At 39.6% G+C, this 143,611-nt stretch overlaps 9 protein-coding genes, 3 long non-coding RNA genes and 1 pseudogene across 17 annotated transcripts in view; 9 read left to right on the plus strand and 4 right to left on the minus strand.

Moving 5' to 3' along the window:
• Window positions 1-866: 866 nt before the first annotated feature.
• lmbrd2a (LMBR1 domain containing 2a) lies at window positions 867-53,734 on the plus strand. 3 transcript variants are annotated; one of them, XM_060883440.1, is made up of 18 exons: window positions 867-958; window positions 1,519-1,709; window positions 1,928-2,028; window positions 2,162-2,260; window positions 2,382-2,549; window positions 2,657-2,867; window positions 3,011-3,085; window positions 3,158-3,271; window positions 4,135-4,318; window positions 4,891-5,072; window positions 7,267-7,400; window positions 7,567-7,672; window positions 7,750-7,847; window positions 8,101-8,204; window positions 8,278-8,324; window positions 9,209-9,287; window positions 9,734-9,818; window positions 52,925-53,734. In XM_060883440.1, exons 2-18 carry the CDS (start codon window positions 1,536-1,538, stop codon window positions 52,977-52,979), a joined length of 2,016 nt encoding a protein of 671 aa, XP_060739423.1. In that variant the 5' UTR covers window positions 867-958; window positions 1,519-1,535; the 3' UTR covers window positions 52,980-53,734. The 3 variants fall into 3 exon arrangements, with proteins under 3 accessions (XP_060739423.1, XP_060739422.1, XP_060739421.1); XM_060883439.1 differs by lacking the exon at window positions 52,925-53,734 and adding an exon at window positions 26,282-27,079; XM_060883438.1 differs by lacking the exon at window positions 52,925-53,734 and adding an exon at window positions 11,387-12,138.
• On the plus strand, window positions 14,342-15,890 carry LOC132854821 (serine protease FAM111A-like). The gene is made up of 3 exons (XM_060883446.1): window positions 14,342-14,367; window positions 15,093-15,161; window positions 15,282-15,890. Exons 2-3 carry the CDS (start codon window positions 15,099-15,101, stop codon window positions 15,888-15,890), a joined length of 672 nt encoding a protein of 223 aa, XP_060739429.1. The 5' UTR covers window positions 14,342-14,367; window positions 15,093-15,098.
• LOC132854820 (serine protease FAM111A-like) lies at window positions 16,015-17,498 on the plus strand. Its single transcript, XM_060883444.1, has one exon. It carries the CDS (start codon window positions 16,162-16,164, stop codon window positions 17,020-17,022), a length of 861 nt encoding a protein of 286 aa, XP_060739427.1. The 5' UTR covers window positions 16,015-16,161; the 3' UTR covers window positions 17,023-17,498.
• LOC132855351 (serine protease FAM111A-like) lies at window positions 28,261-31,761 on the plus strand. Its single transcript, XM_060884235.1, has 3 exons — window positions 28,261-28,360; window positions 29,209-29,277; window positions 29,394-31,761. Exons 2-3 carry the CDS (start codon window positions 29,215-29,217, stop codon window positions 31,098-31,100), a joined length of 1,770 nt encoding a protein of 589 aa, XP_060740218.1. The 5' UTR covers window positions 28,261-28,360; window positions 29,209-29,214; the 3' UTR covers window positions 31,101-31,761.
• LOC132855359 (serine protease FAM111A-like) lies at window positions 42,485-45,705 on the plus strand. The gene is made up of 3 exons (XM_060884247.1): window positions 42,485-42,584; window positions 43,425-43,493; window positions 43,610-45,705. The coding sequence occupies exons 2-3, from the start codon at window positions 43,431-43,433 to the stop codon at window positions 45,308-45,310; spliced, it is 1,764 nt and encodes a 587-aa protein (XP_060740230.1). The 5' UTR covers window positions 42,485-42,584; window positions 43,425-43,430; the 3' UTR covers window positions 45,311-45,705.
• LOC132855276 (uncharacterized) lies at window positions 48,681-50,968 on the minus strand. The gene is made up of 2 exons (XR_009649304.1): window positions 50,847-50,968; window positions 48,681-49,331 (listed from the first exon to the last, which is right to left on the minus strand). It is a non-coding gene; the product is annotated as an uncharacterized LOC132855276 (long non-coding RNA).
• A 1,173-nt stretch (window positions 53,735-54,907) lies between the features above and the next one.
• LOC132854817 (serine protease FAM111A-like) lies at window positions 54,908-70,101 on the plus strand. 3 transcript variants are annotated; one of them, XM_060883441.1, is made up of 3 exons: window positions 54,908-54,996; window positions 66,288-66,356; window positions 67,861-70,101. In XM_060883441.1, the coding sequence occupies exons 2-3, from the start codon at window positions 66,294-66,296 to the stop codon at window positions 69,628-69,630; spliced, it is 1,833 nt and encodes a 610-aa protein (XP_060739424.1). In that variant the 5' UTR covers window positions 54,908-54,996; window positions 66,288-66,293; the 3' UTR covers window positions 69,631-70,101. The 3 variants fall into 3 exon arrangements, with proteins under 3 accessions (XP_060739424.1, XP_060739425.1, XP_060739426.1); XM_060883442.1 differs by lacking the exons at window positions 54,908-54,996; window positions 66,288-66,356 and adding exons at window positions 66,909-66,991; window positions 67,674-67,742; XM_060883443.1 differs by lacking the exons at window positions 54,908-54,996; window positions 66,288-66,356 and adding exons at window positions 66,955-66,983; window positions 67,674-67,742.
• Window positions 54,913-58,098, plus strand: LOC132854819 (serine protease FAM111A-like; annotated as a pseudogene).
• Window positions 70,102-72,921: 2,820 nt separating the features above from the next.
• spef2 (sperm flagellar 2) lies at window positions 72,922-94,511 on the minus strand. Its single transcript, XM_060883447.1, has 37 exons — window positions 94,454-94,511; window positions 94,242-94,344; window positions 93,066-93,318; window positions 92,795-92,965; window positions 92,432-92,569; window positions 92,169-92,245; window positions 91,714-91,870; window positions 91,033-91,221; window positions 90,758-90,945; window positions 90,321-90,465; window positions 89,952-90,171; window positions 89,437-89,519; window positions 88,312-88,393; window positions 87,075-87,106; window positions 86,672-86,775; window positions 86,155-86,402; window positions 85,790-85,856; window positions 83,843-83,997; window positions 83,556-83,636; window positions 83,190-83,293; window positions 82,980-83,107; window positions 82,757-82,895; window positions 81,780-81,917; window positions 81,279-81,436; window positions 79,811-79,897; window positions 79,594-79,693; window positions 79,365-79,512; window positions 78,331-78,459; window positions 77,758-77,896; window positions 76,507-76,742; window positions 76,322-76,416; window positions 76,051-76,203; window positions 75,882-75,974; window positions 75,385-75,561; window positions 75,136-75,288; window positions 74,661-74,780; window positions 72,922-73,590 (listed from the first exon to the last, which is right to left on the minus strand). The coding sequence occupies exons 1-37, from the start codon at window positions 94,509-94,511 to the stop codon at window positions 73,498-73,500; spliced, it is 4,941 nt and encodes a 1,646-aa protein (XP_060739430.1). The 3' UTR covers window positions 72,922-73,497.
• Window positions 94,512-96,390: 1,879 nt separating this feature from the next.
• lifra (LIF receptor subunit alpha a) lies at window positions 96,391-110,221 on the minus strand. Its single transcript, XM_060882902.1, has 18 exons — window positions 110,032-110,221; window positions 108,436-108,519; window positions 106,707-106,840; window positions 106,401-106,554; window positions 105,007-105,279; window positions 104,479-104,608; window positions 104,232-104,362; window positions 104,005-104,147; window positions 103,527-103,680; window positions 103,297-103,361; window positions 102,912-103,131; window positions 102,536-102,724; window positions 102,303-102,404; window positions 101,859-102,008; window positions 101,577-101,714; window positions 101,387-101,480; window positions 100,609-100,675; window positions 96,391-99,911 (listed from the first exon to the last, which is right to left on the minus strand). The coding sequence occupies exons 1-18, from the start codon at window positions 110,045-110,047 to the stop codon at window positions 99,402-99,404; spliced, it is 2,754 nt and encodes a 917-aa protein (XP_060738885.1). The 5' UTR covers window positions 110,048-110,221; the 3' UTR covers window positions 96,391-99,401.
• A 14,806-nt stretch (window positions 110,222-125,027) lies between these two features.
• Window positions 125,028-143,611, plus strand: part of LOC132854331 (uncharacterized) — a 139,708-nt gene continuing 121,124 nt past the window's right edge. For both annotated transcript variants that reach the window (XM_060882620.1, XM_060882621.1), the window contains exons 1-4: window positions 125,028-125,089; window positions 126,134-126,218; window positions 126,420-126,722; window positions 127,336-127,620. In XM_060882620.1, coding sequence (XP_060738603.1) covers window positions 126,164-126,218; window positions 126,420-126,722; window positions 127,336-127,620 — 643 coding nt within the window. In that variant the 5' untranslated portion in view covers window positions 125,028-125,089; window positions 126,134-126,163. The remainder of the gene's footprint in view (window positions 125,090-126,133; window positions 126,219-126,419; window positions 126,723-127,335; window positions 127,621-143,611) is intronic.
• Window positions 133,169-139,716, minus strand: LOC132854333 (uncharacterized). Its single transcript, XR_009649243.1, has 3 exons — window positions 139,566-139,716; window positions 139,231-139,341; window positions 133,169-133,328 (listed from the first exon to the last, which is right to left on the minus strand). It is a non-coding gene; the product is annotated as an uncharacterized LOC132854333 (long non-coding RNA).
• Window positions 139,824-140,858, plus strand: LOC132854332 (uncharacterized). Its single transcript, XR_009649242.1, has 3 exons — window positions 139,824-140,108; window positions 140,268-140,599; window positions 140,728-140,858. It is a non-coding gene; the product is annotated as an uncharacterized LOC132854332 (long non-coding RNA).

Genomic DNA, 143,611 nt, shown 5'->3' on the forward strand with positions numbered 1-143,611 from the left:
AATTTATCCATACACTCCCTGACAAAAGTCTTGTCGCCTATCCAAGTTGTAGGAACAACAGATAATAACTTGACTTCTAGTTGATCATTTGGAATCAGAAGTGGCTTATATGAAAGGCAAAGGCCTCTAGATTAAGCTTATTTTACCAAAATAAAATCTTATCATGCCTTGATTTTTAATTATTTAATTAAAACAGGAAGGTGGAGGCTGAAGTATGAGAAGGAGCACCACCCTGCTGAAGAATTTGCCCTCTCTTGTGGTATGTAATGGGCAGTAAGAATGTCTTGATACCTCAGGCTGTTGATGTTGCCATCCACTCTGCAGATCTTTCGCACGCCCCCATACTGAATGTAACCCCAAACCATGATTTTTCCTCCACCGAACTTGACTGTTTTCTGTGTGAATCTTGGGTCCATGCGGGTTCCAATAGGTATTCTGCAGTATTTGCGATTATTGGGATGCAGTTCAATAGATGATTCATCAAAAAAAAATCAACCTTATGCCACTTTTCCACAGTCCATGTTACAATAGAATGCACTGTGAGTTTCTTTGGATAAAAGTGTCTGCTAAAGGCATTAATGTTAATGTCATGTAAATGCAAACATTGACTTCTGTGTGTTGTTTTTGCTTTTCTTGTTTTGGCAGCGTGGCAAGGAACAGGAGGTTTAAGAGGTGAGCGGGGGTAGTAGTATACTTTTTTTAGGACTACACCACTGGTTTTATATATATATATATATATATATATATATATATACACACACACGTGTATATATATATATATATACACATGCTCGAGTCTATAGCCGCTTTTGCACCATGTGGGGTTTTACTGCATGTCCCATGCTGCCTGCGGAAACCGGAAGTGTCTCTGTGACGTCACGGCTGTGGACGTTTCTGAGCACAGAGACGCAGTGTATCAGCCGGAAGTCAGCTCCGGGACCGTAAACTCACATTAAAGGTAGATTATACTTTATTAACTCTGTGTTTCTATCGTAACTAAGCCGTTATAAACGCTTATTAATACAGGCTATAAGCCGTGATGTTACCGTTGGGGATGAAGAACACGGTCTGTCACCTGATATCCAAACACTTAAACATTATTTTACTTAATCATTACTTCTTTTTGTTTTGTTTTTTTCATTATAACCGGAAGTGACGCGTCACTCTGTATTTTCTTAATTAATAACCAATACTAATTCTACTAATACTAACAACAACAACAATAATAATAATGTAGTGTGGATATTTTTAAGGTTTGTTAATAATAAAAATATTTTTTTTGCTTTTATTTTTGTAATCTAGTTTATTTAGTAGTTTAGTTTCTCTTTACAGCTCAGAAATATTTCCTTGTGTTTATATTTCAGTTACATGTAAGGTTTTTTTTTTCTCGACGCAATGTAGTTTTTCAGATTTCACTACATTTACATTAATTATAATGAATATATTGACTTGACAATATTCTCTCTCTCCCCTGTGTGGGCGTGGTTTATGTTTTAATTAACGGGTTTGCTGGAGCAGGGTGGAGGCTTGGCAGGATGAGCAGTGTGGCCCTGGGTGTGGACGTGTTAGTGGCATTGGTGTTGGCGCTGGTTCTGCTGCATCGATATGGTGATGTGCGGAAACAGCAGCGTGTGGTTCTGCTGGCTACGCTCCTCGCCTGGTTCCTCTGTTTCCTCATAGCCTTCACCATCCCACTCGACATCAGCACGGTGAATATATCCAGTTGGTTATCATTAACATTCCAGTCACCATCATAATCATCATCATAATCATCATCATCGTCGTCATCATCACCACCACCATCACTACCATCACCATCATAATACCAATAATGTGTCAAAACAAACAGATGACACCACAAACATTTTGGCAGATGGATTTCACTTTGCTGTGTGTGTGTGTGTGTGTGTGTGTGTGTGTTTTGTAGACCATCTATAATCAGTGTGTGACTGATAACAACCAAGGGTTAGCTACAACAGCAAGTCACTCCAACCAGACATCCAACACTTCAGTGTTTCCCACTCAGAGGTAACAAGATACACTTGTGTTAATTTTTTTTGTGTGTATGTTACTATATAATATACAAATATGTCTAATAACATCACTCAAGTATACTCAACTAAAAATGTGACTGTGTGTGTGTGTGTGTGTGTGTGTGTAGGTTACCTAAGGTGTGTCACAAGCCATGGAGTTATATTCCAGATGGGATCTTGCCAGTGTTTTGGAGAGTGGTGTACTGGACATCTCAGTTCCTCACATGGTGAGACAGACAGACACACACAAACACACACACATGCCATGTAGTCTTTAAACATGGCAGTCTTCTGTATGAAGCCACACATGTTCAAGTGACCACAAATATTGTGTGTGTGTGTTGTCAGGCTCCTTATCCCATTCATGCAGTCGTATGCTCGTTCTGGAGGATTTTCCATCTCTGGGAAGATAAAAACAGCGCTGATTGAGAATGCCATTTACTATGGCACTTATCTCTTCATCTTCTGCTCTCTGCTCATTTACGTCGCCATCAGTCCACAGTGGCACCTTTCATGGTCAGTATCAACGAATCAGATCCCAACAATCAGATATAAACAATGACCAATTAGATCCCACCACTCACAATCCCACAAAGTCACTGTGTTTGGTTGGTTCCACTCAGGTATGATCTTAGGACCATTGGCATCACCGCAGCGAACACCTGGGGCCTATTCTTACTGGTGTTGTTGCTTGGATATGGCCTGGTGGAAATCCCACGCTCCTATTGGCTGGCATCATGTCACGGACATCTGCTGTCCAAAACTTACTTTAAAGCAGCAAAGCTGATGACGGAGAAAACAGATGCAGAGGAGAACCTGGAGGATGCGATGGAGGTGCGGAAGGGGAGTGGGACTGAGGGAGGTAACTGATGTAGAGGTGTGTAGAGGGTGATATGGTCTGTGGAGCGATGGATGAAGAGATGGATGGTGAGATTGAGGGAATGGTGAGTAGATGTTAAAGTTTTTTGGTCTTACAGGATGTCAGAGCTGTTAATGAGTCCATCAGATACAACCATCCTCTGAGGAAGTGCATCGACACCATTCTGAAGAAGGTACATTCTCTCTCAATCACACACACAAATTCACACAGTGACACACACACACACACACACTATCCCTCTCAGTGTCCTGTAGAGTATCAGGAGAGAATGGGGAGGAACATGGATGACTATGAAGACTTTGATGATAAGAGGAGTCCATATCCAAGCAAGAAGAGTCTGGTCAAACTCCATAAACAGGTAACTCTCTCTCTCTCTCTCTCTCTCTCTCTCTCTCACTCTCACTCTCTCTCTCTCTCTCTCTCTCTCTCTCTCTCTCTCTCTCTCTCTCTCTCTCACACACACACACACACACACACACACACACACATACACACACACACACATATACACATATAGTGAAATACTCTATTTGTTTGTTAATTCATTCAGTTCCAGACAATAGCAATAGAGGAATCATGTTCATTACACAACTTTGGGATCAGGACATCAAACACATCTTAAACCGCTTCAATCCAAAACAATAACAATAACTAGAACCACAAACAGAACCATAACTGGCTAATGATCAGAACTTGGATGGTACCTAAAATCATCTAAAACAGATGCAGAGACAAAAAAAAACAGAACCAGAGCATAAAGCACATTCAAATTCATGACCAGAAGTTCCAGAATCAGAGCTGAAACCAATAACCAGAAGTCGACCAAAAGGAAACCACAACACAATCCAAAAATACAAATAAAACCAAAAGCAGAAAATTAAAAAAAAACAAAACTAAACCTCAAACAGAACAAAGAGTAACACATGAACCAAAAGAAAACACTAAAACACTAAAACCACAAGAAAAAACAGATCAAAAACTGAATCAGGACCAGAAAAATAATTTAAATTGATTTAGAACTACTTAATGAGAACAAACCAAAAATCAGTCACAACTGACAAGGAACCAGAAGTGAACACAAACGAGGATGAAACTCAGAGCCAGAAATAAAGACTAGAACCAGAAGTGACTCAGTGTAGGTCTAAACCAATCAACATTCAACCAGTACCACGCACATCAATGTTATCAGCATGTAAATGTGTGTGTGTGTGTGTTTGTCAGGTGATTTATGCTGTGCAGAGACACAACCGCACTCAGGTACAGTGGCAGATCTTATTAGACGAAGCATTACACCTGGAAGACATGGCTAAAAACGAGATTAGCTCTGCCCAACAGTTCGTCCACAGCCAGCCTTCCAACCAATTAGATGGCTGCTTCAGGAAGTACATCTACACACCTGCTGCAGGTACAAAACACACCACTGTGTATATGGGCCAGGCAGATAGATGTAAGGCTGAGGAAACTGGAGCTGACAAAAAAAAACAAAAACGTTTATTTTGAAAAACATTTATCTCGTCAGCATTGGTCCATTCCAGCTGTGACTTTGCCCACTGATCATCATTCTGTTTTCACACATTTTGTAACTTCCTTGTTCTCTAATTTACAGGTATATTTTCACATCCCCTAGCTTGTGTTCTCTATAATCCCTGTAGGTTTTTGTTTCATATTTAAAGAAAATATTGGATTTGTGGATGATTACTGATGAAATTAAATATTTGTGGAAGTGCATTGAGATGTGTAGAGTTGATATTAGTGCAATGTAATCTACTGTTTGTGTTTTATCACATACTGAATAATATATATAAAATATATAATAATATACACACTTTTCTAAGCTCTCTCTCTCTCTCTCTCTCTCTCTCTCTCTCTCTCTCTCTCTCTCTCTCTCTCTCTCTCTCTCTCTCTCTCTCTCTCTCTCTCTCTCTCTCTCTCTCTCTCTCTCTCTCTCTCTCTCTCTCTCTCTCTCTCTCTGTGCAGAGTGGTATTGGGAGTGTGTCTTGCGGAGGTGGTGTTACCGTGTGCTGGCCGTAGTTTTGTCAGTGTTGTCTGTGTTGGTTGTTTGGTCTGAGTGTACGTTCTTCAGCACTCAGCCTGTTCTGTCAGTGTTTGCCATCTTCATTCAGATCGCTGAGAGGAAATACAATTACATCTACATAGAGGTACACACTCACATACACATACACACACAGTGTTAATGAGTCAATAAAATTTTGAAAAAACACAGGAGATCAGGAAGGAAAAAGGAAAGCGGGAACGAATGTGACGGACTAAACTATTAACTATAACCATAACCCTTAGTACTGCTGAAACAGGGAGCAGTACAGTTTAATGACTGGACATGTGATAAAGACATGATGAGATGAGAAGAAACTGAAAGGGTAAAGAAACAATGGTGTCAGGTGGATCACTGTCTGAAACCTGAAGGACAGAGTCACCTGTAGGTCAGGGGAAATAGGTAGTGGAGTTTGGGGACTTGGTCAGCTCTGAAATTAGAGGCCAAGGGCTAAACCAACTTTTACCCTAAACATCTACAGCATTATGTTTGACAGTACAGGGGCTAGAGCTCAGGTACTCTCTGTTCTTTACATTATAGTGATCTCCTGCTCCGGGTACACCTGTATATAATAAATATATACTTTATTATTATTGCTTGCTCTGGGAAAGCAAGTTGCAGTTGCTCACAGTAAAAAAATAAAGTTTTAAGAATTAAAAAATAACTGTACACATTAAGGTGAAAGTGTTGCTGCTGTACAATGGATAAATTTCTAAAATATTATTGAAATACACTGTTCAAATATGTAACAGAAGTAAATCAACAGAAAAATGTTGTTAGACACTAACTATACAAGTTATACAAGTTATTGCACATGTAAAGATAGATTACACCCCAAACAATAATTGCACAATAATTGTTCAAATATTAACATTATATAATAAATGTGGCATGAAAATTTGTAATGAGATTATGAAGCAAGTGTCTAATGCTCAGAGTTATATAGTTGAATGGCCACAGACAGAAATGATCTCCTCAGACTCACCAGAATGGTTACGGAGTGGGTGGGAGGAGTCGTCCAAAATGGAACGTACTTTGGACAGCATCCTTGTTTCAGACACCATTGTAAGAGTCCAGCTACTCCCCAACATCATCACTGCCTTGCACATCAATCTGTTGAGTCTACAGCATACAGGAGAGCACTGGCCACTACAGACTCATAAAACATCCTCAGCATTGTCTGCCATAAAAAATAGAATTGTCTCTGGTCCTTCCTATAGAGTACTTCAGTGTTTTTAGTCCAGTTTGATTTATTGTCTGTATACACCCCCAAATATTTTTCATCCTCCACCATTTTAACACCAGTGCCTCAAACAGAGACAGGAACCACAGAAAACAGTGAAGATATCGCTGATCACTTTTCCTGAAACACAGTGTTGCAGTCACATATACTGAGGTCAGGCAGGTAATCAACTATCCAGGAGAGAAGGGCGGGCATCAACCTGCATCGCGCTCAGGCTCTCACCCAGAATTGCCGGCCTGATGGTGCCAAAAGAACTGATAAAATGAAAGAACATGACCCTTACAATGCTTGCTGGTTTAGGAGGTAGATGGTGTTGGTGACCCAGATTCGGCTGGTTGGTGAACAGTAGTGGATCTAGATATGGGCTGACCATGGTCCGTAGCTGTTGAAGGACGAGTCTCTCCAGGGTCTTCATGATGTGGAAGGTCAGAGCTTATAGTCCTTAGAGGCACTGGGAAGAGTTGTCTTTGGCACATGAACAAGACAAGACGTCTTCCACAACACTGGAACCCTTTGAAGATCATGACTCAAGATGGGCCCAGATATATGGTTGATATACTGTAGGGTTGAAATAACATTAAAAACCCTCTTGACTTGACCTGCATTAAAGACTGGATTCTGGAGCAAAGCTGAACAGGAATGGACAGAGGAGGACGAAGAGACTTGAGAAGGCATTCACCATCCATGCTCCTTCTACTCTTCCTGATTTTATGTGTCCCCATGACTCTACATGCTACAGACACATTTTTTTTGGTTCTCATGCACACTTGGGGGACCAGAGCAAGTCTTACATTGGTTACCATGTAGATGAGGGTTAACATGTTTTCAGTATAAATGTGGTAGGTCAGTTCAGATAGAACCTTCCAGTGTTCTCTTGTAATTCTGTACCAGGCTCTGAGCTAATGAAGGGTTGAACCTAGTACTGTACTAGTGGGTAGAGTCAGAACAGGAGTGAGCCAATAATCCACAAGCAAAGCCTATATTCCTTGTTATAAAGGTTTTATGATGGATGTTCTTTGTGTGTGTGTGTGTGTGTGTGTGTGTGTGTGTCTAACAGGTGGCGTGTTTCATCACCATCTTGTACCTGTGTTACTGCGTTTACTCCACTGTGTTCCGCATTAGAGTGTTTAATTATTATTATCTAGCACCTCATCACCAGACCGATGCCTACAGCCTGCAGTTCAGTGGCATGTACGACTAACATGCACACACACACACACAGAATATATATATACAATATCCAAAAGATAACATAAACCTTATAGAATTACAAATACAAAGGAGAGGATTTCTTTTTCTGTTCTTTTGTGTGTGTGTGTGTGTGTGTGTGTGTGTGTGTGTGTGTGTGTGTGTGTAGGTTGTTTTGTCGACTGACACCACCTCTGTGTTTGAATTTTCTGGGTGTGATTCATATGGACTCCACCATCTCACACCAGGACAGACAACAGACCTCATACACATCAGTGAGTGATACACACACACACACACACACACAAAGTAAAGACATTATATGATACTATTCTAACTATGTCTTTTTTAGATCATGGGTTCCATGCAGGTTTTGTCATTCATTGCAAATGGATTTTATATTTATTATCCCATGCTCATCGTGCTGCTCTGCATCGCCACCTACTTCAGGTGACACACACACAGAGCTAACTGTGAAATGTCTGTTCCTTAATACCTTTAGCTCACACATTATTCCAAGTTCCTCTGATTATTTCTCTGTATCCCAGTTCTGGATTCATTTATGCTTCACTGCTATTCAGAATCAAATGAATGAAAGAGTTAATTCCACTGTCATTTTCATAGTCACAGGTGACATGTTGTCTTCATTTGTATGTCAACATTTGTATTTTAACAGTCATCTCTCTTCTCTTTTTTCACTCAGTTTGGGGACGAGGTGTTTGAATCTGTTGGGTTTTCAGCAGTTCATAGGTGACAGTGATTTGACCTCTGACCTTGTAGATGAAGGGAAAGAACTCATTCGCAGAGGTATTGATGAACAACATTCATCCCTCCATCACACTCCTCTGCTCCATCCTTGACTTTCTTTCTCATCTTTCAGAGAGGAGAAAGAGGCAGAAAACAGAGGATGCTGAGAACAGAAGGAGGGTATGAAGCACGTGCACACACACACACACACAGTTCCATAGACAGAGTTGGAGCGGGTCTTGTGTGGTGTTCCTAGTGTTAAGAGATTTAGTACCTACCAAAAGTCATGGACTCACTGATGTGTGTGGGAAGTGAAGGCTAGCCATCTGGTTCGATCCAAAAGATGAGTTGCTGTATATGATAAAGTGAATGGTGGATCTAATAGAAAGGATTCAGAACACACAGAGCATCACAGCTTGTTGCAAATGGAGCGACCACCTAAAGCTCCTACACTGGGCACAGGAGCATCAGAACTGGACCATTGCACATTGGAAGAAGGTCTGATGAATCACACTTTCTTTTACATCATGTGGAATCTGTGTACAGGTGAGTTACTTAACTTTGGAAGAGATAGGATTCACTATCCAAAGAAAGCGAGATGATGGAGACAATGATCTGGACAATGTTCTGCTGGAAATACTTGTTCATGTGGATGTTACTGTGGCATGTACCACCTATGTAAACACTGTTACAGACCAACTCCACCCATTTATGTTCACTAAAGGCAGTGTCCTCGTTCAGATGGATGATTCTCCCTGACACCCTGCAGACATTGTTCAACAATGGTTTGAGGAATATAAGAAGACTTCATTGTGTTGACTTGGCCTCCAGATTCCTCAGATCTCAATCCAATCGAGCATGTGTGGGATGTGCTGAACATACAAGTCTGATCCTTTGAGGCGCCACCTTAAAGGACCTGCTGTTAATGCCACAAACCACAGCAAACATTCAGGTCTTGTGGAGTACATGCCTCAGTGTCAGATTCCAATGTTAGGAGTGTAATATAATGATTTGAATGTTCTGGATGATTTCTGTGTGTGTGTGTGTGTGTGTGTGTGTGTTAGGAGTGGAGGGAGAAGTACGTGCCCAGGAGTCGGACCTCCTACTCGGAAATCAGAGAGAATGACAGTCCAAGCAGACAAGGTTAGCTCTTTTCTCCCCCACACACACCCACACCAAAATGTCTCTAGTGCCCTCTAGTAGCTGCAGCTACAGTTATTAACCCACCACATCCCAGTGTGTTTCCCACCCATCCTTTACACTGCTTTCTTTCCTCCACCCTGATCCTACTAGGTCACAGGCAACCTGGATGCCAGTCTATCACAGGGCACAATCATGCATGAACACATAAGCACACACACACACAAACGCACACACACACACACACACACAATTTAGATTTGCCAGTCAGCCTATAACACGTGTTTGGGCTGGGAGAGGAACTGGGGTACCATGGAGGAGAACCACAAGGAATAGGGAAAACATGTAAATTCCAGACACAGGAAGTGTGAGGCTTAAATGCTAAGCCACCATGTTTTTTGTTTTTTTTTACCAAAAACAGGAACTTACCTGTGTATATGTGTGTGTAGGTCAGTGTGATCGGACTGAACTCCTGCAGGATGTTGACCCGCTTGATTTTTATGGAGATGATACACAAGAGGTGGAGAACAGGAGGTGTGATTCAGCCATACCCTCACACACTAATAATATTATGGTTTAACCACACAGTTGTGAAAAAAAGTGTTTCCTATGGGTTCATTGGATTTGTTTAGATAATTAACAGTTTCTCAACTCAACTCAATCTTTACATTCTTCCACATACACAGTACACAAAAGAATGAAATGCCGTTACTACGGACCAAGGTGCATAGGTAGTGAAGTAGAATTTAAACAGTAAAGAATAAATAGTAAACATAAACATCCTAGAGTTATGGTATGTTAATTATGAGGTAGATGTGAGGTATGAGGTCAATGTAGTAAGAATGTAGATTAAAGGGCAAATGCATTTGACTGTGTACAAATGTGTGCAAAAGTACAGCAAAATTCCTGAGTGCAAATGTCAGCAGATGTTTTCCATGACCAGTGCGCATTTTAGTGCACAATACAGTGAAGTGAAAAAAAAGTGAAGTGAAGTGACATACGGCTAAGTATGGTGACCCATACTCTGAATTTGTTCTCTGCATTTAACCCATCCAAAGTGCGCACACACAGCAGTGAACACACACACCGTGAACACACTCTGATTCTCTCCTCTATGGAGCGGCCGATGAGCAGGGGAGGGTGGATAGCCGGCCCTTTCCGGAAGTCGACAACGATCTCCTTTGTCTTGTTTAAATTTAGAGACATATTGTTGTCATGACACCAGCTCACCAGTTGTTCCACCCCCTCTCTGTATGGTGTCATTTTTTATGGTGTCCCAATACTCTTGTGTCATCACCATACTTGATGTTGAGGTTGGATTCTGACTTTGCCACGCAGTCGTGGGTGAGCAGCATGAACAGCAGAGGGCTTTGCATTGTGGGGCACCTGCACCTGTCCTCACTGTGATGGTGTCTGATGTTTTGTTGCCAATGCACACTGCCTGTGGTCTTTCTGTCAAGAGGTCTACAATCCAGTTACAGTGTGGAGTGTTAAGGCTTGAGGTTTGTGTGTTGAGGTTTCCTCACCAGTTGTTGGGGGATGATTGTGTTGCATGCCTAGCTGAAGTCAATGTGAGGACACCTGTCAGCTGAACAGCACAGTCCCTGAGCACTCTCCCTGGTATGTTATCTGGAACAGCAGCTTTCCATTGGTTGACTCTGGATAGTGTCCTCCTCACGTCGGATGTGGCCAGGCAGAGCACCTGCTCCTTAGGGGTAGGCATGGACTTGCATGCTCGATTGTCAAAGGAAATAACCAGAAGCAATTGGCAACTTTACTTCAAGGGTTCTTTAGCGCTCCAGAAAATATTGATTCAGGCGTGTCATAGTCATGCTGGTGTAAACCACATACACAACACCGACTCAGCAGCAGTTTCAAACATGCATACATGTGGCGTTTAAAAAAATTAAGACAAGATGAGTGTGAATGTAGGACCAAATACTGTAAGAGAAAAGAAAGACATGTTAGAAATGGCTATTACTTTTTCATATCTTGTATCACGTCAGGATGTGTATTGTTTCATGTAATTTTTAAATAATTTTTATCACAAAGCTCAATTCTTAATTCAAGAAACAGTGTGAAATCTCTCTCTCTCTCTCTAGGTATAGTTCTCTCTCCAACTCGGTATCTCGCACTCGCATCTTCGACGATGTGTGAAAAACAGCAAGGGATCATTGTTGAGAAAAAGGGAGACACCAATCTTGCACTACTTCACTTTCTGAAGAGAAATTGTGTGTGTGTGTGTGTGTGTGTGTTGGGAGGTTCTCACAGTTTTAGTAACCATAGTGACTGTAGTTAATACAGAATTCTAAAGGATTGAGAATATTAAATATTTAGCTAGCATGAGTGATCTTCTGTCTGTTTATGTCAGACCCAAAGCTGTGAATAAAGGTGTGTGCTAATCTAACAGAGTGCTAACAGATCGGTAATAGTGCTCAGTTAGCTGCTGGGGAAAAAACATTACACATGTAATGAATGTGACATTTTTGGGGGTTTGGTTACGCACTATGACTTTATTTTGTTTTTGTGAACTTTTCACCCAGGTGTACCCTGACTTCACTGCTGCTGCCCGTGTGCTTATTTCATTAGTGATGAACGTAGGCTCCTTGTGCAGCAGAAATTTCAATGATATTCAGACTGGAACTGACCCCAAACACTCGCATCTCTGTGCACAGCAACATGGCATCACTTTATCCCTCCTGTTTGGTTCTTTTTGTCTAACAGGGGAAGATGGTTTTATCTCCTTCTCGTGCATCTTTTAAACATTTTGTTCTCACTGGGTTCTTTGTCTAACTGAAATATTTAATTTGAAATGTTTTGCTGTTATTTTTGTTTTTGAAGGACCTCACAAATAAACAGATGTTTCAGGTGATGTGTATTTTAATCCTCTGACTCTTCACTTAATCTCATTCACACACATAAGCAAAAGAATCAAAGAGACATCAGTTTTACTGATGTGCCCTTACAGGCACAGTTCAGGATTTCAGGTTCAGTATTAAAGCCATGTTAGAAACTGAACTTTAGCAGTACAAGTTTAAGATTTGTAAACACCAATAAAAATACTGTAAGAAAAAAAAAAAAAAAAAAAAAAGTGTGAAAATAAAACGATGAGGGTGACGTCCTTAATGAAGAGTCAGTAAGAACCCAGGACAAATCATACTCAAGCATTTTATACTGTTTTCCCTTTTTTGTAGTTTAAATGGGGTTTCCCTTTGAATGTGTATTGAGCGTAAGAACTGAGTGTCTCCCAAATGTCTGGGATTCACCTTGTTGTCTAGCCTGATAGTCTTTAACTGTTAATCATGGTCACGTACACCTTGGCTTGGTATTGTTACAATTATCAACCAAATGGTCACTTTAAATGGTAATCACAGTCACAGACCATTTGTTTAGTGGCGATCTTTGATGTCCTGCTGTCGCTCCCATACTAACGATTTAAGTTTTTTTTTTACTACGATTTAATACATAGAGTTCTAAATGTATTACCTTATGATACTTAAACTTTTTTTGGAATGAGCTCTTTTCTATGTGCATCTTGGAGAGGGATCTGGGTGCATTTATCTGTAATTTCTTACAATACTTACAGCTAGACACACTTGAGGGCTGTCCTTTACAAACAAGGATGAATCATCAGCCAGCTGACTGAAAGATATTTATTTGCTGGTGACTAACAACCTGGAGATTAGTAGATTTAACATAAGAGTTGGGCAGTGAGTTAAAGATAAAGTGAAACATTGTTGATGACCCATATTTAATATCTGATAGAACAACTCATAAGAGGTAACATTTTATAATAATTATTTAACAGACTGACTGGGCCCCCAAGTTGTCCATGGAAATCAGGTCTTTATGGAGTTTTATAATTGTAATTAAACTTTGAGTCACACTTCAAGATAAGAAACGTGCTGAAAGTCTCCCATTCAGAGGATAAACCATCATTGTGACCCAATATATTATGTTATACGGTATTTCTGCGAAGACGTCACATTCTTGGCGGTTTCGGGGATATCGAAACTATCAAAGAGCCAATTCCTTGGAAATGGTCTGGTCGCGAAATTCACTTCTCCACACAAATCTGAGTGTAGCAGAGCAGTCGGGGGGAGGAATGTGTGTGTACACTAATAATTTATACAACACTGCAAAAAGGCCCGTAAGGGCACCAAATTCGACTACGCCACCCCTTATAAGGGGAACAGTCCCACAAGGACACAGGTTCGTTACCTAATGAGACTGAGCAAGAGACGAGGGCAAGAGAATAACACAATAAACCTTTATTATTACAGTTGTGCCGGATTAAGAATTTCAAAATGAATATAAAATCTTCCGTCACTTATAACAAAAAAAAAAAAACATACTTGAAATGACTAGGCCTCTCAGGGAGAAAGAAGAGAATACCCAACCCAGCTACAGCACAGTGTCAAGCCACACCACTCACACGTGTGAAAGGTACACATCAAACACAGCACCCAATGTAAAAGTCACCCTGGATAGGTACATCAATTACTTCCTTCCCATCAAAGACAACCCGCCCGGCACAAGTATATCAAAAGTAAATTTAAAACAACAAAAGAATTAAATACAAAGACAAAGTCAACATTACAAAACCAAAACAATAACAGAAATTCCTCTCAATTTGAATTAAATATACAATATAAATCAACAAAATAACAATAATCAATAATGAAACCCAAATAGCCCAGGTTCAGAGAGAGCAAAAGACATACTGATTAACAGTATGAGATGGTGTCAATTAACGATAGTTAGTACATACAGATTTACTGTCACTAATACAAATTTTGTACATGTAGATTTAATGATGCTTACTTCCATTCAGCCAGGACCAAGGGCAAACTAATAATAATATTGAATCACATCCATCAAATAAACAAACAAAATACACAGAGAGGAATATTAAGACAAATAACTACATTAGGGCGGTGCCAGCGATGACGCATAGGCAGGTAACCCGAACCCTGCCTTTATATAATTTATTTACTCGTCACGTGACTGGACAAGCAATTTATCTCATTCACTCTGCTACATGAGGTAAATCCCGAAGCCGTGTTTAATCTGAAGTGAGAAAGTAAGTCAATTATTACATTAATACGTCATCGTACTGCTGAATAACCGTGATTATTGTTTATAAAAAACGAATGTAACATTAATCAGGTCGAGTTTGTTTAAAAAGAAAAGGTTTTTTATTATTGTTTAGCTTTATTAGCTTAGCACAGGCTATTAAAATACATGTAGACATTAGAGAGCTTAATGTGATTTATTTAAAGTAAATAGCTCCATAATGACCTGACTGTAATGAAATGTATGGATTTAATGAAAAACACAACCTGGTGATTGTAATTGATGGAATCTGAATCTTAGCAGAATTTCACCTTAGAGAAGTTTATAGTGTAAAAACATATGAAGAAATCTGAATAAATTCATTATTATGAATGAATAAAGAGCTATGCAGTAGATATGGATGGTATGCGTATTTTGTTTTTTGCATTTTAAATCTTCAGATACCTCCAAAATGTGAACTTTTCCAGGTTCAGACTTTAAATTGCTCTTTTGTAAAACAGAAAATACAATTTCAGATACTACTGCAGTATAAATTCCATACACTGCTCTGGTTCAGACTTAATTGTATTTAAGCAGAGGTTTCAAGTCTGATTTCATGATTTCTAACTGCACAGACATGTCTCTGATCTGAGACACTTTTCTACATGTTCACATGTTGAATCGCGAGCAGCTGATGAGATGAGAAATTTCCCTGTGTTAGAAAATTAATCTAAACTTTGGCGTGTTTTCCAGTTAAGAATGGCTGAGGGTTATAAAGAAGAGGGAGAGAGGAGTGGACTGGACACGGACACCACTCAGATGGTGAGTTACACAAATGATTCCTCATTATCAAATGAAAATTATTTATTGATTAATATGTTGTTGCATCTGTAATATACAAGTTTCACTCATCTCAGTTTGTGGGTTTTTACATGTTGACAGAAAACCGAAAATCACAAACACAGCTTGAGATTTCGTTACAAATACAGGAAATACACAATGACCTGTGATACACCTAGGACCATCCTAGAGACACTTCAGACAAACTTCTATTTTAAAGCCATCTGTAAGAAAAAACAGAATGGGAGAAATAAGGAAATAGTCATCAGGAGAGAGCAGATGCAAAGAGCTGCTGTGACACCACATTTCCCCTGCTGTTTGCTCAATGACAACGAGCTTCTGGACCTCAAGTTCATCAGATCAGGTGAAAACAGCAATACAGCGAAGCCACCAAAATTCACTGTTCACCCACGTGAAAATCTGGTTTGTTTCTACATTCAGACCAGAGGTGATGAAAATATCCGCAGGCTGATGAAGAGTAATGAGCTGACAAGAACTGTGAATTACGTGTGTGTGTATGCAGTGAAGGGGGAGAAAGTGAAAGTGGCACTAAAGCGTGATGGGAGATTTAACGGTGTGATTTTCAGAAAAGGAGCTCTCTATGAGCAGCAAACTGAGAGCATCATGAATCTCTCTAATCTTGTTGATCATCTGGATGGAAAGCAGTTTCAGGTCAAAGTCTCTCCTCACCCGACAGGCAGCCAGGAGTAGAGCCAGGAGCTGAGTCAGGAGTCAGAAGAAATAGTGAAGGATGAAAAAAGTGAAGCTCCTGAAACTCATCAAGAAGAAAAACCAAACCAAAACTCCACCACCGCTCAAGAGAAAAAAACAGATGCACCACCGAAAGAAAAGAAGTGGATCCCAAAAAGGATCCCAAACACAGAGGAGATCCTGAAGCTCCTCCGAGAGCAGCATGGAGACTTGTTGAAGACGCTGAAAGAACGAGAGAATGTTGACGTGAAAAGGTTCTTCAGAGAAGAATATGATAAAAGCACTCAGAGGTTTTTTAGAGGTGAAGAACGTGAAGCGGTTGATGGATAGATCAGACTCTGTCTGCCAACTCCGCATTAATGATTCTGCTGTTGGATCCGGATTTCTGCTCTTTGACAGGTTTATCCTCACCAATGCACATGTTGCTGGAGACTTAGTCCCTCGTTCATCAAAACTGAAACAAAAACTAACAGCTGCGTTCCATTTTGAAGATTTGACCTCTGTAGGAATTGTGATACCAGTGGAGGAGAACACTGTTGCTTATTTGAAGGAAAAAGATGACATGGGGAACCATCTGGATTTTGCTTTGCTGGAACTGAGCAGGGATGTAAAACTTCCTGAATTGCTGAGTTTCTATAGCCCTCCACTGACCAGGGGTTCTGTCTGCATTATTGGACATCCAGGGGGCGGAGTAAAGCAAATGGACCCTTGTTTTATTATTGCAAAAGAGGACATTCCTCAAGCAGCAGAGACATACTTTAAAAAGAACCCAAACATTCATGTCTTTCATGTTATAACACAGCAGTGCTTGACTGAGGACAAGGAAATGCGTGAATCCAAAATCTTTTACAATTCCTGTTTCTTTCATGGATCATCTGGCTCTCCATTGTTTGACCAGCACTGCAACCTGATTGGTGTTCACACCGGTGGATATGTTTATGAAGGAGAAAGAAAGAAAACTAGGAGTGTGATGGAATATTCATTTCCACTGATTCACATTCTGGTGAATATCTTCATACAGTGCAGCAATAAGAAAAGATCTGATGTAGTTCAATACTTTGAGTCCCAAAGCAACATGAAATATGTTGTCCAAGTGGCAAAAGAACAGTTAGAGAGAAATTCACCACATTAATGACATACTGCGAGTTAGTACATCAAGTATTGAAATATCAAATGTGAGATTTGAGCATCAATAGGATGGGAAAAAAATCAATGATTTTCAACAAGTGATTCAGTTCTTCAACATCCAGAAATCACTGATTCCAGCCATCTTCTCCCTCACTGGGACTGCCTTCATCTTCAGCATTGTTCATTTTATATTTAATTGCTTTTGTCTCATGCTGCTGGTTCCTTTTTCTTGCTTGTCACTGGAGATAACCAGCACATATATATTGTAATGTTTTCTCTTTAATAACTGTAACATATTCATTCGTAATTTTTTAGCTGGTAGAGGTGAGAGGTTCAGAATTACAAATGTAATGAATTTTAAGAAAATCATGATTTTTTTTATTTGTTTCTCTATATTCATTATCCTGCATGATGCTTCTGTGTTTGATTCATTTATTACATCACTGTAATACAGAATAAGAAAATAAAATTTAAAATGAATCAGAGGATTTGCTACAGACAGGGTTCCCGCGGGGTCTTAAAAAGTCTTAAAAGCATTGAATTTATTAATTTGGAAATAATACCTTAAGTCTTTAAAAAGTCTTGAATTTTGATGTTTGGGTCTTAAAAATTGTGCTGTATGTAGCTTTTCCATATTGTAATTTTCCTCAAAAGTTTCATTTGTCAACCACGATTATTTTGATTAAATGACGTAGTATAAAAGAGTGGCGGAACCAATAATTGAGAACGCAACGCAGCCCCGGGTCACCGTACAAAATACTGCGAACACGCGATGTCTTCAGTAAAGGAAGATCACGCGCTACGACACCACAGCCATAGACTATAACACAACACAACAAGCAAAGGAGAACCGCGAGAAATCAATGAAAATCTCAGCATTCCACAGGAAAGGTTGACTGACGTAGTGTTAATTTCGTCAGACGAGACGAGACGAAATACAGTATGTTCGTCAACAACCTAAAATCTCTTCATTTTCGTCTATAATTGTCTCTGCTTTTTCATCAGCTGTTACGCCTTTAAAATATTCAGCACGAGTTCGCGGCTTCGCTGTTGCTCAAGTTACAGGTCCGTGAAGCGGATCCCGCTTATTACATTGCTACCTACCAAATAAATTGATAATTTGACACAAAATGATGATTTAAAAAGAAGTTTATTGATTTAAAAACAATTGTATTGTTTCCGCTAAAGAAAATAGTGCGCTCCGTCTCTACGGTTAGAATCCTGTTTTTCATGGCAACGGTGAGTTATAGTTCGCAGCGGTCTGTTATCAAGAAATAAAATAGTGTGCGCGTAGAAAGAATTCGTCCACACGCCGCTCAAAATAAATAAATAAATAAATAAATAAATAAAAACTCCTGAGCACAAGTCCACCCCTGGTCTAGTCAGACTTTTTGTGTTAAATTATATTTCCTGTCGCTGCGCAGGCTCTTTTATTGTATATGACAGCTTATGTGCCGATGACCGGTCTTTGCATTACGATTAAAAGCAGTATCAATAAAGTAAAAAATGTGATGTGCAGTCAAGTTCGAGTGTATGCACTGTTTAAACGAGTGTTCTCAACTTCTCACTGGTACTTTTGTGATTCGCGGCGTTTTGATAAGTTTTATAGCCTTGATATTGTTTCTTATTCAAAAGTGGTGACAGAAAAAACTCAGCACCCCCAACCTGAAACCTCTTCCCACCCCCCTGTCACAATCACTTTTTTTTCACATACAATTTTTTGACTAAAAATAGACTAAAATTAAAAGACTTTTAGTCGACTAAAACTTGACTAACAAAAAAAGATATGTGAATGACTAAATATGACTAAAACTAACAAGGACATTTGGCACAAGACTTAAGACTAAATTAAAAATAGGTGACGAAATTAACACTAGACTGACGCACGCAGTTATATTTTTAAAGTTTGTTTTTACGTTAGCTAGCTACCAATTTCATTCTGAGGTTATGGGGAAATGTAAATTTAATGAAGCGTGGCTGGATAAAAACTCTTTTCGTCATTGGTTAAAACCAGTGGACAACAATGTTTTTGAGGCCTTTTGCACCATATGCAAAAAAAGGATTCAGCTAGGTACAATGGGAATGAAGGCATTAGAGTCTCATGCCAAGTCGTCCAAGCACATTAACGCTCTCAATGGACAAAAACATTGACAAAAACAAAAAAAAACTCCTTCCATAGCCTGCATGTTTCAACCAACTAATGTTAGCCAGCTATCTGCTAATGTGCCTGAAGTGGCAACAGGAGCTAATGTTAGCCAGCTTGCTGCTAGCGCTGCAGACCCTCCAGCTATGGCCGCAACTAGAGTGGATCTGCGCACAGCTTTTGGGTCCACACCAACACTGACCTGATCTCCAGGTCCAACCTCTTGCGGAGAGGCCATAAGGAGAAGTTGACGGAGCTGGCTGTCCTTGATAAAGACATTGCTGCCCTGAGTGAAGAGCTAAGGAGTTGACTGTGTTTCTTAATTTAATTAAATTTATTGTTGAGTTCTGATTTTCGATGTTTATTGTTCAGGGGTCTCTCAGTTCCCCATATTCCCAGCACGGAATAAGTAGCTAGCTCATGTTAAAAAACAACCTAACGTTGTTCAGCAAACTTTCTTGTGGCCTACTGAAATGTTTTTATTTTTCACACTGCTTGGCTTATCTTTTACCCATTCCACATTTGAAAAATAAATGAACACAAGTTCAAGGATTTTGTTTTTCTTTGCTGGTAGGGACGTGAAATAGGTATTAATTTTTTATATAAATGGTTTTAAAAAGGTCTTAAAAAGACTTGAATTTAGGGAATTTAGAGGAAACCTGTAGGACCCCTGTACAGAGGGTCTGATACATGTTTTGGGTTTTCATAATAACTGTAATAAGTCTGTCTGTGTTTTACCCTGTTTCTGTCTGCCCTGCTGTTAATTGTTTGCTCCGCCCACTCATTGGTTACCATGGACACTAATTGAACTCCATCTCTCCCTCAGGTGTGTTGTCTTAGTCTCTGATTGTCTCTGCGCTGTGATTGGTTCCTGTTTGTTATATCTACTCTGTTTGTTCACTTCCCTGGTGTTGGTCGTTGTTGCGTGTTGTATGTTTGTGTCTATGTTCCTGTTTCCTGTCTGCCCTGTTTTGTGTTAGGATTAATTAAAAACTGTAAACTGCATTTGGATCCACACTTGCCTTTGTCTCACCGTGACAATAACAAACAACATCTTTAAGGACAAATGAACCACCTTTATGGGGCTAAAAAGAAAAATCAAGACAAAGTAATCAAGACAAAGTCTATTTTTAATGCTATTTTTTGTTTTTCCACAAGGTCACAAAATGAGCAAGTCTCATCAATGTCAGAATATTTTGAAATGAAGGAGATAACTTCGATTTCGATTAGATTTTATGAATAATTTTAAAATGGACTTCCCTAACCTTGTTCGATATACAAACCCTGGTCAGTAAGAGCCAGGTTCTTCTCTAGACTATATCTGATATAAAGGAATCCCTGTAGAATTTACCTCAGAGTAATCTTCCTTTTAATTTGAAAAAGTTTACGAATATGTCTGTTGTTGTATTTCCTGTCTAAAATAAAAATAGCACCCAAAAGCAAATCAGGACACATAAACATTGCCCTTATTAAATATTAGGTCATTTTTGGCTAATTGAATTAAACCTACTGGGATATCTCCTACCAAGGTTTTCTATTGTCAGTGGAACTGTGAAGTCATGGAGGTTCATAAACTGCACATAAGTTAAGATATTACCAGAATCATCAAACACAGACAGAATACTATTAAAATAGTTGTTAAACCATTTAGGGGGAAAGGGGACTTATTTCCAACTTGGGACTCAACAAAAATATTTCCAGTTATATCAGCATTGTTGTCTACAGTGCTAAGTGCTGTTTTGCAATAAAGCCAAAAGGTGCTTTACTGCCACCTACTGGACTTGGGTATAAATGAGTGTGAAGCTTTTATAACCGGTGTTGCTGCGTCTGAGTGTTGCCTGGTAACCGTTCTGTTTAGATGGCCTCAGCTTTAACCACTGCTACTTAGAGCCAGTGGCAGAACTAGAGTTTTATACAATGGGTGGCCAGAGGGTGGCCAAGGCAACCTTAGGGGGTCCACAGACTATGACACAAATTACCCTAACAAGGAGCATGGATGAATCCCATAATTGCTCATTAGAGGTATAATATATCTCTCATAATCTCATTTCACTTCTTTTGATAGGTGAACTGAGATGTCAATCAGCATCAAACTTTCAAAATGCATTGTAATTAATAAAAATCAATGTTTACAAGCTGTCCAATGAATAACTAGAATGTTCCACAGAGAAGCATGTCTCATGTGTGTGTTGTGTCTCTTAGAATTTGTGTTAACATAAAACTAAGGCAGTGTCACTTTGTTTTAGAAAACTGTTCTGCATTTCAGCTTTTTTTCGGCCAGTAGGATTAATGGTGTTGTTAGCAGAACAGCACAAAATCATAAACCGATTAGAAATACAGGACGGGAAACTCATGTTCATGTTCAGAATCCGCCATTGCAGTGTACATTCAGAATGGAAATTTTCTAAACCGTTTAATCATCCCTCCAGCTTTAGAGGATAACGTGGCTTCATAAACATGTAAAATACTGTTCACTCTGAGCCACGGACATCCAGTGGGTTTGACCTCTGTGTCTTGAACAAAAAGAAGGTCGGCAACAATAACTTGATGACAACAAATAACACCTTTTCCTGTTGATCTGCTGCCCTGTTCCTCTCATTCCAGCTTAGAGACGTTACAGTTACACCAGGATCGTTCTTAGTAATTAATAAAAATCAGATTTCCTCCAAATTCGTAGGTTAATGTAGGTTAATGAGACACACAAACACACAGAAATCCACACAGTCTATAAACTATTTATTAATGCAAAGCAGTATGATTCTAGCAAGTGTGTAATTACATTTACTGCATCAGCAGAAGCACTTCATGGTTTTCAAAAACTTAACCTAATGCTAATTCACTCAGAGTCTAATCACAAAAGTGCTCTAGAACCCTGTTAGAGATGAGTTAGTGAAGCAGGAAATGACCGGTTGAGCACTAGGTGATGAACACAGTTCAGAGTAGAAGCCGTCAATGTGCATGTTGGGAACTTCTTTTAGGGATGTGGGCTGTGGTTTTGCTTTGTAGCTAAAGTCAGTGCTTTAAATCTACACAGAGCCAGAAATAATGTGGTGCTGGAGAACTCGATGTAGAAGGAAGCTCGGCTGCTGTTACATCACATAAAAACTTTTAAAAAAATAGTACAGTATAAGAGGAAATGAAAATTCTCTGCACTGTGTAAATTTAATGCATATTAGCAAGATAACTGCTAATAACTAATATCTATCATGCTAATAATGAATAACTCTCAAAACTACTGAATTTAAAAGAGTGGAATCATTTTCTGTACTTTGCTCCACAGTTACTCAGCTCCTGGTGATGTGTTAGATGTTATTTCATTTGCTGGATGTTCCACTGAAGAACTCTGCTGGATCTCCAAAATTCTGGAAAAGTCCTGCAGAAAAAAGGAAAAAAAAGCCTGTGATGCTTCAGAAGTGTTGATTGCACTGTTCCTCACATAGTTCAGTGTTAGATGATTTGGTGTCAGTGTCACCTTCAGGAGGAACCTACTGACTCAAGACTGTACAAAACAGCACATACAGTAAAGCGTGTGTATATTATTGTTCTTTCTGCATGGTGTGTGTGTGTGTGTGTGTGTGCGTGTGTGTGAGTAAATGTTGACACAATGGTCCCCATAATTGTCTCAATTCAATTACACTTCATTTTGCACTTTTTCTTTTTACTAGAAACATTCAGAAACTAAAGAAATGTTTTGTTTCAGTGACATTCCTAATGAATATAGTTTGACTGATGTGAGTGACAGGAGATGCCAGCTCCATGTGGTCTTTGCATCAATACAACATTTGTCAGACTGTGTATTTATAATCACACCCTCTAGTGTCACCCATATGAGGATAAGGTTCCCCTTTGAGTCTGGTTCCTCTCAAGGCTTCTTCCTTTACCATCTAAGGGAGTTTTTCCTCCCCACTGCTGCCTGAGTCACCTCAGACTTGTTCATTGGGGATAAATACATACACATTTAAATATATCTAATATTAATCTAAAATATAATAATATTAATCTTATATTTATTTATATCTAATCTTTATATGGAGGGGGGCACGGTGGCTTAGTGATTAGCACGTTCGCCTCACACCTCCAGGGTTGGGGTTTGATTCCCGCCTCCACCTTGTGTGTGTTGAGTTTGCATGTTCTCCCCGCGCCTCGGGGGTTTCCTCCGGGTACTCCGGTTTCCTCCCCGGTCCAAAGACATGCATGGTAGGTTGATTGGCATCTCTGGAAAATTGTCCATGGTGAGTGAATGAGAGTGTGTGTGCCCTGCGATGGGTTGGCACTCCATCCATGCCTCAATGCCTGATGACGCCTGAGATAGGCACAGGCTCCCCGTGACCCGAAAAGTTTGGATAGAAAATGAATGAATGAATGAATGAATGAATGAATAATCTTTATATGTCAATTGTAAAAATATACTGTACAAATCAATTTGAATGGAATTGAATTGATGTTCATAATATAGTGATTTAAGGATCGTAAAGTTTTACAACACCCACAACTTCTGTCAATCATTTTACACTGACGTCACCTGCCTTGTCTCACATGATGATGATTGTCGACTGATCTTTTGCTGTATTTTTTGTCCTGTTGTTAAAAGTCTTCTGTCCACAATGTGTAAACGACAGTAAAAGTCCTTTAAACATTTACTTGTGCATTCTCCGTCTCGGTCTCATTTTTATTAGCAGACCAATTCTGTTAGTCTTGTCCGTTTGTATGCAGTTTAGCATAAATCCCTGTATTGTTACAATTCTTATGACCTTGTTTACCATTTTACATGTGATTTGAACATATGGGTGTGTGTTTGTGTGTGTGTTTGTGTGTGTGTGTGTGTGTGTGTGTGTGTGTGTGTGTGTGTGTGTGTGTGTGTGTGTGTGTGTGTGTGTGCGTGTGTGTAAACACTCACTGCCAACAGGTACTGCGATGAGTCCATCAACTCTTGAAGAACAGACTGCTGCGCTAGCAAAGGAAAGGGGATCTTGTCTTCTGGCTTAAAGCCGAGGCTTTGAAATATATCCTCCAGATCCTACACACACACACAAAGGAACATAATAGTTACAGAATGGGAGATTATTACATGTAAATATGGAAAGATTCATGTTCTTTTAGATTAAGCAAAAGCACGGCACCTCTGTGTTTTGAGCATTGGTGTGCTGTTGTGATGAGATCTGAGCTTCTCTTTGTTTAGCAACTGTGAGTACATCATCCACTGACACATCACCTTCATCGCCCTCAAACACCCCTGCCTCTTCATCATCACACACATAGGACTGTAACACACACACACACACACACACACACACACACACACACTAACAATATTATGGTTTAACCACACAGTTGTGAAAAAAGTGTTTCATATGGGTTCATTGGATTTGTTTAGATAATTAACAGTCTCTCAACTCAACCCAACCTTTACATTCTTCCGCATTCACAGTACACAAAAGAATGAAATGCCGTTACTACGGACCAAGGTGCATAGGTAGTGAAGTAGAATTTAAACAGTAAAGAATAAATAGTAAACATAAATTAGCCGTAAACATTTACCATCCTAGAGTTATGGTATGTGAAGTATGAGGTAGATGTGAGGTATGAGGTCAATGTAGTAAGAATGTAGATTAAAGGGCAAATGCACAGTCAGAGGTGACTGTGTGCAGATGTGTGCAAATGTCCCTGAATGCAAATGTCAGCAGATGTGTTACTTGACCAGTGTGCATTTTAGTACACAATAAACACACTCTGACAGCTTAGGGAAAGAAGCGAACAGATTGTGGTGGGATGCATCCTTCATAATGGCAGAGGATCTACATATGCATCGTGCCTGGAAGGTGTCCTGGATAGAGGGGAGAGAGACACCTATAATCCTCTCAGCTGTCCTCACTATGTGCTATAGGGTCTTGTGTTCTATGGTTTTGCAGTTTTCATACCACACAGTGTTGCATCTTTCCAGGACACTTACCACCTGTAGAAGGCGGTAAGGATGGGTAGTGGGAGGCTGGCTTTCTTTAGTCTTCACAGGAGATGAAGACGTGGTTGTGCCCTCTTCACTGTGAAGATGTATTAGTACTCCAGCTGAGGTCCTCAGAAATGTGGTACTACTGATTCTCTCCTCTATGGAGCGGCCAATGCGCAGGGGAGGGTGGACAGCCGCCCCTTTCCGGAAGTCAACAACAATCTCCTTTGTCTTGTTTAAATTTAGAGACATATTGTTGTCATGACACCAGCTCACCAGTTGTTCCACCTCCTCTCTGTATGGTGTCATTTTTGTTGAGTCCCAATACTCTTGTGTCATCACCAAACTTGATGTTGAGGTTGGATTCTGACTTTGCCACGCAGTCGTGGGTGAGCAGCGTGAACAGCAGAGGGCTGAGCACACAGCATTGTGGGGCACCTGCACCTGTCCTCACTGTGATGGTGCCTGATGTTCTGTTGCCAATGCACACTGCCTGTGGTATTTCTGTCAAGACGTATACAATCCAGTTACAGTGTGGAGTGTTAAGGCTTGAGGTTTGTGTGTTGAGGTTTCCTCACCAGTTGTTGGGGGATGATTGTGTTGCATGCCTAGCTGAAGTCAATGTGAGGACACCTGCCAGCTGAACAGCACAGTCCCTGAGCACTCTCCCTGGTATGTTACCTGGAACAGCAGCTTTCCATTGTTTGACTCTGGATAGTGTCCTCCTCACGTCCGATGTGGCCAGGCAGGGCACCTGCTCCTTAGGGGTAGGCATGGACTTGCATGCTCGATTGTCAAAGGAAATAACCAGAAGCAATTGGCAACTTTACTTCAAGGGTTCTTTAGCGCTCCAGAAAATATTGATTCAGGCGTGTGATACTCATGCTGTTGTAAACCACATACACAACACCAACTCAGCAGCAGTTTCAAAGATGCATACATGTGGCGTTTAAAAAAATTAAGACAGGATGAGTGTGAATGTAGCACCAAATACTGTATAAGAGAAAAGAAAGACATGTTAGAAATGGCTATTACTTTTTCATATCTTGTATCACGTCAGGATGTGTATTGTTTCATGTAATTTTTAAATAATTTTTATCACAAAGCTCAATTCTGAATTCAATAAACAGTATGAAATCTCTCTCTCTCTCTCTCTCTCTCTCTCTCTCTCTCTAGGTATAGTTATCTCTCCAACTCGGTATCTCGCACTCGCATCTTTGACGATGTGTGAAAAACAGCAAGGGATCATTGTTGAGAAAGAGGGAGACACCAATCTTGCACTACTTCACTTTATGAAGAGAAATTGTGTGTGTGTGTGTGTGTTTGTGTTGGGAGGTTCTCACAGTTTTAGTAACCATAGTGACTGTAGTTAATACAGAATTCTAAAGGATTGAGAATATTAAATATTTAGCTAGCGAGAGTGATCTTCTGTCTGTTTATGTCAGACCCAAAGCTGTGAATAAACGTGTGTGCTAATGATCTAACAGAGTGCTAAAAGAGTGGTAACAGAGTGCTAACAGATCGGTAACAGCGCTCAGTTAGCTGCTGGGGAAAAACCATTACACACGTAATGAATAATGTGACATTTTTGGGGGTTTGGTTACACACTGTGACTTTCTTTTGTTTTTGTGAACTTTTCACCCAGGTGTACCCTGACTTCACTGCTGCTGCCCATGTGCTTATTTCATTAGTGATGAACGTAGGCTCCTTGTGCAGCAGAAATTTCAATGATATTCAGACTGGAACTGACCCCAAACACTCGCATCTCTGTGCACAGCAACATGGCATCACTTTATCCCTCCTGTTTGGTTCTTTGTGTCTAACAGGGGAAGATGGTTTTATCTCCTTCTCGTGCATCTTTTAAACATTTTGTTCTCACTGGGTTCTTTGTCTAACTGAAATATTTAATTTGAAATGTTTTGCTGTTATTTTTGCTTTTGAAGGACCTCACAAATAAACAGATGTTTCAGGTGATGTGTATTTTAATCCTCTGACTCTTCACTTAATCTCATTCACACACATAAGCAAAAGAATCAAAGAGACATCAGTTTTACTGATGTGCCCTTACAGGCACAGTTCAGGATTTCAGGTTCAGTATTAAAGCCATGTTAGAAACTGAACTTTAGCAGTTCAAGATTTCAAGATTTGTAAACACCAATAAAATACTGTAAGAAATAAAAAAAAAAATGTGTGAAAATAAAACGATGAGGGTGACGTCCTTAATGAAGAGTCAGTAAGAACCCAGGACAAATCATGCTCAAGCATTTTATACTGTTTTCCCTTTTTTGTAGTTTAAATGGGGTTTCCCTTTGGATGTGTATTGAGCGTAAGAACTGAGTGTCTCCCAAATGTCTGGGATTCACCTTGTTGTCTAGCCTGATAGTCTTTAACTGTTAATCATGGTCACGTACACCTTGGTTTGGTATTGTTACAATTGTTATCAACCAAATGGAGACTTTAAATGGTAATCACAGTCACAGACCATTTGTTTAGTGGCGATCCTTGATGCCCCATACTAATGAATAAACGAATGAATAAATGAATGAACTTAATCAAGTTTATTCATTTAGAGTTCTAAATGTATTACCTTATGATACTTAAACCTTTTTTGGAATGAGCTCTTTTTGATGAGTATCTTGAAGAGGAATCTGGGTGCATTTATCTGTAATTTCTTACAATACTTACAGCTAGAGACACTTGAGGGCTGTCCTTTACAAACAAGGATGAATCATCAGCCAGCTGACTGAAAGATATTTATTTATTTGCTGGTGACTTTAACAACCTGGAGATTAGTAGATTTAATATAAGAGTTGGGCAGTGAGTTAAAGATAAAGTGAAACATTATTGTTGATGACCCATATTTAATATTTAATACCTGATAGAACAACTCATAAGAGGTAACATTTTATAATTATTATTTAACAGACTGACTGGGCCCCAATTTGTCCATGGAAATCAAGTCTTTATGAAGTTTTAGAATTGTAATTAAACTTTGAGTCACACTTCAAGGTAAGAAGCTCGCTGAAAGTCTCCCATTCAGAGGATAAACCATCATTGTGACCCAATATATCATGTTATACGGTACTTCTGCGATGACGTCACATTCTTGGCGGTTTTGGGGATATCGAAACTATCAAAGAGCCAATCAGATTAAAGTATTTTTGGCGAATTCCTCGAAAACGTCTGGGCGCGAAATTCACTTCTCACACAAATCTGAGGTAAATCCCGAAGCCGTGTTTAATCTGAAGTGAGAAAGTAAGTCAATTATTACATTAATACTTCACCGTACTGCTGAATAACCGTGATTATTGTTTATAAAAAACGAATGTAACATTAATCAGGTCGAGTTTGTTTAAAAATAAAAGGGTTTTTATTAGCTTCATTAGCTTAGCACAGGCTACTAAAATACATGTAGATTAGACAATAGACAGCTTAGTGTGTTTTATTTAAAGTAAATAGCTCCATAATGACCTGACTGTAATGAAATGTATGGATTTAATGAAAAACACAACCTGGTGATTTTAATTGATGGAATTTCACCTTAGAGAAGTTTATAGTGTAAAAACATCTGAATTAATTTATTATTATGAATGATTAAAGAGATATGCAGTAGATATGGATGGTTTGTGTGTGTATGTGTGTGTGTGTATGTGTGTATGTGTGTGTGTGTGTGTTTGTTTTTTGTTTTTTGAATTTTAAATCTTTAGTTACCTCCAAAATGTGAACTTTTCCAGGTTCAGACTTTAAATTGCTCTTTTGTAAAACAGAAAATACAATTTCAGATACTACTGCAGTATAAATTCCATACACTGCTCTGGTTCAGATTTAATTGTATTTAAGCAGAGGTTTCTAGTCTGATTTCATGATTTCTAACTGCATAGACATGTCTCTGATCTGAGACACTTTTCTACATGTTCACATGTTGAATCATGAGCAGCTGATGAGATCACAAAATGTGGTGTCAGATTTCAGCTCATTTATTACAGAAGATTTTACTACCAAGAGAAAGCCAAAAGACATTAAAAATGTCACATCTGCAGAAAATGAAGGTCAGTAATTTCTCTGTGTTAGAAAATGAATCTAAACTTTGGCGTGTTTTCCAGTTAAGAATGGCTAAGTGTTATAAAGAAGAGGGAGAGAGGAGTGGACTGGACACGGACACCACTCAGATGGTGAGTTACACAAATGATTCATCATTATTAAATAAAACGTATTTATTGATTAATATATTGAAACAGTAATATACAAGTTTCACTCTTCTCATTTTGTGTGTTTTACATGTTGACAGAAAACAGAAAATCACAAACACAGCTTTAGATACTGTTACGAATCCAAGAACTACACAGTGACCTGTAATACCCCTAAGAGCATCCTAGAGACACTTCAGACCGACTCCTCATTTAAAGGCATCTATAAGGAAATACAGAAGAAAATTAAGCAGGAAATAGTCATCAGGAGAGAGGAGATGCCCAGAGCTGCTGTGACACCACATTTCCCCTGCTGTTTGCTCAACCACAACGAGCTTCTGGACCTCGAGTTCATCACATCTGGTGGAAACAGCGATTCAGTGAATCCACCAAAAATCGCTGTTAACTCGCAGGAAAATCTGGCTTGTTTCTACATTCAGACCAGGGGTGGTAAAAATATCCGCAAGGTGATGGAGAATAATGAGCTGAAAAGCACTGTGGATTATGTGTGTGTGTATGCAGTGAAAGGGGAAAAAGTGAAAATGGCACTAAAGCGTGATGGGAGATTTACCGATGCGGTTGTCAAAAAAGGAGCTCTATATGAGCAGGAAAACAAGAACATCACAAATCTCTCTAATCTTGTTGATCATCTGGATGGAAAGCAGTTTCAGGTCATTGTCTCTCGTCACCCGACAGGCAGCCAGGAGTCGAGCCAGGACCTGAGTCAGGAGTCAGAAGAAACAGTGAAGGTTGAAAAAAGTGAAGCTCCTGAAACCCCTCAAGAAGAAAAACCAAACCAAAACTCCACCTCCGCTCAAGAGAAGAAAACAGACACACCACCGAAAGAAAAGAAGTGGAGAAAATTCCCAGACACAAAAGAGATCTCAAACACAGAGGAGATCCTGAAGCTCCTGCGAGAGCAGCATGGAGACTTGTTGAAGACGCTGAATTTGCGAAAGAATGTTGATGTGAAAAGGTACTTCAGAGAGGAGTATAATAAAAGCATTCAGAGCTTTTCGGAGGTGAAGAAGGTGAAGCAGTTGATGGAAAGATCAAACTCTGTCTGCCAAATTCGCATTAATAATTCTGCTGTTGGATCCGGATTTCTGCTCTTTAACAATTTTATCCTCACCAACGCACATGTTGTTGGAGACTCTTGTTCTGAACCGAAACAGAAACTAACAGCTGTGTTCCATTTTGAAGATTTATCCTCTGTAGTAAACGTGATACCAGTGAACGAGAACCCTGTTGTTTATATGAAGGAATACGATGACATGGGGAACTATCTGGATTTTGCTTTGTTGGAACTGAGCAGTGATGTAAATCTCCCTGGACTGCTGAGGTTCTATAGCCCTCCATCTATTAGGGGTCCTGTCTGCATTATTGGACACCCAGAGGGCAATGTCAAGCAAATGGACCCTTCTTTTATTTTTGCAAAAGAGGACACTCATGTCCTTCATGTTATAACACAGCTGTGCTTGGCTGAGGACAAGGATATCCGTAAATCAAAAATCTTTTACAATACCTGTTTCTCTCATGGATCATCTGGCTCTCCACTGTTTGACGAGCACTGCAACCTCATTGGTGTTCACACCGGTGGATATGCTTATGAAGAGGAAAGAAAGAAAAAAAAGGTGATAGAATTTTCAATTTCACTGCTTCAAATTCTGGTGAATATCTTCATAAAGTGCAATGAGAAAAGATCTGATGTAGTTCAGTACTTTGAGTCCCAAAACAACATGAAATATGTCATTGACAAAGCAAAGGAAAAGCTAGAGAGAATTCCTCAGCCCATGGAGACTTCATAATGATCATGGCATCATTAACCACAATAATGTGGGATTTGCACATCAAAAGGATGGGAAAAAATCAATGATTTTCAACAAGTGATTCAGTTCTTCAACATCCAGAAATCACTGATTCCAGCCATCTTCTCCCTCACTGGGACTGCCTTCATCTTCAGCATGGTTCATTTTATATTTAGTTGCTTTTGTCTCATGCTGATGTTTCCTCTCTTTTCTTGCTTGTCACTGGAGATAACCAGCACATATATATTGTAATGTTTTCTCTTTAATAACTGTAACATATTCATTCGTATTTTTTTTTAACTGGTAGAGGTGAGAGGTTCAGAATTACAAATGTAATGAATTTGAATAAAATCATGATTTTTTTTATTTTTCTATATATTCATTATCCTGCATGATTCTTTTGTGTTTGATTAATTTATTCCATCACTGTAATACAGAATAAGAAAATAATATTTAAAATGAATCAGAGGGTCTGCTGATGCTGTTCTTTGATTATTTGATGAGACTAAATGTAGATGTTTGTGTCTCCTCCATGTTGTTAGCATGGGACTGTGTTATTTAAGTTTCTGCTCACCACAATGTTCATGGCATCATATAAAACACTTTTAGCGACACTTTCAAAGCCCCATTAAATGACTCACAAACACACCTCTGGCCTCATCAGCATCATTGCACCATTGATGACAGTTTGTAATAAATTCTACAGTGTTTTTTTTATGGAGAAAAACAAACATGAATTTGCGCATATACAGACATAAAAAATCACAATATCAAGTTTAACATAATTCATAAAGCGTCAACCTTTTTTCCTTTTTTTGTTATTTATAAGTTTAAGAAACGAAATTAGAAAGTTCAAGAAAAAAAAGAAAAACACAAAGAGGATGCCACTTTTTGCTTGTTGATAATGAACTTTGCATAGAAAATTAAGAAATTGACAACATATTCATGAGATACATGTTTTGGGTTTTCATAATAATAAACAACACCTTTAAGGACAAATGAACCACATTTATGGGGCTAAAAATATAAGAACTTAAATCAACACAAAACCTATTATTAATGCTACAATAAAAAAAAACATGTAGCTGTTTTTCCACAAGGCCACAAGATGAGCAAGTCTCATCAATGTCAGAATATTTTGAAATGAAGGAGTTAATGTGGTTTTATGAAGAATTTTAAAATGGACTTCCCTAACCTTGTTCGATATACAAACCCTGGTCAGTAAGAGCCAGGTTCTTCTCCAGACTGTATCTGATATAAAGAGATCCCAGTAGAATTAACCTCTCGAGTAATCTTTATTTTTATTTGAAAAAGTTTACAAATATGTCTGTTGTTGCATTTCCTGTCTAAAATAAAAAATACCACCCAAAAGCAAATCAGGACACATAAACATTGCCCTTATTAAATATTAGGTAATTTTTAGCTAATTGGATTAAACCTACTGGGATATCTTCTACCAAGGTTTTCTATTCTGTCAGTGAAACTGGGAAGCCATGGAGGTTCATAAACTGCACATAAGTTAAGATATTACCAGAATCATCAAACACAGACAGAATACTATTAAAATAGTTGTTAAACCATCTAGGTGAAAAGGGGGCTTATTTCTGACAGTTATATCAGCATTGTTGTCTACAGTGCTAAGTGCTGTTTTGCAATAAAGCCAAAAGGTGCTTTACTGCCACTTACTGGACTTGGGTATAAATGAGTGTGAAGCTTTTATAACCAGTGTTGCTGTGTCTGAGTGTTGCCTGGCAACCGTTCTGTTTAGATGGCCTCAGCTTTAACCACTGCTACTTAGAGCCAGTGGCGGAACTAGAGTTTTATACATGGGGTGGCCAGAGGGTGGCAAAGGCAACTTTAAGGGGTCCACAGACTATGACACAAATTACCCTAGCAAGGAGCATGGATGAATCCCATAATTGCTCATTAGAGGTAGAATATATCTCTCATAATCTCATTTCACTTCTTTTGATAGGTGAACTGAGATGTCAATCAGCATCAAACTTCCAATGCTCTCAAATAAAAATTTGGGGTGGCACCTGGGATGGCCAATCAGATGTCAGGGGTGTTCAGTGCCACCCCGGACACCCTTCTGGCTCCGCCACTGCTTAGAGCTTCTAGCTTTGGAATATTTTAGTTGTAGAAGTTTATTTATTTCTCAAGTTTAACATTACCATATAGTAGCTGTTTTATCCTCAGTTTGTCTTTTTTTAGTTATTTTTGTACATTTTCTATAATAAACTCCCCGTGAAACACTTGTTTAAAACACCACACCACTGCTGTAGCTGATAATCCAATCACATTTAAATAATGATAAGAAACTGAGGACACAGCCCTGTTACTTTCCTTAAAAATGCATTGTAATTAATAAAAATCAATGTTTACAAGCTGTCCAATGAATAACTAGAATGTTCCACAGAGAAGCATGTCTCATGTGTTTGTTGTGTCTCTTAGAATTTGTGTTAACATAAAACTAAGGCAGTGTCACTTTGTTTTAGAAAACTGTTCTGCGTTTCAACTTTTTTTCAGCCAGTAGGATTAATGGTGTTGTTAGCAGAACAGCAAAAAATCATAAACCAATTAGAAATACAGGACCGGAAACTCATGTTCATGTTCAGAGTCTGCCATTGCAGTGTACATTCAAAATGGAATAAATTTTCTAAACAGTTTAATCATCCCTCAAGCTTTAGAGGACAACGGCTTCATAAACATATGAAATACTGTTCACTCTGAGCCACAGACATCCAGTGGGTTTGCCCTCTGTGTCTTGAACAAAAAGAAGGTACAATAACTTGATGACAACAAATAACACCTTTTCCTGTTGATCTGGTGCCCTGTTCCTCTCATTCCAGCTTAGAGAAGTAACAGTTACACCAGGATCGTTCTTAGTAATTAATAAAAATTTGTGTTTCACCACCAAATTTGTTATTTCACTTGCTGGATGTTCCACTGAAGAACTCTGCTGGATCGCCAAAACTCTGGAAAAGTCCTGCAGAAAAAAGCCTGTGATGCTTCAGAAGTGTTGATTGCACTGTTCCTCACATAGTTCAATGTTAAATGATTTGGTGTCAGTGTCACCTTCAGGAGGAACCTACTGACTCAAAACTGTACAAAACAGCACATACAGTAAAGCGTGTGTATATTATTGTTTTTTCTGCACACCCTCCAGTGTCACCCATATGAGGATAAGGTTCCCCTTTGAGTCTGGTTCCTCTCAAGGTTTCTTCCTTTACCATCCAAGGGAGTTTTTCCTCCCCACTGCTGCCTGAGTCACCTCAGACTTGTTCATTGGGGATAAATACATACACATTTAAATATATCTAATATTAATCTAAAATATAATAATATTAATCTTATATTTATTAATCTAGCCATGGGGGTCACAGTCCAGTGACTTCTGTGCCGGTCCCAAGCCCGGATAAATAGAGAGGGTTGCGTCAGGAAGGGCATCCGGCATAAAACATTGCCAAATCTAACCATGCGAGTTGTCAGTAAGAATTTCATACCGGATCGGTCGAGGCCCGGGTTAACAACGACCGCCATCGGCGCCGTTGACCTACAGGGCGCCGGTGGAAATTGGGCTACTGTTGGTCGAAGGAGTAGAGGAGGGAGGAGAGTGCACAGACAGAGAGAGAAGAGGAAAGGTAAGAGTGTAGGACTGAGAATAGGGACTCTGAATGTTGGTACTATGACAGGGAAAGGTAGAGAGCTGGCTGATATGATGGAGAGAAGGAAGGTGGATATACTGTGTGTACAGGAGACCAAGTGGAAGGGTAGCAAGGCTCGTAGTATAGGAGCAGGATTCAAGCTGTTTTATTATGGTGTGGATAGTAAGAGAAATGGGGTAGGTGTGGTCCTGAAGGAGGAGTTTGTGAGGAATGTTCTGGAGGTGAAGAGAGTGTCAGACAGGGTGATGAGTCTGAAGTTAGAGATTGAAGGGGTGATGTTGAATGTTGTTAGTGGTTATGCCCCACAGGTAGGTTGTGAGTTAGAGGAGAAAGAGAGATTCTGGTGTGAATTCGATGAGGTGATTGAGAGTATTCCCACGGGTGAGAGAGTGGTGATAGGAGCGGATTTTAATGGACATGTTGGTGAGGGGAACACAGGTGATGAGGAGGTGATGGGCAAGTTTAGAGTTAAGGAAAGGAACCTTGAAGGACAGATGGTAGTAGACTTTGCTAAGAGGATGGACATGGCTGTGGTTAACACGTATTTTCAGAAGAGGGAGGAACATAGAGTGACTTACAAGAGTGGAGGTAGGAGAACACAGGTAGACTACATCCTTTGTAGAAGAGGCAATCTGAAAGAGATTAGTGACTGTAAAGTGGTAGTGGGAGAGAGTGTAGCCAGACAGCATAGGATGGTGGTGTGTAGGATGACTCTGATGGTCTGTAAGAGGAAGAGGTCAAAGATAGAGAAGAAAACTAAGTGGTGGAAGCTGAAAAAGGAGGAATGTTGTGAGGAATTTAGACAGAAGTTGAGGCAGGCTCTGGGTGGTCAGGTAGTGCTGCCGGATGACTGGGAAACTACAGCAGAAGTGATCAGGGAGACAGGGAGAAAGGTGCTGGGTGTGTCATCTGGAAGGAGGAAAGAAGATAAGGAGACTTGGTGGTGGAATGAGGAAGTTCAGGATAGTATACAGAGGAAGAGATTAGCCAAGAAGAAGTGGGATATGGACAGGACTGAAGAGAATAGACAGGAATACAAGGAGTTACAGCGCAGAGTGAAGAGGGAGGTGTCTAAGGCCAAGCAGAAGGCATATGATGAGTTGTACACTAGGTTAGACACTAGAGAAGGAGAGAAGGACTTGTACAGGTTAGCTAGACAGAGGGATCGAGATGGGAAGGATGTGCAGCAAGTTAGAATTATTAAGGATAGAGATGGAAGGGTGCTCACAAGTGAGGAGAGTGTACAGAGGAGATGGAAGGAATACTTTGAGGAGCTGATGAATGAGGAAAATCAGAGGGAAAAAAGAGTAGAAGGGGTGAACTCTGTGGAACAGGAAGTAGATAAGATTAGAAAGGATGAAGTCAGGAAGGCCTTGAAGAGGATGAAAAGTGGAAAGGCAGTTGGTCCTGACGACATCCCGGTAGAGGTCTGGAAGTGTCTAGGAGAGGCAGCAGTGGAATTTTTAACTAGTTTGTTCAACAGGGTATTAGAAAGTGAGAGGATGCCTGAGGAATGGAGAAGGAGTGTGTTAGTGCCGATCTTTAAGAATAAGGGTGACGTGCAGAGTTGCAGCAACTATAGGGGGATAAAGTTGATGAGCCATACAACGAAGTTGTGGGAAAGAGTAGTGGAAGCTAGGTTAAGGAAGGTGGTGGAAATCTGTGAGCAGCAGTATGGCTTCATGCCCAGAAAGAGCACAACAGATGCAATTTTTGCTCTGAGAATGTTGATGGAGAAGTATAGGGATGGTCAGAGGGAGTTGCACTGTGTGTTTGTAGACTTAGAGAAAGCGTATGACAGGGTGCCAAGAGAAGAGCTGTGGTACTGTATGAGGAAGTCAGGAGTAGCAGAGAAGTATGTCAGAGTGGTGCAGGACATGTATGAGAGGAGCAGGACAGTGGTGAGGTGTGCTGTAGGTCAGACAGAGGAGTTTACAGTGGAGGTGGGACTGCATCAGGGATCGGCTCTGAGCCCCTTCCTGTTTGCTATAGTGATGGACCAGTTGTCAGAGGAGGTCAGACAGGAGTCTCCTTGAACAATGATGTTTGCAGATGACATTGTGATCTGTAGTGAGAGCAGGGAGCAGGTGGAGGAAAACCTGGAGAGGTGGAGGTTTGCGCTGGAGAGAAGAGGAATGAAAGTCAGTCGTAGTAAGACTGAGTACATGTGTGTGAATGAAAGGGAGGGAAGTGGAATAGTAAGGTTACAGGGTGAAGAGGTGAAGAAGGTACAGGAGTTTAAGTACTTGGGGTCAACAGTCCAGAGAAATGGAGAGAGTGGGAAAGAAGTAAAGAAGCGAGTGCAGGCAGGTTGGAGTGGGTGGAGAAAGGTGTCAGGAGTTCTGTGTGATAGGAAAATATCAGCAAGAATCAAGGGGAAGGTGTACAGGACAGTGGTGAGACCGGCCGTGCTGTATGGTTTAGAGACAGTGACACTGAAGAAGAGACAGGAGTCAGAGCTTGAGGTAGCTGAACTGAACTCTTTGGGTGTGACAAGATTGGACAGGATTAGGAACGAGTACATCAGAGGGACAGCCCATGTTGGACGTTTGGGGGACAAAGTTAGGGAGGCGAGATTAAGATGGTTTGGACATGTTCAGAGGAGGGAGAGTGAGTATATTGGTATGAGAATGTTGGACATGGAGCTGCCAGGCAGGAGGCAAAGAGGAAGGCCAAAGAGGAGGTATATGGATGTAATTAATGAGGATTTGAAGCTAGTGGGTGCAAGTGTTGAGGATGCAGAAGATAGGGTTAGGTGGAGAGAGATGATTCACTGTGGCGACCCCTGAAGGGAAAAGCCGAAAGAAGAAGAAGAATCTTATATTTATTTATATCTAATCTTTATATGGAGGGGGGCATGGTGGCTTAGTGGTTAGCACGTTTGCCTCACACCTCCAGGGTTGGGGATTCGATTCCCGCCTCCACCTTGTGTGTGTGGAGTTTGCATGTTCTCCCCGTGTCTCAGGGGTTTCCTCCGGGTTCTCCGGTTTCCTCCCCCGGTCCAAACACATGCATGGTAGGTTGATTGGCATCTCTGGAAAATTGTCTGTAGTATGAAAGTGTGTGTGTGCCCTGCAGTGAGTTGGCACTCCGTCCAGGGTGTATCCTGCCTTGATGCCCGATGACGCCTGAGATAGGCACAGGCTCCCCGTGACCTGAGAAGTTCGGATAAGTGGTAGAAAATGAATGAATGAATGATCTTTATATGTCAATTGTAAAAGGCGCTATACAAATCAATTTGAATTGAATTGAATTGATGTTCATGATATGTTCATCACATGATGATGATTGTCGACTGATCTTTTGCTGTATTTTTTGTCCCGTTGTTAAAAGTCTTCTGTCCAAAACGTGTAAACGACAGTAAAAGTCCTTTAAACATTTACTTGTGCATTCTCAGTCTCAGTCTCATTTTTATTAGCAGACCAATTCTGTTAGTCTTGTCCGTTTGTATGCAGTTTAGCACAAATCCCTGTATTGTTACAATTCTGATGACCTTGTTTACCATTTTACATGTGATTTGAACATATGTGTGTGTGTTTATGTGTGTGTCTGCGATGAGTCCATCAACTCTTGAAGAACAGACTGCTGCGCTAGCAAACGAAATGGGATCTTGTCTTCTGGCTTAAAGCCGAGGCTTTGAAATATATCCTCCAGATCCTACACACAAACACACAAAGGAACATAATAGTTACAGATTGGGAGATTATTACATGTAAATATGGAAAGATTCATGTTCTTTTAGATTAAGCAAAAGCACGGCACTTCTGTGTTTTGAGCATTGGTGTGCTGTTTTGATGAGATCTGAGCTTCTCTTTGTTTAACAACTGTGAGTACATCATCCACTGACACATCAACTTCATCGCCCTCAAACACCCCTGCCTCTTCATCATAACACACATAGGACTGTAACACACAGACACACACACACACACACACACACACACACACACACTAACAATATTATGGTTTAACCACACAGTTGTGAAAAAAGTGTTTCTTATGGGTTCATTGGATGTTTAGATAATTAACAGTCTCTCAACTCAACTCAATCTTTACATTCTTCCACATTCACAGTACACAAAAGAATGAAATGCCGTTACTACGGACCAAGGTGCATAGGTAGTGAAGTAGAATTTAAACAGTAAAGAATAAATAGTAAACATAAATTAGCCGTAAACATTTACCATCCTAGAGTTATGGTATGTGAAGTATGAGGTAGATGTGAGGTATGAGGTCAATGTAGTAAGAATGTAGATTAAAGGGCAAATGCACAGTCAGAGGTGACTGTGTGCAAATGTGTGCAAAAGTCCCTGAGTGCAAATGTCAGCAGATGTGTTACTTGACCAGTGTGCATTTTAGTAGACAATAAAGTGGCTCAGAGCAGATGTGTGTTTGTGTCTAGTGTATGTCCATTTAATATACACAGTGCACAATTAAGCAGGTTGGAGCAAGGTGAAGAGTGTTCAGTGCTCTGACAGCTTAGGGAAAGAAGCGAACAGATTGGGGTGGGATTGATGGATCCTTCATAATGGCAGAGGATCTACATATGCATCATGCCTGGAAGGTGTCCTGGATAGAGGGGAGAGAGACACCTATAATCTTCTCAGCTGTCCTCACTATGTGCTGTAGGGTCTTGCGTTCTATGGTTTTGCAGTTTTTATACCACACAGTGTTGCATCTTTCCAGGACCCTTACCACAGTTCCTCTGTAGAAGGCGGTAAGGATGGGTGGTGGGAGGCTGGCTTCCTTTAGTCTTCACAGGAGATGAAGACGTGGTTGTGCCATCTTCACTGTGAAGATGGTATTAGTACTCCAGCTGAGGTCCTCAGAAATGTGGTACTACTGATTCTCTCCTCTATGGAGCGGCCGATGAGCAGGGAGGGTGGATAGCCGGCCCTTTCCCGAAGTCGACAACAATCTCCTTTGTCTTGTTTAAATTTAGAGACATATTGTTGTCATGACACCAGCTCACCAGTTGTTCCATCTCCTCTCTGTATGGTGTCATTTTTGTTGAGTCCCAATACTCTTGTGTCATCACCAAACTTGATGTTGAGGTTGGATACTGACTTTGCCACGCAGTCGTGGGTGAGCAGCGTGAACAGCAGAGGGCTGAGTACACAGCATTGTGGGTCACCTGTGCTCACTGTGATGGTGTCTGATGTTTTGTTGCCAATGCACACTGCCTGCGGTCTTTCTGTCAAGAAGTCCTTAATCCAGTTACAGTGTGGAGTGTTGAGGCTCGAGGTTTGAGTGTTGAGGTTTCCTCACCAGTTGTTGGGGGATGATTGTGTTGCATGCCTAGCTGAAGTCAATGTGAGGACACCTGCCAGCTGAACAGCACAGTCCCTGAGCACTCTCCCTGGTATGTTATCTGGAACAGCAGCTTTCCATTGGTTGACTCTGGATAGTGTCCTCCTCACTTCGGATGTGGCCAGGCAGAGCACCTGCTCCTTAGGGGTAGAAATGGACTTGCATGCTCGATTGTCAAAGGAAATAACCAGAAGCAACTGGCAACTTTACTTCAAGGGTTCTTTAGCACTCCAGAAAATATTGATTCAGGCGTGTCATAGTCATGCTGTTGTAAACCACATACACAACACCAACTCAGCAGCAGTTTCAAACATGCATATACATGTGGCGTTTAAAAAAATTAAGACAAGATGAGTGTGAATGTAGCACCAAATACTGTATAAGAGAAAAGAAAGACATGTTAGAAATGGCTATTACTTTTTTCATATCTTGTATCACATCAGGATGTGTATTGTTTCATGTAGTTTTTAAATAATTTTTATCACAAAGCTCAATTCTGAATTCAATAAACAGTATGAAATCTCTCTCTCTCTCTCTCTCTCTCTCTCTCTCTCTCTCTCTCTCTCTCTCTCTAGGTATAGTTATCTCTCCAACTCAGTATCTCGCACTCGCATCTTCGACGATGTGTGAAAAACAGCAAGGGATCATTGTTGAGAAAGAGGGAGACACCAATCTTGCACTACTTCACTTTATGAAGAGAAATTGTGTGTGTGTGTGTGTGTGTGTGTGTGTGTGTGTGTGTGTGTGTGTGTGTGTGTGTGTGTGTTTGTGTTGGGAGGTTCTCACAGTTTTAGTAACCATAGTGTCTGTAGTTAATACAGAATTCTAAAGGATTGAGAATATTAAATATTTAGCTAGCGTGAGTGATCTTCTGTCTGTTTATGTTTATGTCAGACCCAAAGCTGTGAATAAAGGTGTGTGCTAATGATCATTTTTGGGGGTTTGGTTACACACTGGGACTTTATTTTGTTTTTGTGAACTTTTCACCCAGGTGTACCCTGACTTCACTGCTGCTGCCCATGTGCTTATTTCATTAGTGATGAACGTAGGCTCCTTGTGCAGCAGAAATTTCAATGATATTCAGACTGGAACTGACCCCAAACACTCGCATCTCTGTGCACAGCTACATGGCATCACTTTATCCCTCCTGTTTCGTTCTTTAAAAGGGGAAGATGGTTTTATCTCCTTCTCATGCATCTTTTAAACATTTTGTTCTCACTGGGTTCTTTGTCTAACTGAAATATTTAATTTGAAATGTTTTGCTGTTATTTTTGCTTTTGAAGGACCTCAAATAAACAGATGTTTCAGGTGATGTGTATTTTAATCCTCTGACTCTTCACTTAATCTCATTCACACACATATAAGCAAAAGAATCAAAGAGACATCAGTTTTACTGATGTGCCCTTACAGGCACAATTTAGGATTTCAGGTTCAGTATTAAAGCCATGTTAGAAACTGAACTTTAGCAGTTCAAGATTTCAAGATTTGTAAACACCAATAAAATACTGTAAGAAATAAAAAAAATGTGTGAAAATAAAACGATGAGGGTGACGTCCTTAATGAAGAGTCAGTAAGAACCCAGGACAAATCATACTCAAGCATTTTATACTGTTTTCCCTTTTTTGTAGTTTAAATGGGGTTTCTCTTTGGATGTGTATTGAGCATAAGAACTGAGTGTCTCCCAAATGTCTGGGATTCACCTTGTTGTCTAGCCTGATAGTCTTTAACTGTTAATCATGGTCATGTATACCTTGGTTTGGTATTGTTACAATTGTTATGAACCAAATGGTCACTTTAAATGGTAATCACAGTTTATTCATTTAGAGTTCTAAATGTATTACCTTATGATACTTAAACCTTTTTTGGAATGAGCTCTTTTTGATGAGTATCTTGAAGTGGAATCTGGGTGCATTTATCTGTAATATCTTACAATACTTACAGCTAGAGACACTTGAGGGCTGTCCTTTACAAACAAGGATGAATCATCAGCCAGCTGACTGAAAGATATTTATTTATTTGCTGGTGACTTTAACAACCTGGAGATTAGTAGATTTAATATAAGAGTTGGACAGTGAGTTAAAGATAAAGTGAAACATTATTGTTGATGACCCATATTTAATATTTAATACCTGATAGAACAACTCATAAGAGGTAAAAATTTATAATTATTTAACAGACTGACTGGGCCCCAAGTTGTCCATGGAAATCAAGTCTTTATGGAGTTTTAGAATTGTAATTAAACTTTGAGTCACACTTCAAGGTAAGAAACTCGCTGAAAGTCTCCTATTCAGAGGATAAACCATCAATGTGACCCAATATATCATGTTATACGGTACTTCTGCGATGACGTCACATTCTTGGCGGTTTTGGGGATATCGAAACTATCAAAGAGCCAATCAGATTAAAGTATTTTTGGCGAATTCCTCGAAAACGTCTGGGCGCGAAATTCACTTCTCACACAAATCTGAGGTAAATCCCGAAGCCGTGTTTAATCTGAAGTGAGAAAGTAAGTCAATTATTACATTAATACTTCACCGTACTGCTGAATAACCGTGATTATTGTTTATAAAAAACGAATGTAACATTAATCAGGTCGAGTTTGTTTAAAAATAAAAGGGTTTTTATTAGCTTCATTAGCTTAGCACAGGCTACTAAAATACATGTAGATTAGACAATAGACAGCTTAGTGTGTTTTATTTAAAGTAAATAGCTCCATAATGACCTGACTGTAATGAAATGTATGGATTTAATGAAAAACACAACCTGGTGATTTTAATTGATGGAATTTCACCTTAGAGAAGTTTATAGTGTAAAAACATCTGAATTAATTTATTATTATGAATGATTAAAGAGATATGCAGTAGATATGGATGGTTTGTGTGTGTGTGTGTGTGTGTGTGTGTGTGTGTGTGTTTGTTTTTTGTTTTTTGCATTTTAAATCTTTAGTTACCTCCAAAATGTGAACTTTTCCAGGATCAGACTTTAAATTGCTCTTTTGTAAAACAGAAAATACAATTTCAGATACTACTGTAGTATAAAATCCATACACTGCTCTGGTTCAGATTTAATTGTATGTAAGCAGAGGTTTCTAGTCTGATTTCATGATTTCTAACTGCATAGACATGTCTCTGATCTGAGACACTTTTCTACATGTTCACATGTTGAATCATGAGCAGCTGATGAGATCACAAAATGTGGTGTCAGATTTCAGCTCATTTATTACAGAAGATTTTACTACTAAGAGAAAGCCAAAAGACATTAAAAGTGTCAGACACATCTGCAGAAAATGAAGGTCAGTAATTTCTCTGTGTTACGAAATGAATCTAAACTTTGGCGTGTTTTCCAGTTAAGAATGGCTAAGTGTTATAAAGAAGAGGGAGAGAGGAGTGGACTGGACACGGACACCACTCAGATGGTGAGTTACACAAATGATTCATCATTATTAAATAAAACGTATTTATTGATTAATATATTGAAACAGTAATATACAAGTTTCACTCTTCTCATTTTGTGTGTTTTACATGTTGACAGAAAACAGAAAATCACAAACACAGCTTTAGATACTGTTACGAATCCAAGAACTACACAGTGACCTGTAATACCCCTAAGAGCATCCTAGAGACACTTCAGACCGACTCCTCATTTAAAGGCATCTATAAGGAAATACAGAAGAAAATTAAGCAGGAAATAGTCATCAGGAGAGAGGAGATGCCCAGAGCTGCTGTGACACCACATTTCCCCTGCTGTTTGCTCAACCACAACGAGCTTCTGGACCTCGAGTTCATCACATCTGGTGGAAACAGCGATTCAGTGAATCCACCAAAAATCGCTGTTAACTCGCATGAAAATCTGGGTTGTTTCTACATTCAGACCAGGGGTGGTAAAAATATCCGCAAGGTGATGGAGAATAATGAGCTGAAAAGCACTGTGGATTATGTGTGTGTGTATGCAGTGAAAGGGGAAAAAGTGAAAATGGCACTAAAGCGTGATGGGAGATTTACCGATGCGGTTGTCAAAAAAGGAGCTCTATATGAGCAGGAAAACAAGAACATCACAAATCTCTCTAATCTTGTTGATCATCTGGATGGAAAGCAGTTTCAGGTCATTGTCTCTCGTCACCCGACAGGCAGCCAGGAGTCGAGCCAGGACCTGAGTCAGGAGTCAGAAGAAACAGTGAAGGATGAAAAAAGTGAAGCTCCTGAAACCTCTCAAGAAGAAAAACCAAACCAAAACTCCACCTCCGCTCAAGAGAAGAAAACAGACACACCACCGAAAGAAAAGAAGTGGAGAAAATTCCCAGACACAAAAGAGATCTCAAACACAGAGGAGATCCTGAAGCTTCTGCGAGAGCAGCATGGAGACTTGTTGAAGACGCTGAATTTGCGAAAGAATGCTGATGTGAAAAGGTACTTCAGAGAGGAGTATAATAAAAGCATTCAGAGCTTTTCGGAGGTGAAGAAGGTGAAGCAGTTGATGGAAAGATCAAACTCTGTCTGCCAAATTCGCACTAATAATTCTGCTGTTGGATCCGGATTTCTGCTCTTTAACAATTTTATCCTCACCAACGCACATGTTGTTGGAGACTCTTGTTCTGAACCGAAACAGAAACTAACAGCTGTGTTCCATTTTGAAGATTTATCCTCTGTAGTAAACGTGATACCAGTGAACGAGAACCCTGTTGTTTATATGAAGGAATACGATGACATGGGGAACTATCTGGATTTTGCTTTGCTGGAACTGAGCAGTGATGTAAATCTCCCTGGACTGCTGAGTTTCTATAGCCATATATCTACCAAGGGTCCTGTCTGCATTATTGGACACCCAGAGGACCAGGTCAAGCAAATGGAACCTTCTTTTATTTTTGCAAAAGAGGACATAGACCCTCATGTCCTTCATGTTATAACACAGCAGTGCTTGGCTGAGGACAAGGATATCTATAAATCAAAAATCTTTTACGATTCCTGTTTCTTTCATGGATCATCTGGCTCTCCGCTGTTTGACCAGCACTGCAACCTCATTGGTGTTCACACCGGTGGATATTCTTATGGAGAAAGAAAGAAAAGTAGTGTGATGGGATTTTCAATTTCACTGCTTCAAATTCTGGTGAATATCATCATAGAGTGCAATGAGAAAAGATCTGATGTAGTTCACCACTTTAAGTCCCAAAACAACATGAAATATGTTCTTGACAAAGCAAAGGAGAGAATTCCTCAGCCCATGGACATTTCATAATGATCATGACATCATTAACCACAATAATGGTACAGAGTACACAATTTTCAGTACAGAGAGTCTTGAAATATCAAATGTGGGATTTGAGCATCAAAAGGATGGGGAAAAAATCAATGATTTTCAACAAGTGATTCAGTTCAACATCCAGAAATCACTGATTCCAGCCATCTTCTCCCTCATTCAATTTTCAGCATGGTTCATTTTATATTTAGTTGCTTTTGTCTCATGCTGCTGTTTCCTCTCTTTTCTTGCTTGTCACTGGAGATAACCAGCACATATATATTGTAATGTTTTCTCTTTTCTCAGAATTACAGAATTTTAATAAAATCATGATATTTTTTTTGTTTCTCTATATTCATTATCCTGCATGATGCTTCTGTGTTTGATTCATTTATTCCATCACTGTAATACAGAATAAGAAAATAAAATTTAAAATGAATCAGAGTCTTCTGATGCTGTTCTTTGATTATTTGATGAGGCTAAATGTTTCAGGAGTGTTATTTAAGTTTCTGCTCAGCACAATGTTCATGGCATCGTATAAAACACTTTTAGTGACACTTTCAAAGCCCCATTAAATGACTCACAAACACACCGCTGACTTCATCACATCAGCATCAGTGCACCAAATAATAACTTTCAAAATGTCAGATTTTGTTGTGAATTTTTATTTACTGTGTGAGCTTAATGTCGATGAAGACATGGGAAGGATAAAGGAGGACGATAAAAAAAAACAGATTTTAAATTCATTTGAAATTAATGAGTGTGAAGAGAAACCTATATATTATCTGTCAATAATACCAGTTCCTGTAAAATAAATAAATCTAGATGAAGAAAAAATGACATCAAGGTTAACATAATTCTTTAACAAGTCCTCATAAAGTGTCAACATTTTTTTTCTTTTTTTTGTTATTTCTAAGTTTAAGAAACAAAATTAGAAAGTTCAATTCATCAAAAAAAAAAGAAAAAAGAAAAGAAAAACACAAAGAGGACACCATTTTTGCTTGTTGATAATGAATTTTCATAGAAAATTAAGAAATTGACAACATATTCATGAGATACATGTTTTGGGTTTTCATGATAACAAACAACACCTTTAAGGACAAATGAACCACATTTATGGGGATAAAAATATAAGAACTTAAATCAACACAAAACCTATTATTAATGCTACAATAAAAAAAGATGTGTAGCCATTTTTCCACAAGGCCACAAAATGAGCAAGTCTCATCAATGTCAGAATATTTTGAAATGAAGGAGTTAACAAGGTAGATTTTATGAAGTCTTCCCTAACCTTGTTCGATATACAAACCCTGGTCTGTAAGAGCCAGGTTCTTCTCCAGACTATATCCGATATAAAGAAATCCCAGTAGAATTTACCTCTCGAGTAATCTTCCTTTTTATTTGAAAAGGTTTACAAATATGTCTGGTGTTGCATTTCCTGTCTAAAATAAAAATACCACCCAAAAGCAAATCAGGACACATAAACATTTCCCTTGTTAAATATTAGGTCATTTTTAGCTAATTAAACCTACTGGGATATCTCCTACCAAGGTTTTCTATTCTGTCAGTGGATCTGTGAAGTCATGGTAGTTCATAAACTGCACATAAGTTAAGATATTACCAGAATCATCAAACACAGACAGAACACATAAAATAGTTGTTAAACCATCTATGTGAAAAGGGGGCTTATTTCTGACAGCTATATCAGCATTGTTGTTTACAGTGGTGTGGTGGCTCAACTGGTTAAGGTTCTTGGTTGTTGGTCAGAGGATCTGGGACCTCCAAGCTGCCACTGCTGGGCTCTTGAGCAAGGCCCTTAACCCCTCCCTCCTCCAGGGATGCTGTATCATAGCTGCCCCTGAACTCTGACCCCAACCTCCTCAGTTGGGGTATGTGAAGAAAAGAATTCCACTGTCCTGTAATGTATATGTGGCGATAATAAAGGCTTCTATGCCCTATTCTATTCTATTCTATTCTATTCTACAGTGCTAAGAGTGCTGTTTTGCAAAGCCGAAAGGTGCTTTACTGCCACCTACTGGACTTGGGTATAAATGAGTGTGAAGCTTTTATAACCAGTGTTGCTGTCTGAGTGTTGCCTGGCAACCGTTCTGTTTAGATGGCCTCAGCTTCAACCACTGCTACTTAGAGCTAGTGGCAGAACTAGAGTTTTATACAGGGGTAGCCATAGGGTGGCCAATTCAACTTTAGGGGGTCCACAGACTATGACACAAATTAGCCTAACAAGAAGCATGGATGAATCCCATAATTGCTCATTAGAGGTAGAATATATCTCTCATATTCTCATTTCACTTCTTTTGATAGGTGAACTGAGATGTCAATCAGCATCAAACTTCCAATGCTCTCAAATAAAAATTTGGGGTGGCACCTGGGGTGGCCAATCAGATGTCAGGGGTGTTCAGTGCCACCCCGGACACCCTTCTGGCTCTGCCACTGCTTAGAGCGTCTAGCTTTGGAATATTTTAGTTGTAGAAGTTAGTTTATTTATTTCTCAAGTTTAACATTACCATATAGTTGCCGTTTTATCCTCAGTTTGTCATTTTTTAGTTATTTTTGTACATTTTCTATAATAAACTCCCCGTAAAACACTTGTTTAAAACACCACACCACTGCTGTAGCTGATAAACCAATGACATTTAAATAATGATAAGAAACTGAGGACACAGCACTGTTACTTTCCTTAAAAATGCATTGTAATTAATAAAAATCAATGTTTACAAGCTGTCCAATGAATAACTAGAATGTTCCACAGAGAAGCATGTCTTGTGTGTGTTGTGTCTCTTATAATTTGTGTTAACATAAAACTAAGGCAGTGTCACTTTGTTTTAGAAAACTGTTCTGCATTTCAGCTTTTTTTCAGCCAGTAGGATTAATGGTGTTGTTAGCTGAACAGCAAAAAATCATAAACCGATTAGAAATACAGGACCGGAAACTCATGTTCATGTTCAGAGTCCGCCATTGCCATGTACATTCAAAATGGAATAAATTTTCTAAACAGTTTAATCATCCCTCAAGCTTTAGAGGACAACGTGGCTTCATAAACATATGAAATACTGTTCACTCTGAGGCACAGACATCCAGTGGGTTTGACCTCTGTGTCTTGAACAAAAAGAATGTCTGCAACAATAACTTGATGACAACAAATAACACCTTTTCCTGTTGATCTGGTGCCCTGTTCCTCTCATTCCAGCTTAGAGACGTTACAGTTACACCAGGATCGTTCTTAGTAATTAATAAAAATCAGATTTCCTCCAAATTCAAACTGTAGGTTAATCTCACACACACACACACACAGAGAGAGAGAGAGAGAGAGAGAGAGAGAGAGAGAGAGAGAGAGAGAGAGAAATCCAGACAGTCTATAAACTATTTATTAATGCAAAGCAGTATGATTCTAGCAAGTGTGTAATTACATTTACTGCATCAGCAGAAGCACTTCATGGTTTTCAAAAACTTAACCTAATGCTAATTCACTCAGAGTCTAATCACAAAAGTGCTCTAGAACCCTGTTAGAGATGAGTTAGTGAAGCAGGAAATGACCGGTTGAGCAGTAGGTGATGAACACAGTTCAGAGTAGAAGCCGTCAATGTGCATGTTGGGAACTTCTTTTAGGGATGTGGGCTGTGGTTTTGCTTTGTAGCTAAAGTCAGTGCTTTAAATCTACACAGAGCCAGAAATAATGTGGTGCTGGAGAACTCGATGTAGAAGGAGGCTCGGCTGCTGTTACATCACATAAAAACTTTAAAAAAATAGTACAGTATAAGAGGAAATGAAGATTCTCTGCACTGTGAAAATTTAATGCATATTAGCAAGATAACTGCTAATAACTAATATCTTTCATGCTAATAATGAATAACTCTCAAAACTACTGAATTTAAAAGAGTGGAATCATTTTCTGTACTTTGCTCCACAGTTACTCAGCTCCTGGTGATGTGTTAGATGTTATTTCATTTGCTGGATGTTCCACTGAAGAACTCTGCTGGATCTCCAAAATTCTGGAAAAGTCCTGCAGAAAAAAGGAAAAAAAAGCCTGTGATGCTTCAGAAGTGTTGATTGCACTGTTCCTCACATAGTTCAGTGTTAGATGATTTGGTGTCAGTGCCACCTTCAGGAGGAACCTACTGACTCAAGACTGTACAAAACAGCACATACAGTAAAGCGTGTGTATAATATTGTTCTTTCTGCATGGTGTGTGTGAGTAAATGTTGACACAATGGTCCCCATAATTGTCTCGATTCAATTACACTTCATTTTGCACTTTTTCTTTTTACTGAAAACATTCAGAAACTAAAAAAAATGTTTTGTTGCAGTGACATTCCTAATAAATATAGTTTGACTGATGTGGCTGACAGGAGATGCCAACTCCATGTGGTCTTTTGCATCAATACAACATTTGTCAGACTGTGTATTTATAATCACACCCTCTAGTGTCACCCATATGAGGATAAGGTTCCCCGTTGAGTCTGGTTCCTCTCAAGGTTTCTTCCTTTACCATCTAAGGGAGTTTTTCCTCCCCACTGCTGCACCAACACTCCACCTCAGACTTGTTCATTGGGGATAAATACATACACATTTAAATATATCTAATATTAATCTAAAATATAATAATATTAATCTTATATTTATTTATATCTAATCTTTATATGGAGGGGGGCACGGTGGCTTAGTGATTAGCACGTTCGCCTCACACCTCCAGGGTTGGGGTTTGATTCCCGCCTCCACCTTGTGTGTGTTGAGTTTGAATGTTCTCCCCGCGCCTCTGGGGTTTCCTCCGGGTACTCCGGTTTCCTCCCCGGTCCAAAGACATGCATGGTAGGTTGATTGACATCTCTGGAAAATTGTCCGTGGTGAGTGAGTGTGTGAGTGAATGAGAGTGTGTGTGCCCTGCGATGGGTTGGCACTCCATCTATGCCTCAATGCCTGATGACGCCTGAGATAGGCACAGGCTCCCCGTGACCCGAGAAGTTTGGATAAGCGGTAGAAAATGAATGAATGAATGAATGAATAATCTTTATATGTCAATTGTAAAAATATACTATACAAATCAATTTGAATGGAATTGAATTGATGTTCATAATATAGTGATTTAAGGATAGTAAAGTTTTACAACAACCACAACTTCTGTCAATCATTTTACACTGACGTCACCTGCCTTGTCTCATATGATGATGATTGTCGACTGATCTTTTGCTGTATTTTTTGTCCTGTTGTTAAAAGTCTTCTGTCCACAATGTGTAAAAGACAGTAAAAGTCCTTTAAACATTTACTTGTGCATTCTCCGTCTCAGTCTCATTTTTATTAGCAGACCAATTCTGTTAGTCTTGTCCGTTTGTATGCAGTTTAGCATAAATCCCTGTATTGTTACAATTCTTATGACCTTGTTTACCATTTTACATGTGATTTGAACATATGGGTGTGTGTTTGTGTGTGTGTTTGTGTGTGTGTGTGTGTGTGTGTGTGTGTGTGTGTGTGTGTGTGTGTGTGTGTGTGTGTGTGTGTGTGCGTGTGTGTAAACACTCACTGCCAACAGGTACTGCGATGAGTCCATCAACTCTTGAAGAACAGACTGCTGCGCTAGCAAAGGAAAGGGGATCTTGTCTTCTGGCTTAAAGCCGAGGCTTTGAAATATATCCTCCAGATCCTACACAAAAAGGGACATAATAGTGACAGAATGGGAGATTATTACATGTAAATATGGAAAGATTCATGTTCTTTTAGATTAAGCAAAAGCACGGCACCTCTGTGTTTTGAGCATTGGTGTGCTGTTGTGATGAGATCTGAGCTTCTCTTTGTTTAGCAAATGTGAGTACATCATCCACTGACACATCACCTTCATCGCCCTCAAACACCCCTGCCTCTTCATCATCACACACATAGGACTGTAACATACACACACACACACACACACACACACACACACACACACACACACTCACTAACAATATTATGGTTTAACCACACAGTTGTGAAAAAAGTGTTTCTTATGGGTTCATTGGATTTGTTTAGATAATTAACAGTCTCTCAACTCAACCCAACCTTTACATTCTTCCGCATTCACAGTACACAAAAGAATGAAATGCCATTACTACGGACCAAGGTGCATAGGTAGTGAAGTAGAATTTAAACAGTAAAGAATAAATAGTAAACATAAATTAGCCGTAAACATTTACCATCCTAGAGTTATGGTATGTGAAGTATGAGGTAGATGTGAGGTATGAGGTCAATGTAGTAAGAATGTAGATTAAAGGGCAAATGCACAGTCAGAGGTGACTGTGTGCAGATGTGTGCAAATGTCCCTGAATGCAAATGTCAGCAGATGTGTTACTTGACCAGTGTGCATTTTAGTACACAATAAACACACTCTGACAGCTTAGGGAAAGAAGCGAACAGATTGTGGTGGGATGCATCCTTCATAATGGCAGAGGATCTACATATGCATCGTGCCTGGAAGGTGTCCTGGATAGAGGGGAGAGAGACACCTATAATCCTCTCAGCTGTCCTCACTATGTGCTATAGGGTCTTGCGTTCTATGGTTTTGCAGTTTTCATACCACACAGTGTTGCATCTTTCCAGGACACTTACCACCTGTAGAAGGCGGTAAGGATGGGTGGTGGGAGGCTGGCTTTCTTTAGTCTTCACAGGAAATGAAGACGTGGTTGTGCCCTCTTCACTGTGAAGATGTATTAGTACTCCAGCTGAGGTCCTCAGAAATGTGGTACTACTGATTCTCTGCACCATAGAGGAGAGAATCAGTAGTACCACATTTCTGAGGACCTCAGCTGGAGTACTAATACATCTTCACAGTGATTGTGAGTGCCGGCCCTTTCCGGAAGTCAACAACAATCTCCTTTGTCTTGTTTAAATTTAGAGACATATTGTTGTCATGACACCAGCTCACCAGTTGTTCCACCTCCTCTCTGTATGGTGTCATTTTTGTTGAGTCCCAATACTCTTGTGTCATCACCAAACTTGATGTTGAGGTTGGATTCTGACTTTGCCACGCAGTCGTGGGTGAGCAGCGTGAACAGCATTGGGGGCTGAGCACACAGCATTGTGGGGCACCTGCACCTGTTCTCACTGTGATGGTGCCTGATGTTCTGTTGCCAATGCACACTGCCTGTAGTATTTCTGTCAAGACGTCTACAATCCAGTTACAGTGTGGAGTGTTAAGGCTTGAGGTTTGTGTGTTGAGGTTTCCTTGCCAGTTGTTCGGGGATGATTGTGTTGCAAGCAATTGGCAACTTTACTTCAAGGGTTCTTTAGCGCTCCAGAAAATATTGATTCAGGCGTGTGATACTCATGCTGTTGTAAACCACATACACAACACCAACTCAGCAGCAGTTTCAAAGATGCATACATGTGGCGTTTAAAAAAATTAAGACAGGATGAGTGTGAATGTAGCACCAAATACTGTATAAGAGAAAAGAAAGACATGTTAGAAATGGCTATTACTTTTTCATATCTTGTATCACGTCAGGATGTGTATTGTTTCATGTAATTTTTAAATAATTTTTATCACAAAGCTCAATTCTGAATTCAATAAACAGTATGAAATATCTCTCTCTCTCTCTCTCTCTCTCTCTCTCTCTCTCTCTCTAGGTATAGTTATCTCTCCAACTCGGTATCTCGCACTCGCATCTTCGACGATGTGTGAAAAACAGCAAGGGATCATTGTTGAGAAAGAGGGAGACACCAATCTTGCACTACTTCACTTTATGAAGAGAAATTGTGTGTGTGTGTGTGTGTGTGTGTGTGTGTTTGTGTTGGGAGGTTCTCACAGTTTTAGTAACCATAGTGACTGTAGTTAATACAGAATTCTAAAGGATTGAGAATATTAAATATTTAGCTAGCGTGAGTGATCTTCTGTCTGTTTATGTCAGACCCAAAGCTGTGAATAAACGTGTGTGCTAATGATCTAACAGAGTGCTAAAAGAGTGGTAACAGAGTGCTAACAGATCGGTAACAGCGCTCAGTTAGCTGCTGGGGAAAAACCATTACACACGTAATGAATAATGTGACATTTTTGGGGGTTTGGTTACACACTGTGACTTTCTTTTGTTTTTGTGAACTTTTCACCCAGGTGTACCCTGACTTCACTGCTGCTGCCCATGTGCTTATTTCATTAGTGATGAACGTAGGCTCCTTGTGCAGCAGAAATTTCAATGATATTCAGACTGGAACTGACCCCAAACACTCGCATCTCTGTGCACAGCAACATGGCATCACTTTATCCCTCCTGTTTGGTTCTTTGTGTCTAACAGGGGAAGATGGTTTTATCTCCTTCTCGTGCATCTTTTAAACATTTTGTTCTCACTGGGTTCTTTGTCTAACTGAAATATTTAATTTGAAATGTTTTGCTGTTATTTTTGCTTTTGAAGGACCTCACAAATAAACAGATGTTTCAGGTGATGTGTATTTTAATCCTCTGACTCTTCACTTAATCTCATTCACACACATAAGCAAAAGAATCAAAGAGACATCAGTTTTACTGATGTGCCCTTACAGGCACAGTTCAGGATTTCAGGTTCAGTATTAAAGCCATGTTAGAAACTGAACTTTAGCAGTTCAAGATTTCAAGATTTGTAAACACCAATAAAATACTGTAAGAAATAAAAAAAAAAATGTGTGAAAATAAAACGATGAGGGTGACGTCCTTAATGAAGAGTCAGTAAGAACCCAGGACAAATCATGCTCAAGCAATTTATACTGTTTTCCTTTTTTTGTAGTTTAAATGGGGTTTCCCTTTGGATGTGTATTGAGCGTAAGAACTGAGTGTCTCCCAAATGTCTGGGATTCAACTTGTTGTCTAGCCTGATAGTCTTTGAATGTTAATCATGGTCACGTACACCTTGGCTTGGTATTGTTACAGTTGTTATCAACCAAATGGTCACTTTAAATGGTAATCACAGTCACAGACCATTTGTTTAGTGGCGATCCTTGATGTCCTGGTGTCGCTCCCATACTAACGATTTAAGTTTTTTTTTAACTACGATTTAATACATAGCGTTCTAAATGTATTACCTTATGATACTTAAAACTTTTTTGGAATGAGCTCTTTTCAATGTGTATTGGAGTGGAATCTGGGTCTGTAAATTCTTACAATACTTACAGCTAGAGACACTTGAGGGCTGTCCTTTACAAACAAGGATGAATCATCAGACAGCTGACTGAAAGATATTTATTTATTTGCTGGTGACTTTAACAACCTGGAGATTAGTAGATTTAATATAAGTTGGGCAGTGAGTTAAAGATAAAGTGAAACATTATTGTTGATGACCCATATTTATTATTTAATACCTGATAGAACAACTCATAAGAGGTAAAAATTTATAATAATTATTTAACAGACTCCCCAAGTTGTCCATGGAAATCAGGTCTTTATGAAGTTTTAGAATTGTAATTAAACTTTGAGTCACACTTCATGGTAAGAAACTCGCTGAAAGTCTCCCATTCAGAGGATAAACCATCAATGTGACCCAATATATCATGTTATACGGTACTTCTGCGATGACGTCACATTTTTGGCGGTTTTGGGGATATCGAAACTATCAAAGAGCCAATCAGATTAAAGTATTTTTGGCGAATTCCTCGAAAACGTCTGGGCGCGAAATCCACTTCTCCACACAAATCTGAGGTAAATCCCGAAGCCGTGTTTAATCTGAAGTGAGAAAGTAAGTCAATTATTACATTAATACTTCACCGTACTGCTGAATAACCGTGATTATTGTTTATAAAAAACGAATGTAACATTAATCAGGTCGAGTTTGTTTAAAAATAAAAGGGTTTTTATTATTGTTTAGCTTTATTAGCTTAGCACAGGCTATTAAAATACATGTAGATTAGACATTAGAGAGCTTAATGTGATTTATGTAAAGTAAATAGTAAATAAGTAAATAGAAATGTATGGATTTAATGAAAAACACAACCTGGTGATTTTAACTGATGGAATCGGAATTTTAGGAGAATTTCACCTTAGAGAAGTTTATAGTGTAAAAACATATGAAGAAATCTGAATAAATTCATTATTATGAATGATTAAAGAGATATGCAGTAGATATGGATGGTTTGTGTGCATTTTAAGTCTTCAGTTACCTCCAAAATGTGAACTTTTCCAGGATCAGACTTTAAATTGCTCTTTTGTAAAACAGAAAATACAATTTCAGATACTACTGCAGTATAAATTCCATACACTGCTCTGGTTCAGATTTAATTGTATTTAAGCAGAGGTTTCTAGTCTGATTTCATGATTTTTAACTGCATAGACATGTCTCTGATCTGAGACAGCTCATTTATTACAGAAGATTTTACTACCAAGAGAAAGCCAAAAGACATTAAAAGTGTCATGTTTTCCAGTTAAGAATGGCTAAGTGTTATAAAGAAGAGGGAGAGAGGTGTGGACTGGACACGGACACCACTCAGATAGTGAGTTACACAAATGATTCCTCATTATTAAATAAAAAGTATTTATTGACTAATATGTTGCATCTGTAATATACAAGTTTCACTTGTCTCAGTTTTGTGGGTTTTTACACGTTGACAGAAAACCGAAAATCACGGACACAGCTTGAGATTTCGTGTCCATCAAGAAATCAAGAAATTCGCAGTGACCTGTGATAAGCCTAGGACCATCCTAGAGACATTTTAGACAAACTTCTATTTTAAAGCCATCTGTAAGAAAAAACAGAATGGGAGAAATAAGGAAATAGTCATCAGGAGAGAGCAGATGCCCAGAGCTGCTGTGACACCGCATTTCCCCTGCTGTTTGCTCAATGACAACGAGCTTCTGGACCTAGAGTTCATCAGATCAGGTGAAAACAGCAATACAGCGAAGCCACCAAAATTCACTGTTCACAAACGTGAAAATTTGGTTTGTTTCTACATTCAGACTAGGGGTGATGAAAATATCCGCAGGCTGATGAAGAATAATGAGCTGACAAGAACTGTGGATTACATGTGTGTGTATGCAGTGAAGGGGGAGAAAGTGAAAGTGGCACTAAAGCGTGATGGGAGATTTAGGGGTGTGATTTTCAGAAAAGGAGCTCTCTATGAGCAGGAAACCGAGAGCATCATAAATCTCTCTAATCTTGTTGATCATCTGGATGGAAAGCAGTTTCAGGTCAAAGTCTCTCCTCACCCGACAGGCAGCCAGGAGTCGAGCCAGGAGCTGAGTCAGGAGTCAGAAGAAATAGTGAAGGATGAAAAAAGTGAAGCTTCTGAAACTCATCAAGAAGAAAAACCAAACCAAAACTCCACCACCGCTCAAGAGAAAAAAACAGATGCACCACCGAATGAAAAGAAGTGGAGAAAATTCCCGGACACAAAAAAGATCACAAACACAGAGGAGATCCTGAAGCTCCTCCGAGAGCAGCATGGAGACTTGTTGAAGACGCTGAAAGAGCGAGAGAATGTTGACGTGAAAAAGTTCTTCAGAGAAGAGTATGATAAAAGCACTCAGAGGTTTTTGGAGGTGAAGAACGTGAAGCAGTTGATGGATAGATCAGACTCTGTCTGCCAACTCCGCGTTAATGATTCTGCTGTTGGATCCGGATTTCTGCTCTTTGGCAGGTTTATCCTCACCAATGCACATGTTGTTGGAGATTTAGTCCCTCGTTCATCAAAATTGAAACAAAAACTAACAGCTGCGTTCCATTTTGAAGATTTGACCTCTGTAGGAAACGTGATACCAGTGGAGGAGAACGCTGTTGCTTATTTGAAGGAAAAAGATGACATGGGGAACTATCTGGATTTTGCATTGCTGGAACTGAGCAGGGATGTAAAACTTCCTGAATTGCTGACTTTCTATAGCCCTCCACCTACCAGGGGTGCTGTCTGCATTATCGGACATCCAGGGGGTGGAGTAAAGCAAATGGACCCTTCTTTTATTATTGCAAAAGAGGACATTCCTCAAGCAGCAGAGACATACTTTAAAAAGAACCCAAATATTCATCTTTCATGTTATAACACAGCAGTGCTTGACTGAGGACAAGGAAATGCATGAATCCAAAATCTTTTACCATTCCTGTTTCTTTCATGGATCATCTGGCTCTCCATTGTTTGACCAGCACTGCAACCTGATTGGTGTTCACACCGGTGGATATGTTTATGAAGGAGAAAGAAAGAAAACTAGGAGTGTGATGGAATATTCATTTCCACTGATTCACATTCTGGTGAATATCTTCATACAGTGCAGCAATGAGAAAAGATCTGATGTAGTTCAATACTTTGAGTCCCAAAGCAACATGAAATATGTTGTCCAAGTGGCAAAAGAACAGTTTGAGAGAAATTCTCAGCCCATGGACACTTCATAATGATCATAACATCATTAACCACATTAATGATATCATTTCTCATCATCCTTAATCACACTAATAATACTGCAAGTTAGTACATCAAGTATTTTCTGTACAGAAAGTCTTGAAATATCAAATGTGAGATTTGAGCATCAAAAGGATGGGAAAAAATCAATGATTTTCAACAAGTGATTCAGTTCTTCAACATCCAGAAATCACTGATTCCAGCCATCTTCTCCTTCACTGGGACTGCCTTCATCTTCAGCATTGTTCATTTTATATTTAATTGCTTTTGTCTCATGCTGCTGTTTCCTTTCTTTTCTTGCTTGTCACTGGAGATAACCAGCACATATATATTGTAATGTTTTCTCTTTAATAACTGTAACATATTCATTCATACTTTTTAGTTGATGGAGGTGAGAGGTTCAAAATTACAAATGTAATGAATTTTAATAAAATCATGATTTTTTTTATTTTTCTATATATTCATTATCCTGCATGATTCTTTTGTGTTTGATTAATTTATTCCATCACTGTAATACAGAATAAGAAAATAAAATTTAAAATGAATCAGAGGGTCTGCTGATGCTGTTCTTTGATTATTTGATGAGACTAAATGTAGATGTTTGTGTCTCACCCATGTTGTTATCATGGTACTGTGTTATTTAAGTTTCTGCTCACCACAATGTTCATGGCATCATATAAAACACTTTCAGCGACAATTTCAACACTTTTCGACTCACAAACACACCTCTGGCCTCATCAGCATCATTGTACCATTGATGACAGTTTGTAATAAATTCTACAGTGTTTTTTTTTTTTTTTTTATGGAGAAAAACAAACATGAATTTGCACATATACAGACATAAAAAAATCACAATATCAAGGTTAACATAATTCTTTACATAATAAGTCCTCGTAAAGCGTCAACATTTTTTTTCTTTTTTTTTTGTTATTTATAAGTTTAAGAAACGAAATTAGAAAGTTCAATTCAGCAAAAAAAAAAAACACATTAATGACCACATTAAAACCACATTAATGAAAAACCATTTTTGCTTGTTGATAATGAGAGCGGCCCTGCCTCCATTCAAGCCCAGGTTTAAAATCCTGGCAAGCCAAGGTAGAGCTCAGTTCTCTCACTGAGATATAAAAGGGAAAGTTAAACACTTTAAACATACACAATTTTCACATTTTATTTATTTTCTCTTATTTTGAAATGTAGCCCTACTTTTATTAATTATACATATCTACAATCATACATATGTTCATGTATGATTGTGGGAAACCACAATGTTTGAACCATTGACATGAACCATGTTTTGGGTTTTCATAATAACAAACAACACCTTTAAGGACAAATGAACCACATTTATGGGGCTAAAAATATAAGAACTTAAATCAACACAAAACCTATTATTAATGCTACAATAAAAAAAATGTATAGCCGTTTTTCCACAAGGCCACAAAATGAGCAAGTCTCATCAATGTCAGAATATTTTGAAATGAAGGAGTTAACGTGGTAGATTTTATGAAGTCTTCCCTAACCTTATTCGATATACAAACCCTGGTCCGTAAGAGCCAGGTTCTTCTCCAGACTATATCTGATATAAAGGAATCCCAGTAGAATTTACCTCTCGAGTAATCTTCCTTTTTATTTGAAAAGGTTTACAAATATGTCTGGTGTTGCATTTCCTGTCTAAAATAAAAATACCACCCAAAAGCAAATCAGGACACATAAACATTTCCCTTATTAAATATTAGGTCATTTTTAGCTAATTGGATTAAACCTACTGGGATATCTCCTACCAAGGTTTTCTATTCTGTCAGTGGATCTGTGAAGTCATGGAGGTTCATAAACTGCAAATAAGTTAAGATATTACCAGAATCATCAAACACAGACAGAATACTATTAAAAAAAGTTGTTAAACCATCTAGGTGAAAAGGGGGCTTATTTCTGACAGTTATATCAGCATTGTTGTCTACAGTGCTAAGAGTGCTGTTTTGCAATAAAGCCAAAAGGTGCTTTACTGCCACCTACTGGACTTGGGTATAAATGAGTGTGAAGCTTTTATAACCAGTGTTGCTGTGTCTGAGTGTTGCCTGGCAACCGTTCTGTTTAGATGGCCTCAGCTTCAACCACTGCTACTTAGAGCCAGTGGCGGAACTAGAGTTTTATACATGGGGTGGCCAGAGGGTGGCCAAGGCAACTTTATGGGGTCCACAGACTATGACACAAATTACCCTAGCAAGGAGCATGGTTGAATCCCATAATTGCTCATTAGAGGTAGAATATATCTCTCATAATCTCATTTCACTTCTTTTGATAGGTGAAATGAGATGTCAATCAGCATCAAACTTCCAATGCTATCAAATAAAAATTTGGGGTGGCACCTGGGGTGGCCAATCAGATGTCAGGGGTGTTCAGTGCCACCCCGGACACCCTTCTGGCTCCGCCACTGCTTAGAGCTTCGGAATGTTTTAGTTGTAGAAGTTTATTTATTTCTCAAGTTTAACATTACCATATAGTTGCCGTTTTATCCTCAGTTTGTCTTTTTTTAGTTATTTGTGTACATTTTCTATAATAAACTCCCCGTAAAACATTTATTTAAAACACCACACCACTGCTGTAGCTGATAAACCAATCACATTTAAATAATGATAAGAAACTGAGGACACAGCACTGTTACTTTCCTTAAAAATGCATTGTATTTAATAAAAATCAATGTTTATAAGCTGTCCAATGAATAACTAGAATGTTCCACAGAGAAGCATGTCTCATGTGTGTGTTGTGTCTCGTATAATTTGTGTTAACATAAAACTAAGGCAGTGTCACTTTGTTTTAGAAAACTGTTCTGCGTTTCAGCTTTTTTTCAGCCAGTAGGATTAATGGTGTTGTTAGCAGAACAGCAAAAAATCATAAACCGATTAGAAATACAGGACGGGAAACTCATGTTCATGTTCAGAGTCCGCCATTGCAGTGTACATTCAAAATGGAATAAATTTGCTAAACAGTTTAATCATCCCTCAAGCTTTAGAGGATAACTTGGCTTCATAAACATATGAAATACTGTTCACTCTGAGCCACAGACATCCAGGGGGTTTGACCTCTGTGTCTTGAACAAAAAGAATGTCTGCAACAATAACTTGATGACAACAAATAACACCTTTTCCTGTTGATCTGGTGCCCTGTTCCTCTCACTCCAGCTTAGAGAAGTAACAGTTACACCAGGATCGTTCTTAGTAATTAATAAAAATCAGATTTCCTCCAAATTTAAAATGTAGGTTAATGAGACACACACACACACACACACACACACACAGAGAGAGAGAGAGAGAGAGAGAGAGAGAGAGAGAGAGAGAGAGAGAGAGAGAGAAATTCAGAAAGTCGATAAACTATTTATTAATGCAAAGCAGTATGATTCTAGCAAGTGTGTAATTACATTTACTGCATCAGCAGAAGCACTTCATGATTTTCAAAAACTTAATGCTAATTCACTCAGAGTCTAATCACAAAAGTGCTCTAGAACCCTGTTAGAGATGAGTTAGTGAAGCAGGAGATGACTGGTTGAGCACTAGGTGATGAACACAGTTCAGAGTAGAAGCCGTCAATGTGCATGTTGGGAACTTCTTTTAGGGATGTGGGCTCTGGTTTTGCTTTGTAGCTAAAGTCAGTGCTTTAAATCTACACAGAGCCAGAAATAATGTGGTGCTGGAGAACTCGATGTAGAAGGAGGCTCGGCTGCTGTTACATCACATAAAATCTTAAAAAAAAAAAAGAGTACAGTATAAGAGGAAATGAAGATTCTCTGCACTGTGAAAATTTAATGCATATTAGCAAGATAACTGCTAATAACTAATATCTCTCTTGCTAATAATAAATAACTCTCAAAACTACTGAATTTAAAAGAGTGGAATCATTTTCTGTACTTTGCTCCACAGTTACTCAGCTCCTGGTGATGTGTTAGATGTTATTTCACTTGCTGGATGTTCCACTGAAGAACTCTGCTGGATCTCCAAAATTCTGGAAAAGTCACACACACACACACACACACACACACACACAGCAGTGTTTGGTTGTGTGTGTGTGTGTGTGTGTGTGTGTGTGTGTGTGAGTGTGTGTGTGTACACACTCACTAACAATATTATGGTTTAACCATGCAGTTGTGAAAAAAAGTGTTTCTTATGGGTTTGTTTGGATGGATAACAGTTTCTCAAATCAACCCAACCTTTACATTCTTCCACATATACAGCACACAAAAGAATAAAATGCCGTTACTACGGACCAAGGTGCATAGGTAGTGAAGTAGAATTTAAACAGTAAAGAATAAATAGTAAACATAAATTAGCTGTAAACATTTACCATTCTAGAGTTATGGTATGTGAAGTATGAGGTAGATGTGAGGTATGAGGTCAATGTAGTAAGAATGTAGATTAAAGGGCAAATGCACAGTCAGAGGTTACTGTGTGCAAATCCTGTATAGAGGGGAGAGAGACACCTATAATCCTCTCAGCTGTCCTCACTATGTGCTGTAGGGTCTTGCGTTCTATGGTTTTGCAGTTTTCATACCACACAGTGTTGCATCTTTCCAGGACGCTTACCACAGTTCCTCTGTAGAAGGCGGTAAGGATGGGTGGTGGGAGGCTGGCTTTCTTTAGTCTTCACAAGAAATTAAGACGTTATTTTGCCCTCTTCACTGTGAAGTTGGTATTAGTACTCCAGCTGAGGTCCTCAGAAATGTGATACTACTGATTCTCTCCTCTATGGAGCGGCCAATGCGCAGGGGAGGGTGGACAGCCGGCCCTTTCCGGAACTCGACAACGTTCTCCTTTGTCTTGTTTAAATTTAGAGACAAATTGTTGTCGTGACACCAGCTCACCAGTTGTTCCACCTCCTCTCTGTATGGTGTTTCAGTGTCATTTTTGTTGAGTCTCAATATTCTTTGGGAGGTTTATGTTGAGGTTGGATACTGACTTTGCCATGCATTCGTGTGTGAGCAGCATGAAGAGCAGAGGGCTGAGTACACAGCCCACAGCGTGCAATTCAATTAATGGTCACGGGTGTGGGGCGGGGCGGGTTGTAAAAATAGATACAGTGGTGCGGGGCGGGCTAAGGCAGGCCAATAATTTCATAAAAGCGGAACCCGCGAGTTGGAAAAAAACCCGACCCGCGCATCACTAGTAGACATGGACTTGCATGCTCTATTGGCAAAGGAAAAAACCAGAAGCAATTAGCAACTTTACTTCAAGGGTTCTTTAGCGCTCCAGAAAATATTGATTCAGGCGAGTCATAGTCATGCTGGTGTAAGCCACATACACAACACCAACTCAGCAGCAGTTTAAAACATGCATACATGTGGCGTTTAAAAAAATTAAGACAAGAGTGAGTGTGAATGTAGCACCAAATACCGTATACTGTAAGAGAAAAGAAAGACATGTTAGAAATGGCTATTACTTTTTTCATATCTTGTTTCACATCAGGATGTGTATTGTTTAGTGTAATTTTTAAATAATTTTTATCACAAAGCTCAATTCTAATTCAATATGAAGATAATTTCAATTAATTCAATAAGAGAAATGAAATCTCTCTTTCTCTCTCTCTCTCTCTCTCTCTCTCTCTCTCTCTCTCTCTCTCTCTCTCTCTCTCTCTCTAGGTAGAGTTATTTCTCTACCTCGGTATCTCACACGCGCATCTTTGACGATGTGTTGGGATCATTGTTGAGATAGAGGGAGACACCGATTTTGCACTACTTCACTTTCTGAAGAGAAATTGTCTGTGTGTGTGTGTGTGTGTGTTCTCACAGGTTATCACAGTGTTAGTAACCATAGTGACTGTAGTAGACTGTAGAATTCTAAAGCAGAGGTATTCGACAAAAATTTAAAGAGGTCCAGTAAGAGAAAATTTCTTGAAGCAAAGGTCCGGAAGATCATAATATCAAACTAGTTAGTCTGATATATATTTAAGTAGCCTAGTAGTTGTATCAACATCTGCAAGCAATCATTACCTGACTGTCAAATCAAATAAATTTAGTACAAGTCAAAAACTAAATATTTATTGTCAAGTAACATAGAACTGAACATATGTATGATTGTAGATATGTATAATTAATAAAAGTAGGGCTACATTTCAAAATAAGAGAAAATAAATAAAATGTGAAAATTGTGTATGTTTAAAGTGTTTAACTTTCCCTTTTATATCTCAGTGAGAGAACTGAGCTCTACCTTGGCTTGCCAGGATTTTAAACCTGGGCTTGAATGGAGGCAGGGCCGCTCTCATACACATGTGGAGGTGCTCATTAGTGACCCTGGAACGATATTTAGATTTGATTATGTACATTGTAGTGAAAGCTGCCTCGCAGTTGTATGTAGAGCCAAACATGGTCAGGATGTATAGGGCTACTTCCCTCAGACCTGGGAAAGCTGTCTCAGGGACGCTGTCTTCAGATTTGAGTGGATATGTTTGTTCAAAACCTTTATGTTTTGTCTCATAATGGCGTTTCACATTGTCACTTTTAATAAGTGTCACGGTTTCTGAACATATGAGACACACTGGTTTACATATGAGACACACTGGTTTAGTGCTCCCAATGGGAAGTATGAACAGAAATCAGTCTGTCCATTCTGGATTAAATGTTTTCGCTGTCCACTTTTCTTTTTTTTTTGAGAGCGGCATTTGTTCTTTATTCTTCCTTTCTCCGTCTCACTCGTCTGTTTCTCTCCCTTGTTTTCTACATGTATCGCTATCTTTCTTTCATGTGTAACTTGACTCTAATTCTTTTTTTTTTTTTTTTTTTTTTTTTTAATTAATGCCATAAACCAACAATACAATGAGATATATTATTTAAAGTACAAATACACAGCAACTAAAATAAAAGAAACAACAATGCCAGAGGACAAGAGCAAAATTATAACAAACAAAAGGAAGAGGAAAAGGGTGCTACACTATACATCATATCTGCTTACAATATTATAAGCTCGAATTGCCTTTTTGCTTCGACAATTACCCAAAACAGAACAATACAGTTTGAAATCATTTATAAAGCAAACTTGACTCTAATTCTCTCTCATCTGTCTTGCGCTGTTGGGTCGCAGTGTTTACTTCAGGAATGCACAGACTTGATTGGCTGAGTGGTGTCACGTGGGATGGCTTAACTCGCATGCAATTGGTCTGTGCGTTTCCACTACCTTTACCGTAAATATTGCAAAAGCTGCACCGGTAATAATGGAAGCGCCCCGTCAAGTTTTAAATCATATCCTTTTGTTTTGGCCGTAGGTCCGGGTCTGTATTGGACAGCTTCTGGGTCCGGACCCGGACCGCGGTCCGCCTGTTAGTGACCCATGTTCTAAAGGATTGAGAATGTTAAATATTTAGCTAGTGTGAGTGATCTTCTGTCTGTTTATGTCAGACCCAAAGCTGTAAATAAAGGTGCGTGCAAATGATCTAACAGAGTGCTAAAAGAGCGGTAACAGAGTGCTGACAGATCGGTAATAAAGTGCTAACAGAGTGCTGAGAGCTCAGTTAGCTGCTGGGGAAAAACATTACACACATAATGAATATTTACAGCAAATGTGACATTTTTGTGGGTTTGGTTACACACTGTGACTTTAAACCCAGGATAAATTAAATGGTGAATCCTTCCTTTGTTTTCCTTACCTTTTCACCCAGGTACAGATGGGGTCATAAGCCTGACTTCACTGCTGCTGCCCATGTGCTTATTTCATTAGTGATGAACGTAGGCTCCTTGTGCAGCAAAAATTTCAATGATGTTCAGACTGGAACTGACCCCAAACACTTGCATCTCTGTGCACAGCAACATGGCATCACTTTATCCCTCCTGTTTGGTTCTTTGTGTCTAAAAGGGACGATGGTTTTATCTCCTTCTCGTGCATCTTTTAAACATTTTGTTCTCACTGGGTTCTTTGTCTAACTGAAATATTTAATTTGAAATGTTTTGCTGTTGAAGGACCTCAAATAAACAGATGTTTCAGATGATGTGTATTTTAATACTCTGACTCTTCACTTAATCTCATTCACACACATATAAGCAAAAGAATCAGACATCAGTTTTACTGATGTGCCCTTACAGGCACAGTACAGGGATTTCAGGTTCAGTATTAAAGCCATGTTAGAAACTGAACTTTAGCAGTTCATATATTTGATTTTCCTCTTGCCAGGGGATCAGTAAAAAAAAGTTAAAATATAGAAGTTGTTCAAGAAAATAAACCAATAAATAATAGATTTCTGTAGTTAATGGTTAGTTGGGAAAACCTGTTGACCATTTCTAATTATATCTGTGACTGTGGTAATAAGACCAACTCCATCCCAGCAGATTTCAAGAGAAAGACCATGCAGTAACATTCATCTATGGAAAGATGTGCTTGAGGGGAATTTTATCAATATTATAACTATATAACAACAAGAAGAGACCATCAGCAGGTGAACAGATGTGATGGGGATACGAATCAAGAATGAATAACTGAAGAATCTTATAAAAACTTTTTTTTTATAGTGAGTGAAGTTTTTCCGTCAAAATCAAACAATGTTTTGTCCTAAAAATTAAAAATTTTCAAGATGTTTAAACACCAATAAAAAGTGTCAGACACATCTGAAGAAAATGAAGGTCAGTAATTTCTCTGTGTTAGAAAATGAATCTAAACTTTGGCATGTTTTCCAGTTAAGAATGGCTGAGTGTTATAAAGAAGAGGGAGAGAGGAGTGGACTGGACACGGACACCACTCAGATGGTGAGTTACACAAATGATTCATCATTATTAAATGAAAATTATATATTGATTAATATGTTGTTGCATCTGTAATATACAAGTTTCACTCGTCTCATTTTGTGGGTTTTACATGTTGACAGAAAACAGAAAATCACAAACACAGCTTGAGATTCTGTTACGAATCCGGGAACTACGCAATGACCTGTAATACCCCTAAGACCATCCTAGAGACACTTCAGACCGACTCCTCATTTAAAGGCATCTATAAGGAAATACAGAAGAAAAGTAAGCAGGAAATAGTCATCAGGAGAGAGCAGATACCCAGAGCTGCTTTAACAACACATTTCCCCTGCTGTTTCCCCTGCTGTAACCACAACGAGCTTCTGGACCTCGAGTTCATCACATCAAGTTAAGAAACTCGCTGAAAGTCTCCCATTCAGAAGATAAACCATCACCGTGACCCAATATATCATGTTATACGGTACTTCTGCGAAGGCGTCATATTCTTGGCGGTTTCGGGGATATCGAAACTATCAAAGAGCCAATCAGATTAAAGTATTTTTGGCGCCCACCTCGAAAACGTCTGGGCGCGAAATTCACTTCTCCACACAAATCTGAGGTAAATCCCGAAGCCGTGTTTAATCTGAAGTGAGAAAGTAAGTCAATTATTACATTAATACTTCACCGTACTGCTGAATAACCGTGATTATTGTTTATAAAAAACGAATGTAACATTAATCAGGTCGAGTTTGTTTAAAAATAAAAGGGTTTTTATTATTGTTTAGCTTTATTAGCTTAGCACAGGCTATTAAAATACATGTAGATTAGACATTAGAGAGCTTAATGTGATTTATGTAAAGTAAATAGTAAATAAGTAAATAGAAATGTATGGATTTAATGAAAAACACAACCTGGTGATTTTAACTGATGGAATCGGAATTTTAGGAGAATTTCACCTTAGAGAAGTTTATAGTGTAAAAACATATGAAGAAATCTGAATAAATTCATTATTATGAATGATTAAAGAGATATGCAGTAGATATGGATGGTTTGTGTGCATTTTAAGTCTTCAGTTACCTCCAAAATGTGAACTTTTCCAGGATCAGACTTTAAATTGCTCTTTTGTAAAACAGAAAATACAATTTCAGATACTACTGCAGTATAAATTCCATACACTGCTCTGGTTCAGACTTAATTGTATTTAAGCAGAGGTTTCTAGTCTGATTTCATGATTTTTAACTGCATAGACATGTCTCTGATCTGAGACAGCTCATTTATTACAGAAGATTTTACTACCAAGAGAAAGCCAAAAGACATTAAAAGTGTCATGTTTTCCAGTTAAGAATGGCTAAGTGTTATAAAGAAGAGGGAGAGAGGTGTGGACTGGACTCGGACACCACTCAGATAGTGAGTTACACAAATGATTCCTCATTATTAAATAAAAAGTATTTATTGACTAATATGTTGCATCTGTAATATACAAGTTTCACTTGTCTCAGTTTTGTGGGTTTTTACACGTTGACAGAAAACCGAAAATCACGGACACAGCTTGAGATTTCGTGTCCATCAAGAAATCAAGAAATTCGCAGTGACCTGTGATAAGCCTAGGACCATCCTAGAGACATTTCAGACAAACTTCTATTTTAAAGCCATCTGTAAGAAAAAACAGAATGGGAGAAATAAGGAAATAGTCATCAGGAGAGAGCAGATGCCCAGAGCTGCTGTGACACCACATTTCCCCTGCTGTTTGCTCAATGACAACGAGCTTCTGGACCTAGAGTTCATCAGATCAGGTGAAAACAGCAATACAGCGAAGCCACCAAAATTCACTGTTCACAAACGTGAAAATCTGGTTTGTTTCTACATTCAGACTAGGGGTGATGAAAATATCCGCAGGCTGATGAAGAATAATGAGCTGACAAGAACTGTGGATTACATGTGTGTGTATGCAGTGAAGGGGGAGAAAGTGAAAGTGGCACTAAAGCGTGATGGGAGATTTAGGGGTGTGATTTTCAGAAAAGGAGCTCTCTATGAGCAGGAAACCGAGAGCATCATAAATCTCTCTAATCTTGTTGATCATCTGGATGGAAAGCAGTTTCAGGTCAAAGTCTCTCCTCACCCGACAGGCAGCCAGGAGTCGAGCCAGGAGCTGAGTCAGGAGTCAGAAGAAATAGTGAAGGATGAAAAAAGTGAAGCTTCTGAAACTCATCAAGAAGAAAAACCAAACCAAAACTCCACCACCGCTCAAGAGAAAAAAACAGATGCACCACCGAATGAAAAGAAGTGGAGAAAATTCCCGGACACAAAAAAGATCACAAACACAGAGGAGATCCTGAAGCTCCTCCGAGAGCAGCATGGAGACTTGTTGAAGACGCTGAAAGAGCGAGAGAATGTTGACGTGAAAAAGTTCTTCAGAGAAGAGTATGATAAAAGCACTCAGAGGTTTTTGGAGGTGAAGAACGTGAAGCAGTTGATGGATAGATCAGACTCTGTCTGCCAACTCCGCGTTAATGATTCTGCTGTTGGATCCGGATTTCTGCTCTTTGGCAGGTTTATCCTCACCAATGCACATGTTGTTGGAGATTTAGTCCCTCGTTCATCAAAATTGAAACAAAAACTAACAGCTGCGTTCCATTTTGAAGATTTGACCTCTGTAGGAAACGTGATACCAGTGGAGGAGAACGCTGTTGCTTATTTGAAGGAAAAAGATGACATGGGGAACTATCTGGATTTTGCATTGCTGGAACTGAGCAGGGATGTAAAACTTCCTGAATTGCTGACTTTCTATAGCCCTCCACCTACCAGGGGTGCTGTCTGCATTATCGGACATCCAGGGGGCGGAGTAAAGCAAATGGACCCTTCTTTTATTATTGCAAAAGAGGACATTCCTCAAGCAGCAGAGACATACTTTAAAAAGAACCCAAACATTCATGTCTTTCATGTTATAACACAGCAGTGCTTGACTGAGGACAAGGAAATGCATGAATCCAAAATCTTTTACCATTCCTGTTTCTTTCATGGATCATCTGGCTCTCCATTGTTTGACCAGCACTGCAACCTGATTGGTGTTCACACTGGTGGATATGTTTATGAAGGAGAAAGAAAGAAAACTAGGAGTGTGATGGAATATTCATTTCCACTGATTCACATTCTGGTGAATATCTTCATACAGTGCAGCAATGAGAAAAGATCTGATGTAGTTCAATACTTTGAGTCCCAAAGCAACATGAAATATGTTGTCCAAGTGGCAAAAGAACAGTTAGATAGAAATTCTCAGCCCATGGACACTTCATAATGATCATAACATCATTAACCACATTAATGATATCATTTCTCATCATCCTTAATCACACCAATAATACTGCAAGTTAGTACATCAAGTATTTTCTGTACAGAAAGTCTTGAAATATCAAATGTGATATTTGAGCATCAAAAGGATGGGAAAAAATCAATGATTTTCAACAAGTGATTCAGTTCTTCAACATCCAGAAATCACTGATTCCAGCCATCTTCTCCCTCACTGGGACTGCCTTCATCTTCAGCATTGTTCATTTTATATTTAATTGCTTTTGTCTCATGCTGCTGTTTCCTTTCTTTTCTTGCTTGTCACTGGAGATAACCAGCACATATATATTGTAATGTTTTCTCTTTAATAACTGTAACATATTCATTCATACTTTTTAGTTGATGGAGGTGAGAGGTTCAAAATTACAAATGTAATGAATTTTAATAAAATCATGATTTTTTTTTATTTTTCTATATATTCATTATCCTGCATGATTCTTTTGTGTTTGATTAATTTATTCCATCACTGTAATACAGAATAAGAAAATAAAATTTAAAATGAATCAGAGGGTCTGCTGATGCTGTTCTTTGATTATTTGATGAGACTAAATGTAGATGTTTGTGTCTCACCCATGTTGTTATCATGGTACTGTGTTATTTAAGTTTCTGCTCACCACAATGTTCATGGCATCATATAAAACACTTTCAGCGACAATTTCAACACTTTTCGACTCACAAACACACCTCTGGCCTCATCAGCATCATTGTACCATTGATGACAGTTTGTAATAAATTCTACAGTGTTTTTTTTTTTTTTATGGAGAAAAACAAACATAAATTTGCGCATATACAGACATAAAAAAATCACAATATCAAGGTTAACATAATTCTTTAAATAAGTCCTCGTAAAGCGTCAACATTTTTTTTCTTTTTTTTTGTCATTTATAAGTTTAAGAAACGAAATTAGAAAGTTCAATTCAGCAAAAAAAAAAAAACACATTAATGACCACATTAAAACCACATTAATGAAAAACCATTTTTGCTTGTTGATAATGAGAGCGGCCCTGCCTCCATTCAAGCCCAGGTTTAAAATCCTGGCAAGCCAAGGTAGAGCTCAGTTCTCTCACTGAGATATAAAAGGGAAAGTTAAACACTTTAAACATACACAATTTTCACATTTTATTTATTTTCTCTTATTTTGAAATGTAGCCCTACTTTTATTAATTATACATATCTACAATCATACATATGTTCATGTATGATTGTGGGAAACCACAATGTTTGAACCATTGACATGAACCATGTTTTGGGTTTTCATAATAACAAACAACACCTTTAAGGACAAATGAACCACATTTATGGGGCTAAAAATATAAGAACTTAAATCAACACAAAACCTATTATTAATGATACAATAAAAAAAACGTATAGCCGTTTTTCCACAAGGCCACAAAATGAGCAAGTCTCATCAATGTCAGAATATTTTGAAATGAAGGAGTTAACGTGGTAGATTTTATGAAGTCTTCCCTAACCTTATTCGATATACAAACCCTGGTCCGTAAGAGCCAGGTTCTTCTCCAGACTATATCTGATATAAAGGAATCCCAGTAGAATTTACCTCTCGAGTAATCTTCCTTTTTATTTGAAAAGGTTTACAAATATGTCTGGTGTTGCATTTCCTGTCTAAAATAAAAATACCACCCAAAAGCAAATCAGGACACATAAACATTTCCCTTATTAAATATTAGGTCATTTTTAGCTAATTGAATTAAACCTACTGGGATATCTCTACCAAGGTTTTCTAGTCTGTCAGTGGATCTGTGAAGTCATGGAGGTTCATAAACTGCACATAAGTTAAGATATTACCAGAATCATCAAACACAGACAGAATACTATTAAAAAAAGTTGTTAAACCATCTAGGTGAAAAGGGGGCTTATTTCTGACAGTTATATCAGCATTGTTGTCTACAGTGCTAAGAGTGCTGTTTTGCAATAAAGCCAAAAGGTGCTTTACTACCACCTACTGGACTTGGGTATAAATGAGTGTGAAGCTTTTATAACCAGTGTTGCTGTGTCTGAGTGTTGCCTGGCAACCGTTCTGTTTAGATGGCCTCAGCTTCAACCACTGCTACTTAGAGCCAGTGGCGGAACTAGAGTTTTATACATGGGGTGGCCAAGGCAACTTTATGGGGTCCACAGACTATGACACAAATTACCCTAGCAAGGAGCATGGTTGAATCCCATAATTGCTCATTAGAGGTAGAATATATCTCTCATAATCTCATTTCACTTCTTTTGATAGGTGAACTGAGATGTCAATCAGCATCAAACTTCCAATGCTATCAAATAAAAATTTGGGGTGGCACCTGGGGTGGCCAATCAGATGTCAGGGGTGTTCAGTGCCACCCCGGACACCCTTCTGGCTCCGCCACTGCTTAGAGCTTCGGAATATTTTAGTCGTAGAAGTTTATTTATTTCTCAAGTTTAACATTACCATATAGTTGCCGTTTTATCCTCAGTTTGTCTTTTTTTAGTTATTTTTGTACATTTTCTATAATAAACTCCCCGTAAAACACTTGTTTAAAACACCACACCACTGCTGTAGCTGATAAACCAATCACATTTAAATGATAAGAAACTGAGGACACAGCGCTGTTACTTTCCTTAAAAATGCATTGTATTTAATAAAAATCAATGTTTATAAGCTGTCCAATGAATAACTAGAATGTTCCACAGAGAAGCATGTCTCATGTGTGTGTTGTGTCTCTTATAATTTGTGTTAACATAAAACTAAGGCAGTGTCACTTTGTTTTAGAAAACTGTTCTGCGTTTCAGCTGGTTTTTTCAGCCAGTAGGATTAATGGTGTTGTTAGCAGAACAGCAAAAAATCATAAACCGATAAGAAATACAGGACGGGAAACTCGTGTTCATGTTCAGAGTCCGCCATTGCAGTGTACATTCAAAATGGAATAAATTTTCTAAACAGTTTAATCATCCCTCAAGCTTTAGAGGATAACGTGGCTTCATAAACATATGAAATACTGTTCACTCTGAGCCACAGACATCCAGTGGGTTTGACCTCTGTGTCTTGAACAAAAAGGTCTGCAACAATAACTTGATGACAACAAATAACACCTTTTCCTGTTGATCTGGTGCCCTGTTCCTCTCATTCCAGCTTAGAGAAGTAACATTTACACCAGGATCGTTCTTAGTAATTAATAAAAATCAGATTTCCTCCAAATTCAAAATGTAGGTTAATGAGACACACACACACACACACACACACAGAGAGAGAGAGAAATCCAGAAAGTCGATAAACTATTTATTAATGCAAAGCAGTATGATTCTAGCAAGTGTGTAAATTACATTTACTGCATCAGCAGAAGCACTTCATGGTTTTCAAAAACTTAACCTAATGCTAATTCACTCAGAGTCTAATCACAAAAGTGCTCTAGAACCCTGTTAGAGATGAGTTAGTGAAGCAGGAAATGACCGGTTGAGCACTAGGTGATGAACACAGTTCAGAGTAGAAGCCGTCAATGTGCATGTTGGGAACTTCTTTTAGGGATGTGGGCTGTGGTTTTGCTTTGTAGCTAAAGTCAGTGCTTTAAATCTACACAGAGCCAGAAATAATGTGGTGCTGGAGAACTCGATGTAGAAGGAGGCTCGGCTGCTGTTACATCACATAAAAACTTTAAAAAAAAGAGTACAGTATAAGAGGAAATGAAGATTCTCTGCACTGTGTCAATTTAATGCATATTAGCAAGATAACTAATATAAGATACTAATAACTAATATCTTTCATGCTAATAATGAATAACTCTCAAAACTACTGAATTTAAAAGAGTGGAATCATTTTCTGTACTTTGCTCCACAGTTACTCAGCTCCTGGTGATGTGTTAGATGTTATTTCATTTGCTGGATGTTCCACTGAAGAACTCTGCTGGATCTCCAAAATTCTGGAAAAGTCCTGCAGAAAAAAAGAAAAAAAAAGCCTGTGATGCTTCAGAAGTGTTGATTGCACTGTTCCTCACATAGTTCAGTGTTAGATGATTTGGTGTCAGTGTCACCTTCAGGAGGAACCTACTGACTCAAGACTGTACAAAACAGCACATACAGTAAAGCGTGTGTATATTATTGTTCTTTCTGCATGGTGTGTGTGAGTAAATGTTGACACAATGGTCCCCACAATTGTCTCAATTCAATTACACTTCATTTTGCACTTTTTCTTTTTACTAAAAACATTCAGAAACTAAAAAAATGTTTTGTTTCAGTGACATTCCTAATGAATATAGTTTGACTGATGTGGCTGACAGGAAACTGCAACTCCATGTGGTCTTTTGCATCAATACAACATTTGTCAGACTGTGTATTTATAATCACACCCTCCAGTGTCACCCATATGAGGATAAGGTTCCCCTTTGAGTCTGGTTCCTCTCAAGGTTTCTTCCTTTACCATCTAAGGGAGTTTTTCCTCCCCACTGCTGCCTGAGTCACCTCAGACTTGTTCATTGGGGATAAATACATACACATTTAAATATATCTAATATTAATCTAAAATATAATAATATTAATCTTATATGTACCTATATCTAATCTTTATATGTGAATTGTAAAAGGCGCTATACAAATAAATTTGAATTGAATTGAATTGATGTTCATGATATAGTGATTTAAATGTAGTAAATTTGGACAACACCCACAACTTCTGTCAATCATTTTACACTGACGTCACCTGCTTTGTCTCACATGATGATGATTGTCGACTGATCTTTTGCTGTATTTTTTGTCCCGTTGTTAAACGTCTTCTGTACAAAACGTGTAAAGGACGGTAAAAGTCCTTTAAACATTTACTTGTGCATTTTTATTAGCAGTCTAATTCTGTTAGTCTTGTCCATCTGTATGCAGTTTAGCACAAATCCCTGTATTGTTGTATTCTGATGACCTTGTTTACCATTTTTACATGTGATTTGAACATGCATACAGGTGTAGGTTTGTGTGTGTGTGTGTGTGTGTGTGTGTGTGTGTGTGAACACTCACTGCCAACAGGTACTGCGATGAGTCCATCAACTCTTGAAGAACAGACTGCTGCGCTAGCAAACGAAATGGGATCTTGTCTTCTGGCTTGAAGCCGAGACTTTGAAATATATCCTCCAAATCCTACACACACACACACACACACACACACACACACACACACACACACACACACAAAGGAACATAATAGTTACAGTTACAATAGTTACAATTTAAGATTATTACATGTAAATATGGAAAGATTCATGTTATTTTAGATTAAGCAAAAGCACGGCACTAAGAAGGGCAGGGCATTAAGCTGGATGGGACATTAATCAGGGCAGGGCACTAACTGGAATAGGGCATTAAGTAGGGTAGGGCACTTTACATGGGAATTCCCACAATCGCTGACGGTTGGGGATTGAAAACAAATGTAAACACAGTGTCAGGACTGTTAGGTTTAACAGACGCTGTGTTCTGTGTGTGTGTGTGTGTGTACCTGCTGCAGCTCCTCTGTGTTCTGAGCATTGGTGTGCTGTTGTGATGAGATCCGAGCATCTCCGTGTTTCACAACTCTGAGTACATCCTCCACTGACACATCACCTTCATCGCCCTCAAACACCTCCTCCTCTTCATCATCACACACATAGGACTGTAACGCACACACACACCACATCTACTGTACATATCACACACTGCAGTGTTTGATTGTGTGTGTGTGTGTGTGTGTGTGTGTGTGTGTGTGTACCCGCAGCAGGCCAGTGGTGTTTATGGGTGTGTAGGGCAGTCTGTGCTGTGTCACTAGACTCAGGGCTCTGGTAAAGCCACGTGTTGGATCAGGATGAGAGCAGAAATAAAGCAGCATTTTCATGTAGTCACACACAGGTGGAGAGAGGGTGGAGTCTGAGAATAGTGTGAAGAAGAACTGCACACACACACACACACACACACACACACACACACATACACACACACACACACACACAAACACCACAAGTTCTATTTATTATTACAGCAATGCAGTCCCAGTGAAGGAGGTGCGGTGTTGGTATCTGTCAATCACAGTCAAGGAGGTGTGGCCTATTGCTGTTACTCACAGTGAAGGATGCATGGCTTGTACATGTCAGCGCAAGTAGATGAGGTGTGGTCACAGTTACATGCAAATTGTGATGCACCCAAACTGCTAGAATGTTTATACAATTTTAACACCTCTGCACCAAAACACACCCACACTCAGTACAATACCTTTCTGAGGTTGGTTAACCTGTCGTAGGGTTGAGGATCAGTCCGATCATCAGGAACAGGAGGTTCTGTCTGAGTGGGAAACCACAGCTCCACCTGTACACACACACACAGTAGGTATTGCTGCAGTGTGACGAGTCCACCCCCACAATGTGTGTGAGTGTGTACACACCTGTAGGTACTGCTGTAGTGTAATGACTCCACCCCCTGCTGTGTCAATCTCTTTGAAGCGTGTGAGAGTATTTATTAGTTGTGTCTGTGAAGGCAGTGGCCATGGACGAGCAGCACTCAACAGGAACTGACGCCAGTCCACCATCCCACAGTCCTGCACCAACACACACACATGCACACACTAATTACCACTCGTAATTTTAGTTAGCTTTTTCCTGTTTAATCCTTCAGCACTTTCTGCTTGGACGTGTCCCATCCCACAGTTTGCGTACCTGTGAGTCTATGAGTTGCATCCAGGCTTTAGACAGAACATCTGAGCCGACACAGAGAGTCAGAACCTCATGTAAAATGTCACAGGACACCAGACCTATATACACACACAAACATACACACACACATAATTACACACATACACAAAATTTATGACTATATAATTAAATGCTCTTCTTCTCCTGACCTGTAGGGGCGATGTTGAGCAGATTAGAATGCAGGCCATACAGCTGCTGCACAGTAAGACAGAGAGAGTCCTGATTGGTCACATCAGTAGGGAGTGGGTGTGGCGAAGGTGGTGGAGTCACCACCACACGCGTGTCTCCATCAATAAATAAGTTATTACATGCTAATGTGAGCTCGTGTGTGATCCGTGACCCGCTCTCAATGTGGTGACGAATGATGACTGCCAGCTGATCAATGCTACACACACACACACACACAAAAAAAACAGAACTCAGTACACACTATAAATTGTATTTAGTGATGTATTCCTGCGGTGTTTCTCAACATGTATTTGTGTGCTCTCATATCAAGTACAATTAAAACTCAGGAAGTGTTTCACAAATCAAATATTAAGGCTGCATCAGATGTTGACTTGCCAAAGGGAACAAACTTTTTCAAAAGTTTATGTGACAAACAATGCATATTATATAAAACTGTATTGAAGTTTCAGAAAGAGGAGGCTTCTGTTATACTTTGTTATATACCCTTTAAACAATTATTGAAGTTTTACTGAGTCAAATGTTGTGTTTTCTTGAGCTGATGCAAATATGTGCAAAATATCCATAAATATTAAATGTACATCAGTGAAATTCCTTCAACAACCACTGGGTAAAGAACAAGGGAGAAAACAGCAGTCAGTCCTCTAGAGGCTTCAGGTAGAAGGGTTCTGTGCATGAAAAAGTAACACAAATCTCACTCTGATTACTGCTTTTCATTTACCTCTATCTCATTAACACAGGGTCTGAACAAGTGCTTAAACTGCTTGAATTTAGAATTTTTTTGTCTGTGAATGATGAGAAGATATATAGAATTCCATTAAATTTTTTATGCTGCTTCTTGCGTAGAAAAAAATTTCAGGTAATATCAAGTAAACATCTCAAATCCTAACTGAAGTGTTCTCTGTTCTTGTGTCCTTGCAAGTTCATTCCTTTAAGACGTCCTACCACATTCTTACTTACAGTATGTACACAAGACCATGCTTTGTGTACTTAGTACTGAGAAACAAACTGAATCATTTAGACAGTGATTCCCTGAGTCATTTAGACAGTGATTCCTAGAGTCAATTGGACAGTGATTTCTTGAGACATTTCGACAGTGAGTCAGCAGTCTTACTGGAAACTAAAAAAAAAATTATTTGCTTTTAAATACCTAAATATTTATATGAAAGTGTGTGTGAGAGGGACATTTGTACTCATCCTGGGTGTGTATTGACCTGTTAACCTCAGACAGGAAGTGAGCCCCACACCACTCCTCCATCTCTCTGTGAGCCTCTTCTGTTCGGGTCTGGAGAATTTGCAACGTCTCAACACACTGTAGCTTTACCCGCTCCAAGCGCTCACAAACAGAGCTCTCTAAACACACACACACACACACACACACACACACACACACACACACACACACACACACACACACAGATAAATAAGACAAGCTAAAAAACAGCTCAATATTTTAGCAAGAAACTTCGTACACTACTCTGTTGGAAGATGTGGGAAAACTCAAAGTTATTGCTTTACCACTGACTATTACATAGCGCTGACACTGGAGAATCCTTCTGTTAATGTTACATAAAGTTGTGCTTAAAGAAAACTTTGGCATAGGCACAATTTTTTAAAATCCATCTATTGCTAGTAGAGCAATCGCCATAAAAGTCACAGTGAATGAGCGGATACTAGAGACACAAAGATATATTCGGTAAAGTACATTAAGCGCAAAGCTGTTGTGTGCAGCTGCACTACTGTCAGAGATGCTGGTTGTTTGTGTGTGTGTGAAGTGTAGTGTATACCCTCATGTTTTAATGCAGCTCTGTACTCCAGTTTCATTCTGTTTCTCACTGGCCTGTTTTGCACTTCCCCAGCATCCTCCTCCACTGGGGGGGGCAGGACGGGCGGTTCGTGGGTGGGGGAGGGGGGACCTGGAACACACACACACACACATACACACAGATGAGATGTCCAGTAAGTAACAGGCAGCATGTGCTGATGGTAAACCTGGATTTGGAACACAGCCCTGTAGTGTCCAGTAAAGGCTGCCTGTGATGCTAGAACTCGATTTGAGACCAGAGTGTATTTGTAATTAAATCAGTGTGTATTATGTTTTACAGCTCCATTCTGCTCCAGTAAACCCGACAATGCACTGTTCTTGCACCTCACTACCACACTGAATCTTTCTCCAGCTCCTTCATGAAAAACTACAGAAAATGATTTCTAGCTTATAGAATATTCAACATAAGCGGGATTTAAACTTTCTCCCAGACGTGTCTTCTTCATGCCAGATCCGAGTTTTAAACAAGAGATAACATGCTTTGGGGAAAAGAAGCTATAAAATTAATCTAAAAAAACAACCTGAACTTACACTAAAGTAATACTGATTAGAAAACAGGAGAGAGATTCACACACAGATACGGGGTGGATATGAAATTCTGTGTGTTGTGTGTGTCTGTAACTGTTCCACTGCTGGAGGCTCGCTAAACCCTATTTGCATGAGAATATTCAACAAATCCAAGGTAAAAAAAATCCAAACCGTCCAGGCATAAATCGAGAAACCAAAAGACAGTCCGACAAGTAAAGAAAACTAAAACAGAGAGACAAAACCGTAATCCGAAAGACAGGATAATGAACAGAGAAAGACTCTGTACAGGAGAAATGACAATACTTCACAAAATGGTTAATGTGAGCATGGCATAAATGTCTTACAGGCATTAACAGTGTGTATGTTTGTACGGTGTGTATCACACTGCATTACATACACACAGTGTAAGGGTGGACTCATCACACTGCAGCAATAGCTACGTGTGTGTGTGTGTGTGTGTGTATATACCTTTCTTCTTGGCTCCTTTCTTCTTGTCTTTAACAGACTGTGTTGTGGGGACTACAGTCTGTGGCTCTGTGTGTGCTGGCTCTGTCTTCATCTGCTGCTGCAACACTTCATTCTCCTCCTGCTCCAACTGCTGCATCTCTGCTTTTACCTAACACACACACATGCACACAGTCTAGTGCACATGTACCAGTTAGAGGTTATGTCATGTGTCAAGTGTCATGTGTGTTACCGTTTGTGTGACAGCAGTGACAGCAGATTGATGGAAATCCTGCAGCAGATTCTCACCAGGGTGAACATACTCTTTTTGTTTGGAGTCAGTTGAGGAAGGCCTGTTTCACACATACACACACACACACAATTCATTTAAGTTGTATAGCACTTTTAACAACGGACTGGTTTATAGAAGTACATAAACTGACAGTGACATGATATATATATATACTTACACTCTAGGTTTCTTCTTATCCTCAGTCTCAGTGTCTTTTTTTCCAGCACTCTTTGTTAATTTCTCAGATGGTGCTGAACCTTCAGAACTGCAATTTACACAGACCATAACTAAACATAACTAAACAGAGTCTCGTCTCGTAACAGATTCAAGCAGTTCAAGTTACTGACTTGTGTTTGTGCAAAAAAAAAATCCAAGAAAATAATATATGTATGAGAAAATATTCTACAAGTGTGTCTCACTGTATGAATTCACACACTAATTTGTGGACATGCAGATTTGTTGTCCATGACTTGAGTGTGTTTAGCCCCAAATTCACTGCAGCAACTGTAGTAAACAGTATGTGAGCATGTGAATGTATTCTGTTGAGATTTGTAGAACTGTAGGATTTGTGCACCACCAGTTTTGTGTTTCACCAGTTATCAGCACCTAAAGCAGTTTTCTCTCTGACTAAACTGATTCTTGTGTGACTGTTTTCTACTATACATGTAACTATACATCCCACTGTCAGAGCTGCTCAGGTGGTTTGCTCCATTTACATTTACAGTACTGTGCAAACGTTTTAGGCAGGTGTGAAAAAATGCTGTACACAAAGAATGCTTTCAGAAATATAAATAATGAGTGTTTATTTCTGTCAATTTACAAAATGCAAAGAGAGCAAACAAAAGAAAAATCTAAACCAAATCAATATTTGGTGTTACTACCTTTTTCCTTTAAACCAGCATGAAGTGATGGCACGGCCCCCACAGAGCCCTGATCTCAACATCATCCAGTGTGTCTGGGATTACATCAAGAGACAGAAGGATGTGAGAAAGCCTACATCCACAGAAGATCTGTGGTTAGTTCTCCTAGAAGAATTGCTGCTGTTTTGAAGGCAAAAGGTGGTCACACCAAATATTGATTTGATTTAGACCTCTCTTTTGTCCATTCACTGCATTTTGTTCATTTATGAAAATAAATGTTTAACACTTCCATTTTTGAAAGCATTCTTTGTTTATGTATTCTATTATGTATATTTATGTATTATGCATTCTTGTTTGTATTTCACACCTGCCTAAAACTTTTGCACAGTACTGTACATTTACAGCATTTAGCAGACACTCTTTATACAGAGTAACTTACTTTTTTTTATCTCAGTTTATACACCTGAGCAATTGAGGGTTAAGGGCTTTGCTTATGGGCCTGCAGTGGCAACTTGGTGGACCTGGAATTCGAACCAATGACCTTCCGATCAGTAGTCGAACACCTTAACCACTGAGCTACCACATCCCCAGGTCCCTCCAATAAAACCATCACACACTGAGATATGCCTTTTTGAGTTTGAGTAGGGAATGTGCAGTAGATGCAGCAGGATAGGAAGTGGGACTGCCTTTCACCATGCTCACGTCAGTAATTGTAATGTAGAATAATAGGATTGTGTCTTATAGTATTATAGGAAGTACTGTGTAATATTATGGGATGTGACTTGCCTTTTTGTGTTCTCAAGCTGGCTGCTGATCTCGTTGGTGATATCAAGTAGCGTGACAGAGGTGAATTCAGGTGCTGCTTCATGTACAGGGACCTTGTACAAACCGGAGTAATAATCCCTCAACAAATGCAGAGTGTACTGAAACCTGTCCACTTCCACCTACAAACAAACACACACACACCCACACACACACACACAAATTCCTATGATGAAAACCTGAAGCGTATTTGTGTGTGTGTGTTTGTGTGCGTGTGTCTGTGTTACCTGTATGAGAGTACAGCAGTGGTTAATAAGAACAGACATGCGTGTGTGTGTGTGTATTACCTGTATGAGAGTACAGTAGTGGTTAATAAGAACAGACATGCGTGTGTGTGTGTGTGTGTGTGTGTGTATTACCTGTATGAGAGTACAGTAGTGGTTAATAAGAACAGACATGCGTGTGTGTGTGTGTGTGTGTGTGTGTGTGTGTGTGTGTGTGTGTGTGTGTGTGTGTGTGTATTACCTGTATGAGAGTACAGTAGTGGTTAATAAGAACAGAAGTATGATTCTCAAGCCATCCGTCTTCTGTAAGTGCTGCTTTCTCCTGCATCGCCTCCTCTCTCCTTTTATCACAGATATCCCACAGACGCTCACGCAGATCCTACACACATGGAAAAACACTTTCTATATAGAGTAACTATAAATAGACAGTAATTATTATAATTATATATATGTGTGTGTGTGGTTCCCACTAAAATGGAACATAAATTGCGTTTCAATCTGCTCAAAATCTCAATATATTTTGTGTCTAAAAATACTCATTTATTTTATTCATTTATTCACCTACAGTATACTGGTATTCTGGTGAGAGCTGTTTTGTGTACACTACTGTAGTGCATTGTACTGTCTGTTTTGCACACTGTGTTTTATGTACACCAGGGTCTGTTTCATTTCACTTTGTCTTTATCAGCTATATATGTTTGAAGTGACAATAAATATTTCTTGACCTCTTCCATATTTCTTCTTCCATATTCTTCCACATTAGGATGGTGAACGAACCCAGAAACATATATATATATATATTATACAAATACTTTTTTCTGCCACTGCCTCCATACTGTAATTACTGCTGCCTCACAACCTAAAACCTATCTAATACTATTTACCTTATTGTAGGAACACATTCTTCAGCAAAAGCCATTTGAGTTTTCCTTCTGTTAAATGGCAAAAAACTGGAGCTATGCATATACAGCAAGTCTCATGTTGATGTCAAGTTGACAAATTGTAAAGCAGACAAAACCACTTTGTTTTCATGGTCATAAATCAAGTATGCCACAGAATGAACCAAAAACAAGCCATATATTCAGACTGACTCAGAAGGAGCCATGGACCCTAATTTTGTTTGTTTTAAACTAAGGCTATGCTGTAAATGTTTTTAAGTGTTTCTGTTTATGTATAGCTGACTGTGTGTGTTTGTGTGTGCATGTGTGTTTGTGGGACCTCCAGTCTCTGGTGCAGTTCTGATTTGGTCTCTACTTCGTGTCTTATGTCCTCTGACACACTGTTATATTCATGCTGCCACGCACACACAAACTCCTGCTTCAGATCTGGTCTCATCAGGTACTGTTTATATTCCTCTCTATGACAAACATAATGAAAGCACTTACAGTAACCAGTAAACACAAACACACACACACACACACACACACACACCCAGACCTACCTGATGTTGTAGATGTGATGTATAATGAGGTCCCGCTCCTTGCGAAGATTCTGCAGCACAGCTTTAATGTTGGAGACGTATGAACAGCATATGTTCTCCCACTGTGAAAGCAGGTACTCTGCCATTTCCTGCATACACACACATATGATTACAGACACTGTGAGGTACCAAGCTTTATGACTCATGTTGTGATCAGGTTAGCATTAGCACCTTGGATAACTGATTATCCACATAAACCCAGGAGCTGGAGCCAGGCTCAGAAGGTGGGGCTTCAGCAATTGGCAAGGAAGAAGGTGACAGCCTCCTGGAATCATCTGCAGGTGATATAACAATAATAAATACATTAATGGAAGGAGTCTCCACTGGCAGTGTTTTAAGAGTTCGATGTATAGCTGCAGCTTTAGGTTTTTACACATTATCAAGACAGAGTGGTTTTTGTCTTATTATTTTTGAGAGGGAGAATAAAGAGAGAAAGGTGAAAGAATCACTGTTTATATCTAGTCTAAAAGTAAAAGTATAATATGTGAGTTTACAGTGATATGGTGATAAAGTTCTATCTGAGTTGTGTATACTTACCGCAGTGGTCTGATTCCGCTTTCTGGATGTCTGTATTCTCTGATGGGTCGTCTGTTTCTGTGTGTAACTGAGTCTGTGACTCTGTGGAGATGAGCACACAGTAATTAGTGCAGTGTGTGTTTAACTCCTGTCTGTTTCTAACAGACCACATACAGGAAGTTGCTCATGTTCAGTGTACATAAAAAATGTTATAGGTGTGCTGGTGTGTGAGAGAAATGCCAGGGATAACAGGACAGACGTCTACAGGTAGGTCAGTTCTGATATCACTGCCTTTTAGAAATCGCTACCTTTTTCTGCAGTGTCCATCACGTGTAACAGCACAGTTTCCACAGTTCTGTACAGAGTCTCTTCATCCACATCCCCATTCACCTTTACCAAGATCTTTTGTTCTACTCCATACCATTCCTCCAGCCCAGGCCAAGCGTCCTGAAAACCCAGAATCCTGCATATACACAACAGAAATAGTGGACAAAGAATTACACAGATTTTACAATCTTTTGGGGATATTTTTGTTTCCTCTATCAGTGCATCAGTGTCTCAGTGTAGTGTATCAGTGTAGTGTATCAGTGCAGTGTAAAAGTGTAGTGTAACAGTGTAGTGTATCAGTGCAGTGTATCAGTGTAGTGTATCAGTGTAGTGTAACAGTGTAGTGTATCAGTGCAGTGTATCAGTGCAGTGTAACAGTGTAGTGTATCAGTGCAGTGTAACAGTGTAGTGTAACAGTGTAGTGTATCAGTGTATTAGTGTAGTGTAACAGTGTAGTGTATCAGTGCAGTGTAACAGTGTAGTGTATCAGTGCAGTGTATCAGTGCAGTGTAACAGTGTAGTGTATCAGTGCAGTGTAACAGTGTAGTGTAACAGTGTAGTGTATCAGTGCAGTGTAACAGTGCAGTGTATCAGTGCAGTGTAACAGTGTAGTGTAACAGTGCAGTGTATCAGTGCAGTGTATCAGTGCAGTGTAACAGTGTAGTGTAACAGTGCAGTGTAACAGTGTAGTGTAACAGTGTAGTGTATCAGTGCAGTGTATCAGTGTAGTGTAACAGTGTAGTGTATCAGTGCAGTGTATCAGTGCAGTGTATCAGTGCAGTGTAACAGTGTAGTGTATCAGTGCAGTATAACAGTGTAGTGTATCAGTGCAGTGTAACAGTGCAGTGTAACAGTGTATTGTATCAGTGCAGTGTATCAGTGCAGTGTAACAGTGTAGTGTATCAGTGCAGTGTATCAGTGCAGTGTAACAGTGTATTGTATCAGTACAGTGTAACAGTGCAGTGTATCAGTGTAGTGTAACAATGCAGTGTAACAGTGTATTGTATCAGTGCAATGTAACAGTGCAGTGTAGCAGTGTAGTGTAACAATGCAGTGTAACAGTGTAATGTATCAGTGCAGTGTAACAGTGTAGTGTAACAGTGTAGTGTATCAGTGCAGTGTAACAGTGTAGTGTATCAGTGTATTAGTGCAGTGTAGTGTATCAGTGTATTAGTGCAGTGTAACAGTGTAGTGTATCAGTGAATTAGTGCAGTGTAACAGTGTAGTGTATCAATGTATTAGTGCAGTGTAGCAGTGAATTAGTGCAGTGTAACAGTGTAGTGTATCAGTGTATTAGTGCAGTGTAACAGTGTAGGGTATCAGTGTATTAGTGCAGTGTAACAGTGTAGTGTATCAGTGTATTAGTGCAGTGTAGCAGTGTATCTGTGCATTGCAGCAGTGTAGTGTATCAGTGTATTAATGCAGTGTAACAGTGTAGTGTATCAGTGTATCAGTGCAGTGTAACAGTGTAGTGTATCAGAGTATTAGTGCAGTGTAGTGTATCAGTGTATTGGTGCAGTGTAACAGTGTAGTGTATCAGTGTATTAGCGCAGTGTAACAGTGTAGTGTATCAGTGTATTAGTGCAGTGTAGCAGTGTAGTGTATTAGTGCAGTGTAACAGTGTAGTGTATCAGTGTATTAGTGCAGTGTAGCAATACAATGTATCAGTTCAGTGTATCAGTGCAGTATATCAGTGTAGTGTAGCAGTGCAGTGTTGCAGTTTATCAGTGCAGTGTAGTGTTCTAGTGGACTGCACAGAATGATACCATCATGAGAGCATTAATGGACCTCTGTGATGATAAAACCATAAAAGTGTTTGTAGAATTAAAATCCGAGTGAATGACTAGTGTGTATGTATGTGTGTGTGCTTGTGTGTGCACCCTTTGAGTAAGAGCTCAGTTTAGGGAGCATGTGAAACACACACTAACCTGTGCTGGACCTGTGTCTGCTCCTGCCTCTTCCATATATGCTCAGGGTTTATCTCCAGCTCCTTTACTGCTGGGAACAACAGTTCACTGGTGAATTAGTGCTACACCTGCACAAAACACTGTTTATTGTGTTTTAAAAAATCATGTGAGGAACTCCTCCAAATAATCAGATACAAGATCTTAAAATTATCCTTCAATACATTCAAAGAGAATTTAAGGCCTATTAAAGAATTTTGGAAGAAAAGAGTTATATAATAATAATAATAATAATAATAATAATAATAATAATAATAATAATAATAATAATAAATACTGGAGAGCCAGTAAGCAATAGTTGTGTTAATGGTTGATTCAAGGTCACTCACTGTGTTGGTATCGTTCCAGCACCTGCTCATCTGACACCTCCAGCAACAGAGCCAAATTCAGCACAGGTGAGGTTGGGGGTGGAGCCTGAGGGGCGTTCCTGTCTACAGCTAGCTCATGACTCTTATCTTGTGCCTCTGTGTGGACCTGATCCATGTCAGCTCCACCCAGAGCCTTCTCCAACAGGTGAGCCTGAGAGAGTGCCACAGGAAACCCGTCCAGAACCCAACCCTGACCTGAGGGAACCTTCCTAAAGAACACATGCAATAAAAGATGAGTGTGTTACACAGACAAAAGTGTCAGACGTGTAACAAACAGACATTCAACAGACAGACAGATGTAACAGTCACACAGGTGTAATATTTTTAAACATATTCAGAATTGGATATTCTGTATATAAGCTGTCTTGTAACAATGTCCCTTGTTAAAAGTTTTATACAAACAAAACTGAATTAATTGAATTGAATTAACAGACAAACAGGTGTGACAGATAAACAAGTGTGACAAACAGATGTGCACCTGATTGCATCCGTGATGATGTCGATGAGCAGGCAATCAGGAACACCTTTGCCTGCTTTAAGAGCTTCTTCCACAGCTGCACCGTGCTGAGTGAGCAAAGACTCCTGGGACATGAATAACACAGAACATTATTTACTCTGCAGTGTGTGTTTGTGAGTGTGTGTGTGTGTGTGTGTGAGAGAGAGAGAGAGAGACAGAAAGAGAGAGAGAGAGATACACTACTTACTTTGCAGTGTGTAATGCTCTTTCTCTGTGTGTGTGTTCAGTACTTGCTCTTTCTCTGTGTGTTTGTGTGTGTGTGTGTGAGAAGGAGAGAGAGAGAGAGAGACACTACTTACTGTACAGTGTGCAATGCTCTTTCTCTCTCTCTGTGTGTGTGTGTGTGTGTGTGTTCAGTACTTACTGTGCAGTGTTCCAGGCTGTGAGTTCCCGGCTCTGCTAAGGAAGACAGATTGAGTTAGACAGTGCTTCACACTCCTGAGTGCTCTTCCTAGAATTGTTTTGATCTTAGCAGTGTTATTAAACATTAAATGTTTCTGCTTTAATGTAATTTCTGCACTAACACTGCTCCGTTCTGTCTTGCTGTCAGTCTCACTAATGCAATTGTTATTGACTGAACGCAGCAAAGACTAGCACAATGCTTATGTTCTTCACACATCTTCTTCCCTCTGTGTCTGTGATGAGGGTGTGTGTGTGTGTGTGTGTGTGAGAGAGAGAGAGAGAGAGAGAGAGAGAGAGAGAGAGAGATGTTGGGTGGGTCAGTCATTGCTCAGGCTGAGCAAATTTCATTTGTGTTGGTGTTTGTGCGTTCTGCTGTTTAGGAAGTTTACAGAAACGGTGAGATTCCAGCTAAAATCTGAAAGGGAGTAAAGCCTGTGTTTATGCAAATGAAGCTTAATCTGGCCAAAGAACCTTTTGTTTCATAACTAACTAATTAACTAATAAATGTTCATTTAAAATCAGTATCCGTTCAGCATATCATGTTACGCGCAGATCGCTCTAACTGCACCGAATCCGCTGTTAAAAAGAACCATCTTTTGACCATTTCATCAAGATGAAAACTAAGAATTAAAATTATTGTAATGTGACGATCGCGTGCGGATATCTTAATCTGAGAAAATGATGGTGCAGGTGGGTGGAGGGCGGATGATTTATTTGAAGCATCGTGTGACGTTTGAGATGATCCGCACATCTCTGGTGTAAATATGATTAATAGGGACAGAGAGTACAACTGACCAAATGCATCTAATTGATGATGTGGTGAAGTTTTCTGGAAGAAGATATTTATGTAACATTAACGGAGAGAGACTCCAGAGTCAGGGCTGTGGAACAGTCAGAGGTAATGCACTAAATACATTTTTCCACACCTTCAGGACAGAGGGGTTTACACTTCTTTACAGTTTGGAACAGGAACTCACTTGTTTTACTGACATTAAATGTAACATTAAATGGATAAAAAGCATGATGTCTGCTTTACTAAATAAAATGTATTTTGGTTGTAAACTGCAGAGCTTTAAGATGAGTAACACTCTTCGGGGCCTACTGTTATTGGAAAACAATCAACTTCAGGGTAATAACTCACTCTGCTTCATTAAGCCACCCCTGAATATTTTTTTTTTTTAAAGTGGATAAGGACACACCTGTGTGTGGAGAAGGTGGTGGTTCCGACTCCTCACTATGCACTGCTTCCTGTTGAGGAGAGTCACTGCTTCCTGTATTCACCTAAATACAGTAATCAAACAAAACCACTCACCACACAGGACTTTCTCTGCCTTAATTCTGCATGAGTCACACTGTAATTAGCTGAATGGATTAAAACAAATCTCTCTCTCACTGCTCTCTCTCTCTCTCTCTCTCTCACTGCTCTCTCTCTCTCTCTCTCTCGCTTGCTCTCTCAATCACACACACACACTCAGTCTTTATGGTTTTATGGTTTCAGAAATCACAGGTTCCAGAAAAACACACCCTTGTTTTATTTTATTTCGGGTAAGTTCTTTCTCCTTTTTTCCCCTTTTACATAGAAGCAAAAGAAAAACATGTCTCTTAAATGTTGTATGTGTTTCTGAAAAACTGCAAAATAAAAATAAAAAAAAGTTTTAAACTAAAATGAGGATTTTTAAAAAATGCTATATAATCAATAATCATATATAATCATAACTGTTCACTTATGGATAATATTTGAAATGCTATATTTAATATTATCGTTTTTATTAAATATGTGCTCTTAAAAGAACGCAATAATGCAAAAGAGTAGACCTCAGGGCTGGATGTAATGTAGATCCCGAGGACACTCCAGCTAAAATGTACAAGTGCTAAATGTAAACCTGCTACAGCTCAGGTTCATAACTTCATCTGAAACTTCTTCTGGTATCAGTGAAGGTGATTTACGTCAGAGGTGCTGGAATTTAAAGCAGTATCCTTCTGTGCTATGAGGTGACACCTGACTTTAAGAGTGAATGTGTGTTGATTCTAGTGATCAGAATTGCGGTGTGTAAGGAGCAACACACTTCAAAGCTGTTAATGGAAGATAATGAACACCAGTGTCAAAGATTTTCAAGCAGTTTCTTCCTGATCAAGAGAGGTGCCAATAAATAAATAACCTACTTGTTACTTTCCATAATTGTGATCATTTCTGAAAGCAAAATAAAGGTTTGTTTTGTTGTATTTTTTCTGTGCTTTGTGACATGTGAACTATGACACCCTCTAACCCTTATGTGACACAAAGCTTTAAGAGGACTGGGGTGTAAGGTGTGATATGTACAGACCTCGATCTCAGGGTCTCCACTGCGATGAGCGTTCAGCGCTTCCTGGATCAGTGCATCAACCGACAGTACATGAATACCATGAGCTGTACAACAGACAAAAAGAACAACACAAACAGTATTCAGCGGTACAGCACTCCAACATAACATGCTAGAACATCAGAAAGTAAGAGACACCTAACATCAGCACTAGAAGAACTAAGTAGGGTCCAGTAAACTTTATATAACTTTCATAGAGCTTAGCTCCATACTTATATAACTTTCATAGACACATTCTTTTTGACCAATTTTCTTTTCAGGTCAGTAATGGCAGTGTGTTAATAAATATAGTTTATAAAGTTACAGATTAGACCAGTTCACATTTGGGCTGAACACTTTTACTTAGCACACATAGTCACATGGTTCCTGATGTCATCCCATTCAGAGGAACCGGCAGAGAACCTCTGATCAGTGAGGGTTAGAATTAGTTGTTTATATTAATCTGTGTGTGTGTGTTTGTGTGTGAATATGTGTAATACCCTGGCTGATCTGGTTAAGGCAGGTGGTCTTTCCAGAGCAGACTTTTCCCAGAACACAGGCTCGGAGTGTGCAGTTAGGGAACACAGGTGGTGGAGCAGTCGGTAGTGGTGGATTAGCCAAGTTACGCAAATGACTCACAATGTGACCCAGGATGTCATTATTGGAGGGTGGCGCTCTACTCTCAACTTCTTCAGGCCATGTCCACTCCCCTGTCATACTCTGAAGTACATACAATACACACATACATACATATTGTGTTTATATGATGGTACTGTTTTAGTTCTAGTACTGCTTCAGATGATACTGAAAGTGCAACTAATGCTATCTCTCTCTCTCTCTCTCCCCATCTCTTCCTGCCTGTCTCTCACCGTGTAGTCAGTGTAGTCCTGCTTGTTGAGGATTTGAAGTTTCTCCAGCTCTATTTCCTGTTCTTGGCTTGACTCCTTCTCATACAACGGCTTCCCACACAACCACAACTCCTTCCACTCCCTCATAAGTTTTACAGGAATCAGACTACACACACACACAATACAAAAACAAATACAAACACATACTTTTTTCCTTAATCATTTTCTATTTGTCAATATTTGATTGAAATTTGTTTGTGATGTCAGTGTTTATAGACATGTTACAATCATAATCTTTAAAGGGCAGTAACTGGGTAATGATAGTTCACATCTCAGGCAGACAGCAGTTCTAAATAATACAGTCACTAGCTAGAGATTCTGTCTCCTTCACTGAGACTGGAATTGTATACTCTGTGTGTGTGTGTGTGTGTGTGTGTGTGTGTGTGTGTGTGTATTACTTAGAAGTGAGCAGGCGGTATTCTCCAGCTTTGGTTGCCAGATCCACAATCTGTTCCAGAATCTCCCTACAGGTGTTGAGGTGTTTTCTGTGTTTAGACTGAGCACGCTCAGCAATCAGACGCTTATGAAGTTCCCGCTCTTTACACAACTCTACCTCACGATTGATTTTGTCCTGCTGCAGCAGAGCCTGGAACACACACACACACACATACATGTTTGTGCATACATGTAGCATGAGAGAACACATGTGCTTGTGTGTGTAATGCATCCTCACTGCCTCTCGCTCCAGGGCCTGCTGAAAGTCTCTGAGTCTCTGTTTGTGGATCTCTTTCTCTCTCAGGATACGGTTTTGCCTTAGAACCTCCTTCTGCTGTCTGATCTGCATCAGCTGCGCCGCAATTCTCTTTTCCTCCTGTGACTGGCGCATAAGCCTCCCAATCAGCTGCTCCTCCCGTAACATCTCCTACATCCACACACACACACACTTGTTTATCTTTTTGAAATCTTGTTGTGTTTTTGTTTTCTCTTGGTGTATTACACACAGCTCATGGTGTGTCATTCTCCACTGAATGATGCACACATGTGAAACAAAACTATTGTGTGTGTGTGTGTGTGTGTGTGTGCATGTGTGCGAGTCTCTGGCACTAAAAAATGGATGTTTACTCTATAAAGGTATTTATTCTATGCAGCGATGTGTTTGGTACCTAAATTAAAATTGTAGGTTCGAATATGTACAGAAGGATCTTAGAAGGTATCCTGCACTCAGATCCTGCTCTGTCTCCTATGGGATTACTTTATGTCCTATTCTCTTTCCCCTTAGTCTGCTCCCTAGAGTTCTATTATTCAAAAACACCTCTCTTTACACTCCAACACAACTTTTGCATCCAATCAAACCTGTGTGTGTGTGTGTGTGTGTGTGTGTGTTGGTGGGTGTTAGTGGGTGCAGTAAACAAGCCTCATGTGTCTGGTGTGTGTGTAGCTGATGGATTAGCACTCTGCGGCGGCGTTTCTCTCTTTCTTCCCGTGCTAAAGCATTCTCCTCCAAACGCTTCCTGATCTTCTGAACGTATGCGTTGTTCCATTCCTCCATCTGCTCCTCGTTCACCTGCAAGCTGTGCAAACGCACACAAACACACATGTGCAAACACGAGCGCGCACATACACACAAATATGCACACACAAACACGCACACACAAAGACACACACACAAATATGCACATACAAACGTGCACACACAAACACACACACACACCTCAGTATGTTTCCAAAGGAGCATTTCCATTAACTGTAACATTCTGAACAGGGGGAAGATGATGTGATCTCATCAAAAGAAATATTAAATTTCCCTTTTATGCTTTTTCAATTCCTCCTGTTCTCTCTCTCTCCCCCTATCTCTCTCTGGGTTTTTACCTGACAGAGGCTGGACATGATGCAGGAGACGGTCTCATCCTGTTCTTCTCAAACTCACTGATCTGATAATAAATGTTCTAAATAAACAAACAAAGAAACAAATAAAGTGAAACAGATGCCATCAACAGGTTAAGAACAATACAGTGCTCTGACTGGTTAAGAGCAGTACAGTGTGTTCTGAATGATGATGAAACCTGTCAATATGAGTAAGGTGTGTGAAAGTGTGTGTACATGTGTGTGTATGTATGTGTGTGTTCATTAACCTGAGCATCTGGTTGATGGTGTTGTCTGTGTTTGCCCGTTGCTCGGTCTGAACGGCTCACTGGGGGTTTGGGAATCTGCACTGTAGCTCTCTGAATGCGGTCCATTATCTCCTGCTGCTTCCTACGGGCCTGTCGGTGCTACACACACACACACACCAACTCAAATATGTGAGAATGATGACGATAAAACTAAATTATAAGATAGATCTAATCTAATCAGCACATTAGCACTTAGCATATCAGCTATCTAGTAAGCCTGCTAATCATAAAGTTATCCAATTAGCTCTGATTCCAAGTAAGCTGGTTGTTTGGTATTTTACTGCTATACAATTAGTAGAAATTAAGACTCGGGCAGTGTTTCACCTTCTGGATGTCCTGGAGTCTGATCTGTTCCTGCATTTGACGCCTTCTTTCCTCTCGCTCCAGTTCGGCCATCACTGAGCGGCTGTATGCATCACGGCCTCTCTTATCGAAACGCTGTGCGATCTTCTGCATCTTTACATCTGCCTCACGCTTCACCATCATCCTCAAACGCTGAAATACACACACACACACACACAGAGCCCAATTCTATCAGAAAAAATATATAATCAGCACTGTGATACGATTTACAGCCACTGAGTGGATAAACCACCTGTGTGTAGATGTGCTTCTCCAAACGATGCAATTTAGCCACGCCTGCAGGCTGCATGGTCTCCAGCATGGTGGCTGTCAGCCCAAGACGTGTCTTCTTCTGTAGCAGGATGTAGAGTTGATAGAGCAGACGTGTGGCCGCACCCTGCTGGCCCTGCATTACTGCTTTGGCCATGCTCAGATCAAAGGGCACACCCAGGAGCTGCATCGTGGGCTCTAGACGTGTGAAGTTGTTCAGCTTGGCATTAGGTGTGCTGAAAAACACACACACAAACAAACATAACAATGGAGTGATTTCAATGGTGTCTTAAGATTATTTCATGTTACACTGTAAGATATTCCAAATTCTCTAAAAGTCTGTGTGAGCATATGTTCTCCATGTCAGAATATACAATGATCATGGGGATATCCACAGACCTGTGATTAAAAAACATGACTAGACAATATCACCTAGCAGTAATAAGTTTTTTATCCATTAGCTTCGTTTGTTATTCTCCTATGGGTTTTAGATGAGTGTCATAGCAGCAGCACTCATGCTTGGAGATCAGTTTGTCACACTGACACTGAGTTTGTCCTCATCTATAAGGCTGGAACTAAACTGTGTGAGGGTCGCATTACGTTTTCTTGCAACTAAAGCATTCTTTTCTGATGTATGACAACAAAATCAGGAATAAAAACAAAAGTGTTATCTCTCCACAGCTGTAGCATGATCTCCATGCTTGATCATGAGCTCAGGGGCGTGTGGAGAAATTTCACATGATCTCCCTATGTTTATGTGGGTTTCTTCCAGGTACGTCCATGTGTGTGTGTGTGTGTGTGTGTGTGTGTGTGTGTGTGTGTGTGTGTGTGTGTGTGAAACAAAGTGCTCAGTGAAGATGAATATGAAAAAAGGCACAGTGTTGATTAAGATGCTTTCAGAATGTATTAACAGACAAGGAATAAAATTGATCTGGTAGCTTAGTTGTTAATTCATTGGATTACAAACCAGAAGGCTATGAGTTCAAATCCCAGGTCCATCAATCTGACACTGCTGGGAACCTAAACATGGCTCTCAACCATCAGTTGCTCAGATGTGTAAAAGATACTGGTGTGCTGGATAAAGGTGTCTGCCAAATGACATAAATGTAATGGAAAGTGTTAGATATGTAGTTGTTTTGTATGAAAGTGTAACACAAACCTGTGTCTGGAGAACTGGTGAAAATCCTCCTGGAGCTGGTGTTTGTACAGGACTTCACCCAGCAGATAACCGTTAGAGAAATCTTTGGCCAAAGAAAGCGGCTCTGCATTTACAAAAAACGTTTACATCATATTAGATTGGATTCAATTGGACTCACCATCAGATTAGATTCTGTTGGCTAACGCTAACTGGCTGACATGAAGGATGCTTACCGACGGTTTTAGTTAACCGGAGTTCAGAGTTCAGCCACCGACACAGTATATCAGACATCCTGAGAGCTTTCTAAAGAGTTTAAAGTGTTCCTGGTAGAAAGTCTACACACCGGACTGACTGCGGATTGTTTACGGTTTGTTGCCGTAGTTTAGTTTTAGCCTTGTTTATGTTTCAGAAGATGGCGTCGGCGTCGTTATGGTAACAAAAGGGCTCAGTCTCAGGTGCAGCTTCTTAGCGTTAGCTTAGCTTCCTGTCTCCTGAGGTAAATTTATCCAACTTTAACTAACACAAACATGCATTTAAGCGATTCATACATTTATTTGTCAGCTTGTATTATATATTTTATTAACAGTATATATTAACAGTAAAAAAAAACAAAAATGAAGTGTATTACAAAGTAGGAAGTCAATATATTTGTGCTTTCTTCAGCTCTATACTGGATTTATTTATTTAGAATCAGAATCAGAATCAGAAAGAACTCTATTGCCAAATGCATACAAGGAGATTGTTTAAATGTCATACGCCTCCAGTACATAGAGATAACACACAGAGAATAAAAATAAGATGAGAAAAATAATAAAAACCCATATGTAAATACAAATAGATAATAAATAAATTGTATGTACAGTTGTGCTATAGATGATGGAATGGAATAGAATAGAAGAAAATGAGATGCAGGGATGTATTAGGATGTCGATTAAAGGAAATAAATGATGCCCATGATGCTGAGTCTTGGGTTTCTTTGGGATGTTGATGATGTTTGTGCGCTTGAAGCAGACAGGGACTTCACACAGCTCCAGTGATCTGTTGAAGATCTGTGTGAAGATGAGGGTCAGCTGGTCAGAGGTTTTCAGACAGGTTGGTGTGACACCGTCTGGACCTAGTGCCTTTCTTCCTGGAGCTGGAGGACAGCGCAGGAGAGGGGAGAGTGGGTTTTAAATGTTGTGTAAGGAGATGGTCAGAATGCGTGTGGAAGGGTTTAAAATCTACAATAACACTCAATCAAATCTTCAGCAAATGATTCGCAACAGTGCTGGGGGATGGTTTCTTGTAGTTGGTGATGGCTTTCAGATCTTTCCAGACTGAAGCTGAGTCGTTAGAAGTGAACTGATCCTCCAACTTTTTGGCATAGCTCTTCTTAGCTGCTCTAATCTCCTTATTCTGAGTTTTCCTGGACTCACTGTACAAGACCCTGTCTTCATTTCTGTAGGCATCCTCTTTGGCCTGATGAAGGTGTCTGAGTTTTTCTGTAAACCATGGCTTATCATTGTTAAATGTTAGATGACTTCTGGTAAGGATGCATGTGTCCTCACAGAAACTGATACATGGAAAAAACACCAATCAGCGAGGTCAAAACAAGCTTGTAAAACCCACTCTATCATTGGTGCATCTCTTTACAGTCTTTAATACAGGTTTAACAGATCTAAGTGTTTGCATGTAGGTTAGTATAAGATGAACCAGGCAGTGACCAGAGACCCAAAGCTGCCTGTGGGGCTGGGCGATATGCATTTTTTATTGTGGTGTAACAATGGTCCAGTATATTTCTGTCTCCGGTGGGACATGTAACGTGCTCTCTGTCCCCAAGAATTATTATAACAGAGTCCGTGTGGTGTTATTCTGTATCTGTAAACTAATCAGTGAGTTTTTGTAAAGCCAGGCTCACGTGCGCTTGCTATTGAATGTAAACCACTCACAAGTATGAACGAGTGAAACGAGCCAGATGGATAACGTGTCGGAAGCATCGCAAGCGCACCAGCTCTCTTCCCCAATCTTCGTGTGCTGAAGCATTTGATCAGATTATAGCATATAAGAAATGTTATTAAAAGATGTTCATTGTGATAATTCACACTTTCTTATAAGACATTTATATCTATTTTATTTTCAACCAAAAAGCCAAGTGTTCTTTACTTACAGTAAAATACACAATAAACACACATACAACTGAACTCTTTATTGTCGACTATATATACTGTAAGGTAATGTCTCAGAGTATATAGAGCTCACACACACAGACACACGACAGTGTTAGTGTTGTATTTGATCTGTTAGATTCAATATATCACTGATATTATTAGTGTCATTACACAATGAAGCCCACACAGCTCCCTACATCCTACTCCCTATGTAGTGCACTAAAGTTCCAACTGTATCCTGCAAGGCATTCTGCCCCCTATGTAGTGAACTAGATTTCCAGTAGATTGCTGCCTGTAATTAGATCTGCCCAAAATTAGATTGCTGGAAGACAGGAAGCTGCTCTCATAATGCCTAGGGAACCTCCACCCAAGAACATTGGTAACAGTGACATTTGTGTTGTGACTTTCCTGGCCAATATATGAAATTAACACACATTAAACAAATCATATGTACATTTTGTCAGCTTAAACTTGTGTGAAAATAAAAAAATAAAAATGAAGTGCAACATCCATCTTGTAAATGATGAATATATCACAGCAGCTTCCACATCCTGCTCTTACAGGTCCAATTCAGTTACTCCTGTGCTCTAGTCCACTTCTCCCAAATGACCCAAATGCACGCAGCTACAGTGATCCAAAACACCTCTGAAGTGCACTCAGATCCATCAGCACAGTTCTCTCAGCTGCTATATACAGATGGAGGAAATGCAAACAAACATCATCTACTTTAACTTTCCAGTTTCCATGCTTTTGAAGTCCACAGTGATGTCCACTCCATCGTTATCTAATGCTCATTTCCCATATTTCAATAAAAGTTAAAAAGTCTTTACAAGCAAGGGCACTCAATCAAGCAGAAGTGAATAAGGGGAAGTGTTAAAAAGGGATTCGAGCTTAGTGTCAAATTACATACATTTCAGAGAAAAAAATAAACTTCATTAAGTAAAAAAAACAATAGGCAGTAATTTAAACATTGAATGAGCTTCACATCAACATCTGTAAAAACTGACACATTAAACTGCACAAAATGAATCAAGTCCAAATGCTGCTTCATTAATTATTTCAAAAGATTAGCGACCTTAATAAATCCATGGCCCTTGTCAAATCTCACAGTAGTATTTAAAGCTTCAGTAACTACATTCTCTCTCACACACACACAAAAACACACACAGTGTGTGCTGATAAATTCGAACGCAATAACAGCCACAATTACAGTCATATGACAATGCTTTATGACAGTAAGATGATGCTATAGCTACACGTTTTTTTTTTTTAGCTTAGACTCAAATTAGTTTAAACAAATGACTTGGAGAGGCTGTGGTTAACATGTAAGCTAGCTAATGTAACCACTGATCCAGTTCCTCTTCAGCCCTTTCTGAAATTAAATCTAATAAAAGTAATGAATAAGTCCCATAACACCTGCCCTCAAGCTGCCTTCTGAATGAGACAAACTTCATCTCTGCTATAAAATGCTAGACACCCTCCTGCTCTGGAGACACACCCCAGGTACAGTGTGAGAGATTATCGGTCATCGAGTTGTGGACAGAGACGGTCAGACTGGCACTGGCAAATGAGATGAAGGGTTTGTGCTTATAGGGTTTCCCAGCTGCTCAGAGCTGAGCACTAACCCTACTAATACAACACACACACACGCACGCACACACTTAATATCATGACCTTCAGCACAAAGAAAATCAATCAGATAAGACGTGACTCATTCATTTCAACTGCAACTATAAGGCTAACATCACTAAGCAGCTAATGTTGCTAATAAGGTCATCATTACGCTCTGTAATTATTATTGATATTCTTTAGTATGGATATGCATTATTTAAAAAAAAAAAAAAAACAATTCAACAATCTGGCTTTTGGAAGTGAAACCTAAAGAATGTGGTCTACTGGGGTGACTGGGGTGAGGCTTTGGGCTAAAGACTAGGGGCAAGGCCTAGAAGGTGCATCCTATACAGTAGGACAGGCTGTAGAGGGTGTGGGCTTGGAGATGAGGTATAGAGATAGGGTTAGGGTTAAAGTTAGGGTGTCAATCTAGAGAGGCAAAATCTGAGGTGGTGGTGACAGAGTTATGATGGAGGGTATAGTGAGGTTCTGGAAAAGAATTTGGGGTGACTTCTGAGACTTAGCAACATTAGCATGGTAACTCCGGCGCTAAATAAACAGCACATCTCAGTTAATCACATCCAGTTAGATGAGAACGTCAGATTTTGCTAAGCTAAAGCATCTGCAATACTTAGGATTATTTTAACATCTTTAAGACCTTAAATAAAGCACTTCAGGAAGAGAGAAACGTATGACGTGTAAACAAACATTGCCTGGTTCTGTTTTCGTGTAACGGCAGAGCAAAAGCTAATAATCTGTGAATACTTTAAGGCAATAAAGTCAAAGCACTTAGTAAAAATATAAAAGAATATGCATCGTAGTGTTACACAGACAATCAATCAAGTGTCCTGTGATCTGATTTCTCTGAAGCTCCACCCCCAGGTTACTGTTCATTTTCCAAATAATGCCATCAAATCAATGAGCTTATACTGGAGTTAATGTGACCTGTCCATTAAACATCAAAGGACTTCATAAGGTCTGATGGGTCCAACTGTTAAACACCAGAACTGACAGCAGGTGGTTCAGCACATCGCCTTCTACAGGACGAAGAGTTACAACTAGATAAACAATTCAGCCTGATGCTAAACTGGTGGCCATAAGCTGATAATGTTGGCCAGCTGAGTGACAGGAACACTGCAAATATTTCCGCAGAACTGCCAGACTTTGTCTCTCTGTGCTCCCTATTTCAGCAGATTCCTCTGAAAAAGAACGCTAATGTCAGTAATGTTTTACGTCAGTAATGCTAAATGTCAGTAATGCTAAATGTCAGTAATGCTAAATGTCAGTAATGCTAAATGTCAGTAATGCTAAACATCCTTGATAGAAACAACACAAATTTAAAAGGATGAGAGAAATCTGTCCATCCATCCATGATGCCTTTAATGAGAAGCAGTGATGTCTGACTGGTAAAGCTAAATGCTAATCAGAATTTTCCGGAGAGAAGGTTTTGGAACCAGCTTCCCGAAGACTCTGGATGATCCTCTGAGGATTCCGGGATGAGGAACTGTGATGAAGTCACCGAGGTCGGGCTTCCCAGCGAGAAGTTTTCATTTTCTGGAGAATCGGGCCTCCATGAGCACTGCGGCTTGTAGCCCACACTGGGACTCTCCTCCTGGGGCTCCACCTCCTGGGAATCCTCAGGCTGATTCTGGGGGCGGTAGGCGGGGCTTTGGATTCCAGTGTATGTCACCTGTGTTTGCGCTGAATCTGTGGAGCTGGAGGAACAATCAGAGGTGTCGCTGACCAGCTGGTTGTAGTAGCGTAGCAGAGCAGGTTCGTCCGAGTCTGTGTCCATTTCAATGTTCTGGTTATCATTCTCGTCATCACCACGTCCTTCTTCTTGTCCACCTGGAGCCGTGAAAAGCCCGTCCTTGTCGGGACTCTCCACAATGTGCACCAGACTGTGTGGGGGGGGCTTCAGGTCCAGAGGACCCTGTTCACACAAACACACAAAATACTGACTGATCAATCCCACCCAAAAAAACAGTTAAAAACAAACAAATCAGAGATGGAGTTACACACTCATTATTTTACAGTTTGATTGATTGGTAAAAGTTCAAATTAACAAAATGCAGGAAGGATCTTTAACAATTAGCATACAATGTGCTAAACCTTTAGCTTATGAAAGCTTTTTCTCTGTGTATATATGCAAAACAGTAAAATCTATACAATAAAAAAGTATCAAACTGGTTTATATTTCAGTTTGAAAAATACCTACAATATTGTAAAAACACTATTAACACTATAAGCTTTTTAATAAGCAGCTAATCAAGGGCGTTAAAATCCAAAAAGTCAAATAATTTTATTGTGGAACATTTTTATAAGTAGAGGGTCATTTAGCTTGTAGTAGATCCCACAGGAACATTATTCAATCCTAATCCATAAAGTCTGACAAAAATATGCCTGTATAGAGGATTCTGTGCTGTTCAATGTTCTACAGTCAAATTTTAATGATATCAGCAATTTAGAGACATTCGGGGAAATGTTGATTTTGCTGATTTGACTGGTTTTCACTCTCATAGTGGGTATATAATTAACTCTAAATCCCAGTTAACCAGTAAGACTTCAGGAAAACCAGACAGGAGGTAACAGGTGTGTGTAAGGGTGTGTGTAAGGGTGTGTGTGTATACCGGTGCAGCTGACCAGTCTCCAGTGAGTTTGGGGCCAGGAATCTCAGGATAGAACGCGTTCTTCACCCTGAACGTTGACAAATCAGCATATATAGTGATATAACAAACACATCATCATCCATCCATCATCAATGAACATGAAACTCAGTGAGAAGACAGTGAGAGTGTGTGTGTGTGTCTGTGAGTGAAAGCTCAGTAACTGTGTGTAGGAAAAACTGTAGAATGTGAGAACATGTTGGAATCCTTGCTAATTTTATATACATATAACTGGTGATATCTGACCGTTACCATAGAAACAGATTCTAGGCTCTGTCTGCATTAACATTCACTTTAGCAAAATTCTTTACAACAAACAGGTTCTCTGGGAAGAATGTCACAGTTTCACAGTCGAGTTCAGTGTTAAGACTCAAGGACTCATTGAGTTTACCTCAGTTACCAGCAGCACAACTGATCTGGTTATTTAAAAGGGCAGATCTTTGTAAGATTGTAAGAACATTCATTTTAGTAGTGAACAGGAGTGTGAATTTATATAACCACATACTAACCTGATTATAAACTATTTAAAACCTTTGTGTAAATGTAAAACTTGATTTAGTGCCATACTGTGAAACTGTATTCTGCATCATATTTTGTTGTTTTTGTTCTTTACCCCCACTTAACTACACCTTGCTTGTGTGCACAGAATCCACAGGAAGCTCAGGGCGGTCAATTTGGACACGGAAATACACATGTCCTGGAGAACAGTTACAGAAGGTTGTAAATGTGAGAAGACGGTTACCAGTCTCTCTTCTTGTAGCAGAAAATGGTGATGATGATGAGGCAGAAGGACATGGCTCCCAATGCCACCAGGATCTCCACCAACATCAGATTAGCTACAAACACACAACACCCCATAAACATCACACACACACTGTCCTTTTAGAAATCATATATTGCCAATTGTTTAAGGCAGCAGCAAGTGATCTTACAGTCAGACTCGGTTTTGATGGCGACGGTGGACTCCATTCCCTCGCCAGCTGAAGTGTACGACCTCACCGTGAACTTGTAAGAGCCCAGAGGCAGATTCTTTACTGTGTAAGAGCTCAATGCAGGATCGCTCAGATTGGCTATACACACACAGACACACACACACCTTTATTAGCCTTTTAATAAACAGCTATTAATAAAAAAAAAAAAATCAATGCATTACTTCACGTTTAGCAATATGTATAGCTGAAGAAGAGAGAACCATGTGTGTGTGGGTGTCTCACCTATGAGGCTGAGGTTGGAGGCATCTGCCAGATAAACAGTGTGTCCAAGTATAAAGCCTTTTTGGTCACACACAGGAACTGGAGTCCAGGAAAGAACAATGTCTGAGCCTGACTGAAGAGCAGACAGCAATCCCACAGACACAGAAGAAACTGAAGAGACACACACACACAGCGCTGGTATGACATTGTATTTATTTACATTGTATATGGTGAACTGTGTGTGTGTGTCTGAGAGCTGTGTTAACAACTATGTTACAAACTTTAAAGTTGCATTAAATTACAGAGGTCCAACTTTAAATGCAAATAAAAATTTATGTTGTTTTCGGGTCTAATTTTCTCAAACCACAATTTCTACATGTTACAATACTATTATTGCTGCTTTAAGGAATACAACACCTTCATCACTGCCCCCTAAACTAGAGGGTGCCTATGTAGGGCCCTTACCCTGTTCCTGTCCATATCCATAATGCCTCTGTAACAGGACAGAAGCTTCAGGAAGCAAACTGAAAATGGAGATGGTGTACTGCACTCCAGGGTCCAAAGATCCTACACACACACACACACACACACACACACACACACACACACACACACACACACACCTCAGTTAACCTAATACCCATCAGATTAGTTATATTTGGAAACTTTTCCCTGAAGTGCCTGAGACTCCCCCTTACCTGATTGGATGATGATGCTGGTGTTGGAGGGGGAAACTCTCTCCCATTGGACAGAGCAGGCAGTGGAGGCGGGGCAGCAGGTCGGCAGCCACTCCACCACGTAGCCTTGTGTGAAGTTATGATTGTGGCTCCAGGAAACGGTTAAACCTCCTCCATTAGCCACCAGATCAGATACAGAAAACTCAGAGTCTACCAGATGTTACGACACAAAACACACACGCACACACACACCGTTTTATATGCTGCTAACATGATCATTAATTGGCAGATGAATTGGATGAGTGTTATTATTCTTACTACTATTAGATCAATTTATTAGAATTCTGTATTGTGCCAGAAGTTAATGTGCACTTTGATTAAATAAACACCTCCACACCTGCAGTGTATTGTGGGACGATGACTGTGCTGAGCTGAGAAAGTCCAACCGGGTTTCGTGCTGCCACGGCAACCATGATGTCACTGCTGTTGCTAAGACTGATGGGAGTTCTGGACACACTCGGAGGGAGAGATATCGTTGTCCAGCCATCTTCCTCTCCTTCCCTCTGAGATACTTCATATGCCGTCAGAGCACCATGACTGTCCCTTGGTGAGAGAGACTGAGAGAAAGAGTGAGAGAGAGAGAGAGAGAGAGAGAGAGAGAAAGAAAGGGAGAGAAAGAGTGGGAGGGAGGAGGAAATTATTCATCACACAAGTGTGTGTGTGTGTGTGTGTGTGTGTGTGAGAGTGTGTGCATGTGTGTGTGTGTGAGTGAGAGCGTATACCTTCCACAGGACTTGTCCTGTAACTTCGCTGGTTCTCCACACCCATATGTCTGGAGCTTTAGGTCCTTAAACACACACACGCACACACAAATTGCATATTATTAAAAGTCCAAATACTATTACACCATGTACAATCCTAATACCATGGAAGCAGAAATGTATACAGATCACAGAGACAGTTGGTGGAGCGTAATCCCAAATAATTATGAATAACGATAGTAAAAACTCACGGTCCATGTGCGTATGTAGGCTGTAGGGGGCGCTCCAGTCTCCCCAGCGCCAGAAATTCTGCAGAGATGCACAGCGGATAGAGAACGAGTACTCAGTGTCTGGCCTCAGCCTGTCCAACACTACGGAGGAGAGTCCCACTCCAGTGTAGTTACGCTGTAATCACACGCGCACACACGCACGCACACAGACAGACAAACACGCATAATTTATTTACATGCAAAACTATTTGTGAGGTGGTAAAATTTTGGTTACACACTACAAATTAGTTCATGATGAATTAGTTAACTTTCGGTTAGTTAATGCAGTTAGTTAATGCTGGGTTAGATGACGTGTTATTTAACTTTGGAATAGTGAATGATGTGTTCGTCAAGGCTGCATAAGGTAACGGTGGGTTAGTTAACCTTAGGTCAGTTAATGTTGTGCTAGTTAATGCTGTTATAGTTAACATTAGGTGATTGTGATTAAATGGTGACTCACAGTTTGGGCTTGTCCTCCACTGTCCAGCTGCACCTCACACAGCAGGGACAGTGTTTTATAGTCCTTCACTGTCCAGCTCCACCTAACACGAGCCTTCCATGCCTCAGCCTCTGATTTTACATTCACTGGAGCCAGCAGACGAACTGCAGGAAATCAGACACTGAGATCAGACACCCTGCAGGGAAACAGACTGTTTTGATAGGCTAGAAAATGTATATGATAGTTACTGCGCTGCTCGATGTGGGCGGTATCAGAAAGCTGGACTATTCCCAGGGGATTCTTGGCCACCAGAGTCCAGCTGCTCTCCCAGTGGTCAGAACGACACTGCTTCCTGTCCTTTCTGTCTTCAGTACAAGTCCTAACACACACACACACACACTTGTTTATTGAACAGTACAATTACAATATGATGTCTATAAAAAGCATAGATTTGGTGGTGTGTGTGTGAGGTCCTTCTGCTATCTATGTGTGTACCTGTTGTTTAGTGTATATTTGGTGAGTAAATCACGTTTCTGTAAGCCTGTGTCTCGTCCTTTGCTCCAGCGACACTCAGCTGATTGCAGATCCCGTGTCTCACACTGCAGACCTTCATCACCCGGGGGGTCTGCACTCGCGGGCACACACACACACACACACACACACACAATTAATTAGACAGACAGTCAGTAAAACAGGTGGTCAGTAAGATTGACTGCCAGTGAGAAAAATGGTCAGTGACACTCACATTCGGTGAGGAAGCAACAGACAGCGAGTGAGACAGACAGCGAGTGAGACAGACAGCGAGTGAGACAGACAGCGAGTGAGACAGACAGCGAGTGAGACAGACAGCGAGTGAGACAGACAGCGAGTGAGAGAGGTGGACAGTGAGACAGGTGGACAGTGAGACAGGTTGACAGTGAGACAGGTTGACAGTGAGACAGGTGGACAGTGAGACAGGTGGACAGTGAGACAGGTGGACAGTGAGACAGGTGGACAGTGAGACAGGTGGACAGTGAGACTCACAGCCGATGAAGAGCACAGTGCCGGTGAGCATGGCTCTGTCAGAGAGACAGATGACGTTGGTGCCGGAGTAGGAGGACTTGTGCAGGTCAGTGATGATGGCACTGTAGCTTCTGCGGCTCAGTCGGATCACCGCTAAGTTTTGATTCTTGTATCCCAAACTGCTAAAGGCCACGCCCTCCGGAGTGATGCAGCACACTGTCACATTCCTGCCAACCTCCAACACCCGGTCCTGAGGGTACATCTGAGCATGAGGCTGGTCTGGCACGTCCATACCTGAACATCACAACCACATTAATAAATACTCTAATGAACTAATTACCAAAGAGTTTTAATTACTAAACTGTTGCCTTCAGAGAGCGAGAGAGAGAGAGAGAGAAAATGAGACTTTAGTAAAGAACTGACTCTCTGTATGGCTGAGATTAAATCATGGCAGTTTCATAATCTTCTCTCTGTACAGAAATATGTCTGAGGTCCTGATTCTCAGCTCTTCTCAACAGCTCTGTAACTCTATCGTTAGACACCGAGAGATGGAGGTCAAATGGAGGACTTTGTTAATTCCCATGGGTAAAACAAGCCCTGGCTTTAAATGTAGACAATAAACTAACAATAAAGATAAATAAATGCGAAGAAAGAAAAACACACAGATAAAATTCTCCAGGCTTTTACAGGATTCTGTCTGGACTGACTGCAGTAAATATCGTACAGATCTACAGGTTTAAAACTGGAGGTCAGAGTCACACCTGGCAGCAGATCAGCTGCAGATTTGCGTTTCAAACTGAACAGGGATCTAGTTCTACATGATGTAGTTCTACATGTTCTTCATCTCTGTGTCTGAAACTCTGTCTGATTCATCTGTTTTCTCTCCCATTGATTACTGTAACTCTCCTCTTGCTGCAGTAAATAAATCCACACTAAATACATTCCTATATATCTAATATCTAAGCAGCTACAATCCTGACTAATGGCAGAACAAGTCATCGCATCAGACACACACACTTTGGAAATTTTATCATAAAACACACTTCTTTTAGGTTAACCTTTACTGCTGAGTTCTTTTTAATGGAGTTGTTATGTGTTTATTTTTTATGATTTCTATTCCTACATTTGGGTTTTTTTAGGTTAATTGCATCGAGAAGCCACTTTTAAAAAGCGCTATATAAAAAAGCTATTATTATTATTGTAACCTTAGAAGCTAGTTTAGCTAGTAATGAATGAGTGGTGGAAAAAAGAGAATAAGACTTGTGTGCCTAATGTCAGTCTAACCTGAGCTAGCTTACTTGCATATTATTTTAATGACTGTGATTAATAATAAAAAGTATATAGTATCCAATGTATAATAATGATTGTTATTAGAAACAGCATTAGCATTAGCAGTAATGATTAAGTCTGATCACCAGGGATGGTCAGCATGGGGCTCCACTGGCTCACTGTGTCCACGCGTCGTGCTCTGATACGTACAGAGCGGGAGGTGCACTCCAGAGGCACAGCCGAGCGCCATGACCAATCACGACTCTGCTTCTTAGAGTCTTCTTCCAAATAAATACTCTCCTGTTAACACACACACACACACACAGTTTAACACCAAGACAGCTAGGGTTTTTCCACCAATCAGAGACTGTAATCAGATGACTGCTCTCTGATTAGACAGGATGAACATACATGGAGTTGTCCAAATCAGAAGAATGATCAAAAGATCTTACGTTGAGGACGAGCTCCATGAGCTCAGTGTGATAAATCTCCACGTCAAAGTACGAGGCGTCGCTCTGCCATGACAGAGTGAGTGTCTGAGACTCCAGGTCCTTCTGTACGGACACCATCTGGGGAACAGAAAGTTCTGAACACACACACACGGGATTCAGAGAGAGATCTGACTAATCTGAACCACATTTTTTTCATATACCTCCTCCTTAGAGACACTAGTTAGTGAGTGTGAGGATGGTGACTGTACATTAAACAGGAGGTTTAGAATCAGCACCTTTATTCTTTATTCTCCCACTTCACCCTGGATATTTTGCTCTCTGTACAACAGGTTTTTCCATTAAAATTTTTCAAAGACACTGTAGGACATGGAGGCCAAAGTGAGTCAAACACAGTCCAAAGCATGCAGAAGGTTCTGTGGTGTCTGTAGCCTCATGGTCTTGGATGGTACATGAAGTCAGAGGTTCTGGCATCACGTGCCCCTTTTCCACCGAGGCAGTTTGAGTGCTGGTTCGAAGCCAGAGCCTAATTTAGAACCAGTTCTTTCTTTTTCGACCAAAGCACCGGCTCTGAACCAGGAAAAGAGGTTCATAAGTAGCACCAAAACGTTGCTGGTCTAAACTTAAGAACTGCTTGTGTCAGGGGCTGTGGGCGGGGCTACTGTTAGCACCTTTGACAATGTACCTTAAGTATACTAATGTTTAATACACTTTTACTTTACCGCGATATGATCAATTATCAGCACACATGATAGTAGGTAGCTACATGCTAAGGCTACCTTTTTTCTGTATTAATGATAAAATAATGTTATGTACGTTCTCGATTACAACCTCTGTTTATACAAATTACATGGAGCTGCACGTACATGTTGGATTCGCCGCGTTTGCATGCCATTGTAGGTTCACAAAGCCCTGAGCATTAACAGTAAAGCAACATCCGCCATTGTTGATGTTGTGTTTGTGTTCGCCGCTGCTGCGCTAAAGTTGCTGGGAAACGTGACACATATACAGTGATGTCAGACTCGGCTCTTTGATAGCTCTCTAACCGATGGAAAGGCAAACCGATTCTTAGAAGGTTCGCCAGTGGAACCAGCACCAGCACTAGCTCTGAACCAGCACCCGGTTCTTTTTGGTGGAAAAGGGGTAAAAGATGCTCTTTTGCTCTCAAGTTAACTTCTGATGTTTCTCCAAGTCTCAGATAAACATTGTGAAATCATCAGAGTAAAACATGCTCAAATCACCTTTCAGCAGTCTGACTCACACAAAGGTTTTTTAAATGTTCTTGACCTGAGATTAACATAAACGTTAAAGAAAAGTGATTCTCCTGATGCTGCATCGGTCATAACATTCCCCAGGATTTATTCTGACGGGTGTTTGTCATTTATTCACAGCTCCTGTGTGTGTGTGCTATAATAAAATCACATGTTTTTTTTATCTGTAGCTGAAACAGAAACCCTCTCTTTTTATATTACTTCATCAGTTAGTATTTAATGAGCTGATAGAGAGTGAAGTCATGAGAAGCCAGTGTGAGTGAAAAGTGTTCTAGATCACTAGAAATTTGCCGGGTCAAGTTCATCCACTTCGGACACCCACACTCAACACACAAACACACTCAACACACATACAGAAACAGACAAAGAAAGAAAGTAAGAGAGGGAGAAAACGTGAAAAGTGGGAGAGAGAGAGAGAGAGAGAGAGAGAGGCAGCAAACAGAAAGACAGACAGGACTCACCAGAGAGGACAAGGCTGGGTGTGAGACAGGAGCTCATCAGCAGGAGCAGGAGTGTGTGCATCCTCATCATCTTCATCAATAACACTACACACACACACACACACACAAACAGAAAACAAACAAACAGCGTTTAGGTTGCTAGAAGTTGCCAAGTCTGTTTGTTATGATGGACAGGAGCATTGTTCTGTTTCAGGGTAAAGACATGTCACTGCAGGACTTCATATTCTTACAGTCCCACAATACACAACTGTTACAGACATGTCCAAACACACACACACTTTCTCTTTCACTCTGACACACCACTGAGAGAACTTGTGTGTGTGTGCTCAGCTGAGAAAGAAAGAGATGTCATTGTTCTCATTTCTGCCAAAAGAGAATGAAATAAACCTCAATGCAAAATTAGATTTATTCCAGTGTGCAGTCCAACACACACCCACACACACACACACACACACACACACACACACACACACACACCACTCTCCTGTTTTGTGACACACTGTGATTTCAACATATCACCATATCAGTGCTATTTATTATTTGTTTATTATTAGTGTTAGAATAAATGGAGTCCCTGTGTAAGCGAGCAGTAATATAAACTGTCACTCTCATGCTACATTGAAGAGCAGTGTAAGAGTCAACAGGACACATGTCACCGTCATTGTATTAGCTCTACCCTTCCATACTGCAGAAATGAGTGTCAAAATATTGTAATGAAGAATAACATTCCATATAATCCACTGCACTAATTACATTTATTAATAAGCCTTACTGTTCACAGCTCAATAGACGACTGCATCAATATTCATAACAATATTAATACCACCACAGTGTCAGCACCAATAATGAGCGTGATGATAACAGCAGTAACACTGTAGTGTGAGTAAACTCTAAATATGGAGCTGAATCTAAGAGAAATGCCAGAGTGAAAGCCAAGTGTAAAGTCACATCATCATCATCACCTTCATCATGAGCTACTTCACTCCCTCGTCCTGCAGGGATAAGGCAGAACCTTTACCATAACCATACACACTTCCACATAACAATATCATATATATATATATATATATATATATATATATATATATATATATACCGGACATGTGGATCAGAGTGTGTTCATATCACAATATCTCTTTAATCACTGATCTACTGCTACAGCCCTCAGATTAATACCCAAATACCACAGTATGAGCTTTATGTCTATAAACAAACCAACAGAACTTTACAAACATCAAATATTCAGCACACACTATTTTTTAAAACAATAATATTAGACGAATTATTAATATATTTTTTAAATAAATATATCTGTAATGTGATTAGAAGTTAATTTTACTAATCCTGTTCTGTTAAATAAAAACATAAGTAAATAAACAAAGAGATAAACAAATACATAAATAGTTACACAGTGTTTTTAGTTAGTTAGTTAGTTATATTTAACATGATGAGAGTTTTAATTAAAGATAATTAAAGGCTGAGTCTGGGCCTGAAGTAAGTGTCTTGTCGCAGTAATGACTCAGTGAGTCAGTTAGCACGCTGCTAACCGTTAGCCTTCAAACATGGACGTCCCGCGTTAGATTCTTCAGCTCTCACCTTTACAGGCTTCCATTCTCCTCAGATCCCTGTTATTTAATAATCCACTGAGACTTGGTCAGACAGAACACACAGCAGGAACCGAACAGCTACATTCTAAGAGTTTATAGTGCTTGATTCAGCGCTTTAGTAGAGACGCAGGTTAACGCCATAATCCAAACATCCCAGTATCCAAACTGTGGTTCCAGCTGGAGGTGGTCCCCAAAAAAGAGTCGATATACTGAGTCGATTCACTGAACACTAAAAACGAAGAATCGATTCTTACTCGATTCCACAGATGTTTTACTCGAGTCAGAATAAACAATACCAAAGATATAATAAAATATAAGATAATTTAAGTTTGCTCTGTAAATCTAAAACCTTGTACACCTAAAGGTTTCCTTATTTCTCCTGTTTTTAATTTTAGAATCCGAAATCAAGAAAGTGATTGAGCTGAATCAGATTCGTCTCCAGCAATTCCCGGTTCCTGGACTCGGAATCGATTCCTAAACTCCAAATGAACAGGCTCTGAACCGGGAAAACAGGGAGGAGCGGGAGGGAGGGAGTATTTCCGTTACTGCGGAGGCGGTGGGCGGAGCTTTGCAATAACAACCGACAATAACATCTCTGATTTTATTTATTTAACTTTGACACCATTCACACCACTGGCTTGAGAGAGAGAGAGAGAGAGAGAGAGAGAGAGAGAGAGAGAGAGAGAGAGAGATGAGTTTCATCTAGAGGAATGACTTTTTGGGACACACCTTTTTATGTATTTTTAATTTTTGACCATGTCTATAATGTTCTATTTTTAGAGGTACGTGCACTTTGATTATGGACAAAAAATGTCCATAAATCTAATGATCGGATTGATATTTTTTCAATTTTTTTGGCATAAATCAACCTCAGTTCTAATGAAGACTACTAAATATTTTAAAAAATATATTTTTTTAACTTATTGATTACTAATTTAATTAGTGAAAAATTGACTTATTGATTCATTTTTAATATAAAAAAGTGCAAGTTTTTTTTGTAAGTAAATTGGCTTCATTGTTAGTGTTTGTACAGCATCAGATTTAATTTTTCTCTCACTCATTTACTTTTCACGGCCCCATTGACTGCCATTATAACCACACTTTCACTGCCTGACCAAGACGAAAAAAACATGAATTCTTTCTTCAGCTGGGAAGAGGTAAAATTTGTAATTTTTACTGTTGACCAAAAGGTGGCATCATTACCCCATTACACAGGTATGTGCAAAAATAAGAAGCTAATTTTCAGGCTTCCCGCCTCCACCTTGTGTGTGTGGAGTTTGCATGTTCTCCCCGTGCCTCGGGGGTTTCCTCCGGGTACTCCGGTTTCCTCCCCCGGTCCAAAGACATGCATGGTAGGTTGATTGGTATCTCTGGAAAATTGTCCCTAGTGTGTGAGTGCGTGAGTGAATGAGAGTGTGTGTGTGCCCTGCGATGGGTTGGCACTCCGTCCAGGGTGTATCCTGCCTTGATGCCCGATGACGCCTGAGATAGGCACAGGCTCCCCGTGACCCGAGGTAGTTCGGATAAGCGGTAGAAGATGAATGAATGAATGAATGAATTTTCAGGCTTTTTACATTGAGTTCTATAGAGGATATCAGAATACTATAGTGTGACTGTTTGCGTACAACCCGCACAACCACACACCCGCACAACCACACACACAAACACCTCTGATAACTCCATAGAAATCCATGTAAAAAAGCCTGAAAACAAGCTTGTGTAATGGGTAAATGGCCCAATTTGTTCATTTCCCAGTGGCGGGCATAAAAAAGCAAGATTGCATTTTTTTCATGTCATGGCCATGCAATTAAAAAACATGGTTATAATGACAGTCATTGGGTAAAAAACAGCCCTGATATGTAAATGAGGGAGAAATAATTAAAATCTATTGCTGCACAAAAACTAACAATGCATAACATGTTATAATGTTATTAGTCATCTTTGACATATCCAAGACTGTAATAAAAAAGGTAAAAAAAAAAAAAGTCATTTTGTGTGTATTTTTATGCAAATTTGTGACATCACTAATTAATTAGTAAATAATTTTTTTTTAAAAATTAGAATTATTCTTTCTTAAATAAGATTTATTTTTCGATTAAAACTGATGTTGATCTATACACAATTAATCTGATATATTTTTATGTAAGTTTAATTTAGTGGACAGATTTACCCACTAACATCACGAAAGGGTAGTATTTTTAAATGTCCACAAGGGTTAATCAGTCTGTAACCTGGAGTAAGGAAGAAAAGCATGGAAACAGTGGACAAAATGGATCATGTGAAACATCAGGTTTTAAAATGAAGATAAAAAAGTATAAGATAATAACAGTAGAGATAATAACATGTAAAATCCTCCATTGGAGGCCAGAAGTTTTTTTGGTTAAAGGTGGTTTGTACAGTACCCTCTACTCTGGTTTAATATCATCATTAAATCCAAGTACACATCACCATGGGGTGTATACCCTCCAACTCAGTTTTTACATTTACATTACATTTACAGCATTTAGCAGATGCCCTCATCCAAAGTGACATAAAGTTTTATACAACTGAGGGTTAAGGGCCTTACTCAGGTGCCCAGCAGTGGCAGCCTGGAGGGCATGGAAATCAAACTCACAACCTTCTGATTGGTAGGCCACCACCTTAACCACTAGGCTTTAATATCCCCTTAATCTCCTGTGGACTCGAAACGCTGGAGTTCCTCCACTTCTATCTCCACAGCTTTCATATATCTAACAATGTCTCTTGTGATGTTGAGAGTGTACTGTTGATGAAAAACTGCCTTCTCAGGATTTAAAACAATTCCTCTTAGGTCTTCTAAAAGTACAGTGATAAAATGCCAGTAGGCACTCATAGGCTTTACATTCTTTTTACTTATAGCAAACTGTACCGTACTGTGATCAGAGATGCCTACTGGAACAATAAAACACTTTATAAAAAACAGCAGCTCACCACAAAAACAATCCCATCTTGCCAGGGAAAGTGTGTTATCTATATAAATATCTGTACAGTTAATGTCCCCACCTAAAATTAAAATATCAGCAGTGTCTTGCAGTGAGCAATCACATTGTTTAGTTTATCTAAAAAATTCATCCTCACCAATGTAGTGGAGATGAGTTTTTTAGACTCATGCACTGCTTAGTGTTGTGTTTATGACTTAAAATCACCAACCAATCCCACTCCTTCACCCAATCAGCAGCATTAGTTTCATCGCTGTGGGTTTCCTGCAACATAAAACAATATGTTTTATTTTTTAAAAGTTCATATACTGCACTGCACCAAAATCCACTGATCTTAGGCCGGTTCAGCAGAGCAACTCTATTCTGGGTCCAGTTCTGGGATTGTTGCAGCAGCAGTTCCAGGGCCTTCAGCATCCGGCCGAACTACTGTATCTGCGTCCGTAGATTGACGGCTCCTAAAAACCGCTCGATCGTTATCTAATCTGCGTTCTCTTCATCATCTTCTCACAGCGGGTCAAGCACGAGGGTCAACAAAACACGTCTGATGAAGAGATTGATCCGTCTCCAGCCTTAGATTAGATATTAGAGGCTCGAGAAATATTTGTCCATTGGTGACCTTAGATGTTTTATAGCATCGGTTTAATATAGACGTAACTAATCTTTGATTTGTTAAGCCTTTTTTTATCAGCACACTGGTATTCCAATCCACCCACTGGAACGGAAATGGACTTACGGGACATATTCGATCAGTATCTTCTTCTTTCGGCTAATCTAGCCATGGGGGTCACAGTCCAGTGACTTCTGTGCCGGTCCCAAGCCCGGATAAATAGAGAGGGTTGCGTCAGGAAGGGCATCCGGCATAAAACATTGCCAAATCTAATCATGCGAGTTGACAATAAGAATTTCATACCGGATCGGTCGAGGCCCGGGTTAACAACGACCGCCATCGGCGCCGTTGACCTACAGGGCGCCGGTGGAAATTGGGCTACTGTTGGTCGAAGGAGTAGAGGAGGGAGGAGAGTGCACAGACAGAGAGAGAAGAGGAAAGGTAAGAGTGTAGGACTGAGAATAGGGACTCTGAATGTTGGTACTATGACAGGGAAAGGTAGAGAGCTGGCTGATATGATGGAGAGAAGGAAGGTGGATATACTGTGTGTACAGGAGACCAAGTGGAAGGGTAGCAAGGCTCGTAGTATAGGAGCAGGATTCAAGCTGTTTTATTATGGTGTGGATAGTAAGAGAAATGGGGTAGGTGTGGTCCTGAAGGAGGAGTTTGTGAGGAATGTTCTGGAGGTGAAGAGAGTGTCAGACAGGGTGATGAGTCTGAAGTTAGAGATTGAAGGGGTGATGTTGAATGTTGTTAGTGGTTATGCCCCACAGGTAGGTTGTGAGTTAGAGGAGAAAGAGAGATTCTGGTGTGAATTCGATGAGGTGATTGAGAGTATTCCCAAGGGTGAGAGAGTGGTGATAGGAGCGGATTTTAATGGACATGTTGGTGAGGGGAACACAGGTGATGAGGAGGTGATGGGAAAGTTTGGAGTTAAGGAAAGGAACCTTGAAGGACAGATGGTAGTAGACTTTGCTAAGAGGATGGACATGGCTGTGGTTAACACGTATTTTCAGAAGAGGGAGGAACATAGAGTGACTTACAAGAGTGGAGGTAGGAGAACACAGGTAGACTACATCCTTTGTAGAAGAGGCAATCTGAAAGAGATTAGTGACTGTAAAGTGGTAGTGGGAGAGAGTGTAGCCAGACAGCATAGGATGGTGGTGTGTAGGATGACTCTGATGGTCTGTAAGAGGAAGAGGTCAAAGATAGAGAAGAAAACTAAGTGGTGGAAGCTGAAAAAGGAGGAATGTTGTGAGGAATTTAGACAGAAGTTGAGGCAGGCTCTGGGTGGTCAGGTAGTGCTGCCGGATGACTGGGAAACTACAGCAGAAGTGAATAGGGAGACAGGGAGAAATGTGTTGGGTGTGTCATCTGGAAGGAGGAAAAAAGATAAGGAGACTTGGTGGTGGAATGAGGAAGTTCAGGATAGTATACAGAGGAAGAGATTAGCCAAGAAGAAGTGGGATATGGACAGGACTGAAGAGAATAGACAGGAATACAAGGAGTTACAGCGCAGAGTGAAGAGGGAGGTGTCTAAGGCCAAGCAGAAGGCATATGATGAGTTGTACACTAGGTTAGACACTAGAGAAGGAGAGAAGGACTTGTACAGGTTAGCTAGACAGAGGGATCGAGATGGGAAGGATGTGCAGCAAGTTAGAATTATTAAGGATAGAGATGGAAGGGTGCTCACAAGTGAGGAGAGTGTACAGAGGAGATGGAAGGAATACTTTGAGGAGCTGATGAATGAGGAAAATCAGAGGGAAAAAAGAGTAGAAGGGGTGAACTCTGTGGAACAGGAAGTAGATAAGATTAGAAAGGATGAAGTCAGGAAGGCCTTGAAGAGGATGAAAAGTGGAAAGGCAGTTGGTCCTGACGACATCCCGGTAGAGGTCTGGAAGTGTCTAGGAGAGGCAGCAGTGGAATTTTTAACTAGTTTGTTCAACAGGGTATTAGAAAGTGAGAGGATGCCTGAGGAATGGAGAAGGAGTGTGTTAGTGCCGATCTTTAAGAATAAGGGTGACGTGCAGAGTTGCAGCAACTATAGGGGGATAAAGTTGATGAGCCATACAATGAAGTTGTGGGAAAGAGTAGTGGAAGCTAGGTTAAGGAAGGTGGTGGAAATTTGTGAGCAGCAGTATGGCTTCATGCCGAGAAAGAGCACAACAGATGCAATTTTTGCTCTGAGAATGTTGATGGAGAAGTATAGGGATGGTCAGAGGGAGTTGCACTGTGTGTTTGTAGACTTAGAGAAAGCGTATGACAGGGTGCCAAGAGAAGAGCTGTGGTACTGTATGAGGAAGTCAGGAGTAGCAGAGAAGTATGTCAGAGTGGTGCAGGACATGTATGAGAGGAGCAGGACAGTGGTGAGGTGTGCTGTAGGTCAGACAGAGGAGTTTACAGTGGAGGTGGGACTGCATCAGGGATCGGCTCTGAGCCCCTTCCTGTTTGCTATAGTGATGGACCAGTTGTCAGAGGAGGTCAGACAGGAGTCTCCTTGGACGATGATGTTTGCAGATGACATTGTGATCTGTAGTGAGAGCAGGGAGCAGGTGGAGGAAAACCTGGAGAGGTGGAGGTTTGCGCTGGAGAGAAGAGGAATGAAAGTCAGTCGTAGTAAGACTGAGTACATGTGTGTGAATGAAAGGGAGGGAAGTGAAATAGTAAGGTTACAGGGTGAAGAGGTGAAGAAGGTACAGGAGTTTAAGTACTTGGGGTCAACAGTCCAGAGTAATGGAGAGAGTGGGAAAGAAGTAAAGAAGCGAGTGCAGGCAGGTTGGAGTGGGTGGAGAAAGGTGTCAGGAGTTCTGTGTGATAGGAAAATATCAGCAAGAATCAAGGGGAAGGTGTACAGGACAGTGGTGAGACCGGCCGTGCTGTATGGTTTAGAGACAGTGACACTGAAGAAGAGACAGGAGTCAGAGCTTGAGGTAGCCGAACTGAAGATGTTGAGGTTCTCTTTGGGTGTGACAAGATTGGACAGGATTAGGAACGAGTACATCAGAGGGACAGCCCATGTTGGACGTTTGGGGGACAAAGTTAGGGAGGCGAGATTAAGATGGTTTGGACATGTTCAGAGGAGGGAGAGTGAGTATATTGGTAGGAGAATGTTGGACATGGAGCTGCCAGGCAGGAGGCAAAGAGGAAGGCCAAAGAGGAGGTATATGGATGTAATTAATGAGGATTTGAAGCTAGTGGGTGCAAGTGTTGAGGATGCAGAAGATAGGGTTAGGTGGAGAGAGATGATTCGCTGTGGCGACCCCTGAAGGGAAAAGCCGAAAGAAGAAGAAGATCTTCTTCTTTCGGCTGCTCCGTGTTCGGGGTCGCAACGGCGGATCATGTGGTCCACATGTTAGAATTTGCACAGGTTTTTATGCTGGATGCCCTTCCTGAAACAACCCTCTCATTTTATCTGGGCTTGTGTCTGGCACTGAGAATTAGCACTTCGGTGGCTGGGTTAGTTCCCTGCTCAGGAATTGAACCTGCGCCACTGCAATGAGAGCACGAGATCCTGCTGCTGGACCACCAGGCGGCCATGTAAAAACAGCTGCTTATGAACAAGCACTTGGGGTGTCTCAGAAAGCAGACGTGGGTTTGGTCTCATTTTCTTTGAAGATAGAAACATTTGTGCGGGGAAAAAAAAATGTTTTTGTTTATTGGACCTTTTTATGAATATGTTGCTTCTAGAAAAACAGAAATACTGATGAAACACTTCAAATTCCTGAGTGTCTCCTGAGTGTCTCCTGAGTGTCTACTTTCATATGAACTTCATATCACAGTTTTTTACAATCACTATGACAGTTTTTTCAATACATTTAACAAGTTTCCTAAACCCTTAACACGGTTAGCACAACATCCGTCTTTGTAGGCTATACAATTAACGCATTTCTTGTTGCTTTGATACAAAATGCACACAATTAACACCAATTTAAAATGCTTGAACTTCTTTTACACACAAGCTCAACCAAGACCAAAACAATGTAATTTTACAGTCAAATTTACAAATGTTTTCACACTGTACTGTATATATGCAGGGGGGAACAACCGGTTGCTCAGAAACACTGGGGTAACTCCACCTCTCAGGACAGGCCATAACAAGGTGACCTGTTTTCCCACAGTGAAAACATTTCATATCTGCATCTTAAGATATGAAGACGCTGCAATCAAAACCATCAATGTTAAATTTTAAAAACATTTAACGTTTAGCTATTTTGTACCTTCCATAAAAAACATAAAAGCCACTCACCTAAAATACACTAGGTGTTTAACAAGTGGGGACTTACAGCCTAGGGAGATTTTCTTAAATGGAGTCCACTCGCCGGTTCCTAGAAAGCTCTTTGGTTATTATCTCATCAGGACCAAAACTAGGGACATTAGAAAGCATAATCTTATTATTTGGGGAACTTAAGGGAGAAACCAATTGAAGTTTGTTATTTACCAAAATGCCTTACTGACTTAGTTTGCCCACTTTGTCAACATCTTTCAAAAAACAATTGCACTATTCATGCGGGAGGCAGAGACAAGTTTGTCGTCGCCTCTCTCCTCAACACTCCTCAACACTCCTCAACACTCACTGCACACACCACCCTCACAGCGTGCTGGCGAGTCAAACTTTCGCACAGCTTTGTGCTCAGAATCGCCATGCTCCTCCAACACGCTACCCACTCTCTCTCACACTAACACGTACACACGGCTACTTGCTCAAACACACACAAAAACAAAAATTATTAATCCGAAATGTTAAACAGAGAAAATGTAATTAAATGCCAAAAAATGCGACTCCAACCTCTTTCACACTGACAACCCGCCACCCTCACTCTTCCATCAGAGTTTTCAGAGTTGGAGCTAAACTTTGCAGGACAACAGTTCTCCAGGACTGTCTACAATGTACAGACATTGTTTTTATTTTGTTTTTCATATTTCATCTCTTAAAAACGCCACATATGACCTCAGTCACAGTCAATTAACATTTGGCATACGTTTCTAAACAACCAATCAAATCAGTGTACAGTCGGTACCTATGGCAAAGCGTCGACACAGACATGTCGGTGTGCCAAAGCTTGCTGAACAGCAAGGATCAGAATATCGTGGGCAGATGCAGGCATGTTATACACCCAGTTAGTTTTGTGTAATTGAGTGTATACTGTGCCTGTGTCTGCATGCAATATTCCTATCGTCTGGTTCCTCATTTCACTGGTCAGGTTCTAGGGCTTCTCAGGAGGAAATAGAACAACACGTCTTTACTTCCTGTACAAAACTCAACTCTAGCGTTTCAGATATAATAGCCAAACACACTTGTGGCACACTTTCTACCATAGAATTGAAATATTGTTCGTATTTTGTTTGTATAAAGCGTTACGCATCAGCTAAGACTCTGTTGTCTGGTGAACCAATCAGTGTGAGGGTTAAGTTTGATGGCTGAATTTCACAGTAAATCCTCAAGTTGTGACTACTGTTGTGATTTGTTTTTGAACCTGAGATTAAAGATGGTTTAGATGATCTAACTAATGCTAGTTCAAAAGTTCTTTCTCTTTCTAAATATTTAATGTAGTTGTGTTTTTTCTTCCTGTATTGTAAACTTTGCACCTTATTGCATAGATTTTGATGGAAATCAGGATCATTTTGCATTATATTTATATACTGGAGCATTGTGAGTAAGACCACGAGTGAGGCTGTTCGTGCTTTTTTATTTTTTGTATAATTTCTGTTTTTTTATTTGTGGGGTGATTTATTTTCTTATTTATCATTGTTTATTGGGTTTGTAAATAGGCATAGTGTGTTTGTGCAAAATTTTTCTTTACTTCGGCCGAGGCAGAGCCGACCACTGAGACCGAACCTGCTGTGAAGGAGGAGTGGAAGACTGGACTGACCTCATGGAGCCGACAAACACAGGCATGAGTGATAACACATCACAACAGCACACCGATAATAAACAATATGTAATGGAATTAGGTGAATGAATCCAGGTCATGAGTTTAAATCCCAGGTCCACCAAGCTGCCACTGCTGGCCCCCTGAGCAAGGCCCTTAACCCTTAATTGGAAATTTACAGTCCTGTTACAGGGTGCACTTCCTATTTAAAAGCCGTTTGACAGTAGCCAGGATGCGTCACATCTGGCTCGTCCCTTTGTTCGGCTGGCATCATTTCTTGACTCTCTGTCAATGTCTCTTTGCTTGTTGCTGTATTTGTCTTGACACTTATGGATTTAGTACACTGGTCAGTTCCAATCTCCGGAATACAATCTGGACCAGTGTGCAGTATAATTTGTTTACTTCCTGTGGAAGGTAACTTTTGGGTTGGGTTTTCTTATTCATGGTCATATTATTTGTCAAACTCTGTTCGAGGGGATTCTTATGTTTTTCCTTATTGTTGTGTTTCTTTTCCACGGGTGGAAGGATCTTTTCTCCCTTTTGTGCTGGTGGTTTCTTCAGTGTGTGTTGGGTACACTGGGTGTGCTGGCTTGATGTAAGTGCACGAGGATCTGTGAGTTGTGCTTTTGGTTAGCTTACATAACCAAGTGATCATATCTCTCCTTAGGGGACGTCATCCCTGTATTTTGGTATTGTTTGTTTTATTTTATGTATTGCATATGCTTCAGTCTTATTGTCAATTGTTTTTGTGTTGTGTTTGTTCCCCTTGGGGATTAGAAGCTTTAATATTTTTCATATTAGATGACTTGTGCATAAATAAAGTTTTGTATTTTGGAACTGTACTCATGCTTATCATCTGCCATCTTTATAATAGTAACAAACTTGTGTGACCTAATATTCCTGTTGGGATATTAATGCCGATTGGCAGTAGCCGTGATGCGTCACATCTGGCTCGTCCCTTTGTTCGGCTGGCATCATTTCTTGACTCTCTGTCAATGTCTCTTTGCTTGTTGCTGTATTTGTCTTGACACTTATCGAAATTAAAAACTTGTACCCAGTTTTTCTGTACTGACAACAAACTGCTCTCAAATGCCCTAGCTAATAGATTGATAAAGTAATGGACCATGTCATCAATCCAGACCAGACTTTCAGTGTCCCCAATAGGTATATTTTTGACAATTTTTTCCCTCATTCGGGACATTGTTGAGGTGCTGAACTTCCACATTGTTGAACACCCATACCTCTGGAAAACTTTAGAAGCTGTCAGTGAACGCGGGATAAAAACGGACCCAAACGCAGGACAGCTTAACAAAAACGGGGATTTAATAAATTAAAGAAACACGAAACAGGACACAGACATGACGACGACAGGAGACAATAGACAAGAGGATTCCGCGCTGCACAATGCAACGCGGCTCAACTAAATAACACAAATAATTGATTAACATGAGGGACAGGAGTGCAGAGGCGGGGCAGAAAAGACAAGGGCGGGGCAGACACATGAACATGAAAACATAAACAAAAGGCACATGGCCAAAGTCCAGGCAGAGTCCTGACAGAACCCCCCCCTCAAGGCGCGGCTCCCGACGTGCCAAATCGTCCCGACAGTCCCGACGGGTCCAGGAGGGGGGAGCAAGGCACACGGCGAGGCAGGTGGGGGGAGCAAGGCACACGGCGAGGCAGGTGGGGGGGAGCAAGGCACACGGCGAGGCAGGTGGGGGGAGCAAGGCACACGGCGAGGCAGGTGGGGGGAGCAAGGCACACGGCGGCGCAGCCAGAGTGGCCGAGCGACGTCCACAGCTGAACAGGAGGGCCGAGCGACGTCCACAGCCGAACAGGAGGGCCGAGCGACGTCCACAGCCGAACAGGAGGGCCCGAGCAAAGCCCCCGACGCACCGCAGCCAGACCCACCTCTCGAGAACCAGGAACCAGGGGAGGGAGGGCAGGGAAAAAAAACAAGATCCACAGAACAGAAAAAAAAAATCCAGGGGGCAAAACACGGGCCTGTAACACCCCCCGCGGACAGGAAGTGGGGCGGCATCCTCCACGGAAACCGGATGTGAAGCGACGCCCCCCACCGGACAGATGCGGGGCGATGTCACAGGACACCGAAAAAACAGAACAAAACTCGGGCTGGTGACACAAGAAGGGAAGCCAAATCTTCCAGATGGTCTGACCAGGCAAAGCGATGGCTTCAAATACGTAGGTGTGTTTCTAGGAGGTTTCCACACAGAGTAATTGAGAGGGGGCAATAGAGAAGGTCAAGGGTAAACTTGTAAAATGAAAATGGATAACACTAGAAATGTTGTACAGAGGGCATTTGCTAGTCATTAATAACTTAATAGCTTTTTTATGACACAAGCTGGCCTGTGTAGATCCTTCTCCATGTCTTCTGGCTGAGATGCAAGCTGTATGGTGGAGCTCTTTGGGGACAAGCTGCACTGGGTGCCCCAGAGTGTGCTGTACTTACCCAAGGAAGAGGGTGTGTAAGGACTGATACACCTGCATAGCAGGATGGCAGCCTTTAACCTGCAATTTTACAGACACTTCTCAATGGTGCAGCAACTTCTAGCTGGCAGGCAACTGCATACACCTTACTGCAAAACATTGAAGAACTGCAGATAGAGCAGAAGAGTCTCTTCCCCATGGACCCTAAAGCTGGATACTAGCAGGTTGCCAGCATTTTATAAAATTATTTTCAAAGTCTGGAAGCTTTTCACACTGCAGAAGGCCAAAAGAACCCAATCTTTTCACTGCTTCTAGAAGAACTGCCAGTCCACGGAGCACGGTTCGACATCTCAAACAGCAACTTCTTTTTTCCTGAACTTAACAGGATACTACAGAATTCAAGGACAATCACTTTGGGGCATGTTGCAAACCTGGCTGGTGTGGACTTCTGTATGCCTGAAAATCAGATCCACACGAGGAGTCATTCAGCTGCTGTCAAAATGGAAGGACACTCTAACAGCTGAGGAAAAAACACTGCACTGCAGTGGGACAGCTATCCCAAACACCAGAGACAAATTTCACAGCATAACCCTACAGCCCAAACTGGAGGGCTTTTCTTGGAAGCTAAAAAATCAATGTTTTTATATTTCTTACATGCCACAGGGGAAAGTTTGTATAAAGCTTGTGTTACGTTTTTAATAAAAAAAACTTTAGATAAAAAGGTTGATACACACTGGCACAATGTACTTATTGTATGTCTAAATGCAAATGTAAAACCATGTCTAAATGCAAAGGTATAACCACAATGGAGGTCTTTGTATAAGCCACATTTAACTAAAAGGGCAGGAGACTTAAAGTGAAGAACGTGCTACATGGCATGAGTGTAGAAACTGCTGCCCCCTTTTTTTTTTTTACGGAGACGTGGCTCAGCGACAGAGCACCGCCATTCAGCAAGACGGGCTAACTTCATTTAGAGCCAACAGAACTGCAGCTCTGTGCGGTAAGACTTGCGGTGGTGGTGTGTGTGTTTACATCAACACAGAATGGTGAAAGAACTCTGTGCTTGTTTCTAATTACTGCTCATCATCAGTGGAGATTGTGACTGTTAGATGCAGGCCATTTTATTTACCATGGGAATTCACCATGGTTTTCATTATCGGAGTTTACATTCACCCCAGCGCTAATGCTAAAGAGGCGCTAAGTGGACTATATGGGGCTATTAGCGATCTGCAGAATGTTCACCCCGATGGACTGTTTATCATTGCCGGTTATTTCAATCATGCAAATCTCAAGTCAGTGCTCCCTATATCCCATTAGCATGTGGACTTTGCAAGAGGTGAAAACACGCTGGATCTTGTTTACACAAACATTCCGAGCGCGTATCGTGCGGAGTCCCGCCCACACCTCGGCTGCTCAGACCACATCTCTGTTATGCTAATTCTAGCATACAGACCACTTGCCAGAAGCTCTAAACTGGTTCTGAAGCCTGTGAAAACCTGGCCAGCAGGAGCCACCTCTGCTCTTCAGGACTGCTTTGAGTGCACTGACTGGAACATCATCAGGGAGTCTGCAACCAACGGCGACACCATTAACTTGGAGGAGTACACGGCATCATTGACCAGCTACATCGGCAAGTGCATTGATGACGTGACCGTCTCCAAGACCATCACCACACGTTCCAACCAGAAGCCGTGGATGACTGCTAAAATGCGTACGCTGCTGAAGACTAGAGACCAAGTAGATGTGGATAAATGCTCAAACATTAACTGATTGTTATATCTGCTATCTGCCAAAGAAGATTTAAGTCAATTGCTGTTTCTCCTGTTTTTTTTTTGTTTGTTTGTTTCAGAGGTGTGTGCTGCAGGGTGGCAGCACATGCATTTTCTGGATTGTTTGTGTACCAGTCCATTGGCTGGTGCTTTGTTTTTGTATTTCTTTTTTTTATAACACCTTCCCAGCCTTACGTCACCAGCTTGATTCCTAGTGCTTGCTTTTTGTGTGTGTGGGCCTCTCTGTGTATGCGATCCATGTTTGCAGTGTTTTCTTGAAGTGGTTATGAGTGAAGGTTTATGTTTTGAGTTGTGTTCGTTTTATTTGAATTGTGGTATTTTTTTCCTTTCAGTGTGTATTATCAGGAGGATGTCTCCCTACACTTTAAGGGTCTGCCACACACCAGGAAACTAGATAATATAGTAAGAGTGCGAGCTGGCCGTTAACATCTTGGAGAGCTGGGACCAATTTTTGATGAGTTATTTACATGAATCATTTCATGTCTATATGTGTTTGATTGTTATGTATACCATTTGCTGTCCTATTTTTGTAATAAATCTTTGTACCTTGAGTGATTCAAAGTGTTTCGTTTTTGGGCCCGTGCTCTCTACACGTGTTTCTCTTTCAAACTAATTCTGAAGGAGTGGCGTAGAGTTACATGTGTATTGTCTTTTGTGTATTGTCTTGTAATTTTTTTGTTTGCACTGTCTTTTGTCCTGCACTGTCTTGTCTGTCTTGTTTCTCTTGTCCAGGTTGCACAGTTGCACTTTAGGTGGCTAGGTACTAAGTCCTTACTAAGCTATGTCTTTGTTTTTTTGTGGCACTATGGACCTAGAGAAACGTATCATTTCACTGTGTAACTGCAACAGCTGTATATGGTTGAAATGACAATAAAAGCTTCTTGACATTGACTTGACAAGAGTTCTGTATGCTGCCATTGTTGTCAATGCTTTTATAACAATTTTAAATCCTGAGGTTGAAACAGATTGTCCTTTTTGTTTAATCAGGGAAACATGCTTATATGCAGTAGAGAAAACTCTAGGTCATAATGTTACTTCATTTTCACAAGGATGCTGATTGACTTCTGTTTTTATAATTCCGTGGACGATCTTGCTGCTTTTGAGACGAGATGGTGTAAAAACAAAGATTTGTGCTGTTTGTAAACCCCCTTTTTAGATTATATGTACAGGAAGATGCTATTTATTTATATGTTGTGTTATGACTTTGTAAAATTATATGCATAACGAAATAAATATAGTTTTTTTAAAAATCAAATCTCTCTCTCTCTCTCCCCTCTTCCCCTCCTCCCGTGATGACGTCACTGGCTCAAAAAGGAAAGTGAGAGAACAGATTTTTTTTGCAGATTTAGCGAGAGAAGGTCAAGCGCTTTTCCTGGTGAGTTGATTAGAGACATTCCAGTCTTATACACGACAGAGTGCAGTTTACACGCTGAAATGTGTTGATACAGAGCTGTAATGTGTACAGTGATGTGTGATTATTTTAATGGTGAAAGATCAGCTCGGTGTCGGTGTGTTATAACTGATTTCTGTTGTGAAACTGTTGTATTGATACATGAACCTGTGCTGAGTAAACATATACGGATCAGTGTGGGGAAAATAACAGTGTAGTTGTGTAGTCAGAAGAGTCAGAAACACAGACACACTCTGCTTTATCTTTTCCTTGTCAGCTTTTATTAGCGTTTTGTTTTACTGCTAAAAAGAACCTGTGGTTGTGTCACTTCCTCTTTAACTGGATGTGAATCAGATAGAGCTTTATTGTCAGGTACCATACGTATGCTTGTGCATACAAGGAATTTGTTTTAGTGTCCTACGCTTTCAGTACATAGAGACAACACACAAACAATAAAAATATGATGAGGAAAAAAATACACATGCCTCACTACTGCCATCGACTGAAGACATCGTACTTGTTATTCAGTATATATTGCTTGGGATTCTGTATATACTGTGTGGGATTCAGTACGTGCTGCCTGGGATTCAGTAGCTACGTGCTGCTTGGGATTCAGTACGTGCTGCCTGGGATTCAGTAGCTACGTGCTGCTTGGGATTCAGTACGTGCTGCGTGGCCAATGATCAAGTTTATCCGGACAAACTTCCGGTAAAAATTACGGCAATAACCGACATAAGCTTTCGTTAAACATTTATCAGTATACAAACTCTCTCTCTCTCTCTCTCTCTCTCTCTCTCTCTCTCTCTCTCTCTCTCTCTATATCTCTCTCTCTCTCTCTTTCGCTCTCTCACTCACACAAACACACACATACATAGAAATCGATTAGAAATGTGTTTATTATTTCATTATTTTCTGACTGACTGCTGAATGTTTGTGTGAAAATGAGTGAATTCAGTAAATTACAGGTTTCTTGATAAACTGTTGATCTGAGTCCATGTGTGTCTCCTGCTTTATTCTCCACCTGTGCAGTGCTGATGGTGGTGTTGTGTCTCCTCAACCATGCAGCTCTGCAGCCTTCATCACTGTGTCCTCTTCCTCCTCACATTCACCACTGGTATGTGTAGTTACTACACAATAAACACTACACTAAACACTATACATTTTGCACTACACATTATACAATTAACATTAAGCAATAAATTACACACTCACATTTACCACTGGTAAGTGTAATACTACACAATAAACATTATTAACTACACAATAATCATTATACACTTTTAACTACACACTCTTGCTTTGTTCTCTCTTTCAGCTCCTTTCTCAGCTCTTGAGATTTGTCCTACACGGGCGAAGCTTCATCAACCAGTGACACTCTCATGTACATCTAAATGTTCTGATTCATTGATATGGAATTTTCTTAGTAATCGAGATGTTGTCCAGGCTCAGTGTGATCAGACATCATGCAAGTCAGAGGAGGGATTTAGTATCTCTCATGATCACTACCTGAAGGGAGATTCCTCTCTCACCATCACTGAAGCTGATTACAGTAAGAGGAACGTGTACGCATGTGAATGTGAAGACTCAGATTTCGCTTATGTGCGCCTCGTCATAGAGAGTAAGTGTATTTATGCCTTTTTCTACTAAAAGTTAGTTTCATCTAGTTTTAGCTAGATAAAAGTTTCACTGTGAATTATTAGGATCATAATGAGAGTGAAGGTCATCAAACAGTGAGGGTTCAATACTGAAATGACTCACATCAGGTTTCAGACCTCAGACGAAACCACAGACTTCACCTCTATTCAGAAGTTATGTGAGAGTTTTCCCCTGATTTCCCCTGATTTCAGCTCATGTGATTGGGCAGGATTAAGTCCAGCACCGCCATCTGGCAGGTTGATGGAACTACAAAATGTCAGATTGAACTGTGTGTGTTGTCTGTAAATACAAGCACACACTGTGGAATGTCATTGAAGGACAAACTGAAATAAGTATCATTATTAGTCAATTAAAAGTCTTTAAAGAAAGACTTTAAATTAGTCTTTAAAGTCCACTAAACGCAGCCTCACAGGTGTGAAGTCCATGCAGGTGATGTTCAGAATCTGAAACAGTCTTAAGAAGCTGAGGAACCTGACTCTGAACACCAGGAACTTCCCCCACTCTGCAGTCTGACTGTAAGCCTTTATGATTGTGTCTAAATCTAGCTGAAGTTCATCATGTTTTTTTCTCCTCAGCTGTGTTCACACCAGTTCAGATGAAGTCTGATGAAGATCTGAAGCTGAAGGTGTCTATACCAGAGCCAGTGGAGGTGATTTATAAAAGCGGTGATGCAGCTGATGAAGTGATCTGCAATGTGACTAAAGACTCACTACAGTGTAAAGATGATTACAGACACAGAACATCACTCACTTACCCTGAGCTCACACTGAAACACATGACGCCGAGGGATAGTGGAAGTTACACCATCCGGGACACCAAGAATGATGAAGACATTCAGATATACGCCGTGTCTGTGGAAGGTACGTCTCTGAGTTGACAGAGGTGTCAGAGGTGCCCAATTTTTTTCCTTTGAAGGGCCAAAAATCAAACTTAACTAAGAGCTAAATTTGCCATGATTCTCCTTATTTATGGGTTAACAATATTCAAAAAAAAAGTTAAAAAACTTTCTTTTTTTAAAAAAAAAAAAAGTTAATAGAAAACATTACTCAATTATCTTCTTAACTAATGAAGTTTTACTTTCGAAATTCTATAGTTCAATGAGACTTAAACTATAACAAAAACATAAACAAGCCACTTCATAGAACAGCTTCTTAGTTTACACTTGTTCAAGAGGTAGGTACTGCCAAACAGAGACAGCATAATTTGGGCCTGTTTGCACATCTTTGGGTACCTGTTTGCTGAAAAACATTTGTAAAAGTCTGTAAAGGGATGGGACCTGAACTTGTTTTTGAGTTCTGAATCACACTGAAGCTTAATTAGTTCCATCTGAAGATCAGCACTGACTGAGACCACACTGATGGTGAATGGTTGAGCAAACAGTCAGTAGCATTGTAGCATTAAAGTCAGTAGCATTGTGTCTCAAGTCCTCAAAGCGACTCTCAAACTAGATAAGGTTGCTGAGAACAGCATCATATTTGAATACCTTCTCTTTTATCATACCTGCCTCTCTAAGAGATGGAAAATGAGCTAGATTCCCTGGGTGTGGTGATGAGAGAGAAAGAAACACAGAAGAACAGTGTGAGACTGGGAGTGAGTTAAGAGAAAAACAGGCATGTAAAATATGAGAGAGGCAAACAGAACTGACAAAAGGACATTAATCCATTATACTTTATGAGAACTTTAACACAAATTTCATCAGTTTGATTAACAAAAAATACCAAAGATGACACCAATGAATATAAGTGCAAACTAAATATAATTAGCAACTGCACATGAAATATTTTGAATATTATAATTGTGAATGTTACCTGCTGAGAGATGTTTTCTGAGCAGCAGTAGTTTTTGTTTGAAGGCTCTGACATGATCAGAAAGATGGGTGATATTCTGGTGTTTCACTGAAGCTAAATATTCAAATCAATGAACAGCTCTATGACCTCCACAAGGAAAGCCAGATCAGAGCCATTTCCTATCTTTGGGTACTTTAATATTACCATTCTTGCTCTCCTGAAAAGCTCTGATCTCATCACGAAGCTCAAAAAATCTTCTAGACACAAACACGCCCCATAATATAATCTCACACCCCAACAATGATTGAAAGGTTTATGTGCAGTCATGGGAAATGCAAATGCAAAGGGAATTGTGATTACATTTGAGTTTTGGCAGACTCCATATGAGACGCCAGAGGAAGTGAAACAGCAAATGGGGAATTGCTATTTAGATTAAAATATGGCAGGGTTGTAAATCGAAAGACATTTTCAAAGAAAATTCAATTCAAAATTCGACTTTGATTTGCCATACATTTTGTGTTCATGTAAAGGGAAATGCAAAAGGTTTGAATTATGTAATGGCTTGTACAACAACAAGAAGGAAACGCAATTGCAAATACAACTTTCCATTTTTTTAAATATTGTCCGTAAAATCGCTCCATAAATGTCCTTTATGAGACGTGTAACGGTATTCCTAGACAAGCTGATTTTCGAGAATGTTCATATCTGAGAAGGACACATTGCCTTGTAGTGGCTGCAGAAGCATTCTTTGACAATTAGTACAGAAATCTGATAGCTGGCTTGTGTGGCATTTTCCTGATCTGATGCAGGATGTAGCAGTGCGCTCTGCTTATATCAAATATTAGCAAGGGGCTCGTTAGCCTTCTGCTTTCGAGCCTCACCGCTGTATTTTGAGAAACCTAATGAATGTTATATTTCATAAGGACGACGGATATTGTACTCTTTCAAAATAGTGACTGCTTGCAAACTAGACATACTGCCCTTGAATTGATTTCAGTGAATAAAAAAATCATCTTGCCAAACCTTTTTAACCTTTCTCTTGTCAGTGTGCTACATCCTCGATCTCTCCATTAGGTTTGTTCTCTGTTTGCCGAGTGTCGCAAAGCACGCTTCACATTAGATTAGATTAGATTAGATTAGATTAGATTCAACTTTATTGTCATTACACATGTACAAGTACAAGGCAACAAAATGCAGTTTAGGTCTAACCAGAGTGCAATAGTAGCAAGTGCAGGATATACAGTTTGTACAAGATTTAAATAAGTAAGTGGTAATATGGAGTAATTTACAGATGTAGATGTACTATGAACAAATATACAGATCTACAGAAGGATGAGTGCTGTAACAAAAATATATGGTTAATACTATAAACAGTAATTTACAGATATGTATGTTCTATGAATATAATATACAAATGAATATATATGTACTATGAATATAATGTACAGATGAATATATATATTTATATATATATATATATATATATATATATATATATATATATATATATATATATATATATATTCTGTGAATATAATATACAGATTTATATACTGTTTATGTGCTATGAACATAATATACAGATGTCTATTACTATAAACTAAAATTTACAGAGGGTATGTGCTATAAACTAAATATATTGTTATTACGATAAACCGAAATATACATGAGGATATGTACTATGATTATAATAATATAATATATTGCTGTTATTATGAACAGAAATTAGGTGTGTATATACAATGGTAAGGCAATGGTGAGCAGCAATGCAAAAAAGGAGAGCAAATGAGCATGATTTTATGTAACAGTCCATTAGTGCAATAACGAATTGTGGGGTGTGATTGAGTACAAGTCATCAGAAGTTTTAGTTTAGACAGTCCATTAGCGCAATAGCATAGTGTGAGGTGTGTGTGTGTTTCGAGGGGTTGGCAGTAGAATGAAGGACAGTAGGATCAGCGAGTGGCAGAGTTCAGTAAAGAGACAGCTCTAGGAAAAAAGCTGTTTTTTAGTCGGCTAGTCCTGGTCCGGAGGCACCTGAAACGCCTGCCAGAGGGCAGAAGTGAATGCGTTTCTTGTGGATGTCCTCCATGGCAGGAAGTGGAGTCCCTATGTTGCGCTGGGCGGTTTTCACCACCCGCTGCACTGCCCTGTGCTCTGCAACAGAGCAGCTCCCATACCAGACTGACACAGCTGTGTTAAGTGTGATGGTGTTGGAGCAGATAGAGCCCGATCGAACCTGCTGGGGTCGGTTAGTCAGGAAGTCCATGATCCAGTTGCACGTTGTGGTGTTAATGTCCAGATCTACTAATTTGGCTATTAACTTGGATGGAATGATGGTGTTAAATGCTGAGCTGAAGTCAATGAACAGCATAGGTGCACCTTGAAGTGCGCATTTACATTAAATTCTAATTCGCTTTTATTCACTACATTTATTCACTACATTCTGCATCAATTAATTTCCCCCCCTTGGCATAAAGGGAAAAAAGGTCACCACTAGTTTGTGCACCTCTGAACTAGACAGTACTGAAAAACTCACAGGTGAAGAACACAGGTGATGTTCAGAATCTGAAAGTGTCTTAAGGAACTGAGGAACCCGACTCTGAACACCAGGAAATTGTGTCTAAATCTTATGTTTTTTCTCCTCAGCTGTGTTCACACCAGTCCAGATGAAGACTGATGAACATCTGAAGCTGAAGGTGTCTGTACCAGAGCTAGTGGAGGTGGTTTATAAAAGCAGTGATTCAGCTGATGAAGTGATCTGCAATGTGACCAAAGACTCACTACAGTGTAAAGATGATTACAGAGACAGAACATCACTCACTTACCCTGAGCTCACACTGAAACACATGACGCCGAGGGATAGTGGAAGTTACACCATTCGGGACACCAAGAATAACGAAGATCTTGAGATATACGCTGTGTCTGTGGAAGGTACGTCTCAGTATGGTCTGTAACATAGAGTTTTTTAATTATAGGACACAAGTCACTCCATAACTGAAGCAGAAATGATTTAGATTTCGAATAAGAATTCTATTAAATGTGGCACGAATCCAGTGGACAGAATCGTCTCAGAATGAATTACCACATCATCAGTATTCATTAACACGTGATCTTCAAAAGCATCCGGGACAAATTATTAGATTTTATTTGAGTTCTTTTAGTATCAGTATCTTTCCTGTACAAACTGATGTGTTTTCACTTTGATTCACTGTTTCCTAAATGACTCAAAACTACACGATTCTGACTAACTGCTGCTGCTCTCCATCTTGTAGCTCTGCAACTAGTCGAGTCGAGTCTTTGCTGTAACCGTCCTTTAGTCGCATTGCATTCTGGGACTTTGAGTCCAACTCTCGGTCCAGCAGCTCCAGTCTGTCTACACTGACTCATTACTATGACTCTGAACATTGAGTGCTTTTATTTTGATTCTCTCCACATTAAACTCCACTGTAACTGTGCAGCAATCACATTAACAGTGTCTCCCTGTGACATCAGAACTACAGACACCTGAACTTCACAACTCAACAACAATAACAGCAGAACTCTGGATTGGTTCATACTAAAGCCTTCAGATTAAAGACAGTGGATTAAATACACAGCTCTTCTGTGGAGGGTTTAATAAATGTCCATTCTGAAGATTTATGGAGCTTCAGTTTGTGCACAGGGAGAAGAGTCGCTCTGTAGTGAAGAAAACATACTTTAATAACACAGATCATTCAGCACCACCCTGTGTGTGTGTGTGTGTGTGTGTGTGTGTGTGTGTGTGTGTGTGTTGTAGATAAGCCTGGTGTTCCTGCATGGGTGATTGTATTGATACTGATTCTGCTCTGCTGCTGTGTTGCAGCAGGAATATTCCTACTGTATAAACACCGTATGAGAAAACAGGTAAGAGTAACTGTGTGTGTGATCTGCTGTGTGTGTGACCTTCATTAAACATATATTTTCTTGATATGTTTTAAACTGGGTTAAAGAGCTTCCTGAGAGTCATTGTACTGAAGAAAAACAAAGCCATAAAACCTTCTTTTCCTACAGGATATGATGCAATTATTCAATTTACACACATGTCCCCTAAGATAGGATCTATCTTACCTGGGGTTCTACAGCCTGTTGAATAGAAGTGAAAACACACACTGATGGTTCCAGACACATTCACACACACACACACACACACACACACACACACGCAAATCATTTGTTCTTTTCTGAATCAGTCACTTTTTTCTTAAAGATGATGACAAACTTTAAAACTTTAAACTACTGATGACTCGTCAGATTTAAACTACAGATGACTCATTATATTTTATAAACTTTTTCTCAGCAGCAAATCATCCAGCAGTCTTGATGTATGTGAGGATCATACAGAGATTTTACCCTTTACACTTTATTCTGTTCAACAAATTCATCTGTAGTTGTTTTTTAAACATCTGTGAAGTGTCTAATTTGTATTTGATTCACTTCACTACTGTATAATGAACATGTAAAATGTTTTTATAAAATACAAAACTCCAAAAGATCTGAAAAGAGATAGTGACGATCTGCCAAAGCAGAAGTAAGAGCTTTTTAATTTTGTTTAGTATAAAACACATACACACAGTGTTTAAAAAAAAACATATAGTGTGGTCAATTTTGTGTGTGTAACAGTTGGAGAGGCGACTGAAACATGTGGACCAGCTTGTGCGGCGGGCTGAAGGAGGAACAGAGGAGAAGATCAGTGAAGTGGAGATGTCACTCAATCAGCTGGAGGAGCAGTACAACACTGAAAATTCAGCCAAGGTCAAAGTGTTCTGCAGTGAAAAAAGAAAATGGCTGGTTTGTTTCTTATTTGTTCTCACACACACATACACAGAACTCCATACACTAAGACAGTGGAATTGTGATGATGTTTCTAACAGTCTGTCAGGTTAATAAAAATGGTTTTCTAAAAAAACAGATAAACATAAAAAAATAGGACCTCTGTCCTGTGGAGAGTAAGGAGGGAATCACCAGGTCAGATAGATAGACAGATAGATATATAGATGAATATAATTCCTGAAGATCAGAAATAAGAACGTGATTGTCAAAACTGAAGTAAAAACTTTTCACTTTTGTTTACAATAAAAGACATGCGCACATACAAATTGTTGAGGACAATGTTGAATAGATAAATAGATCTATATCATAAATAGATTTCTGTCACTGAAGCTAACTAACAAGCTAACAGACTTTTAGAAAGTCCAACTGAGTTACTGTATGAAGTTTTGTGTGTGTGTGTGTTTAACAGTTGGGGGATCGACTGCAACAAGTGAACAAGCTTGTACATCAGGCTGAAGGAGGAACAGAGGAAAAGATCAGTGAAGTAGAGATGTCAGTCAATCAGCTGGAGCAGCAGTACAACAACACTGAATATTCAGACCAGGTCAAAGTGTTCTGCAGTCTAAAGATGGACGAACTATTTGTGTACAAACTACAGCACCAAAATATAGAACTTCAGAAGGAAGAGGTATGTTTAATTAATCTCTCTCTCTCTCTCTCTCTCTCTCTCACTCTCTCTCTCACACACACACACACACACACACTCCATACAGTAACTCAGTTGGACTTGTGACGATCTTTCTAAAAGTCTGTTTGCTTGTTAGTTAGCTTTTGTTTATTTTAGTAAGATTAGTCAGATCTTTTAGGTTAGTTAAGTCATTGACAAAGTTAGTCAGATTGGTTGACTTTACTAACTAAACTAACTTTAAATACCTGATTAAACTAATCAACTGACACAGGTTCATTAACTAAAATGACCTGACTAACCTTGAAATAAATAACATCGCTAACTAACCTAAATGACCTGACTTACCTCAGTGGTTGACTAACTAAACTATTTAGTGTTCTCGAGTTGGTGAGATCGCTACTGAATTAGCCCAACCCCCCAAGAGAATTAGCCCCACCCCTAAGCAGAGAGCTTGTTACTGTGCAGGTCTGCAATAAAGTTCGACTAAAAAGCTGTTGCACTCCGGAAAAAAAAAACTTAACAAAATCTAATTAGGATAAAATATGACCATAATGACCTAATTAACCTATTTAGCCTAAACTCCATAACAAACCCACCTTACCCTAAAATACCTGACTAACTAACCTAAATGACCAGACTTATCTAACTAATCTAACATACTTTTTTAAATAGATGGCCCAACCTACATAATTGTGTGTGTGTGTGTGTGTGTGTGTGTGTGTGTGTGTGTGTGTGTGTGTTGAGCAGATAATTAAGATGGTGGAGGAGGTGGTGATCAGTTTACAGAAGCTCAAAGATGGAGCAGGGCAAGTGCAGGAGAAGAGCCCCAGCAAGATTGACAAGATGACGGACCAGGTTGAGAAACGTCTGAGAGAGATTGAAATCTGGTGTAGCCGGAAAAGGGTGGAGCTTCCCAATAAAAGAACTAGTCGTTTTGCTTATTCTTTTAAATAAGAGGATAATTTCTATTAGAAATTATTATGTTACAGTTATAGGAAGTATTATGCGTATGCCCGGCTAAAAAGATATTTCTTTAATCTACATTTAATCTGTGAGAGTGTGTCTGAGCCCCAAACACTGAAGTCTATTCCAAAGTTTGGGAACTAAATACACAAATGCTCTTCCACCTTTAGCAGACTTTGATATTCTGGAAACTACCACAAGTCCTAAATTTTTGTGATCTCCAAGAGTGTGAAGGATTGTAGCACTTTATAAGACTTGTTAGATACATGGGAGCTAAACCATTTAGAGCCTTGTACGTAAGTAGCAGCAGTTTATAGACAATTATAAATTTAACAGGAAGCCTGTGTACAGTAGATAGGATAAAATTGGGGTTATATGATTATATTTTCTCTACCTGGTAAGAACTCTGGCAGCTGCATTTTGGACTAACTGTAGCCTATTTATTGAAGATGCAATTGTCCAGTCTGGAGGTCATGAATGCATGAACTAGCTTCTCAGCATCAGATACAGATAGGATGTTTCTTAGTGTGGCAATATATCTCAGGTGCAAGAAGGCTGTTTTTGTAATATGGGTGATATGAAAGACAAGTTGCTGTCTAATATAACATCCAGGTCTTTCACTGTTAGGCTAGTAGTAACAGTACATCTCTCTAGTGGAAGTGTGAGAGCTTCTGTGTACTGGTTTTTAGACCAATGAGTAATACTTCGGTCTTATCAGAATTTAACAATAGTAAATAAAGGTCATCCAGTCTTTTAAATCTTTTTTTATATCTTCGCACTCGGTTAACTTAGAATATTTAGATATTTCATCTGGTTTTGATGAGATATATAACTGGGTATCCTCAGCATAACAATAGAAACTAATCCCATGCCTTCTAATGATGTTTCCCAAGGGAAGCATGCAGAGGTCCTAAAAATGATCCTTGAGGGACCCCATAATTAAATATACTGGATAGTTATTCATATAAATCTACAAAATGGTATCGATCAGACAGGTGGGATCTAAACATTCTTAATGCCTGTCCCTGAATATCTGTGGAATTTTGTAATTGGTCTAGGAGAATGTTGTGCCAAATGCAGCACTAAGATCAAGTAGAACTAATAGTGACATACAGTGTTTGTCTAAAGCTAAGAACAAGCCATTTGTAACTTTAACAAGTACAGTTTCTGTGCTATGATGGGGTCGGAAACCTGACTGATACTCCATAAATATTGTTCTCCTGCAAGAAGGAGCACAGTTAAGCAGATATAATCTTTTCTAATATTTTAGACAAACAAGCTTTGAAATGGGTCTGTAATTTGATAAGTTTGTTAGGATCTATATTAGGTTTCTTAATGAGAGGCAACTGCCAACATGAAGGTTTTAGGAACATGACCTAAAGATAACAAGGAGTTAATAATATTGAGAAGAGACTCACCAGTTCTTTGTCCAATACTTGTAAAGCACTGTCAGAAAGCAGGGCCTCCAAGGGAGCAAAATCCAGACCCATATAATCTAGCCACTGTGCTAAATAAAAACCTGGGATTGTTTTGGTTATTTTCTATTAGTATGCCCAGGTGCTCAGCCCAAACAGCTTTAAGAGCCTGTCTAAAGATCTCCTTGCATGCAGTTCTAAAAAACGCTAATTTAGTTTTTCTCCACATTCGCTCGAGTTTACAGGTTGCTCTATTGATGGTGTGAATGTGACTATTATACCATGGTGCAGATGTTTTGTCTCTAACCATTTTTATCGGATTGGGCAACAGTGTCTAATGTGCTGGTGAAGATAGCTAGTGCCTATGCTGTTAATCATTTCATCTAGACCATTTGCATTTAAGGGTATAGTAAGAAGTTGAGACAGATCAGGTAGGTTATTTGTGAATCTGATTTTAGTGGTCAGAATAATAGTTCTACTAATTCGATAGTGTGGTAAGACACGGTTCTACAGGTAGTGTGTACAGTATGAGGTAATTTTCTGTGATATCACTTTGAAGTATGATATCTATATTAGTGACATCTATTCCATGTGATTTTATTTAATCTAGCCTATGATTAAGATGTTGAGTTGGTCTAGTGATGTTTTGTTTAAGCACAAATGAGTTTAGTAAGTCCATAAATGTTCTAAAGCATTGTTTAAGAAAATCAGCATAGAGCCATGGGGTTCTATACAGTAAAAAAAAAACACTAAAAATCACTAAAGATAGTTGCGACACCACCTCCATGACCAGTATGAGGAGTTTCATGCTTATGAATATATCCTGACGGGGTAGACTCATTTAGACCAATGTAATAATTTGGTTTAAGCCAAGTTTCAGTAAGGCAAAGTGTAGTAATTTTATTTTCCAAGATCATTTCATTTACAATAAGTGTTTTAGGTGCAAAGGATCTAATTTTCAGAAGCCCAAACTTTAGGCATTTTTATTTATTTGGCATTTTTCTGGTTTACTTATGGTAAGATTATTTAGAGAAATTTTAGTGAATTTACTCTTTGATCTCATTACTCGGGGAGACAGTTTCTATAGGATGAGCTATGTGTGCACTTATATCAATTTGATGGTGATGTGAATGATAGCTACACTAAAAAAAAACAAAAAACATTTTTTTGAAAATATCACTATTTACTTACAGTATATTTCTGTATTTTATTTTTTAATTGTACAAAAAACTGTTAAATTATGGACATTTTCTGTAAATTAACAACCCAACTGTTATTTTACAAATTTTGCCAATAATGACAAGGTAATGACCATTTTGTTCTCATTATTTCACAGAAATTGTACTATATTTTTTATACAGTTTATTTCTTTTTATTTAAATTACGTACAAATGTATGCAAAATGAAAATACTTATCTGCATTTAAACATGATCATTATATAAATTGTTTTCACCATACTAACAATTTTCTTTGTAATTTTATAGTAAATCTTATTAATTTTATATTTATGTATATGTTTACATTTAAACTCTGCAGTCCTGCATACAAAATTTTTGCAAGTGTGTGAGAGAAAAATACCATTAGGCAAGTTGCATTAAAGCATCTAAAACTACAAAAAGCAATACATGGGGTAAAAAGTAACTGTGTATGTGATCTGCTGTGTGTGTGACCTTCATTAAACATATATTTTGTTGATATGTTTTAAACTGGGTTAAAGAGCTTCCTGAGAGTCATTGTACTGAAGAAAAACAAAGCCATAAAACCTTCTTTTCCTACAGGATATGATGCAATTATTCAATTTACACACATGTCCCCTAAGATAGGATCTATCTTACCTGGGGTTCTACAGCCTGTTGTATAGAAGTGAAAACAAACACTCCTGCACCAGAGCCGATCCTGACCTCACTGGGGCCCTAAGCAAAATTCTGCTAAGGGGCCCTCCTACCTGACCCGTGAGCCATGTAAACCATTTGCCACACATTCACACTTGACACCCCACTGCTCCCACTACAAACCTCCCTCCTTTTAAAAAAAGGTTGCTCCATCTCTCGGGCAAAGAGTAAAACAATACAGAATTAAATGAGGTATAAACAAATCTTTATTGAATGGAATATTTTAAATAGAATTTTGAGTTGAATTTAAGCAAGTGAATTTAAATGTAATTCTTGATATCAAAAATATGGTTACTACTAGAAATCACACTCTTAATATTTACATTTTAAGTATTGAAAACTGAATTCTTGATATCAAAAATCCATATCATGTGAATGTATAAAAGCTAAAATGGCTTGTCATACAGTATCACTGTGTTTTATAGTATGCATGAGAGCAATACTTGATCCCTGATGGTTATTATTTACTGAGGGATGTGCATTCATATTCACCTGGCATTATGCCCATTCCAATGTAAATCAATTGGTTTCCATATTGCATTAACGTTGTTGTAACCTTGATTGAGAGACTATAAACATTGTCATTTAGGAGTGCTATCACGCTGCTTTTTGTACTGATCCCCAAACAGATGTTGCTGGAAAGCGCGCGTGTCATGTGTGCACGATGCACGATTGCACGCGCATATGAACGCATGTTCACGCGCGGCGCGGTTATCGAGCTGCCGTTTATAAACACCGTTGCCCTTGGGCGTTTATTCACGCGAATGTTTACGCAATAAATTGTTGTGTGACAGACAGACAGGCCAAGAGATGCACCGGCAGCACTGCACAGCTAATGTAGCTAGTCAGATAGAGACTAGAGACAGAATCACATCAACTTTACTTTACTGTTATTTGCTCTTGCTGACATCAAACTTGAAGAGAACACAAGTTTACCTGATTGATTTTCTCGTATTTCACTCTCATTTTGTTTCCTTTTTTCTTTTCATGGCCAGATGGATAGCTCCGCTTCATACTGTCATCTACAGTACACCAGTGGTCCCCAACCTTGATTGTTTATATTTTAGATTGTTTAATAATTTACATTTAATTGTATTTAAACATGCCTTCAAAATAAAATACATTTACACCAAAAAATTAATATAAAGTGATTTAACATTTTAACTCACTAGAACGCTAAATCAATGGCCGCGTTCACACTGCAAGTCTTAATGCTCAATTCGGATATTTTGCTCAGATCTGATTTTTTTGTTTGGCTGTTTACACATTACCTTTTAAAATGTGGCCTATATCAGATACCAGTGTGAACTGTTTGCTGTTTCGAACTGACCCGCATGCGCAAACGAACAATAACAATGACATCACACGCAGCACGCCGTTGCGCTAAAAAGTTGGCGAGGTTATGGAGGAAGTGTTGTATCATCTGGGGGGTATTCCAGAAAGCTTGGTTAACTTACCATTTGATAAATCATAACCTCTGGGTTGATTTACCCCACACAGGCATACCATGAGTATGTTGGTTCCAAAACACCTGAGAAGAGTTAGTTTAATCAACCCCCAACTGGTTACCCAGAGTTTATGCGTGTGCACGGTGCATGTATAAAGACATTTTCAATGGATCGCCGATTTCACGAGTCACCATGGAAACTCAAAGCGAAAAAAAGAGAGCGGCGTATTTCACAGAGGCGGAGTTGGAGGTTTTAATGCACGCTTATGAGGAGTTTAAGCCAATAATATTAAAAAAGAAGCAATACAGCTGCATCGGCTAAAGCAAGAGAGTTGGCTTGGCAAAAAATAACGGACAGAGTAAATGCGTGTGTATTAAATTTGGTATTGGCTCCCGTTTTATTATAATGCAAAATAAATGTCTTATACATCCTTTTGAATATGTTATATCACTATGAAAGCATTTACTTTTCATGCCATTTATTTCTTTAGTTTAAAATAATAATGTATATTTCTTATTTAATAAGGTGTAATCCTTCTGGAGCCACAAGAACTTTAAGCCAAGTCAAAATGAAACACAAAAACATTCTGCAAAAAGGTAATATTTGATTACACAATTACTGAACTATTATTATAACAGGATTTAGTATATTCATTCTGTCATGTAGCTAATAGAAAGAAGACTGAAGCCCGTCTAACTGGCGGGGGCCCACCACCACCTCCCCTCACCCCATCTGAGGAGCTGGCTCTGTCCCTTAATAAAGGGTGACCAGTGGTTGCTGGCATTCCAGGGGGCAGTTCATTGCACACACCATGCACCACAGCACTTGAAATTGAATTACTGGAGCATCGCCTTAAGGTGAGAACTTGGCTGAATATTAATCTGTTGCATGTTAAAAGTGTGTGTGTGTGTGTGTGTGTTTGTGTGTGTGTGAGAAGCAATATAAAAAAAACATTTTATTGAATTTTACTTTAATTGTTTTTCAGGAAAAAAAGAAATACACTGCCTGGCAGACCAGTGCAAAAAAATTAATAAAAGTAATTTTGACAGATCCTGTCTCTCAAAAGTCTTCAGTCTCTGTTGGCCTCTAAAATCTGTAGGTGTTCCTCTGGGCCATCTTCCTCAATACAAGGAGGGTGGCTCTCTCCTCTTATAGTGGCAATATTGTGAAGCACAACACAAGCCACTATAATGTCGCATGCCCTCTCTGGACTAACCCGGAGCCCACGCAGACACTGAAACCGAGATTTGAGGATCCCTATAGTCATCTCCACCTTGGCCCGTGTTCGGCTGTGAGCCAGGTTAAACTGTGTCTGTGGTCCAGGCTCAGGTTCAGGGTAGGGTGTCATTAAATAGGGCAGACAAGGGTATCCTCTGTCCCCCAGCAAGTAACCATTGTACTGTCCTGTAATGATTGAAGTGTACAACACAAATATAGTAAAAAGGAAAAAAAACAATTGTATAAAGCAAAACATACCCTGCTGAAATGTCTGGCATAATGATGACTCGCGGAAAATTCTGGCATCATGCACAGATCCTGGCCATTTTGCCTCGACATTGGTAATGATTTGGGTTGCCTCACATATTACCTAGTTAGTGGAAAAAGTAATGACTTTAATGATTTTAAGAAGGGAAAAAATTAAGTCGTTACCTGCACATTGATACTATGAATAGATTTCCTATTAACATAATCTATTTAATCTATGGGCCACATGGATGTCACTGTAATGTCACCATGATGTCAGATATAAGCTTTTCATTGGCCTACATAGTAGTTTTTTAGCAGTGGCTGTAGGAGATCTTTGTTGATTGATCCATCTCCATTACTGTCAGTACTGTCATTTTGGTTATTGTAAATGTAATGTTGTATTGATATGTGTTCCATGATGAGATGGCCACTAGATGGCAGTATAATGCGTCGGCAATCCAATTTCATTACTGTGTTGAAAATACAGAATAAATGCTTTTTTTTTTTTATCCTCGTCAATACATGGTACCAGAATAAATGATGAAAAATGATGAAAACTTCTTGTTCTGCTTCTTGGCTTGGATGTGTTGTGCAACAATCGATTCCATCCGTTCACCAGATAAATTGAAGTTGACAGGTAATATCAATGAGAATTGGAAAGTTTTCAAACAAAGATTTTAAATTCATGCACAAGCCATTGGGCTAGATGGAAATAGATAGAAAGAAGATAGAAAATGCTAGATAGAAAAATAGCATTGCTGCTAACATTGGTAGGAAGCTGTGCACTAGATGTGTATAACACATGTGTTTTCTAAGAAATTTGAGCAATACACTATGGAAAAATGAGACATGGTGTTTCTGAAGACATGGTTTGTCAGAGTCAGAATCCATGGAACAGTATGTTACAGATTTAAGATTGAAAAGCCAGTTGTATAATTTCAGAACACTGTGTGACTCCTTGATTTGAGATCAGATAGTAATTGGAATACAAGATAAAAGAGTGAGGATGCAATTGTTGAAAGAGACTAATCTCACATTAGAAAGGGAAAAACAATTGCCAAGCGTTAGACTGTGCAATGGCACAGCTAAAGACTTTCAGAGACAGCAGAAGTGGACGCAGTTGCAGGATGTGGTAGCCTAGTGGTTAAGGTGCTGGAACACCAATCGAAAAGGTTGTCCAACAGATTGCCCTTACCCCTCAATTGCTCAGTTATATAAAATGAGATAAAAATGTAAGTGGATAAGGGTGTCTGCTAAATGCTGGAAAGAGCAAAAGAAGCAAAAGCCCAGCCAAGAGAGCAGGCAACAAACATGCTCTAAAAAAATGCCCAGCTTTTGCAAAGAGGAAAGAGTTTTTATTCAAAGAAAAAAGGACATGAAAAGATTCATGACAGAGAGGATGCCGATGTCAGGGACGCGGAGATAAAATCAGACCCAAATGCAGGATAGCATTAAAAAAAAAACAGGATTTATTAACTAAAACAAAACACATAACAAGATCACGAACTCAAGACAAGACGACAACAAAAGACAACAAAGGATTCCGTGCTGCTCAAGGCAATGCGGCTCAACTAAATACTAATAACAATCTTGTTAATCATTGTTAAGAAAACAGCGATAAGTTTTTTGATTGTTTGTTTGTTTTTGTTTTTAAAACAGGGTAAGCAGAGATTAAGTGGAGAATTTTTCAAGATAAGATGGGGGATGGGCGACTTGACTCGAGTCAGACTTAAGTCGCAAATTTGAGACTTGAGACTTGCTTGACAAATATTAAAAAAAGACTCGACTTGACTTTGACTTGACATTCATGACTTGAGACTTACTTGTGACTTACTTGTGACGTGTTAATTACTCCCCTCTTTGAGTTACGCTAACAGCCATATTGCACACAGGTAACATGGTAGCATGGTTGTAAAATTTCTGTTATTGCACATCTTTAAAATACTTTGTTATTGTTATTATTGCAGTTAAACAGTAATAACAGTGTGTATTATGGTGACTGGTTCACTGGGAGCAGCTTTGATTGTAAAGTCTAATAGCAGCAGGGAGAAAATACCATCTGTATCGCTCCTTCAGACACTTAGGATGTACAGTACAGCACATCTCACTGTTGTCATACTCATATCCTGAACTACTCTTACATACTTCTCTGCCACTCCTGACATACAGTACCATACAGTACAGTACCTGCCACTCCTGACATACAGTACCATTCCTCCTCTCTCGGCACCCTGTCATACACTTTCTCTAAATCCACACAGACCCAGTGCAGTTTCTTCTGACCATCTCTGTACTTCTCCATTAACATTCTCAGAGCAAAAATTGCAACAGCAGTGCTCTTTCTGGGCATGAAGCCATACGTCTGCACACAAATATCCACTTCCTTTCTTGGCCTAGCTTCC

This window comes from Tachysurus vachellii, chromosome 12 (assembly GCF_030014155.1).
Source record: "Tachysurus vachellii isolate PV-2020 chromosome 12, HZAU_Pvac_v1, whole genome shotgun sequence".
Taxonomy (NCBI): Eukaryota; Metazoa; Chordata; class Actinopteri; order Siluriformes; family Bagridae; genus Tachysurus; species Tachysurus vachellii.

What these genes read in the sequence shown, in the direction of transcription:
- LOC132854817 (XM_060883441.1), top strand. Translation starts at nt 66,294, where the DNA reads ATGGCTGAGTGTTATAAAGAAGAGGGAGAGAGGAGTGGACTGGACACG. An exon ending in ACACGGACACCACTCAGATG is followed by an intron (nt 66,357 to 67,860) that starts GTGAGTTACACA and finishes ACACGTTGACAG; the next exon opens with AAAACCGAAAATCACGGACA.
- lmbrd2a (XM_060883440.1), top strand. Translation starts at nt 1,536, where the DNA reads ATGAGCAGTGTGGCCCTGGGTGTGGACGTGTTAGTGGCATTGGTGTTG. An exon ending in ATGCTGAGAACAGAAGGAGG is followed by an intron (nt 8,325 to 9,208) that starts GTATGAAGCACG and finishes TGTGTGTGTTAG; the next exon opens with GAGTGGAGGGAGAAGTACGT. An exon ending in CAAGAGGTGGAGAACAGGAG is followed by an intron (nt 9,819 to 52,924) that starts GTGTGATTCAGC and finishes CTCTCTCTCTAG; the next exon opens with GTATAGTTATCTCTCCAACT.
- LOC132855351 (XM_060884235.1), top strand. Translation starts at nt 29,215, where the DNA reads ATGGCTAAGTGTTATAAAGAAGAGGGAGAGAGGAGTGGACTGGACACG. An exon ending in ACACGGACACCACTCAGATG is followed by an intron (nt 29,278 to 29,393) that starts GTGAGTTACACA and finishes ACATGTTGACAG; the next exon opens with AAAACAGAAAATCACAAACA.
- spef2 (XM_060883447.1), bottom strand. Translation starts at nt 94,511, where the DNA reads ATGTCTGATATACTGTGTCGGTGGCTGAACTCTGAACTCCGGTTAACT. An exon ending in ACCATCAACCAGATGCTCAG is followed by an intron (nt 92,246 to 92,431) that starts GTTAATGAACAC and finishes TTGTTTATTTAG; the next exon opens with AACATTTATTATCAGATCAG. An exon ending in GCTCAACATCGCCCCTACAG is followed by an intron (nt 76,417 to 76,506) that starts GTCAGGAGAAGA and finishes GTGTGTATATAG; the next exon opens with GTCTGGTGTCCTGTGACATT.
- LOC132854820 (XM_060883444.1), top strand. Translation starts at nt 16,162, where the DNA reads ATGATAAAAGCACTCAGAGGTTTTTTAGAGGTGAAGAACGTGAAGCGG.
- lifra (XM_060882902.1), bottom strand. An exon ending in CAGGACAAGTCCTGTGGAAG is followed by an intron (nt 103,132 to 103,296) that starts GTATACGCTCTC and finishes TCTTTCTCTCAG; the next exon opens with TCTCTCTCACCAAGGGACAG. An exon ending in CTCCAACCTCAGCCTCATAG is followed by an intron (nt 101,715 to 101,858) that starts GTGAGACACCCA and finishes GTGTGTGTATAG; the next exon opens with CCAATCTGAGCGATCCTGCA.
- LOC132855359 (XM_060884247.1), top strand. Translation starts at nt 43,431, where the DNA reads ATGGCTAAGTGTTATAAAGAAGAGGGAGAGAGGAGTGGACTGGACACG. An exon ending in ACACGGACACCACTCAGATG is followed by an intron (nt 43,494 to 43,609) that starts GTGAGTTACACA and finishes ACATGTTGACAG; the next exon opens with AAAACAGAAAATCACAAACA.
- LOC132854821 (XM_060883446.1), top strand. Translation starts at nt 15,099, where the DNA reads ATGGCTGAGGGTTATAAAGAAGAGGGAGAGAGGAGTGGACTGGACACG. An exon ending in ACACGGACACCACTCAGATG is followed by an intron (nt 15,162 to 15,281) that starts GTGAGTTACACA and finishes ACATGTTGACAG; the next exon opens with AAAACCGAAAATCACAAACA.